The 120,791-nt window shown below is 45.1% G+C and overlaps 2 protein-coding genes across 2 annotated transcripts; one reads left to right on the top strand and one right to left on the bottom strand.

Moving 5' to 3' along the window:
* Positions 1 to 2,641: 2,641 nt before the first annotated feature.
* LOC142583471 (tetraspanin-33-like) lies at positions 2,642 to 21,905 on the bottom strand. Its single transcript, XM_075693959.1, has 6 exons — positions 21,771 to 21,905; positions 19,108 to 19,365; positions 14,043 to 14,126; positions 11,796 to 12,020; positions 5,089 to 5,363; positions 2,642 to 2,783 (listed from the first exon to the last, which is right to left on the bottom strand). Exons 1-6 carry the CDS (start codon positions 21,903 to 21,905, stop codon positions 2,642 to 2,644), a joined length of 1,119 nt encoding a protein of 372 aa, XP_075550074.1.
* Positions 21,906 to 22,327: 422 nt separating this feature from the next.
* On the top strand, positions 22,328 to 54,693 carry LOC142583470 (L-asparaginase 1-like). The gene is made up of 11 exons (XM_075693958.1): positions 22,328 to 22,411; positions 25,241 to 25,403; positions 25,620 to 25,737; positions 31,594 to 31,705; positions 32,705 to 32,830; positions 38,097 to 38,180; positions 46,103 to 46,229; positions 47,575 to 47,684; positions 47,827 to 48,012; positions 52,260 to 52,373; positions 54,664 to 54,693. Exons 1-11 carry the CDS (start codon positions 22,328 to 22,330, stop codon positions 54,691 to 54,693), a joined length of 1,254 nt encoding a protein of 417 aa, XP_075550073.1.
* Positions 54,694 to 120,791: the final 66,098 nt, after the last annotated feature.

Below are 120,791 nucleotides of genomic sequence, written 5' to 3'. Positions count from 1 at the left end.
ATAAAGTCAAAAAAGTATTATTCTTGAAATAATGCCACACACAGAAAACTGGCCGCTCGAGGCACTTTGCGGGTACTCCTGGGTTTCTTTCACGCTCAGAAAAACTCTTATGCAGCACATACTGAGCAACAGAAAGCTGTATCGGGAGTTGTTCGTGTCGCTCTACAATTTTCTCATTGACACTTTTAATCTAATTGTAATATTTGAGAAGTTGGTTAATTAATAAAGACTAATTAGGTAATTAGGTAGAATGCAAAAACAATCTGAGTATCTCCAAGCGACAGCAAAGATTGCCTTGGTTCTGTTCAGCTACGTGGCATTTACATATATTTATATCTTGCTGCGCAATAGTAGGGACACCCTGTGTATTTACGTGTATGTATAACAACGAACCTACGGCTTTGTATAACAGGTGTCTTTTTTTTTTTCTTTTTTAGCTGCACCAACTTTTTTAATTGCCTATTGGAGACAACACAATTCTAACCCTTGAGCTGAATTACTCGCTGAGACGGACGTTACTTCCACGAGAACTTAAGATGGCGAATTCAATTAACATAATTGCACTAATCAACTTTTAAATGATTGCCTGCGGCAAATATTGCAATTTATTAATTGCAGCCGGTGAATTCGCAAGGCGTTTCCACTTGGAAGGAATTATCAGGACTACGTCAGTTTCGAGGTATTAGCTTTCAATGTATCCGACGAAATACGTTGACGTTCAAGTTAATCTTGTTTTTGAATGCATAAAACAGCATGTTCTTAAAGAAGTAAGGGGAACAGTGCATTTTTACTGTGTTTGACAGGGATATCTCGAAACCGATGTAGCCCTCAGTATTCGTTCAAAGCTTATATTACTTGCAAACGCACTACCGACAATTTGTAGATTGCCATATGCATAGTAAATTAATTCATTATAAGTTAATTAGCGAACGTTTGTTAATTAATCAATTTCGCATCTGCCTGCTTATGGAAATTATGTTTAACCTCAGCAAGTAAGTTGGTCCATGTGTTAGAAATATTCTATCTGCCACAGTGACTTTTTTAAAATTTTGGTGCAGCTAAAAAAAAAACACCCCAGACAGTTACGACCTTACGGAACAGCTTAGCAATGTTGCTAAATATATGTTTGCAGGCCTCGTGGAACATCACTGACTCTGCATTGGGTACGTTAATTTAACTTAATCTAGTGCCTTGTAGGTTCTATTCACAAAAAATTTAAACGCAACAATGCTGGTTGCTTTTGGCACGTGAAAACCCACAATCTAATCTAACAATCATGGTGAACCATTAGTGTAGGAGTAGCAAAGACGACATGGAACCTCTCACGGTTATCTCAATAGACTCACATCTTCTATTGTTTCCACGTTTTCATCGTACATAAAAGACACTAACCACTTTTTAAGCTGTAGCATCATTGTGGGCGTTCATCATGCATCTCTACAGGTGACACGTGATGTTTACTTGCTTTAAAGAAACATTCTCGCCTCTTCTGGCAACCCGGCTGTCCTGCACGGGTATAAATTAGGTCCGAGTAGAAAAAAACAGTCGATTATTCCGCATTGGGACCGCTCTTCATTTTATTTCTTCAATTAAATAACTTAATTCAGCGGGTACTATAACGCTTAGGGTAGCGATATTTCTATTGGCCCCCTAATCGGTCCTTTAGTAAACAACGCAAATACTTTTATGAGCGTATTACAAAAAAATTTTGGAACACCATCAAGGGTAAGTTTCTAATCTGGCTTGACAGCATAACAGAGCTTCGTTCTTTCATCGATGATTGCACTGATGTCCACCCAAACATATAGTTCTCACACTCCTACTCGGCCATCCATGTAAGCTTTATTGAAGTCCTATAATGCTCTGGAATGGTAAACTGATGAATACATTTTACAGGAAGCCAGTCGATAGACATTGGTACCTTCATTTTGGCAGCAAGGATACGAGACACTCCAAAACCAGCATTTTATATAGTCAGGTCATTCAATTTCAAGGCATCAGCTCGGGTAGCAGCAACAGCGAATTGATTCGTGATGGCAATTATCTCCTGTTTAAGCTAACCGGACAAAGAGAGCCCGCAGAAATTATTGAGAACGCCCTCAATAAGACAGACAACACCGACCGCAGAGACTCAACATCAGTTCTCAACCTCACCCCCAATTTTAACGAAAGAAAAAAGACACATTTGGCTCAAGATGACCGCCTTCAAATTTTCAGCGTGGTTTATCGCTGCTCACATAACCTGCACAATACCTTAACATCCCCGAAAACTCTGCCTTCTATCTGCGCTGCTTGTCGCCGCTGCAACAAACGCCATAGCAAGGTCACAGACCACTATTACTGGCGCGCGCAAGTTTTCCCTAAAAATCAAAGGAAAAATTATTTTCCACAGCACGCATATCATCTACATGCTCCAGCGCTGCACTTGTATAAGCAAAAAACTGGTCAAACCAAAGATATTGTTTAGGAAGCGTTTTAACAACCGTAGGCCCCACCACATGCTTCTAGCCTTCCTCGGCTTCCACTGTCAAAACATGTCCAAATGTCAAGTCATCCTTTTCAAAACATCAAATCTAGAACACTCTATATATATCTGGACAAAAACGAATGTAAGTGTTGCATTATTGCAAACGCTGGTTCATTAACGGGCCGCTTCAGCAGTAGGGCCGCTCCTTGCAGGCGCTCCGTAGTACTGCGATTCTCGACGGGCCAGCATACGGTCGTAAGCGGGTGGTGGACGCCAGCTGGCTTTCGACGTCATCCGGCTGACAGAATACTGCCGCCTGCACAGTCATTGAAAAGGAAACGGCTAAATATTCAACTCACGTGGTACACCACAAAAGCTTCTTCAGTAGCCATGGCTAGTGAACCTACAAGCACGTTCCGGTCCTCTACATTGTTTTCTGCGTTTTATATTTATTACTTTTACTAAAGATGAGACAATGAAGCTATTGAGCCAGAACGCTAAGCAATACATGAAGTTATACCATGCAAGGTTAAAAAAATTGTTTCAAATTTTCCGGCTAACAGCTTATGCGTCACGCCCAGCCAACCCTACTGATTCATTCTGTCGCTCGTTATGGTCAATGTAGTCAGAGGGAGGCTATGGGTTATAAATACATCCATACCATAAGCTGTTTTTTCATGAATACCACTGCAGACTTTCACATCACTTGAGTGCGATATGACGAAACATTGGTTGCACGCAGAGAGTAAGTCTGCCTACGATCATAGCGTCGTCTATCGTGCCTAAAATAAATGACATTACTTAGATTTTCCCCCTATAACATAATCCCAGAATCAATCAAGAGGGTGCTAAGGCCGTCTCAGAATGCTACGTTTGCCTGACAATGTGGCTCTACAGCTTTATGCGTTAACTCACTACATGGGGCTTTCTGGGGCGCCGTTCCGCCCCCTAATGTGTCCCGCCTGGTGCATAGTGTAAGAATGCTTCAATATACTTATGTTTTTCACGAAGACTTACTGCTGCAAGAAAATACTGTGAAGCACTATTTTCTTGTTAAATATAAGCATGGCCCCTCGGTTATATATATATATATATATATATATATATATATATATATATATATATATATATATATATATATATATATATATATATATATATATATATTTTACAGCATAATAAAGCTCAGCGACAGTCACCAGCTCACCCATCATTAGCAAACGATTCAAGAAGAAACCAGTAAGAATAGCTTGGCCACAGTGCCATTTTTGATTTCGAGCAAGTCATGGGGCTTAAGTCACTGACTTTCTCATTTGCCTTATTGGGAAATGAAGTAAGTTACGGCCCTTCCTGTAAGCTGCGTACCCTCCCCCCTTATTATTAATCTCGTTTTTTCATGGCTTCGGATACTCCGCGTCAGGCGTAGCGAGAGCAGCACACAAAGAAAAATTATTTTCCGACTTCTCTGCAAAAGCAAATAGCCAAAGGAGTGCGTGGGTTCATTTCATGACTGTTAATAGCCCTTGTTCGCCTTGCTGAGGCGAACCGATGCCTTCATATGTCAACTCATAAATTTTAATAATAAGGTCTTCAAATGAACTTTCGCGCTAGTGTCTCTCGGTGCGCGTCAAATGTGGTGGTCAAGCCAGCATAGTAATGGCAGGCAGCATATTTATTTATAACCCCTTTATTCCTTGTAACTTCGAATGCCCATGTTACTTTCAAGTTTCTTTAAGGGAATTGTTTCTTTAGAAAACTCGCTCTGCAAGAATGAGTAGTATTAGCACAAAAACGTAACACTAGCGAGACAAGTTCAATGTTTCATAGTACAAGGAAAAATACGTTTTAGCCAAGCCATTGCCAGAACTACTGCAAGGATGTGCGCATGTACTTAGAGGTAAGCGCGTGCTAAAGTGTCTTCATTGAATTATAAGCTCGACATTGCTCGACAAAATAAACTAGCTATGAGCCTGAAACACAACTGTTGCAGAAAAAACTACTTTGACTGGCCGGCGCACGGCACTAATGAACAGCAATAAACAAAAACGGAAGGACCAACGTGCTTCCCCTGAGAAGCCCTGCCAAATTGTAGAAAACTCTGTTAAAGATAGAAACTGTAGTTTTCAAGCATGATGACTGAAAACACACGGTTTCCTACAAAAAATATCTGAGAGAACTCTGGCCCTATTGTTTACGGGAGCCACAAGGAGGGCACTTCATCCAGCTTGGGAACGATCGATAAGCACACGGAATTAGCTTAATTTCATCGTTACGACTCCAAACGGTGTTGTGACTTTGCAGACTGATCATTTTCCACAATGTATTGCGTAATATTGTTGTAATATTGTAAATGCCCAACTTCACAGTGATTATACACGTGGTCAGTCTTGTGGCCTTCGGCATTTATACAAGTGGAATTGCTTCGAACTTCAGGCTAACGTAGGCAGATAAAGCATAGTAAGCAAAGTCAAAAGAACATCTGAAGACACAATCAAGCACGAAGATCGAACAAATCCATGAACAAAACATAATTTCCGCGACATATATGAACGTTTCCTCTAGCGATTTCAGTAGGAAACGCTACGGCCAAAAGACTGCCGCGCCAGGCCTGTCCAACTCACCCCGGCTTCGACTTCTTCTTTACCAGGTGGTCCCTGGCAGCGCGCACTTGTTGCAGCGCTTCCCGCTGTGCCAGGGACTTACGCGCACCCTTGGCCATCCTGCGGTAGTACTTGTCGTAGAGGCGCGTCAACGAGACGACCTCGTCGTGGACCGTGTTCGCCATGCTGCTCAGCACGCTGAGCACCACGTAAGCGACGAAGCCGATGCCAATCATGATGAGTGCGTTGGCGCGCATGAACGACACGCAAGCATCCACGCAACTGCGCGTGTGGATCTGCGCCAATTGGAGAAGGCATCTGCGTTGGCATAAAAGCCTAAAGGCCAAATGCGACAAAAGTTCTGGGTCGCGTAGAATAATGGGGCAGAATAGAGCAACCTCCGTTGCAAAGGTTTACGTTTGGAACACGAGTGCATGTGTCACAAAGATATAGTCAAGATTTCGACGAAGTTGGTCTGGTCAGGTAACATGATGATGAAGAAAATTGCGGTCGCTGACCAAGTGAAGCTGAAAATAACACAGAGACGTTTCGGGACCCGTGCGGGTTCCTTGATCACACAAAAAGCGGGCAAGAGCCGCAAGTCGTTTTTATGCTGAAATGTGAGTTAGAGAACGGGTGTAGTTGGCAGGCAGATTTCCATCAGTCTTGTTGATACTGTTGTCCGTAGTTTGAATAAATAAAGATTCTAACAAGAGACGCGTCATCGTATTGTTTTCCTTAGCTATTATAGCAGCGTTTTCCCAATCGATGTGGTTCATGACTGCGATTATCGGCGTGTTTGGCAGGGGCATTCGAGGTTTTTTTCTTCTTGGAGACGTCCCTTAGGTGCTCTTTTATTCTTCTCGCGAATTTGCCGGTTTCGCCGATATAGCTACAGTTGCAATCTGCGTATGGTACCTTGTAGGTGACACCGAGGTAATTCTTGCTTTCAAGCCGATCCTTCACGTTATCAAGCTGGTTCTCAGTTTGTTGGATGGCATGTGCGCTGTTCTAAGATCGTATCTTGAAAATACGCGGCTAAGAGCGTCGCTGACGCCAGGCACATATGGGACGCCAGCACGTTTAGTGAACGACTTGTCGCCTTGAGACGGCTTGGGATGGAGGACACGAGCTTCCATATTGTTAAGAAACTTCTTGGGGTACCCGTTTCTGTATAATTCGTGACGAATTGTCCTCAGCTCGTTCTTCATTTTGTCGTCACTTGAGCAGATGCGTGTGGCTCGCGTCACGAGAGATGATACGAAGGATTGCTTGTGGCAAGCCGGGTGGTGACATGAATTGCAGATTAAGTACCGGCCGGTATGAGTCGCTTTCGTATGCACACCAAATGAGAGTCTGGTTCCGCTTCGCCGCATGAGGACGTCAAGGAAGGGGAGGCTATTGTCACACTCGTATTCTGTAGTAAATTGTATGGCTGCTTTTGCTGAGTTGAGAAGACGCAGGAGGCGTGAAGCGTCCTGCCTTCGCTCTATGCAGAAGCAGTTTTGTACGTAGCGGATGAAAACCTTTGGTGCGGGAGCGAAGTCAGCGAGGGCCTTCTGTTCAGTGACCTCCATGATCACGTTGGCGGTATAGTAACGGAAATGGAAGCACACATGGCAGTTCCATTGATCTACCTGTAAAACTGTTTGTCGTAAGTGAATTAGGCGTTGCTCATACAAAAGTCTAAAAGCTTGCAAATGCCTTATACTTCCAAAGGGGTGCGCTCAGCGAGCGTCTCGTCAGCCAGCAGAACATTTCTACACGTAGATATGGCCAGGTCAACAGGCGCTGAAGTGAAGAGCGACTTCACGTCAAACGAAACCATAACGTCGTCTTCATCCAGGGAAATGTCGCGCACATTCCCCACGAAGGCTGAAGAATTCGAAATGTGTTTCGTTGTCTTGCCAGCGAGCTAGCCCAGCACTTGGTGTAGGTATCCTGACCACCGGTGCAGCGGTGACCTTGTGGAGTCGACAATAGGCCGTAGAACGCCTGGCTTGTGAACTTTCGGTAATCCGTATATTGCAGGTGCGGACCCGCTAGTACGCAAGAGGCGATGGTAGAGATACTTTTGCTGCGATGGTACAAATTTAAAAACCTTGGAAAAGAGCTTTTGCAGTTTTGTTTGCAGGCTTGCCGTGGTGTCTTCTTGAATCAGGATGTATACGTACCCTCGTCTGAGAGCAACTCCTTTATTTTCTCATTGTAGCCACTTCTATTGAGCAACACGATGGCGTTTCCCTTATCAGCCGGAAGGATGGCAATGGATGTATTGTTCCGAAGGCCCTCGATGGCTTGTTTCTCGGCAGGTAAAAAGAACATGCCATGAACACGCAGGCCACACGCATCTGCTCAAGTGACGACGAAATGCAGAATGAGCTGAAGACAATTCGTCACGAATTATCCAGAAACGGGTACCCCAAGAAGTTTCTTAACGATATGGAAGCTCGTGTCCTCTATCCCAAGCCGTCTCAAGGCAAGTCGTTCACGACATGTGCTCGCGTCCCATATGTGCCTGGCGTCAGCGACACTCTTAGCCCCGTATTCTCAAGATAAGGTCTTAGAATAGCACGCATGCCATCCAACTCGCCGAGAAATCAGCTTGTTAACTTAAAGGATCGGCTTGAAAGCAAGAATTACCTCGGTGTCATCTACAAGGTACCATGCGCACATTGCAGCTGCAGTTACGTCGGCGAAACCGGAAAATTCACGAGAAGATTAAAAGAGCACCGAAGGGACGTCTCCAACAATAAAAAAGCCTCGAACGCCCTTGCCGAACACGCCGATAATCGCAGTCGCCGCATCGTTTGGAAAAACGCTGCTATAATAGCTAAGGAAAAGAATGCGATGATGCGACTTTTGTTAGAATCTTTATTTATTCAAACTACGGACAACAGTGTCAACAAGACTGATGAAAATCTGCCTGCCAACCACACCCGTTCTCTACCGTACATTTTGGCATAAAAACAACTTGCGGCTCTTGGCCGCTATTACTGTGATCAAGGAACCCGTACGGGTCCCGAAAGGTTTCTGTGTTATTTTCACCTTGACTTAGTCAGTGACTGCAATTTCTTTGTCACAAAGATGCTCGCAAAAGTAGGCATTTTTCATACCGAAACTGAAAACAACGTCGCCATTGCCACTTGCCTCAATAGACGCGTAACTAAATATGCGCTACTGTTTGGCATGACCTCTGAGATTAGGCATCGCCCAGTAGCTTTAAGACAAAACTTTACCTCTGGAGCAGCTATCTAAATATTCTTCAACTCACGTGGTACACCACAAAAGCTTCTTCAGTAGCCATGGCTAGTGAACATGCAAGATCGTTTCGGGCTCTCTGAACAGTTTTCTGCGGGTCACTCGTTTTGCTCGGCATCTACTTCACCGTATAGGTGGTCTCCAAATTCACTCTTCAGAAATTGTTCCCTCGAGTAGAAGATACAAATCACGAAGGCTTGTGCTTTTGCGCGTTCTACGCACTGGAAGTGATTGCAGATCCGGAAACAAGTAATGACCGCCATGTTTAGACACCACCTATTTCACAAGATTAACTTCATATAAAAGAAGTTAAAATGTCTACAGGAGAGCAGCACGAAAAGACGATGGACAAGAAGGGGAACACACACCAGCGCTGGTGGGCGTTCCCCTTTTTGTCCGTCTTTTTGCACCGTTCCCCTGTAGCGTATGTACCAACTAGCCCAAGCCGCCACGGTGTTTAAGTTAAGATGTATTCACGGTAGCAACTACATTTTTAATTTAGAGCGTCCATTTCTTAACAAAAAATTTTTGAATATCGCAAAATTCGTTTATTCCACTTTTTTTTCAAGAAATCGAAATACCAATCGAAACCCTGCCAGGAGCAGTCGTTACATTTTTTTATATATAATTCATAACTTTGTATAAATTGTTCGCTATTTGCCAAGCAGTGAATAGTCTATGAAGAGGTTTATTCCCTTCCGATGTACTTAGATTGATGTTCTTGATTTTAAGTTTTGTTTTAATGAAAAGGAGAACGTTCAGGTGAGCCTCCATATTGAGCAAGTTCTGAACGGCGTAATACATGCGAAAGACCAGGTCCAGCATCCCATTAAATGAGCTTAATTGAAATTTCTTTTGTAGAGGACAGTTGCTTTTCGATCAATGAAATTGCGCTGTGATGATGAAATGAGAAACTGCTGAAGAGAGAAGTTGCGATCAACGGACATTAACGAAGCTTTTTTGAATATAAGCGGAGCGTCCACGTATTTGTTATCCTGAAAGCATCGACGTTCTATTTGCTTTCCGAGAGAGAGGCTTCGTTACGCACTACGAGAGCGTGTCGAGCAGTAATGTATATGGAGGCAGATATCAGATACAAAGTTCTCAAAATAGCTGGTTCTCTCAGGATTTCTGTAAAACTGAATTTCATGCGAGTTGAATGCTAACCACGTTGAACTGCAAAGGAAAAAAAATAAGAAGAGCATAATAATGGAGACAAAAATAAAAATGAAAAGAAGATCCCAGACTTGCGTTATGCACAAATCACAGATGTGTCTTACTCCGACCTTTATGCATGGCCGAGATGTTGTATATTTCTACCGCAAGTGACTCGGCTCTTCCGTTGTTTCTTTTTTCACTCTGTCCTTGAGGAACGTGACCTGCCTCTTTTGCATTGTTTTGCGTTGCTTGGTTCTGTCTGAGAGCATGGAGTGCTTAAGGCTTTTTATGAGGCTCGAGTCTTTCCTAATGAAATTTCAATTTTAAGTGTTGTTTTAAGAGGAAGGTTTAGCTAGGGGCCAACTGCATTTTTTCTATTCAGATAGATATACAACCTAGAAATGCTTTTATCGGAGAACCGCTGGAGGGATTTAAAAGAAGTTCCTTGCATTTGAGAAACAAAGTTAAATTCTAGCGACCGTATGAAGCAGACTTTATATTTACGACCTAGGTTTACTACAAAAGTTACAGAAATTCGTTAAGAAAAAAAAATACGCGTGAAGTTTACAGCAGATTTGTAACTCCGCATCAAAAACATATATCATCATCATCATCAGCCTAGTTAAGCCCACTGCAGGGCAAAGGCCTCTCCCATACTTCTCCAACTAGCGCGGTCATGTACTATTTGTGGCCATGTCGTCCCTACGAACTTCTTAATCTCACCCACCCACCTAACTTTCTGCCGCCCTCTGCTACGCTTCCCTTCCCTTGGAATCCAGTCCGTAACCCTTAATGACCATCGGTTATCTTCCCTCCTTATTACATGCCCTGCCCATGCTAATTTCTTTTTCTTGATTTCGACTAAGATGTCATTAACTCGCGTTTGTTCCCTCACCCCAATCTGCTCTTTTCTTATCCCTTAACGTTACACCCATCATTCTTTTTTCCATAGCTCGTTGCGTCGTCCTCAATTTAAGTAGAACCCTTTTCGTCAGCCTCCAGGCTTCTGCCCCGTACGTGAGTACTGGTAAGACACAGCTGTTATACACTTTTCTCTTGAGGGATAATGGCAACCTGCTGTTCATGGTCTGAGAATGCCTGCCAAAGGCACCCCAGCCCATTCTTCTGATTATTTCAGTATCACGATCCGGATCCGCGGTCACTACCTGCCCTAAGTAGATGTATTCCCTTACCACTTCCAGTGCCTTGCTACCTATCGTAAACTGCTGTTCTCTTCCGAGACTGTCCGAGAAAAACATATCACCGCTCTGTAAACTCCATCTGCTAGAACACCTAAAGCAAACAAGCTTCACATCTGAGTTGCAGTTCACGTTAAAATGTTGCACTGTGGACAAAAGTTCTGCAAAAGTACTCACAAAATAGTGGTGTAATTAAGATCGGTGTATAATACATGAATTTAATCCGCTTTAGATGTCTGGATAATTTTAGTTTACAGAATAGTGGTATCATTTCTTATTGCTGAGTTGGATTGTTCATTTTATAAGAGTCATTTTTCGAGTATGCCATGTTCAAGAATTTTTCAAAAATTACGGACAGGCTAAAAACTAAATCTGCTGCTGCAACTACTAGATTTTAACTTTTTATTTCATATGAAACAAATTTCATCAAAATGTGTGAATTGATTGCTAAAAAGGATTTATCTGTTCCCATGTATTTAGATAGGAGCGCCTTAGCGAAAGTTTTCCCTTTGCATGTGCTCCACTTCTTGCCTTCTTTATATGAGCTACGGTTAAACGTGCCCATAATTCCCACTGAGGTGGCATATGTTGAGCACCTGTCGGCTTGGATTCTGTAAATGTAAGTAATCTTCTGACGTGAATAAAATTCGTGCTAACCTTCAGATAAACAAGGAGTTATTCATCGGGTAAAACTGGTCTTTATGTCTTGGTCACCAGAAATAGCTTTTGAAGAATATGAAGTAAATGTCTAATCCTGCTGCATTGTTCGTAAGAATTGCTTATAGTCAACGCTTAACAACTTTGGGGGCTGAACGTCCTGTGTGCGAACAAATGAGCGCAGCGGATCCGAAGCTGATGGGGGTGCCCATTGATGGCGATTCGCATAAGCAGAAATGGCTGCGCCTGACCAAGGCCTGTGACCGAATGGCCCGTGCCTTTCTTCTCAGTGACCACCATGAATCACCATCACATGGGCGCCGAGACTCTTTGACCTATTTTAGGTGTGAGTAACATTGCGTGAATGGTTCTCAGTGCGTGCGTGCGTGCGTGCGTGCGTGCTAGACAGTCAACCAGCCGGCCATCCAGTCGGTCATTAAACTCGATGGTCACCTTTTGCCAGGCTTGCTGTTCGGTCATGGAAAGCACTCCGGAACCACAGAAGCGGCGCTTCAGGCGAGTTTCAAGGCTCGGGTTCTCGCCTTCCAGTGGCCGACAGCAGGAGGCGGGAACCGAGCAGCGCTCTGTGCTCGGGTTCGACGGCGAGCAGTTGAAATACATGTTGTGGCCCCAATCGTGGTATCGCTCAGTTGTGATACCACAGCAGCTGAACGAAGCCTGCACCATGTGGTAGCGGAGATCACTGTTTTCAGCTGTTCTTTCTTGCGCGTAAGAAACGCTGCTCCGCAAAACCTTTGTTTCTCTATAAATTCGAGTTTCGCGCGTTCTTGAAATATGTGTAAAGTTGACTTTTGATATATTTTATCTAACTTTGCTTTTTGTTTTTTTTCATACCTATGTTTCATTATTTATCACGTATTTGGGCTCTTGCTTTATTCATGTAGGCACCAACTTCCCGTTTGCATTAATAACATATCTTATTTTCCTGTTGTATTAACAGGAAGTCTCGCCCTTGCAGTCTGACTATGATTACAAAGACGGCGCCGAATAAAACAACACACGAAGAAGGAGGACACGAGACAGCACGTAGGCGCAGAAGTAACTGAGCATGTGTTGGCGGGCTAGTTTGTTAAGCATGATTACAAAGACGGCGCCTACGTGCTGTCTCGTGTCCCCCTTCTTCGTGTGTTGTTTTATTCGGCGCCGTCTTTGTAATCATGCTTAACCAACTAGCCCGCCAACACATGCTCAGTCTGACTATGAGACCTCCTCCTGTATATATTTCATGGCAAATGTACTAAAATGTCCTTAAATTAAAACACAGAGAGGCTACTCCACATGCTCATGTTCTGGATATTGCAAAAAAATAACAGAAACCTGATGAAGACAACGAATTACTGAGAGCTTTTACTATGGGATTTCCTCCTGTATTACATTTCCTTTGTAACTGCAATAATGTCTCATAAATTGATTGATTGATTGATTGATTGATTGATTGATTGATTGATTGATTGATTGATTGATTGATTGATTGATTGATTGATTGATTGATTGATTGATTGATTGATTGATAACATCTTGACCTCTTTCAGGCCTCACCACATTCCTCGAATGCGTAACGCACGCGGCGCAGGGGCGATGTATCGACGTCGTTTACAAATATGGGCTTTCAATATAGCGACCAGAACTAAACACAATGGTGACGAGACAGCGCGAAAATTGTTGATCTTCCGTGCCTGTAAATTTTGTGCTGCCTGTTATCATGGTATCGTACCAATCATCCCAACAGACCTGCCAATCAAAGATAGGTGCACAAGGAGCATATAAGGCGAGTTCGCGAATATTTTGGTGGTACCTGAAGTTCCCCTGTTAAAGGAACCAACTAACGCATTGCGAAGGCTGACTGCAAGACAACCTTGCTTGTGTTTCCTTTCGTTCCTTCCTCCAGGCGCTTGAGTGGTGTTGAGGGTCGTTTCAGCTATTCCCATTGGCTACTGTATTTCGAATGGGATTAGCTTTTTAGGAAGCTTCACCTACTTTGCGGTGCGTATCTTTTTAAATTGGTTCCCTAAATTCGCTAAATTGCTCTGTTTGCTCTGCTCGCTAAATTAGCATACTCCTAAAATAAGTTCCAAGAAAGTTTCCTTAAAATTTTCTAATAAGTGCAGACAAAGTGCGAACAAATGGCCACGAAAAATAAAGTAGCTAATACACATGGCACCACAATCATTCAACGCCCAATGTAAAAGTTCTGCATAAGTACGCAAGGACGAAAAAGTAAGCAGTTCTCTCAGAAAGTTTAACCGTTGAATGAATATTCCTCCTAACATGAGGATCAAAGCCACCACCAACATTTGTCCGTGGTGATCGCTCTACCATCGAGGTAGTCAGAAAATTAGCAGATCACAAGGTGAGGCTGAATCAATCGTAAATGGTAAAATCACCTGGATGTGTACACTACACTGCAAGCGTTGAGATCATTTGAAGTAAACTGCATGCATAAGAGAATGCATGCGTCAACGTGGAGGCACTCCCGCTAATGCTTCGGGATTTCGAGGTTCCACTTCAACAGCCAAGACATTGTCGTTGTCAACGGTAATTCAAGGGTATCCTCACAGGTCTTCCTTCGAAAACTCTGATCGCAAAGGTTTTTCAGATGGCAATATTCTGACCTTAAGAAAACCCACTTAACCAGTGCCACGGGTTGGTGCTCACTGGTGCATGTTTCTTATTTCTTACCTGAGCAAAATCGACAAGTCGCGCGAAGTCTGGGTTGTCCCTGTAGCTCACTATGAGGTCGATGCTGAACAAGCTCTGAGCACTCTGAGAGAGTCGCAGGAAAGAGGAAAAAACAAAGCTTTGATTTGGTGACCCATCAATTATGGTTTTATTTGAACTAGTTGGTTCGTCAAACGTAACATTACAAACTGGACACAATTTGCAAACGTAGCATGAGCCATGCGTCGTGTTGCATTCTTCACGCCCTGTTTATAAACTTAAGCTGTATACGCTAGAGTGATTCGATGACACACCATGATGCAGGTGGTACATTACTCAGACGTTTGTAACATGTGGCTCAGCTGGTAAATCAAGTGACCATCAATATAACAATAGCTTTGCAAATTCCAAATACAGCGCAAAAATACACATACACATAAAGAAGACACGACAGAGGCGGACGAGCGCTACTACCAACTGTTTATTCCAATAGACACGCCCTCCGATTTTATAAAGTTAGCCACGCACAAGTGTCACGCCCCTTTTTCCATGCGAAGGTGATAAAAAACATAACTAAAAAGGCGAACAATACTGTTGCCTGCTTTAGATATCAGAATTCAAGAAGTTCAGTTTGGCACTGTGCAAATGAATAGATGCTTCGCCTACACAGACAGGTGAATTTTAGTGGGTATGGAATGCTTCCAAAGCCACTCGAGCCGTGTGGGTTGCAGGCTTGCCTAAGATAGTAGTCTCAGAATAAAGCGCCTCGCAACCACACGCAATGATATGGGCAAACTAATGTGCATATTTGTCCTCTTTTTTCTTAACTTTTAGTGCGTGCTGCTTTAGCCGGTCGTCGACGCACCATTCGGTTTGGCCGGTGTACGTTTTCATCGACCACATCGCTGTTTCTGCCAGCCGTGCGAGGACTTACGCCTCTTGTGTTCGCAAGGGCATCATTCCAAGGGAAGTTGGTGCACTCTTCTCAGACGTGAGGCCTTCTTTGGGTCATGCCAAGGGGTTGTGCAAGATTTTTAAATCGGGGTTGGCGCGTCAGGATTGGTTATTCCTAGACTGTTTACGTGTTGTTTGCAGCGCAACACTGCCAGGAGGGTTTGCTTCGGCCAACCGTCGGGACTACAGGCGTATAGCATCTCAGAAAACAGAGTTCGAATGGGGCACTGCACGGGGCTCCTTGCTGAAGGTCACCGAGAAAAAGAAGGGTTTCACTAAACAAAATCCTGTCGTGGTACTGGATGACGTCTCCCTGCCCGAAAATGTGTCTCGGACTCTGAAGAAGTAACCGATATTCGTCTTTCCTCCCCAAGTTTCCGCTCATACCCTATTCGGAATTACCCGTGAGCTCTCTTCAAGGTCAAGCGAGGAGTGCAAGAAGCGCTGTCCCTTGGATAACGTAGACTGCCTAAAAAGATGTGCCCCTCAACGAACATTCCGGAGTGTGGATAAGAAGTTGGACAGCGTGGCCAACTACGTCAAGCAGAACAGTTTGATTATCTTACACGCAGACAAGGAGAGTTTGTTTGTTGTGATGTCTAAATGTATGTTCAATGAAAAAGCCCAAGCTGCAGTGGACAGGAACTTTCTGCCTGTTAAGAAAAGTGCGGTGAGGGTTTAGGCTAAGTTCATGAAATTTTGTAAGGACTTGGAATGGAATGCTCTTGCTCTTTTAAAGATATCAGCAATAGTAAGGGTAAATGTTTGAAGGTTTTCTCTTCCGCAAGAACACCTAAGGAACACGTTCCTTTCAGAACCATTGTGAGCGAAGGGGTTCTTGGCAAAAGAATGTGAGCATGTTTTTAATGAAGAATCTAAAGTCACTCACGGTTGTTGATCCTTCCCACGTGAAAAAATCAGTAGTCGCTGAGTTTGTGAGACACAATAAGGGTACAGATTATGGTTTGTTGGCCAACGTTAAGGATTTGTTTTATTGAGTACCTCAAGATAAACTCTTAGTTGCTGTTAGAAATTGTATTGAAGAGAATGACGAATTCGACTTCCAAAACTCTGCTTGTTTGTCGGTTTACAATTTCTAACGCTTTTAGAGTTTGGCCTTAGTGTAACATTTATTGTTTTAACAAGCAGCCTTTTCTTCAACGTAGGGGAGTGGGTATTCGGTCTTGTGTTGCGTCGATCTTATGTGACGTATATTTAACAGATGCCGACAGGGCGCTCAGCTTCGCTTTTAATGGTGGGAATGTTTCTAAAGTGCTTAGGTACGTTGATGACTTTTTAGTACTTTTAGAGGGACATGGTGACCTTACACCACCTGAGAGTATTTTAGATGTTTTTAAACAAGCGGGGCAGCGTTTGAATTTCACCCATGAATTGCCTAGCACTGAGGTGTTACAATTCCTGGATCTAAGGCTAAGGTTTCGCGTAGACCATGTATGCTTGGAGTACCTCCCACGGGTCAAGATTTGGGACTATTGCCTTTTGACTCAGCCCACTCAAAAATAGCAAAAAGGGGCATTGTGTTTTAGTTCTTGGATGCTGCGCTCAGAAAGTCGAGCTCGCATGTAATGCAGCATAGCTCTGAACATCAGCTTGGTCGCCTCTTGGCAGCGGGATTTCCTGTATTGCTTGTTGGTGCAGTGGACGAATCTCTCCTGCAAAAGGTAAATAACAGAGCCGGAACGGAAAGCGCGGAGATCCAGCGACGGACGGCGCAGCCCTTAGTAATATGCCTTATATGCATAAGGTCTCGCGCAACCTGAACAAAGTCGCGAACAGGTATTGAATTTCTGTGGTCCTTTACAACTCCTAATAAATTTTACAGGCTCTGCCCTCGGATTTGCATTGACAGCAAGCGAGTTTGCAAAACCAGACATCAACAACCCCACGTAGGGTGTGCGGCAGGAATGGTATATTCAGTTCCCTTGAAGTGCGGAAATGAATACATCGGCCAAACCGAATGGTGCATCAACGACCGGCTTAGGGAGCGTGCGGTAAAAGTTAAGCAAAAAAGAGGACAAATATGCACATTAGGTTGCCCATATCATCGGGTGTGGTTGTGAGGCACCTTTTCTGAGACTACTATCTTAGGCAAGTTTCCAAACCACACGGCTCGAGTGGCTTTATTAGCATTCCATACCCACTAAAATTAACCTGTCTGTGTAAGCGAAGCATCTATTCTTTTGCACAGAGCCGAAGTGGACTTCTTCAATTCTGCTACCTAAAGCAGGCAGCAGTATTGTTCTCCTTTTTAGTTGTGTTTTTTATGACCTTCGCATAGAAAAGGGGCGTAACACTTGTGCGTGGCTCATTTTATAAAATCGGAGGGTGTGTTGATTGGATTAAAGAGTTGGCAATAGCATCGTCCGCATCTGTTGTGTCTTCCTCATGTGTATGTGCATTTTTGTGCTGCATTCGGAATTTACAATGTTAGACTAACGAGCCCAACAGACGGTCCTTCTGATAACAATAGTTTTTCGGCAACATAATGCTGCAGCGGATCTACTGCCTTAATTTTTGTATTTCTCCTCAAAATGTTTTTCTATACTTATCTGCTACTTAACAGCAGACACACAAAAGGCCTTGTGCAAGTCTATCGTCCCTAACATCTCCAGAGACTCGAAGCTTTTAAAATGCAGACACGTCGTCACATACACGTACCCTCGTGACCCACACACACAACTAATAGGTTTACAGAAACACGTTGGCCCACCTGGCACCGTTTTGTGCAACCCAAACTATGATGGATTGCCAGATACGCACAAAATGTTTAGCATAACATAGATTCCCACAGTGTGCAGGTCCTCACGATTAAAAAAAAGTTACTCTTCGTTGTAAGCATCTTTTTTCTTTCTGATACGTATTTGCTCACAACGTATCAGAAACAATAAAACATATGCTGAATATGATGAACTTTGTTTGCCCGTAGTGCTAGCTTTCAATTAATTTTGATTGATGTAAGCGTTGCACTATTGTATATGATCGCCAGCGCATGTGTAAAGCGTTCATATATCATGCTTCGAGAAATTCTGGAGTCGAACTCACAGAGTTATTGGTCCGCGAGTGCTCTTTTCTATTACCCTGCCGCTTTCTTTAATAATGTGTCTAGCATTAGGAGTGGCTGAAATTTTGTCTTACGAACAAGTTCAGCGTAAGACGTTTTTGAGAATACGAGCTGCGGTTCTTTAAGTGATAACGTGATTAGTGACTGAGACGCGCAGAGGTCACCAAGCCCAGCTAATATTTCTGTTTCGATTATCTATTTAATTATCTCGTTAAAGCGTTTCCTTACACTACTGGTTGAAAATTTGGTCGACAACACCACATACAATGCATTGAACATAAATTCACAATTCCTTCGGTGAACATTGTTGCCATGCTCTCTGAGACGATTGTTCACACATCCACCAGCTGCCTACACAGGCCCGGCAACATAACGGCCCTCGGAAATTACATACTCTGAACAACCAATAAACTTGCATTTCTGATATTTTTCATGCGTTTTCGAGAACAGTGAGACAAAAGGGCCTCGCGAGGCAGCCTATAGCACCTGAAGCTCATTGGGCGCAGAAAAATTTTCCTCGTTTTTTAACTCTGCTACGCACATCAAATTAGCAGTACACTGACACGCCCAAAACCTCTACACTTGTGCTGCCACGCGAGCCGCATCAGAGAAATCTCCTTGACACCAACGCCTCCCTTCACACCGAGGAAAGCAGCATGACGATAAACCCTCTGCTTTAGAGCGTGTCACCGAATGACGCCGCCATCTCTCGTCGCAGTGGCCGAGGAGCAGAGCGTGTGGCTGTTCTCCCTGTTTAGGATTTTCTCGCTAACTTTGCCAGTTACTTCTTTCCCAGTGTCGTGATAAAAAATGTCAACACCATACCGCAGTTGTTCCATCAAGATTGCTACCGGCGTCGTAAAAGATATTGTCAACAAATTGACATAATAAATCACCACACATATGTAATACCCTGCTCGCCTATTTGCCGTTATAGTGCGAGCTGCAGCATAAACGTAGTTCACCGTCTCAGATGTGCTAATGCTAGAAGTCACTGAAATCAAATATCTTAATTTTTTTCTCGCTGTTACTTCTATAGGTTCTACTCACGTTCTTGCTCAGGAAGGGGAGGACCAAGGCACCCACGATGAATATTATTGTGATGATCATAAGTAGACAGAGGCCTTTGGCGTACCAGCGTAAGAAACGGATGTTCTCGCGCAGGGCACCCATGAACCCCGTGAAGCTGATGACAAGTAGGAGGCTTGAGATGAGCAGCCCCGAGACCTCCATGTTCACCACGAAACTGATGAGTAGTGAGCGGTTCAGGAACGAGATGTCATCGCGCCGCTCATATACGGACGCCAACTGTGCACGAGGAAGAAGTGTTCAACTGTTAAGTACACGCAGAAGCTCACCTCGAAAAGTGCGTAGAAGCCGAAATACTCTTTTATCCTTCGGCGATATCGCATCTAATAGAGCGAAGCAACATGGCTCTTGGTAAATTTTTGGAAGGCAGACCGTCTGAGCCCACCCAGTGCTGGTGGCTGTCCTTGTGAAGGACCGTCTATTGGGCTAACTGGTATGACATTTTAAGTTCCAAATATAGCGTAAAAAATACACATACACACACGGAAGACACAAAAGACGCGGATGAGTGCTACTACCAATTTCATAAAGTGAGCCACGCACAAGTGCCACGCCCCTTTTACCATGCGAACGTGATAAAAAACACAGCTAAAACGATGAACAATACTGCTGCCTGCTTTAGATAGCAGCATTCAAGAAGTCCAGTTCGGTACTATGCAAATGAACAGACGCTTCGCTTACACAGATAGACGAATTTTTGTGGATATGGAATGCTTCTAAAGCCACTCGAGCTGTAGTATCTTAGCAAAGTCTGCAAACCACACGGAACACGGATACCGGAGCAAGATTAGAATTCATTGGCATCAGCGAGCTTCAAATGACTATCACGTTTGCGAGCGCTGACTCAGCAGCTGTTTGCTGTCATGTTGGACTACCCTTTAATTCCTAACTCCTTCGTTGGCGTAAAAAGAGTTTTGGAAGTGTGCACGGGTGCTAGGTGCGATTACAAGAGCATGTTCACGGATATACCTTGGTGGTAAATTTTTGTCATGCAGAATCCATAATTAAGCACAATAACAAGCCATCACAACTGGCAAACGCAGCTGCTAGAATAGCGTATTTTTAATGGACGAAAATTTTACTTTTGTTTACACTTTCAGTGTGCTTAGTTCCATTTCTATTCTATTTTTAGTTTTTTGGAGGGAGGAAGCGCGAGAAGTGGAAACATGGCGAGTGCAAATGCACTTGTTCTGAAGTCATGCTGAAAAACCATCATGAATCGATCACTGGGCGTATATTTTTTGTACGTGGTTTGAACGGCACGTATGGCTGTGCTTGTACAAACATGAATGAATGAATAAATTTTATTCAAAAGAGGGTGGCTTTGCGGCCTATGTTAGGGTGCCGGAAGATGGGTAGGGTAGAGAGAAGAGGGGCGGCAGTGATGCCCAGTGTAACAAGATAGTGATATTGTGGCTTACAGTGATTACTCAGCATGGATTAACTAAGCACTGCAGCCCTGGACTTGATAAGAACCGACCCCCACCCGTCTTATACTGCACCTCGGGTCCCAGGTCACGACGACCGGTCATCATCATTATAAAGCGATAGCGTTCATGGCCCCGAGTCGCCGCAAATGCGGCCTCGGCGTCCAACGTGCAGTGTCGGTAAAATATTGCTTCTGCAAGAAATGTCGAACCACGCATACCCAGCCACGTAGGCCCTCCATGTGGCGCAAGGAAATTACTGAACTAACTGAATTTCTTGTGGTAAACTACGTAGAATAATCGTAAAGTACGACTTACACACAACCTACACACATGATAGCATCGAATTGTAATTTTAATATAGGAGAAAACTTCATTATTTTACGCGGAAACTCAAGCACCAACCCCTTTTAACGCGACAGTGTTTTCCAGCTGCCGTTTGAGGTCTGTCTTAGTATGAGTGGCGCGGCGCCCTCGGTTCCTTGTAGACAAAAAAAAATAAATAAAAGAATCACAAAGCTTCTCTTCATGCATAGCGTTCGCCGACAGCGTTTCCCGGTGAACGTTGCGGTTACATGAGCTACAGTTGCCGAGAAACCTTAGAAGCACTCAGCGATCTTTGAACGCTATCGCGGTTTACTCTTAAAGGCGAAGCTTAAGCATCCTCCAATTTTTTCTCCCGATCAAGGATATTAACGCGACGCTGGAGAAGGAACATATCCTTCACATAGCACGCACCCTGCTGTTATCAATACGCCTATGTGAGCAACTAATCTAGCAACTAATCTAGCAACTAATCTAGCAATATGCTAGAACCCATTGTAGAAGACTCGATGTTACTTACGGACAGCTTAACCAGTGTGACTAAATTTTTTGCCATTGTCTTCAATTCTTATTCGTGATCAATCTATGGTTATTCTACCCTCTTTTTGACCTAGTGGAGCCGCTAAATGCATTGACGAAAGCAAGCAATTTCCTAAAATATCTAGCGCATCATTTCGGCCTGGATATGCTTACCTCGCAATGGAATACCACTATAATGGTTGATTTTTTTTATTAAACTTCACAACAGTTCAGTAACCATGGCGCTGAAGTAAAGCTCGCGACTTGTAGCTTCGCTGGAGACTGGCGAAGCAGCTACACAGCCATCACAGGTGCACGTGAAAGGCGCTGGCCGAAATGCAGTTCGGTACTCACGCATATGAACGAGACCACGCAGCTGAAGGCGAAGAGGAGCAAGTTTACGAAAACGAGCGGCACCCTGCGCCACGGGCTGACGTCGATAATCAACGTTGACTGGTCGCCCTTCGGCGTTGGAATCCTCTTGACCATGGTTGGCTTCTTCTTCTAATTAAGCGTGCAGCAAACACGCTCGCCCGCGCTAATCATCTACTTCCTCCTCTCTGTTCATTTACTGCGGCGTGGATCCTCGTTCAAGCTAACAGTAGGGGACATAGAGAGAGAGACCGACAAAAATATATTTACTGTCGTCGTAAGGTTGGAGGGTACAGCCCTTAGTCCAGGGCTGCAATGGCCATGGCGATGCCGAGGTCCTGACGACCTCAACAAACGCCAAGTACGCCATGCGCCTCACCTTGTGCTGCAGTTTTGTATACAATTCCTATATATAGAGGGCGTTGTGAGCGCACCCTTACTCGTTTCTGTACTGCCCACGAACATCATGCGAACAGTTTTCATTCCGAATAAATTAACAGCAATCCAATTTGCAGTTACCATTGCTAAAGTGTTACATTATGGCTATCAGTGTGTTTGTGCAGCGTTTCAACTCCAGTAAAGCTGCAAGCCTAGGCACTCATCGCAAGGGCGTGTACCTCTGTGTAAGAAAACTATATTATCTGTATACGGGAACTGTGCCACCCAACATACATTGCAGTAGTTGAAGTGCAAAAGCCGTAAAAAGTGGAAAAGCGAGTTTGTAGAAAGTGCTATACTTCAAGTGACAGAAGACGCCATCGCACAAATAGTGACCACCTTTATGTAATTTTTAAAACGCAAACTTTCTTGACTTGCAAAAAGAATTTCATATTTGTGTTAGCTTTCCAAGCTTTCTTGCTCCTTTGTGGGAAGAATACTACACTGCTAAGTATAGCGCAGCTTCTTTCGTATGTCGTTCTACTTAGCGGCCAAATTTAGTCCTAATAAACGACCCCAAACGCCCTCAACTTGAGCGCTTCTTGCAACCACTTCTCCGTAAAAGCGGAGGTGCCGTAACTTCGGCTTACTTTCGCTGCAACATAAAACTATAGCTCACAAGCAGCTATTAGAGCACAGCATCAAAACCAATGGCAAACAGAGAGGGGCTTCACTGTGGCGTTGTTATCATCTTATTAGCGTTCTATTTTGTGCTTCGTTTTAAAACTAGTCAAAGATAATTGAGCAGTACTTTCTTACTACCTGCGATAATTTCCTCTTTGAGCAAGTAGAAAAGCAGTATAGCCTGCCTTCCTGGTATACAGGGCAATTTCATATATTTTATATCAATTTGCCTAAAATGAAATGCTTGCTATTTTATGTGTCCATTTCAAGCACGTGTGGGTAGAGCTGGTGCGGTGAAGGATTTCGATTAGGTTACGTGGTCGCGTGCGACCACCGATCGCACAAATGCATAGGGGACATTGAGAGAGAGATTGCGATGTAGGTATACTCATAATATCTAAGCTGCTTACTGGCGTCATCTTATTTTGTCTATTCAGCTATACCAGTCAGCCGAGCCCATAGGTCGCTCCGGCGAAAAAACATCGTTAGCGCCACTGGTAACGACTCGGAGCACAGGATGTACGCTCACTGAATTTTTTTTTTCACTTTCCTATTAATTTTTTCTATTGCATTTTTTTTCTCTCGGTATAATTTTAGTTTATTTCGTCAATAATTAAATCAGTTAAGCTCGCGAGTGTAATTTACACTGCCACTTCATTGACCTAAGCCAAACTAGCTGAAGCGGAAGTGACGAAAGAGTTTGAAAGCACGCACGCAGCACGTCAACGCTATTTCCAAGTCTCATTGATTTATTTTTCATCAGGTTTCTATTTTATAGTTTACCTTTCAACGAAAATAGGGATATACACCTTATATATGCATATATACCTTGTTTTGTACAACAAAGTCTAGCAGGCATCCATATATTTGCGAATGGCAGTTCCATAGGCAGTCATCATTTACTCAAAGCTTGCACAAGGCAAGAATTTCCAGACAAAGCCAACCTGAGATACCTACCTCATTGCATTTCATTTTATTTATTTTTTTCCCAAGTACTCAGTATAAAAGCATGTTCTTTGTGACACTGTTCTTCATTGCCCAAATGAAGAACAGTGTCCTGACCATGGCATACTAATCTTCTAAGTGCTGCTGAATGTTCACGATAAGAGTGATGAAGATGTGGCTTTCACATGGGCTCCCCAGATTCTCATTGTAATGAAACCTCATGTTATATGGATCCAAGCGCACCATTTACCATTCCAGAATAGAGAGAATAGGCAGCTGTTGTTGATGTACGAGCACTCGTCAGAGTGCCCGTTGCAGGTGGCTCGAGAAACGAAAAGTGCATGTTACTCTGTAAAGGCAGCGCTCCTTGCGTGGACGAGCTTCGCCGATCGTACCTTCTATAAATTTCAGAAGCGACACTAGCATCGCGACGCAGATTTTCATGTGAAATATACGCCCAATTCACTTACCCTTACATTCTAACCTCAAGGAAACAACGTGGAACAACGGCAAGTAACGTACTCTGCTTTTTATTTCGTGTTACAGACTGCCTTCCATTAGCAAATCACAGTTTGTGCTTGCGTTCATGTGAACCTACCACAACGTCTAAATAATTACTACATATAATGTTGTTGCTAGGACTGGTATGAGTGAGCCGACAATAAGATCTCCTCTCCAACGCGACATGACGCTCCAATATGAATGATCAATCATTCTGCGCACGCCTGTTACATCGAACTATTTTGTATGTTTCTGGCGGCTGGTCGCTTCCAGCAGCTATATTGCATCAACATACCGTGAAATGTCGCTTTCCACTGCTTGGGCTCATACTTGGGCTCGCACTATACAATGCTAGCATTGTATAGTGCGAAAAGTATCGGCATTGTACTGAAGTCGCTACGGCTGACGCCAACAGCCCTATTGGGAGATAGGAGATAGACAGTGCTTTGGTGGCTATGTGCACCTACTGCACAGGCAGGCGCTCTGCTTTATGTATGAGCGGTCTATGCGCCCTCAATAGCCACTAACCGGGCGTCCATCGGCTACTGAGACAGAGAGAGTGTATTTATTTGAAGGAAGACGGAAAGGCCAGCCTGAACTAGCGTGCTATAGCGTACCATTCTGAACAGGGGAGAGGTAACGAGCACACGAAAGTTTGATGAGATATGCTGATCACATAGAAAAGAGATGCACAACAGTGGAAGCAAGTTAATTATTCCGTTGCTAACCAAAAGAGTTCCAAAATGTCATTCATAATTGTATAGTCCAAGAAGCCGCTGGGCTCAAGATCTTGGCTGTAGTCACTAATTCAAATAAACCTTCAGAAAGCGGCATAGAGGAGATTCTGGTATCTGCGCTTCTCGTTCGCGCGCAGCAGCCCTTCGGCTGGGTCCGTGCGTGTATGCGGTGAATTTCTCCGATAACAGTGTCGAATTCCCGTGCAGATGGCCGAGGGGTCTACGACAGACACCTCATATGCCCCCAAGGTGCTGCGCTCAGTGACGGGCGACAGAGACGCATGGTATTCGTGTACCGGTCCCGATCAGGCCTGCGTCTTGGTTATTTACACCGGCGGTACGATCGGCATGGTCAAGGACGAAAAAGGGCGTACGTTTGAAAGTTATTTTTAACTCCCTGTTTGTCTACTTCTGTGTAACCTAGCAGCAATAGCGCAGGCACTTTATATGCAGGTGCAGCCTTAAAAGCAATCTAAGTGTGCTCAAAATAAACCGGAGCCTTCAGATTCAGTCTCCTTTTCTGGTTACTTCTTGTTTTAAACGTTAAACATTATTGCATAATCAATTGGTTACTTATCCTTCGTAGTTCTCAAGCCGGCACCGGGTATCCTGGACAAGCGCCTGCGTGAGTTTCCGCAGCTACATGACGAGGAGTACATGAGGAGCCAATTCGGTGATTGCGAAAACTGTCCACTAGTGTTACCGTAAGTGAACTTCCCAAGGTTGAGGGCTGGGCGTGTTGGTATAGCTTATTAGAGGCTTGATTGCGCAACATTTGGACGACACACACGGGAGAGAAATACACCCACCACAGAGCGCTACTTGCAACTATCGTTTTATTCACTTGTCAATTGAATAAATACTGGAAAATACTCGGGGAGGGGGGGAGGGGGGATGGTAACAACAAAAGCAAAAAGATTTTTACAAACATGGCCATCTACCAATGCCAAGCCATCTTTGTCATGTGATCATTTTTGACATCGCAAAAAAGGAACCAAGTTACGCAATTCCAGATTAGCGCGTAAGGAAATGTGTTACCTTTGCACTAAGGGAGACTCATGGCATGCTCACGCACATACTTCCCAAACATGCAATTTCAGCGGCTTCGATTATTTCTGGCGTCATTTGGCAGCCATCTTTGCTCACAATCTTGCATTTAATAAAGAATGGCCGACATCCGCAATCTCTACAATGTATCCCAAGGTGTCCGGCGACAGCTTTTGAAACGTTATAGTCATGCACCTTTAATATTTCATTCAAACATCGTCCAGTCTGTCCGGTATAGTTTCTGCCGCACTGAAGTGGAATAGAGTATACCACTCTCTTAGAGCAGTCGACGAACTTTTTCCTGTGTTGTGTTTCACAGTCTCGTTTCTGTATGGCACCTGGGTTTACCTTTGCACACATGCTCAGCAATTTTTCCGGTGCGAAAAACACCACTTTTACATCGCATCTTTTACCAAGTTTCTTAACTCGGTGCGCAATCGAATGGATATAAGGCATCACCACTATTTTTTGTCGTGTGCTTGGACCACCAGTCTCCTTCCCAGATAATGGTGCCCTGATTTCGATTCCCTTGAGCAAACATCGTGCCACAGATACTAATACAAGGAACGGATAACCTGCCCCCGTGAGCCTACGCGTTTGCTGCCGAAAGCTGTCAGCAACGCTGTGATGGCACGATTTTTGCTACCCGTTTCTGTAACATGACTTAACTATGGCTCGTTTTACGACTTTCGAATGAGCAGATTCGAAGGGCAAAAGAGGCTTATTTTCACGCGGTTCGTATTGCCAACAATAACTGGAGCCCAGATTTAGTTTTAAGTCAAGAAACCTAATTGATCCAGCGTCTGGCTCTTCATTTGTGATCACCAATGGCTCTAGCCCCTCTCTGAAAATTCTTTCTAGGCATGTCAACCGCGATTGAGTCATGTTTTTAACATTTTCCACTAGAACTAAATAATCATCAACAAACCTGAACATACGAGCAACCCGTGAACTCATGAGGCGCGCCGCTAGGGTTCTGTCAATGTTGGCTAGGAGCAAGTCGCTCGGAATCGGTGCGATAGACGATCCTATACATATTCCTTGTTTCTGAAGAGGAGGAGGAGGAGAAACATTTATTAAAAAGAAAGGACAAGCAGGTGTCTTTCTGCTTGTGCGGGAGGCGCCCTTAGTCCAGGGCTCCTGCGGCTCTTGCTGTCTCCCGGGCCCGCCGCACCAGTTGCTGCTGGTTACGAGGGTCCGAACTAGTCAGCACGGCCTCCCACTGCTCGGGTGTGGGGTTGGGTATTTGCGGGGCCGCCTTCACGTTGGGGCACGCCCATGTGGTGTGATATAGGGAGGCGTAATCATTACAAAGGGGACATTTGTATGAATATAGTGTAGGGTGTATTGCGTGTAGTCTGCTTAGATGGGGGTATGTGTTGGTTTGTAGTTGTCGCCATGTTACGGCGTCTTCACGTGAGAGGGTCTTGTGTGGAGGCGGGTATTGTCGTCTGTTCAATCTGTGGTGTTGTAGTATGGCGTTGTATTGTAAAGGTACGGGCTCCATGGAGGCGGCCGTATCCCTCTCTTGTGGCGCCCGGGAGGCATGAGCTCGGGCTACAGCGTGCGCACGCTGATTTCCACGGAGGGACTCGTGTCCTGGAGTCCACACTATTTCAACGTCCGGCAATTGGGAGGCTTGTTTGAGGAGTCGGTGGGCTATTGAAGATATTCTGCCTCTCGCGTAGCTACGGCAAGCTGCCTGGGAGTCAGTAATGATTGTGACGTACTCGTTGGTCGGACTAGAGGTGATGGCCAAGGCGATGGCTGTCTCCTCCGCTACGAGGGCGCTGGCAGTGCGGACCGTCATCGAGACCACCTCTTGTAGGTTACAGTCGACAACGCTGGCCGTCATGGCTGCCTTTTGGGGGTACTGCGCGGCATCTGTGTATAGTGTGGTGGGGAGACTGCCATATTTTGTCTGTAGAGTTTTTGCGCGAGCTTGGCGACGATCGGCATGATGTTCCGGGTGCATGCTTCTGGGGATAGGGGCTACCTTGATGTGTTCCCGGAAGTTGGGGGCCAGATGAATTGCTTGTTCGTGGCCTTTGCCGTGTGTGGGGTAGCCTAGGCGCGCTAGGACTGTCCTTCCTGTTGGTGTGAGGGCTAGTCGTTCTCGTTTCCATTCCAAGACACGTAGGTGGATCTTAAGTACAAGGACAACAACTCTAAAAAGGCTTCAAGATGCATCTGTGAATCATTTTGAAAGGCAACGTTTCCGTAATTGTCAATACATTGTTCAATGCACAGCAAGAGCTCTTTGTGAGGAATAGAGTAAAATAAGTCTTTCACATAAAAAGAGTAAGCCAAATAAATACCCCTTGCCACAATTTTTCTCGTAGGAACGCAATAACTTGCTCAGAATTTTTTATTAAGAAGGGGTCGTCAACTTCCAGTAATTTTAACCTGGTCTGCAGGAACGAGGCTACCGGCAACTACCAGGTGTCTTTAGCAGTGACAGTTACCCTAAGCGGGCAGTCCACTTTATGGGTCTTTGCTGTGAAGAACATTTGTAAGCTTAATTTTCTCTTTTTATCAAGAGACTGATTCAGATTATCTAGTTTCCGTCTGACGCACAACTTCTTAGGTTCATTTTTTACTTTATACAAACAGACACTGGTGCGGCAATCAAAAGTCGCTCTGATGGCTTCTGTTGCTTTAGATAAATACAATTCCTTGGGTAACACCAAGAAGCCTCCTTCTGTATCGGCCGGAACTAAAGCCAGCGAATGTTCCTTTAGGTAGGACACTGCTTTTTTGACAGGAACAACGTCCATAGGTGTCTTGTGTCTCAGCAAAACGTCGATGCCTTCGGGCAAACAGCGGTCAGATTCACTTTCCGGAGCCAACTTGGACACGCGCTTGACGATGCCCAGACGAGATGGCGGAGAGAGCTTAGGTTGAACGCCAAACTATGCTCCCTTCGAAAGAACGTCCTTGATGATTTCCGGTAGGGCCACCTCGCCTCGTATGTCGATAGGAGCCAATGAGGAGGCGGTCTTTTGCTTCATCGACGCTGTTAGCTGCGAAAGCGTCTGCATCCACATGAATTCAGCTGTCGCATCCGCCAGGTTCCTAAATCTACGCCAGTCACGCTTGCCTCTTTGAGAACCTGATCCATGCACACGTAAGAAGAGGCAGTCCTTGAAGGAACGTACTTGCTTGTGGCATTCGGAGTGCAGAAGCTTGCATACCCGCATTCCCTTTGACTGCGACGGTGCAATGCCCCCGAAGAGAAGTAGTACTTCTGGAGTTAGCTGGTTCATCCGTATGTGAAAAGCCAGAATTCGTGCTCGGCAGGTGGCGACGGCAATGAGGATGCCATGAGTCTCCCTTAGTGCAAAGGAAACAGATTTCCTTACGCGCCAATCTGGAATTTTGTATCGTGGTTCCTTTTTTATCGATGTCAAAAATGATCACATGCCAAAGCTGGCTTGGCATTGGTAGATGGCCATGTTTGTAAAAATCTCTTTATTTTTGTTGTTACCCTCCCCCTCCCCCCAAGTATCTTCCAGTATTTATTCCATTGACAAGGGAATAAAACGATGGTTGCAAGTAGCGCTCTGTGGTGTGTATTTCTTTTCTGCGTGTGTCGTCCAAATGTTGCGCAATCAAACCTCTAATAAAACAGTTAACTTCATTTTACACGAATTCATCATTAGAAGCCGCAAAATTGTTCCAGCACACTCATACCTATGGCGACATTAATGTGCACTTTACCTGCGGCACCGCACCGTGGCACACTGTAGCATCTGGACTGAAAGATGTCCGAGTGTGTCGTGTTGAAGAAATAGAAAAGTAGGGGTAGAATGGGGGGGGGAGGGGGTGACCCCTGCACTGCTACGCAAACGTAATGCAAAAAAAAACATTTTTTTTTCAAATTCCCAAAACATGCTTGTACGCGAGAATGGTTCGTTAGAGCAGATCGCAGCCACCCTTGATGCTAGGCATATTTTTAGTGAAGGCGGTCGTTAAATAAGGAAACGCACTTAGAAGGAAAAGAGGAATAAAGCTTTGTGAATCCGGCCTTATGATCATAGCAAGAGGTGTTATGGAACGAAGTCGCTGACGAACGCTGTAAACACTTTTCTTGTGCGAGGTACGTCGTTGTTCGATTTATCTACCAATCTTCATAAGTCAGCTCTTTATGCCCTAGTTTGATGGCACGAAAGAATTGACCTTGGGCGTGATCAGAGATTGTTGTTCGAAACGCACGATCAGTTTGCCTTCAGTTTCGGCTCATGCGACGGCTAACGACTCGGCGTGGCCTAGGCCACTTGCGTGAGGCGAAACTGAACGCAAACGCAACGTGCACTTCGAACAACGATCTCCTATCACACTTGTTTCTGAAACGACTGGCTATCTGAAAATGCAGAACTGTGGCGCAGATCGTGCACCTGTTTCGCATGGTCTTGCGTCTTCAGGTTATTGATGGTGCATGGACATGCAGGGCATCCCAGCTAACTTTAGTCAAAGTTTAAAGTCAAAACTTTAGTCAAAGTTTAAAAATACGCGAGCGCCACGTAGCTGGGCAGAACAAAGGTAATGTTGTTTGCCGTGGCTTCAGCGACGGCAAACAAAATTGAGTGTATTTGAGTGTATCACTCAAATTATTTAATTATTTAGTTAAGCAACCTCTCAAATATTATAATTAGATGAAAGGTGTCAATGAGAAAATCGTAGAGCGACATCAAGAACTCCCGATACAGCTTTCTGTTGCTCAATACGTGCTACATAAAAGTGTTTTGCTGAGCGTGAAAGAAGCTCAAAAATTCACACGTAATTGTCACGGGACTGGCCGCTCGAGGCACATTGCGTGCATTCGCGGGCTCCTTTCACGCTCGGAAAAACACTTTTGTATAGCAGGCATTGAGCAACAGAAAGCTCTATAGGGAGTTTTTCATGTCGCTCTATTTTCTAACTGACACTTTTCATCCAATTATATTATTTGACAAGTTGATTAATCAATTAAGACTAATTATAAAATTAGGCGGGATGAAATAAATAGTTTGAGTATCTACAAGCGATGGCAAGCAACATTTCCTTTGTTCTCTCCAGCCACGTGGCATTTGTGTATTTTTAAAATCTGGCTAAAGTTTACTGGGGCACCCTGTATAAACTCTGCATGTCAGATGCATGGACTCGCTCAACGAAACAACACTAAGTTCATAACTTTCTGCTTAGATGGCCTAATGCAATAAGCTTACCCTGTAAACTCCACCGCATCCTTCTCCACTCACCAAAACGTTTCCTTCGTAGTACCAGCATTGCAACTTCTAATATAGAAGCTTGCCTTCATTCTATAAAGCCATTATTCTAAATACAAGATTGCGTGTTCTGTATGTTCTTCTTTGCGTTTAAAATGTCTGCCTATCTCTTTCTTGGGTCTTTGCCACTTTTTGCTCTTTCCCCTGCAGAGTGAATTCTTGGAGAATACAGGCAGTGGAAAAAGACTTTCCAATAAACGGCTTTCTTTCTCCATTCTTATCCCATTTCTTTTTCTGTTCCTGCAGGCCGACAGGAGATCCGCGACGGGTTATTTACTCTATATCGGAGTACAGTGTGCTCATAGACTCTTCTAACATCACGGTTAATGACTGGACGAAAATTGCCATCGACATTAAGGTGATAACTTTATTCCGAAGATCATAAAACGATCTGCCTGCGACTACTGAAATATGCTTTGTATGATTTGTATGCGTTGAGTGCGCTTTGTATGCCTATATGCTTCGTAAATAGGATTTGTACTGTTTTCATGCTCATTGTTGTACCCACTCCTGCTTGGGCCCAGAAGGGACCTGCAGTATCTGTAACTAAAATCAATAAATAAATATTTAGCCAAATTGAGAAGATAAGTTTAACAGTGAAATGTTCTACAAACGAGTCCATATGCCAGATAATAGCAAGCAAGTGTATATCCCAGCTTAAATTTTAGAAATGAGGCTGCATTTTACAAATTCACAAAATTATTTATTTTAAACTTTCTACATATAGCCACATTGTCAGTCAAGCCACACAGCTGCTCCGCTAGAGCCCGGTTCATGCCAAGATGGAATTCTTACATCTGTTTCAATCGAGGCAGTTGCTTCAGAAGGCTTTTTATATTATCACAACAAAGATATCCTATATAGAGATCTTGTGACTAATGGAAATGCTAGCATTGCCACATACTTAGAGGAGTCCTACTCAATGACCCGTAATCACAAAGCACTTGGTACGCTAGTGCACAGGCGACAGCCAATAGTGTTAACGAACATGTTCCCAGAGTAAAGCATTTGGCTATACACACCAGTGAATAACCAAACGGCTTTTTGGCCCATGCTATATGAATAAAGCTGTAATCTCAAATAATTTATGCCTACTCTTAATTTGCCTTATCTTTCTTGACTTCACTGTATATATTCAGTGTCTCACAATAATGAAGTCAGTCCAGAGTCAGCGCTCTTTCAATATTTTCCAGTTTGTTATCTCCTAAACCATTCGCGCACTATAGTGGAAACCATCGCAATGAGCCACCACCCGAGCTTCCGCGCTTAAAACACGCGGGAGCTCATGGGCATTCTTTATTCCCCCGCGGCTCAGGTCTCCAGCCTTCTCCTCAAAAATTCATATCTCTGTGCGCAGGATAACTATGACTCATACGATGGCTTCGTCATCCTTCACGGCACGGACACCATGGCGTACACATCGTCTGCTCTCTCCTTTCTTCTTGAGTCTCTTGGCAAATCAGTCATCCTCACCGGCGCACAGGTACTGAAAGGCAAAAATGTTTCGTAATTGTGCGGTTATTTCTCCTCACGCACATCAAGCGCACATCAATAAAAAGAACTGAAGTTATGCTGCAATATAACACCCCTCAAATCACGAATGCATCACTTCTAACTAAAAAAATATTTTACGTGCGAGGAAAACATGCTAAGCCCCAAAGCAGTCCAACCGACAAGCCTAAGTGTTTACCCCAATGTCTTCAGTGCCTAACTCAACGCTGCGTTCCATAAGGCATCAGGTGGTAGTTTCACAGATACTGAGACTGCGCGAAGATTATTGATCACTTTAAGTATTGCTCGGAATCCACTGGAAAAACAGCAGCAAGATATACAGAAATTTTTTCGTGCTTCTTTTTGCTGCAATAAAAGCTGAAAAAAAAAACTAGTTCTAAAATCGAGGGAAAACACGGTGAAGGCGGGAACTGGAAATTGAAGACGATGAGCGAAACGAGAACAAGGTTATAGCGGGACACAACGTTTCGACGAGTGGACTTGTCTTTTTCAAGGTTGCCTTGAAAAATACAAGTCCACTTGTGGAAATAATGGCTCTCGCTTTTACCTTGTTCTCGCTCAGCTCTAAAATGGGTGATTTACGGGAGCGACGACATCCTGATGGCGGTTATGGCGGGAGTGCCATTGAAGTTATCAAAATAAAGCATTTCACTGTCACTTTTTACAAAGTCAAGGCATGTCTTGCTTGTCAAAAAAAAAAGAAAGAACACCGGGAGGGATCCTTCGAATACACTGATGTAATAAAATATAATTCCACGACTTGTTTCTTGTCCCTCTTTAGTATCCCCTTTAAAAGGGTCTCCCGAAGCAGATAAATGCTTTCTGCGTTTCAAATACTGCATTGGTGTCGTAGCTTCTTTCCTTATAATAATCTCTGAATAGGTTGCGTTGACAATGACTATCTTCGTATTGTAAATGCTCATTGCTGGTATTTTATCCAGCTCACGTCATGGTTATCGCTTGTGTTACAAGCTGATAATATAGGCTTCCTGCATTTGCTTTATCTGCCGGAAAGACAGAGCAGAATAAAATGTGTAACTGTGTTTTGTTTTGTTTTAGTTTTTTTACTTTGCTTCGCTAATGTACATTTCAGTAAACGGAATAATTCGAAGCAAGTTATGCACATAGGCAGCCGCAACGTTTTTCGAATCTCATATTTCTCAATAACAATTCATCCCAATAATATATGATCATTTTTAAAAATGGATGCTGGCTCTGCATTATGTGTGTATAATAAAATAAAATTATTGCAGTGATATAAAGCAGTCACAACATTCTGGATAGTAACATGTGAAGGCACTGACGGATTCAATCAGCAATCAGGCATTCATGAAAAGAAGGGAATGAAAGAACGCGTAAAAATTTGGCATAACGTTGCACTCCTTATAAGAAGCCAAAGCGTCATTGCTTTTAAAGTGGATGATCACAAGAAAGTTAACTCAAATTTGCCCCGCACAGTCGCGTGTGGCTCATAGATTTTCATTTGTTTCTTTAATTTAATTTATTGACTCTACGACAAAAATCAATTATCGCAGCGCTACTAGTGTTACCATATCTGTAATGGCATTACCGAGGCTACAACCGGGACTATACCGACAAAATGCACTGCTTTGAGGCAAACCAGCACAAGTAGAGTGCACTTCAACACATTCTTATGAATTATTTTACAGCTGGATTTACTCTGAGAATATTCAATGCATTTGGCGTTCAGGTTTCTCCTTTTGTCCAAAAAATTGCGCCGTGCCATTGTCACGCTCAAGAATGGCTCTTCCACAAAAAAAAAAGAATGTCCAGCGTAAATTTACTGGATTCTGTTAAAACTCACATGCTGTCTACCATTATTTAGGAAAACTTTTTTCTGAAGCCATTTTTATATGAAAAAGCAATTTGATTTTATTCTTATATAGCACGTGAATGTCGTAGTTCTAGCTTTAGCGTTATATTGGGGCAGTTTATCATTTACTGACAAGAAAAGGAGTCAGTACGTAAGCAGCTTGGGAAGCACCCCTTTCGCCCTCCCCCTCCTTCCCGCACTTATTCTTGAAACAAAGCGTCTTTCTGGAGCATTTATTTTCCCTATGGAGAAGAGCTCAGCCCTGGCCATGGCATTCAGACAACGTTCTACATAATACGCCTCGGAGAAACTCTGTTTCTCGCATGCTTCACAAGTGTTTTCACGTTTAGACATTGTGTTTTGCCATACAGCGCAAAGTAAGAGGAGGAAGAAGCATTATGTACTTCATTCATCCAAAAAACTTTATTCAGTGCCCTGCGATTTCGTGGGATGGGCCTGGACCCCGCCTAGGTTTCGGGCAAGGGTTGTTGGCTCTTGGCGGCTTTCTCGGCTCGCTGGACGGCCAAGAGTTGGTGCTGCTCGTCCGAGCTGAGCAACACAGCCTCCCAGCGCGCGCGGAGGCTATTGCTGTTTGAGGCAGCATCACCGTTATTCTGTATTACAACCGTACATTCCCATAGCATGATCCAGGGTGGCTCTAGGGTCGCAATGCCTGCACTTGTTAGTCGTGTATAAATCTGGGTGTACTAGGTGCATAATAGCTGGACTCGGATAGGATCTGGTCTGTCAGTGCCGCCATTCGACAGACTGATTTTTGCTTAATTTTGGTTGCGGTGGCGAGAATGTACGCCTCTGCAACCTATGGTGTTGTGTAATTTCGTGAAATCTGCTCATTCGGTCTTCCTACTCCCACTCATCGGTAGTCGGGGAGGCAGGGCTAATCCAGGCTCGGTTCGTAAGCTCTCAAGCCCATGCGGAGCGCCGCCTCATTGCTACCGTCTAGTAGTGTGTGAGAGGGAGTGCAGATGAGATCTACACTTTTGTCGTGGTTATTAGCTAATTTTCGGAGCTGTAGTGCCTCTGGGGAGACTCGACCGTTGGCGAAGTTTCGTATGGCCGTCTGGGAATCACTGATAATTATGCCTGCTTGTGTTTGTGCAATGGCTAGCACGATAGCTATTTCCTCTGCAGTTTGTGCGTGTAGCGTGTTGACTGTAGCGCTCGTTGTGCATTTTTCCTCGTAATTTATCACCACTGCTGTGTAGGCACGCATGTGTCTGTATCGAGCTGCGTCTACAAATGTGGTGTCCTTGCTGTTACCGAATTTCTTGTGCATATTGCGTGCTCTGCTTTCCCGTCTACCCTGACGGTGAGTACAATGCATATTCTTGGGTATTGGAGGGATGGTTATCATGTCTCTGATGTGTCTGGGCATATCTACTTTGACGCCATATTGGGTATGATACCTTACACCTAGGCGATCCAATATTTGCCTACCTGTTTTAGTTTTGGGCAGGCCTTCGTATTGGTGCTATTCGTTGTGCCTTGATTAGCTCATCCAGTGTATTGTGGAGACCAAGCTGCAATAGTCTATCGTGGCTGGTGGGGATGGAGATTCCGATTTCTTGCTTGTAGATTTTTCTGATGCTCTTCTGGCTGACCTCCCTGCCTTTCCTGTCCTTGCTTTCTCTCTCTCTCTCTCTCTCTCTCTCTTTCTGATTAAGCATTCTAATTTGTATTTTTCTGACGAGTACCATAGAAGGTATGATGCCACTTATACTATTCTGCTTATTACGAACGCTTGGACTAGTTTAAGCAGATTGCCTTCTTTCATTCCACTATGTTTGTTGACTATTCGTTTAGGTAGCCGCATGATTTGAGATATTATATTGTCTAATTTGCGTATGGTCTCTCCATTGTAGCCGCTACTTTCAATGATGCGGCCCAATACTCTGATCTTGAGTAAAACTCTTGCTTGGGCTAGTTGGTTCATGCTTGAACGAGTAAAGGCAAGACACAAAAGATCAGGACTGAAGAAGAACACAAACGACAGGACCGGCGCCGGTCCTGCCGTTTGTGTTCTTCATCAGTCCTGGTTATTTGCGCCTTGCCTTTACTCATTCAAACTCTGATCTTGTCAACCTTGGGTATGGGCGTACCACCTGCCGTAGTTAGGTGAATTTGCGGATTGTTTCGTCCTTCGTAGTTCCGTGGTTTTCGGCCAGGTCACGTTGGTGCATAAATGAGGAGCTCAGATTTCTCTGCCGACCACGCCAGTCCGGTTCCTGCTAGGTATTGTTCAACTGCTTCTATTGCACGTTGTAATGTGTTTTTCAACCTGTCCATCGTTTCCATCGTTCACCCAGTGGGCGATATCGTCAGCGTAGATGGTATAATTGAGGCCATCGAGTTCCTGTAGCTTTGCTGGTAATCCAATAAGAGCCAGGTTAAACAGCATCGGTGATATTACCGAACCTTGGGGTGCACCTGCGCTTCGATCTGTAGTTCTTCGGAGTTAAGGTCTTCTATCTTTTGAATCCTGAGGAAAGTAAAGCCACGTACAGACAAAACATAAACAAAATCTTACATGCATATGACAAAACTGGAGCCGCTTTTATCCATGAGATAGCCGCAAGGTATTCATCTCGGGCTAAGCCAACAATTCACCCAGATTACACAGGCACCAAAAACAGACAATTAGACAAAGAGATTAGCAAGGCGGAATTGAGAGCAGCTCTACAAAAGGCTTAACACTACATCCGCTCCGGGACGGACGGAATAACAAACAAGACAATCCGAAATCTCGATGATGCCTCTCTAGAACAACTTACCAAGTATATAAACGAATGCTGGCAATCAGGTGCAATACCACAACAATGAAAAACGGCCCAGATTATTCTGATGTATAAACCAGGCAAGCGGCTGCAGTTGGAGAACCTGAGACTCATTTCACTCACGTCCTGTGTAGGCAAACTCATGAAGCGCGTTGTCCTAACGAGACTGACCAACTATATCGAGGATAATGACGTTCCCCCCCCCCTACAATGTTGGGCTTCCGGAGAAACTTGCCCACACAGGATGCAATGCTGCAACTTGAGCATCAAATTATAGATAACACAAGTCCGAACACCAAAGCTATCTTTAGGATTGGACCTGAAGAAAGCTTTTGACAGTGTTATGCACGAAACAATACTAAACAGAATAAATGAGCTAGGCCAAGGTCAGCGAGTATACGAGACTTCCATACTAACAGAAAGTCAATATGTAATTGATACAATTTTTTCGCACTGCGGAATACCCCACATGTTAATAAGCAATATGATCACTTAACCTTGAGTGCTAATCAAATGCTTGTCGCTTCCTTGTAGTTGCTTTTAGCGGATCGTTATTTACACATGCATCTTATTTCTTTCTGCATTCACTTTTGTGTGTTTCACTGCAGATTCCTGTATTCGAAACTCGTAGCGACGGGAGGGATAACTTGCTGAATGCCCTGATATTAGCTGGGAACTACGTAATACCGGAAGTAAGTACAGATAAGTAAGATTTCTCGTTAAATAAAATAGTCCCTTTAGACGCTGTGTGCATAGTTGTGAACGCCAAGATAGTACATAAAAAAGCAATATCACTGAAGAAAACAGGGATCTTTAAAACTTGTCGCGTGCATCCTTAAGCACTCATTATTTTACGCAATAAACACGATGTTCTATATCAGCCATATTTTACGAGTAACTAGTGTTACGATGGCCAAGCGGAGAAGCGACCTTCCAGCCTCTCCTGCCCTACTGCGACGAATCGCTTCGTTGAGCTAGTAATACGTCCCGTAGGAGAGACCAACGGCGACATCATGGCGAGACACGTTTTGAAAAATACGTGATCGATGGATGTCACCCGGCCACCAACCACGACCCCGCTGGCTGCAAGAAACTCCTAGGAAAGGGTGTACCTCGCGGCAACTACTAGCCGCCAAGGCTGTTCAAGAGTGATTGCAACTCGGTGACGGCTGCGCCATCCCAGGAACCAAGACGCACCAGATTCAGTCAAACATGACAGCTTGGATCTACGAAGATCCCCTCTTTTCTCTGGGTCAATGAACTGGGTGCGCCTGGGGTTATTTTGCCTGTTGTGTTTCGTAAACAAGTGTACTCCAATTCAGATGTGGTAGTATTTGCTGACGTATCTTGGAATGCTCTCCCAGAAAGATGTCTGACTTGTAGCTGATGCTACAAGAACAATGTACAAGAACAATTCAAGGCTGTGCTACGTGCTCCGGTCGGTACGGCTACCTCTTCTTTTACTTGAATAAGTTTACTTTTCCTACGTAAATAAACCCCCTGTTCCGTTCCTCCAACCTCTCAACCTCGTAATCATCACTGAAGAAGCAACCTTCATCAGCCGGGCGACGGCGTGGGCCCGCTTAGCCTCCGTGTGACGCCCCGGTAGCGTAGGCTATCTACCTACCCGTTATGAGACGGGCAGATAGATAGATAGATAGATAGATAGATAGATAGATAGATAGATAGATAGATAGATAGATAGATAGATAGATAGATAGATAGATAGATAGATAGATAGATAGACAGACAGACAGACAGACAGACAGACAGACAGACAGACAGACAGACAGACAGACAGACAGACAGACAGACAGACAGACAGACAGACAGACAGACAGACAGACAGATAGATAGATAGATAGATAGATAGATAGATAGATAGATAGATAGATAGATAGATAGATAGATAGATAGATAGATAGATAGATAGATAGATAGATAGATAGATAGATAGATAGATAGATAGATAGATAGATAGATAGATAGATAGATAGATAGATAGACAGATAGATAGGTCGCATAGGGTAGAGAGCGACACAGACTCCGAGAGTGAGGCTAGACTCTGTGACCATGAACCCCGAATCCTACACTAGATATGTGCTATCCAACTACGGTACAGATAAAGTTGTTTATATTATCATTGTTTATATTATATTATCATATTAGCGTAAGGGCACCGAATAGGTGTTGTGTTAACGTGGCACTACTTGGATCGCATCCGGCACAGGGACTCCCCGGACTGTGACGCGTGCAAAATACCTGAGACAGTGCAGCACACATACTTGTCGCTGATCCCTTGAGTAATTGTGAACGGCTTCGATTGGTATCTACGTTAGCGTAAACTAACAACAGGTTCTTCAGTGAAAAAGTGTTACTTGGCCATCCGCCGGACATATGAATTAAGCGAGCCTTCAAAGTTCTTCGTCAAGGTCGAGTATTTATTTAACACAGACCTTTATTCAAGGCTGTGAACAGGCCTTTCGCTTGACTGTCCTCATCATTACTCCTCAATCCCCTATTTTATCCCCTTTCCTTTCCTCGTGAGAAGAGTAGCAGGCTGGTTGACTCTCACTCTCCTTAATATTTTTACGTGTAGAATGACAAGGCGGAAGAGGCTATTTACTGGCTACTTACACTGGACTGGAGCCAGAGCACCAGTCCGACATTCGCTCGCGCCAAGGGCACAGACCCACTTCGTCGTCGTTCTCGCGGCGGCTCGTCTCTTGAGCATCTCCCGATAATAACGTAATACTACTCCCCCCCCCCCCCATGGCAAAAGCGCCGTCACGGTGCTGTTAAATATCCAAGGCGCGTGGAGAATTGTAGGGCTTGAGTCGGGCGACGTGGACAATGTCACTAGTTTTCACAGCGGAGGACGTAGTGGGCGTGGCTAGAACCATTTCATAGGCGACATCGGTCACTTGGCGGAGCACGTGATATGGGAATGTATAACAGGAAAGCAATTTCTCACAGAGGCCAACTTTACTCGATGGGGACCAAAGTAACACGAGGGTGCCGGGCACAAAATGGACATCACGGTGACGGAGAACGTAGCGTTGCTTCTGTTTGTCTTGAGAAACTTAGAGACGAACGCGCGCAAGTTGACGAGCATGGTCAGCACGGGCGATTGCATCACGGGCATCAGCGCTAGTTGAAGCTGTGGTGGACCGAAGCACAGTGTCTAGTAGTAGCTTCGGTTCTCGGTCATACAAGAGGTAAAACGGGGAACAGCCAGAAGTTTCGAGACTGGAAGAGTTGTACGCAAAGGTAATAAAAGCTAGAGCCAGGTCTCAGTCACGGTGGTCATTTGAAACATATTTCGGTAGCATGTCTGTAAGGGTGCGGTTCAAACGCGCAGGGAGGCCGTTCGTTTGAGGGTGGTAGGAGGTGGTAAATTTATGCTGTATGGAGCAGGCCCGCATAATGTCGTCAATGACTTTGGCCAAAAACCTACGGCCACGGTCCGTTATCAATTGACGCGGAGCACCATGCATCGAAATGATATCATGTAGAAGGAAGTTCGCAACATCACTTGCGCAACTGGTCGGAAGAGCGCGGGTTACGGCGTAGCGGGTCGCGTAGTCAGCCGCGACTGCAACTCACTTGTTTCCTGATGTAGATTCAGGAAATGGGCCGAGAAGGTCTAAGTCAACAAGATGCAAGGGCTCGGCAGGGTTATCGAGCGGCAGCAAGTAACCCGAGGGGAGCTGGGGAGGCTTCTTGCGTCGTTGGCAAAGCTCACAAGCGGCGGCGTAACGTCGTAAGGAACGGGCAAGGCCCGGCCAGAAAAAAACAGCTACGTACATGGTCATAGCTTCGAGATACGCCGAGGTGTCCTGCCGTTAGTGCTTCTTGAAGCTCTTCTAGAACGATTGAGCAAAGGTGTTTAGGTATGACAAGTAGGAACTCAGAGTCGTCCGGATGAAGGTTACGGCGGCACAGAGTACCGTCGCGGAGGGCGAAGAGGCGTAGAGTGGGATCGGCCGGAGTGTGTTGAAAACGTTCGATGAGTGCTCTGATGTAGCCGTCACGACTTTGCTCGTCCGCGAAATGAAGCAGCTGGGACACAGAGAATACGCAGGCAGCACTGGTAATATTGGAGGAGTCAGGGTAACGCGACAAGCTGTCGGCGTCTTGGTGCAGGCGACAAGACTTGTAGACCACGTGATATGAAAATTCGTGTAGCCTCAAAGCCCATTGACCAAGCCGGCCTGTAGGATCCTTTAGCGATGTGAGCCAGCAGAGAGCATTATGGTCAGTGACTACGGAAAAAGGGCGACCGTAAAGGTAAGGACGGAAATTCGCAACTGCCCAGACCACAGCAAAGCATTCTCGTTCCGCAGTGTAATAGTTGCGCTCGGATGGTGCTAGGAAGCGGCTCGAATAAGCAATAACGCGATCCTGGACACGCTGACGCTGGGCTAAGACAGCACCTAAGCCATGACCGCTGGCATCTGTACGCAATTCTGTAGGGGCATCAGGGTCGAAGTGGGCGAGAATGGATAGTGAGGAGAGAAGAGTGACGAGACGAGAGAAGGCGGCGTCTTCTGCAGTACCCCACGAGAATTGCACGCCTTTCTTCAAAAGATTAGTGAGGGTTCTAGCAATTGCCTCAAAATCTTGAACAAAACGACGAAAGTACGAGCATAGTCCTACAAAACTTCGCACGTCTGTGGCTGTCTTCAGAACCGGAAAGCCTCGGACAGCGCGAGTTTTGTCGGGATTAGGCTGTACTCCGGAGGCGGCAACGAGATGGCCCAGAACATTAATTTGACGGTGGCAAAACGACATTTGGACGAGTTAAGTTGCAGCTTCGCCTTTCGAAATACATCAAGTATAGTTGTTAGACGCTCAAGGTGAGTGTCGAACGTTGGCGAGAAGACGATGACGTTGTCGAAGTAGCAGAGGCATGTGGACCATTTGAAACCTTGGAGCAAGGAGTCCATCTTAAGCTCAAAGGTGGTAGGGGCGTTGCATAATCCAAAGGGCATTACTTTAAATTGGTATGTGCCATCAGGTATGACGAACGCGGTTTTTTCTCTGTCCATATCGTCAACAGCAATCTGCCAGTATCCAGAACTAAGATCAATAGAAGAGAAATAGCTGGAACCGTGGAGGCAGTCAAGGGCATCGTCCATACGTGGGAGCGGGTAGACATCCTTCTTAGTAATGTTGTTCAGATGACGGTAGTCTACACAAAAAGCGCCATGTGCCGTCCTTCTTCTGAACCAACACCACAGGTGACGCCCAGGGACTCGACGAAAGCTCAATGATGTTTTTATCTAGCATTTTGTTCACTTCACTTTGAATTACTCGGCGTTTCGACGCAGAACCACGATACGGTCGTCGGTGAACAGGCGTAGCATCGCCAGTAAGAATCCGATGCTTGACCGCGAGCGTCTGGCCTAAAGGGCGATCGTCGAAGTCGGAAATATCGCGGTAGGATGATAATACTTGGCAAAGATCTTCAACCTGCGCAGAGGACAGGTCCGTCTCAACCATTTTCTTTGTGTTGTAATCGGCGCAAGAGGCTGGCGCGAGGGGCCTGCGAAGCTCGCAAGAACCATCGGTTGATAACGCTGCCACATGACGTTCGCCTAGACAGTCAACGATGACATGGCAAATACCATCCGGCAGAATTTGCTTTCCGAAACCAAAGTTAAAGATAGGCATGCGAGTGCGGTTCGCAGTAATAGTAAGTATAGTGTGAGGCACGGTAGCGTCATAATGTAGTGGAATGTCGGGCAGAGGAGTGACGAGGTACTCGCCATCAGGAACTGGTGGGGACGACAACAGTTCAGTAAAGGCTATTGACTTTGGCGGCAGGCGAAGAAAGCCGGTGGGGTGTAAGCGGCACTGGGGTGCGTCAGAAGGTTCTGCGACAATCCGCAACTCAAGGCGACGCGTACTGGCAGAGCAGTCAATACGGGCAGAATGCTTGCAGAGAAAGTCGAGGCCGAGAATTAGGTCGTGGGGGCAAAGAGCAATCACGGTGAAGAGGACAGGAGTGTGGTAGTCGGCGATGCTGACACATGCCGTACACATGCCGATGATAGGCACAGTACCGCCATCCGCAACGCGGACGACGCGTGCCGACGCTGGGGTGAGGAGCTTTTTGAGTCGTCGTCGGAAGGCAGCACTCATAATAGAAAGATGTGCGCCTTTATCGATGAGCGCAGGGAGAGCATAGCCGTCAACGTCAACGTCAAGAAGGTTTTGGTTCGTAGGTAACGTGAGGATATGAGGGCAGAGTCGACAACGCAGCTTCGCCTCCAGAAGCTGCAGTGCCTAGTTTTCCGGCTGGGTCCGGGAGGCGATAGGCGGCGAAGAGAAGCGGCGGGGTTAGGGCGAACGAGACTGATGGCGTCGAGGTGAGGGTGAGCGGCTGTAGCGAAGGTTCGGAGCAGGGTCACCAGCGGCAGTGGGTTCATGTAATAATATATTCTCCTCTTTCTTTCCCTTTCTCCCTCAATAAAACTTCACTTCACCTAGATTCCGGCACTGGTGTTGGATCTGCATAATTATTTTGTAACTATGCGCGGCCTGAAGAACAAACAACACGAATAATCTTTCAGTGCAGCTATTCAGTAGCGTCAAGTTTTGTGCAAATATCATTTATACTGTTTTCCTATAGTTATGGTTCGGTTATACAATTGAAATTGTACCGCTTCGAATCTGTTTGAGATTATATTTTTTTCACTCCGGAGTTTAACCAGAACTGAATCGTTTTCGGTGAACCGACACGAAAGCCGTAACAAAAAAAAATGTTTCAGTTCGATACTCTAGCGGATAGTTCTTCCAATCCCTTTACGTTCTAAATGAAACTTGAAGTTTCATATAGGATTTCTATATTTTAGGTGATGAATGTTTTGAGGCCAAATCAAGACGCGATTTTTGTTCCTCGACAATATACTTGAGTCATGACGCAGTTGTCCAGCTGTTCTATGTTTATTATTGTAACTCAGCGTAGAGTGCCCACTATGACTATTCACACAAAGATAACTGGACGCTCAGCGCAAGTTTTAACCCAAAATTTCAATACAAATTGCTGCCTCTCAACCCCTCCCATAGACAGCAACCGCCATTTTGGCGAGGTTGAGTGACGTCAGGAACTGAGAGGCCACATCGGGTGTCGTCTGCTTCAAAACAGTTCGAAACGAAATTGGTCGTATTTCTTGGTACACTCCGCGCCCAACGGCGTAGCAACGGCATTGCCGCTGAATTTTGCCCGCAATTCTTCACTTGCGCAATAAAAAGCAGTAGCAAACCACTAAAATGCGTCGAGACGCACATGCAAATACAGACAAACACAGGGTGGTAATGACATGTTTCCAGCTTCTGTAATCATTTTCGATGTTTGAAGTGCACAAAAGCATGGCCTTCCATACCGGCTTCTGTTACTCAAGGGAGCTGTGTTCGGGGATGCCCATCCGTTTCGTCATCACTCATTGTCACCGCGCTCCTTTAAGGTTCAACTGCGACAGTAAAAAATTCAAATGCAAGTTTTCCGCTGCCCCGAATGCACTCAAATTTTGCCAGCTTACAGGGGGACGCGTACGCATGAATATTGAATGCATAACTTATACTCGAAAGTTTGCTGTCATGGCCCCTTTAACCTAAGTATGGACTGTCTTGTAATTTTACTGCCCAATAAAATACGAGACATGCATAAAGCTGATCCTACAGTAGTACGCCAGAGCCTGTAATTTAGTGTAAAAATTACTGCGTGCGCTATTCTTTACATATTTCAGCTAATGTTACAATGGTAAATCGTGAACCACCTGGAACAAAAGCAAAGGATGGCATAAGCCTTTGGCCCCACAACTGCGAATGAAATAAAGTAGCCTACTTAGACATGGATAGTCGGAAAATTAATTACTATGTCATGCAGAAAGCTTCGTACTTCACACAGAAAAAAAAGTGAGAAATTATTTAGCTAATCCGCGCCATTACTTCTGTTCTGTCACGCAGTTATACTTACCTTTTAGATATTATAATACAAGAATTTCAGCTTCTTACTGTGAATTATTCTTTTCATACGACCCAGCTCATTCCTAATAACAAACCATGCTATAACAACTGCGTTGTTGCCCAGTTCCCCGTAGCGGGTGAACGTAATTACATGAAGAAAAAGCAGGAAAGCGGAAATGAAATGATGGTCTTCATTGTGGGGTAATGCTGCTATAGCAGTAACTGAATTCAGAACTGAAAGAATCGCTGAAGTTTGCATGGGCTGTCTTCCTTTCACACAATTCTTAACCGTAGTAGCCATTTCTACTGAAGGCTGCGTCATTAGCTTCATATATCTTTTAAATTATGCATTTTCACGGCAGTACTACCCATAATTGTATCTTCTTTTCATTTATATATCTTCAGATGAGACTCTAACATAAACTATTTCCGAGTATATACAAATAAATCATGCTCTATGATGCCCATGCTTAGCGCCGAAACCACCACTGCTCCCTGGCCACATTTCCCTACTGCGTTTGACAACAAAATATTTTTATGCCGTCTCAATGTGTCGCCGTTCATTTTCATTACTTTTTCTTTTGCTTTTTTTTCACACTTTTACGGTCATGCAATGTAAAGCTACCATCTCAACGCACAGGTGACGCTAATGTTCCATGGTCAACTGTTTCGCGGAAACCGAGTCAGCAAATTCAGCATATCTCACTTGGATGCCTTCGCATCATTCAACATGGCCCCACTTGCGACCATCGGCATCAACATTCAAAGTGAGTTTAGGATAAAGGCGCTACTTCATCTTAAGCTCATGATGCCGAAAGTTTGTTATTAATTTATCAGTTTGTCATCAGTTTCACAATTATTAAGGTTATCATTTATTAAGTTTATCAGTTATGGTGATGATGATGAACTGTGTATGCACCACGAAAAATTACGTAACTACGTAATAGTTTAACGTGCGGTTTACATAAGTTTACGTAAGTGAGGTTCTATGTATGTTATAGTGAGAGCAAAACATTGAAGATGTACTAAGAGAATACCAAGCCCGGTTTCACACAAAAGAAAGATGCTCTTGCACTAGAAATACTCGTAGGAGCAGCTGCCAAACAGTACTAATGTTAAACTTTGTTAGTTCGGCCCCTCGTGAGTGGTTTCGATATGAGAAGGCTTTCCCACAAGCTGGAACTCGCATGAAGAGCGCCGATTATTTCCGCTCTGCGTGTATGAAGACGCCAGCGATAAAACTTGAGATTCTTAGAAGGGCTTGACTCAACTCAGACGTACTTAAGAACTACGCTATTTGGGTGAAGGGAAAATAATTTTGCCGAAACGTTGCTGCAGTTCTTGCACGAGGAATAGTTTTTTTTTTATTTTCATTTATTCTCCATGGGCCTTGCGGCGATTCCCCATGAAAAAAAAAAGATCTGTGTGCAATATAATGAAGCAGACAGAGCTTCGGAAATCGAGCACTTGTATGCTTTCATATTGTGGCATAAAGTTGGGCTTTATTGCGTTTTATGCAACTGTATTAATTGTCACCAATGCAAGAAGTACGCCCGTCTAGCGTAACAGATTACACGAAAAAAGCCGAACGACAGTAGTCAGGTGAAAAGACTCCGTTCAGAGGTTTGTGTCACCAAAACAGCTACTATAGAGAATTTCATGACTGCCGAAGAATGAGTGAGTTTTTTCTGTGGTGCCCATTAAGTTGTCTTTGCATATATACGCGTAATATAGTTTACCGAGACATTCATTGCTGAACTTATTTTAACGTGTTCAAATAAACACTTGCAGAAATTAAAAAAAAATGAAATATATATACTGAATAGATTCTTTAGCTACTCACCAGCACGGTGCACATCGGGGGCTTCATCTGCACGCGGTTTGACCGTGATGAGAAAAGGGTGAAAAACAGCTCTCTGGTTTTATTACGAGAGTAATTTGTCATGGAAGTGATGGTCCTGCTTCCTTGTCATCAGTGCGGCATCCGTGTGCTAACACTAACGCTTGGTCACCCTTTTAGATTACATTTGCAGCGCTGCAAGAGCATTCTAAAACGAACCTCGGGATATGGTAACAGTCACGCAGGAAGCGCTGAATGGATGTTCTTTGCAGTCAACTGGGACCTCATCTTGCCGCCTCCAGAAGGTACATTCTACGCCCACACGGTTTTGAACAGACATGTGGGCATACTTCGCCTATTTCCCAGCATTACAGGTGAATTGGTAAGTGAGAAGTCTCATCATTTTTAGGCATAGGTATATGGCGAAGGTACGACCATTAGGAGCACGTTTTCTGTAACGCAGCCTAAATGCATGCAGTGCTAATGGGTCGTAGACTTATTTCTGACAATTCGTTCCTGCGCAGGTGGAGGCCTTCTTTGGAATACCAATGAAGGGTGTCGTGCTGCAAACCTACGGGGCAGGCAACGTACCCACGAAGCGCAAGGACATCATGCACGCCATTCGCCGCGCCACAGAGCGAGGCGTCCTCATAGTGAGCTGTTCTCAGTGTCTTAATGGAGCCGTGGATCCCGCCTATGAGACAGGGCGCGTAAGTAATAGCTTTGTCAGCAGTGGTCCGGAACACACTTCAGAATACTTAGCACACATGACTATGAGAATGATGATAAGCAGAGTGCACATAGCGAAGACGCACTTATTTTGCAGCGTACAAAGAGAAAATTATCCACGACACTCAAAAACAACACAGCAGACCTCAAAGATATCGATCTTACTTGTATTATCAGTGGATTTGAAATGTTGACTTCGTTGAATTGCTTGGTAGGTTGTCCGTTCCCATGTTGCGCGTTTTTGAGCTTTGAAGTGTTCAAACATATCAAATGCAAGAACCGTACAAAGCAATTACGAAAAATGAAAACCTCTGTGAATAATATTATTATTTATTTTCAAATATTTTATTTTCTTTTTGCCTAGACAAAATCTGAGGCACACCGAAATGGGGCATTAATTTGTATCAGAGACTCCTTTCGGTGACAGCATAACTATTCAAAAGTTATTATATAGCCGCCGGTTTTCACAACTTGTCTTCAAGGTCTTGATATATTTATCCTTATCTCAAAGCATTTGTGAATGCATATGTACGAATAGCTCTACCCTAAAAGAACCTATATAATATAACTTTGTTAGATGAATAATTGTGCTCTTCTTTTGGACTATTTTTATACATACAGACCCACTTACTACAGCTTGTTTTAAATGTACGGTCATTTTGTTTGTCTGAGCTTTCGTCACCTTGGTAGCTCTGATTCGACAGTACCCTTCTCTTTGAGCTGACCGTTGCGCGCCCAGCGATACATCGCCATGACAGATTGTTCATGTGTCAGCGTGTCCGATAACAATTCCTCTGGCGGCATTGGCACACCACGGGAGAGTATCTGGGAAATATGGAACCGATTGACAAAGCATTACTTTCCATTGCGAGAAATGCTTGTAACTCGAAACGATTGTTTTCCGTGTGTTTCATTGTTATTCGCCGATGACGCTTTTACTTGCATCGAAATGATGTTTGTAAATTTTCCTAATAGTCGTAAGCGCTTTCCCTGGGGACGTCTAAACACATATTTTGCGACGCACATGAAATTCAACGTTTGTGTGAGTTATCCTTTTAACAAACCATTTGTCTAAGCGGGCGACTCGATATTAAGAGAGGATTTATAAGGTGAAATGAACCATTTGGTAATGCTGGCTTCCCAACAAGAAGAAGCTTTATGGAAAGAAGCCGACTTTTCAAAATGTGCTTCGTTTAACATGTGTTTTATTATGAATAGCATTCTTGGCCTTCCCAGATGTGACCAGTTTTCTTTCCAGCTTTCAATATGAGTACCCTCCCCCCCCCCCAAAAAAAAAAAAACATATGAGTCGATCCCTGAGATAGCGCAGCATGACAGTCTGGGCCAATCCCGAAAAGTGCACTTTAAAAATATGAGCTGTTCTCGCGGTTTATGCGCAGCCCTTCTATGAGCCTCTTGGATGCCCATTTGGGTCAGTGGCTGGGTATGTGTGGAATTCGAGGCGCCGCAGCTCGACGGCGAAGTGTGTCCAGAGGGAAGTGCTGGAGAGGACTCCGACAGCAGCACACGCCTCAAACATTCGGCTGTTCGCGCACTTAGATAGTCATCGCACATGAGTTCTGCCATAATTGTTAATGCATTGGCATTTTTGGGCTGCTACCCTTTTCGCGCTTTCCGAGGGCTGTTTATGTATATCCAACCACTTTCCCGCCTACTTGTGTAGGCCATGGTCAAATGGCTGAACATGGTTGATGGGTGATGAAGGAACAGGGTTGGAAACCAACCGTCAGACCAACTTGGCTGGCTGAATAGTGGCAACGTGTACATATTTGCAGTTCTTCAACGAACCTCTTTCACGTCTTGGAGGGTCGCTGTAGATGCGGCACTGCAAAGGTGCCGCTGTTCACTGAAAATATGACACCGACTTAGAGCTCTGCTTATGTACCACACGGTCTGCGCTGGTCTTCAATGAAGTTTTCTTTATGCCAACTTGGGTCACTGGGTATAAATAAGTAGGTGCATACCACTCTTCAATGAACGTGTTTGACGCCAATTAGGGTAACTAGGTATTTGTCACTGCGAATGTGTTACTCTACAATGACTAAAAAAATTTCTCCGATGCTGAGCAGAGTCGAACCTGTGTCCCAACGGTTCCTGAAGGACAGCAACCCGATGCTTTAGCAGGCTGAACCACAAATACACTGGACATGTGCCACTGGACGTGCGGCAAGCGAGGGAAGAATTCTCAGCCTTTGCAGACACCGGCGCGCCATGCTTCTCGTCTCAAAGGCCACGGGCGGACTTCTCGGCGGCACCACTAGATGGTGCAGCGTGCTCAGAAAGAAGCGCGAGAAAGGGGGAAGGCTTGCACATGACGCTTTTATCAGGCAGGATTCACACAGCTGTCAAACTCTCCATCCCGTTACCGTCACGGCACCGGCGCCAGTCATGAAACAGTGTTTCTTTGCCAATTTTTCTTAAAAAGTAGGACACCGGCGACCTTGGGAGCATCAACCTAGGTCACCAGCGTGGTATTTTTTAATAAAAACGGGCAAGAAAACACTGCTTCATGACGGACGCCGGTGCGGTGAGGGTGACGGGACGGGATGTTTGACGGCTTTTTGAATCGGGCCTAGGCGTGCGTACGCACCGGCGCCCCATGCATTTCGGACGCCACGCGCAGGGTACGCGGTGGCGGTGCTAGAAGACGCCGAGGGTTCTTAGGGAAGCACGAAAAAGGAGTCCCGCTGCAGTATACGCCTCATACATAACTCGTTTTGACTGTGGCAGTACGTTGTGCCGCTATATTGATTCAATGCTACAGGCATTACCGTCGGCAGTCATAGTCATATGCCAAATCTTTTTCGTAGAAAACGGTTTCTTGGCTGCAAAATAGTTGATGCTCTTATTATTCAAAGAAATGTCAAGAGCTGCTATAGGTTCACCATTTAACCAAATGAATACTCGTTATCTCTGATCAAACCAGGTGGGCTCTGATTTCTCAAACAACCAATCGCCCCAACTAACACCCCGGGTTCAAGTTCCAAATTTACAAGACTTCATTGCCCGAATTCGCGAAGAGCCTCTTACACAAGGGCGGTTCCTCCTAACAGGTGTTACATAATCGTGATAGCAAGCATATTATGAAAGGCAGCTAGCCATAGACAAGATTGACGCCCTCACTAATGATATATCCGATGCCACAATTCATGGGCACTTGTACTTATAAACCACCACAGGCTACGAGCTGCTTTGTAGACGCAAGCCAAGGGCTTGTGTGTGCACCAATTGCATTCTCAAAGACGACTCCACTCTAAGCACTTCTTAGATTATGGTATATAGAGAAGGGCTAATCCTGGAATTAAAGGTAGTATTTGGGCTTTAATAATACTCCTGGGCAGTGTATGAGCTAGAAGATAGCTATCCCATACATTCAGCGTCCGCACGATGGCACTCGAGTGGAGCAGTGCGTTTCAACCACCTCCTAAACGCAGGAATATCAGTGAGCCACATTGAAGCGCAGTGATAGTAGAGAGGCAGCACTCGACTAAACTCTATATTTGAGCTGAGTTTGTGAATGCAGCATTACCTTGATTCCCATGTCGGGACATCAGCGCGAAGTGCATTCTTCAGACTTCTTGACGTGAACAAAGTGATGATATAGTCACGTTGTGGTGACGAAGAAGGAGAAAACACTGCCAGAAGGGTTGGTTCATCATCATCATCATCAGCCTGGTTACGCCCACTGCAGGGCAAAGGCCTCTCTGGTTAGGAATGAATAAATATTTATTGGGTGAACTTACGCCCCATGTGTCGAGACGCAACACTCCAATCTCAACGATAGTGGCGGGCACAGTAGTCGATCGTCGAACGTGACCTCAAGGACAAAGTACTTCCGCTATTTATGCATGTATCAATATAGACTTGCATTACAGTGTAATCACTGCTGCTTGCATACATTCAAGAATGTGCGACGCTGTTCCTGTCACGCACGCAATCTGTTTAGACAACACTCTTTCGTTATTGAATCAAACGTTAAGAAGAAAGAAATTTGATAGAGCATTCGTGTCTTGCGCCTAGCGATAGCTTGATAACAGTAATAATTCGGTGTGAAGCAGCCGCTGGGGAAAAAAACACTGTACGCCAGGACAATACACAGTACCCGGTTCCTTTGCAAATTGTCTGCACACAGCACTTGTTTTGCTATTCCTGTAACAATTAATGTTTCTAGCGATTTTTTTTTTCTTTTCTTTTCGGCTGTCAACAGGAACTGCTCAATGTCGGAGCAATACCTGGTGCGGACATGACACCGGAAGCGGCGCTAACAAAGCTCAGCTTCGTTATTTCCAAGACGGAATGGACGGATAAAAAGAAAAGAGAGGTAATTAATCGTCACGCAAATAACAGATGCCCTAATTGCGAACTGCGAAGAATAACTAGCGTAGTGACTAGCTCCAATTATTATCAGTGAATTTGGATATTTCGTTATTGATTACTTCTTTCTCAGATGTTACGTTCGGACATGTTGGTGTATAATCATGCAGTGCTGATCCCCTCGCATGGCCAGATATTGATGCGGCCAAGATTGAAGCACTTGTTTTGACAAGTATATATAGTCCTAAAAAGAAATACAGCTTGAAAATTATTATAATTATCACTTAGCAAAATCGGCCCTGTAATCAAAGGTTACGACCTCGTTTTACTGATATGAATATTTCAGCCAAGTTTACAAGATGTTTCATCAAACGCATAAAGCTGTAATCTACAAGGTGTAGCTTTTATTGAATGGGAGCAAGTGAACTGATCGGGACACACTGCACAGTTTTATTGGTGAGCACGAGTTGTTGTCAGGTGCCCTGAAATCCTGGGTCCATATCTTGTAATAATTATTTCCGTGTGCTTGTACTTCGCTATATGTTAAAGAACACCAAGTTGTCACAATTAATCCAGGGATTTGTGCAACGGCGCGCAGCACAGCTCACATTAAAACGCTAGCATTTCACCATATAACGGACGTAAAAAACTTTAATGAGCAAAGGGCCTGCGAGGTTGCCAGCCCGGGCTCAGGCCACCCGGGCACTATTTGCGGTGAGGCATAGCTTTTCCTCCGCTGCCCGGGCCCGCTGGACAGCCCATGTGTAGCCGACGTGTAGTTCCGAGCTAGTCAGAGCGCTTAGTCATCGCTCCTCGAGAAGGTCCGGTTCTGTGTTGTCCTCTACATATATCGATCTAATCTTTGTGCACTTCCATAAGATGTGAGCCATGTCTGCGTGTTCGTGCTTGCAGAGCTTGCAGCTCACGTCTGGGTATTGTGTTGAACTGACTCTGCTAAATGTAATGGGTTCCGGTACGTTCTGGTTTGCAACCTCCTCCAATGTGTTTCTTGAGACCCGTCGAGTTGTTTGTGGGGTTGTGGGTATGCTTCTCTTTGTTTTGTATAGTGTGTCAGTATGTCGGGGTACGTGACCAGTCTGTCCCAGTCGTCTTTTATCGCTACTTCGTCGTTGTCGCCTCCTCCGTGTTCTCCATCGCCTCCGACGCAGTCCTTCCCCCTTCCCCGGGGGTTGCGGGGTGTCGGGCCGTCACTGTGAGAGCCGCGGTGGGTTAGTTCTCGCGCGGCTCGGTGGGCCTTCTCGTTGAGGTTGGGAGGGGCACTCGTGGTCACTTCTCCCATAAATGGCGGGATCCACTTGAGGTATTTAGGTGTAATTTTGCCGTTCTTGAAGTCTTCCGCTTTGCGGTTCAGAATTTTGGCCGCCTCGATGGAGACCCAGCCCTTTGTGAAGTTCTTAATAGCCGTCTTGGATTCACTGATAATTGTTTTGTCTTGTTGCCGACCGTTTATTAAAGCTAATGCGAATGTCGTTTCTTCCGCTGCCTCCGACGATCTGGTCCTTATGGAGCCCGCAGTCACTGTCTTTCCTTTCGTGCATACGACCGCCAGTGCGAAGAGGGAGTTACCTTTGTCAGCACCGACACTCCCATTGTCGTCCAGGTTTCGGGGGACCGGGTGGCGTCTACGAAGAGCACCACCTACCCCGCGCGCCGTGGGTTTTGAGAATCGTTTTCGTGCGGTATTTTCTTCTCTCGACATTGTGCACGGGGTGCATGTTCTTCGGGATATTTTCCGTGTTTATTGCGGCTCGGACGCCTGGGTGAATCTGCGTCTTCGGGCCGTTCATTCTGTGGTAGTTTATGGCGGCCTTTTCCATGATTTCTCTGCGCGCCTTGGTTCCCGAGAGTCTTTCAAGTTGCGTTATTCTCTGTGCTTCCGCGATTTCCTCCAGCATGTTATGTACCCCGAGTTGTAGTAACTTTTCGTTTCTTGTGTATTGGGGGAAACCCAGTTCCGTTCTGCACGCTTTCCTAATGAGCGCGTCGATCTTGTCTTTCTCAGCCTTGTTCCAGTGGACGAATGCCGCCACGTACGCGACGTGGCTGATCACGAAGGCCTGAACGAGCCGTACGACGTTTCTTTCTTTAATGCCCCTCCTGTTGTTGGAGACTCTCTGTATTATCCGAATGGTCACCGTGACTTTCTTTTCCAGGCGCTTTATAGTTTCCGCATTTGTTCCCCTGGCTTCGATCCAGAGACCCAAGACTCAGACCTTTTGGACCATAGGTATTTCCTTGCCTTTTCTCATGGTTAATCTGATTCCCCTTTTGTGTAGTTCCGCTACGTCTCTGTACGGTTTGGTTAGCCTCCTGGGGCGGTAGAGCAGCAGTTCCGATTTCTCCCACGAGCATTCTAGTCCGGTGCCCTGCAGATGATTTTCGATTGCCTCCACCGCCTATTGAAGTCTGTTCTTCATATCGCCCTCGCTTGCGCCCTTCATGGTCCAAATCGTAACGTCGTCTGAATTGACGGTGTGATTAATGCCTTCTATTAGCTCCAGCTTCTCCGATACCCCGATCATGACGAGGTTGAAGAGCATCGGTGACACGACGGACCCTTGCGTTGTGCTGGCACTGCCCATGTCCACCTGGATACTATCTTCCTCGTCTAGTCTAATTGTGGCTGTTCTTCTCGTAAGAAAATTTTGGATATAATTATACATTCGTTCGCCCAGGCCGAGTTGCGCGATTCTTCGAGGATGGCCGTGTGCTTGACACTGTCGAAGACCTTCTTTCTCAAGCCCCGTTCAATGGTTCGCTCAATTATTGCTAATCATGCCCACGACTTAGCCAGTTAGAAGCGTGAAACTCAAACAGAGGTGTAACGTACCATATAAGTAAAGCGAGTCTGGTACGTACCGGGTGTTTCAGCGAACACTCGCAAAAATGTTTAAAGCTTGCCTGGCAGATAGCACAATTTTATAGTTCATGAGCAAGTGTACTCGAAAAGGCGGACATTCCACAAAAAATCGAGATGTATAATCAACTAATCAAAAAAATCACTAATTCTTTTTCAATAATTACCTTGTGGCCCTTATTGCAATTTACAAATTCTAGCCGTGATGTTAGCAAGGCGGATCCATACTTGGAACGAATTCTCCGGATGACACCAGTTTCGATATATTAATTCCCAAACTTTGCGGAGAAATACTATTACCTAATCTGCAATACATTTACGCTGTAGAAATAACCACCAAGTACAATTATTTGTTCAATTATTAAAGCTTTTGTAGCAGTTTCAGTTTCAGTTCATTTCTTTCTTAAGTGGAGACATGCTTACACAAGTATACATAAGGAGATATCCGAGCGTGTGACTGAAAGGGGACCTCCTGTCAGGAAATATATACATTAGAGCAAATAGACAGCATAAAACAGCAATACAGTAGTCAATAAGTGGAAAATTGTACAAATTAAATGTAGTACAAACTGCAAAATAATATAAAGTCAATAACTACTCGTATAATTAAAACAGTAGTTTAAGGCATTCGCAACAGAACAAACCAAAAATATTTATAAAGGCTACAAATGAAAAAGAAACTAAAGAAAAAGGAAAAACGGAAAGTAAATGAACAGGAGTGAAGTGAATAGCCTAGATAAGTGTATTATGTTTGCTATCTAGTAGAAAAGCGAATAATGTTTTCTTGCAGAAACCTAAAGACAGAAACCGCTTGACATCTAGGGGGAGTCTGTTCCAAGTAGATAATGCTGCGAAATATCCAGATAGTTTTCTATAATTAGTATGTATTAGTGGCAATAAGAAATTGTTGTTAGCTGCAAATCTTGTGCGATTCAATTTAACCAATGTAGCCTCCAAAAATATATTTACTCGCGGAGAATTACGTGTTAACTTAAGTAACATTACGTCTAATTTAAAATTAACAAGATTCTTTACTGAAAGTATTCTCTGGTTGAGAAGCATATCAGAAGCATTGCAGTAGACTGAGCTGAACGACAATGTCCGGATGGCTTGATTCTGCAAATGCTGTAGTGGTGCTATACGAGTTGGATACGTGTTGCACCATGCTGTAATGCAATAATTGAGATGGCTGTGAATAAAAGAATAATACAAGGTTAGCGATGTTGATTTGCTAAAGTAATATCTAGGTTTAAGTAACATTCTAATACCGGGAGAAATTTTGCGCTTCAAATAGGCGATATGCTTCGTAAATTTTAAGTTTGACTCAAGAATTATACCAAGAAATGAGCATTCATTAACTGCACTGATGTCAAGAGATTTTAGGTTGACAGTGGGAATGAATTCTGATGTCCTATGATTCGAATGAAAAAGCATAAAAGACGTTTTGGTAGGATTTATTCTTAGCGAGTTAAGCTGACACCACGTTAAAATATTTTTTCATATCATTGTTTAGCTTAGTAGTCAGAGAAGTTAGTGAACGATCGGTTGCAAGTAATGTGTGTCGTCAACGTAAAGGAAGGCGTCAGTTTCTATTAAACAATTGGGTAGATCATTTATATAAAGCAGGAATAGTAGTGGCCGAAGCACAGAACCCTGCGGGACCCCTTTATTGGTTATTCTGAAATTAGAAAGTGAGCAACTAAAATACACAGCTTGTTGTCTATCTGTTTAGTAGCCTTTTATAAGTGCTAATGCTGGGCCATCGACGCCTACTGCCCGTAGTTTAGCAAGTAAGATATCGTTGTTTATGGATTCTAATGCTTTGGATAGATCGATAAAATCTGAACCTGCGTAGAAACCGGCATCTATAGCACTTTTTATTTTATCCGTGAAAGAAAGTATAGCACAGTCAGTCGAGGATCCTACCCTGAAGCATTGGCGTTCCAGTTACTTTCTGAACAAAACGCCATTTTATGCCTTGAAGCCCAGCAGTAAATTTCTTTTTATTTCTTTTTGCGAAAACGTTACGGAAGCGGTGCCCACGCTTCTGAGGAGGAGGAGGAGGAGGAGAAGGAGGAGGAGGCTGACTGCATGCGGGCCCATAGCCCTGCAACACATGCTGCCGATTGCTCACGCCAAGAGGCGTGCTATGTGGTGGTCGTTGGTTTTTCCAAATCTCCGGCCCTAAGTTCGGCGCCATCAGACGAAGCCGTTCACGAAGGCACAGTTTAGAATGAGGAGCTTAACCGGAAACCTTCCGGAACAAGCACTGATGTTCATGTTTGCAGACACGCTAAATGGCAGAGCTGTTCCATTTTCTTTTCTTCTTTTTTTTTAGAAACTCCAGGAAAGCCTCCGCGGAGAACTCACCACAGGCTCCGAACGTGGGTTTAATGTCCAGTACAACACGGCCAGCATTTCACCTTGGAAGAGGTTGCTTATACATTGAGTGCGCTTCTTGTGTCGTGTTTCGTGCGTGCAATGCCGGTCTGAGAGTGATTGCCGACTAAGGCCTACCTATTGTACGAGAGTGCTCTAAATAAACGTAAATAATTACCAATTTAGTTTCAATATTTGGAGTAAAAATAAAAAAAACACAATACATGCATCACTATGAGTCAACCAGATGTTCGATATATATCATTGGGCGAGAGGCTGGAAGTCAACACGTACGTACATTGGCGCTGCCAAATCTTCAGTAACTTTCGCACAATAGCTGATTTCCCTAAGTGATATCAACCATGTTATATGCGCTGGCGCTCACTAATAATGATAGCAAGCATAATAGTTGTGAATGCGATTACCCCATGACACAGTTCTCAAATCTTCGCAAGTTTGTCACCGCACTATCTTCAAATACAGCCAGTTTAAAACTTGATATAACGGAAGCACTCTCAGCTAGACAGTGTGCAAACACAGCCGTAAACGAAGTAACGGAGATAGAGGCGAGGAATAGAGGATGTTCTCGTAACGATGAAGGTGTCCGGCGGCTTAAATTTTGAGAGCAATTATTTGACCCTGGCGCACGGGGACATTATTTACAGAACAAACTTTAGCGAAAACTATGGTACATGTTTACATGTCACGCTAGCGGAAAGTTGTTTTATATGGCTGTTTCGTGCCTTTTTTTCCGCAAATGTAAGTATCGTGTCTTCGTTTTCTCGCTGTCTGTCACGTCGTGCTTCACGTGTCTTGGGAATGACAATGTTTTTCTTTGTGTGTCGCAATTCCAGCTCTCTTTAAGCCCACATAGGCACAAAGAGCAGTTTACGACACGTTCGCGTGATCCCCAACGCTCTAGAATGGTTGTTTGGGCCAAAAACTGCTCTAATCATGTACTCAAGGTGTGCACGTGAGCACTCTAATGACCCATGTGCCTGTGTACAAACTGGTAGCGTGCCGCCAAAAAGAGGTTCGAAGTGGAAGCAGTTGCGCACGCAAGCTGTACGCGCAGCACGCACACTTGAGTGCTTACTTCTTGTGATATGAAGCAAAAAGAAACCCAGAGTACAAAGCAGTAAAAGATATGTCTGGCCCACAATCCAGCGTGTCACCCTAGCAGGAAAGTTTGGCGCCACTCATCTTTCCATTCAGTACCTGACTACACGAGCCTCAATCCTTCTGCGAAGTCAGAAAAACGTTTCCTTATGAAAGGGTATATGTAGTTGTTACAAAAGGATCGCTTAACTCACTCAATTTCGCCCACATTAGTTTGGTCAGTGATTCCCTGCCAGCGAAACTTACGAAAGCATCGCTTAACTCACTCAATTTCACCCACGCTAGTTTGGTCAGTGATTCCCTGCCAGCGAAACTTACGAAAGCATCGCTTAACTCACTCAATGTCGCCCATGTTAGTTTGGTCAGCGATTCCCTGGCAGCGAAACTTACGAAGGCATCGCTTAACTCACTCAATTTCGCCCATGCTAGTTTGGTCAGTGATTCCCTGCCAGCGAAACTGCATCTCGCAAACGTACCGGAAGTTACCATCTTCGGCTCATTTTCACTTGTAAGCGCACAGCGCAATCGTACTGAAACTGTCAAAGGCAACCAGAACATCTAGTCTCAATCATCTACGAAGCGCCCACGTAAGCGAAGTATTGCGAATCTTTGCCCGAATTCACAAAATGCTCTCGCGCTTGAATTTCACTAAAGAGGAAATCGCAGTAAATCCTGTTTCAGGACATATTATAACTAAAGTCAACTGGCCAATAGCAAAAAGCACTTACGAACAAAAAGCTTCGGGATTCGGCCTCTGGGCCCGTATTCAGAAAATGTTCCTGCGCCTAAATTGCTCGCAAGAGAAAATTCCAGTCAATCCTGATGATGAGAGGGGCCGTGGAGTACAGACGTGTCTCACATGGGCTTCCGCTTCTCGTGCTTCTCCCCCGGGAACAAGGCCAGTGACGAACCCAAGTACTGCACCGGTGCAACCGGCAAGACGAGAGAAATCAGCGGACACTAGCCACTTTTGGGTGAGTGCAAGTAATCTCAAAATATCAAGCGTTATTCCCGACAATCGCCCATCCGCCCGGTTAAGCCTAACGCCAGAACCCGCTCCCGCAATCTCATCGGCAGAAATCGGCAGAAACACCGTGCTCACGAGCGCTCGTCCAGGCCACGGCGAAGAGCCCCTACGATGAGCCAAGATGCAGCTGCTGCAAGCGAAATGTCAAAGAACCAGAAAGAAAATCAAGTAAATGCAATACAAACAGACCGGACGGAAGAAAACACCGGGGAAGGTACCTGAAACTATGACGCAGAACGCGGCCGCACAATCGAAGCGGAAAGCGCATCACAAGAAACAAGAAAGCCAAGAAGGACACCTCGAATTCAAAGACGCCGGCAAAAAACGAACCGATGAGCAAACGTCTAAACCAGCACCTTCACAGAAACAACACAGACCCAGGATGCCGCCCCTGCCACTTCACGACTTTAAGATCGTCTACCGCCCGCAAGCAGGTCTCGACCTCGCCAAATGGAATACCGTCGCAGTCATGCACGCCATCGGTAGAGCGAGGGGACTATATGGCAGCAGAACTTCAATGACAAAATACGCGTACAAGTACAGAGAATCGAAACATTAATCATCGCCAGCACGGCCGACAAGGAAGGCGCCAGCATGCTGGTCAGCACCAACAGAATACAGCTCGGAGGCACTTACCACAACGTCAAAGGCAACATGCGAACCTAGGACGACGTCCCCCGAGGCGTCATCAATGGCCTCATACCAGGAACAAGTACCGCAGGACTTATGGCAGCAATCCGAGCACCGGCACGATGCACCGTTCTTCACGCCCGAATAATGGGTCAAGCGACCGCGACAGTGGTATTCTTCGAAGGACCGCACGTTCCCTACTACATCATCTTCCAGAGTGTGGACTTCCTCTGCAGACAATATCGCAAGTCAGTGCAGTACTACCGCACCTGTGGCAACGTGGGACACCCCCAAGACGTCTGTCCGAAAGTGATCCCAGATATTTGCTACAAATGCGGCAAGACTGGACAACCACCAGTCAATGACTGCAAACCGACCTGCAAGCTCTGCGGAGAGGCTCACGAAACTTCAAGTACAGAGTGCAAAAAGAGACGGAAGCCAAGCCCTCCACCCTACAATATACGACAACAGCGCCTTAACAGACTACAAGAAAGAGACAACCACTGGAGCTCCAGCAGGGAAGAGTTCCCGGAGCTGGACACCTCGGCCACCAGCTCGAGCAGCGTCAGTGCGAGCAGCTCGCCCAGACGCAGCAGCTCCAAGCCAATATTGCGAAGTCGTTCGCGCTCACGTTGCCGCTCTCGCTCCCGCTCAGTCAAGCACGTGAGCTATGCCGACGCGGTACGCGGCTTGAGCGACTCGGGTGGTACGAGCAGCTTGGAGGCATCGGCCGAAGCCGCAGTCATACAGGTCCTAGAAAAGAAACAGCAGAACCAGCAGGGCAAACTACAGAATCAGCACAGCCAATTGCAAAGCCAGCAAAACCTCATAGACAAGCTACTCCGCAGTCAACAGAAACAGCAAGAGCTCAACGACAAACTGCTTCAAAAATGCAAGAACAACAAGAATTCACAGACAAGCTGCATCAAAAATGCCAGGAACTCGAAAACATAAACAGACACTCGGGAACGACGTTGACCAAGGCCGACGCTGAAGCCATAGTAGATACAAGGTGACTGATATTTCGAGAAGCCTTTATGAAGAACATTCACGCCACGATGGAAAAAATTGTCCAATCAGCAGTCGAAAAAACAGCCGCTACCTTCGAAAACAAGATCGCCACGTTAAACGCAAAAATCGATGGGATCCTGCCACGGCTAAACAATTTTATCGCGCATGTAAAGAACAACTACATCACCAAGGCGCAGCTCGACAATTCGCACCCCACGACTCGGAAGAAGGCACGGGCGAACAGTCACAGCGACACTCGCTCGGTCTCGCCCGCTCGCGATCGCCGATGCGAATCCGAATCCATCGACGATGGCGACCCCTAACCACAAGTCAAAGAACCAGCATTCAACTATGCTGCCGGGGCTGCCATACTGCCGGGGCGTGGAACCGGCAGCATGGCGGAAGCGCTTACCAGTTTCCTACTGCTTACGCAGGTTGTCTGGGTGCACGGTTTCTCGGCAGCGATGCTTGCAGCAACCCTTCACGGTGACGGTTCGCAACCAAGGACCCCGGCGGACATTCCTTCAGTGGTGTCTCTCGCATCCATTCACGACGATGTGTATCTTGCTGCAGTGACCTCTGTAGTACCCCAAGGCTCTGTATTGGGGCCCCTCTTATTTTTTTTATATATAAATGATATCACTTGTGGTATTACGTCATCTTTCAGGATGGTTGCAGACGACTGCGTAGTATATAGGGTTATTGATAGTGATTCCGATTTTTGTGCACTTCAGAGTGATTTAGACAAATTTTCAACTTGGTGTGGGAATTTGGAAATGTCACTTAACGTTTCAAAATGTTTAAACATCACCTTTACAACGATACATTCATACAAGACATACGAGTACAAATTAAATAGCGTTACTGTAAGCAGGGTTACGGAATGTAAATACTTGGGAGTTTGGTTTACCTCGGATTTAAGGTGGAACAGGCATGTACAAGAGGTAAGAAAGAAAGCGGCACGAAAGTTGGGCTTCCTCCGTCGAAATTTTGGCCAATTACCTAGTAAACTGAAAGAACAGCTGTATTTTACTCACGTACGTTCGGTACTTGAGTACGCTTGTATCTGCTGGGATCCTTATACGTGTCAGTTAGTCGATTTACTTTAAAAAATTCAGAATAGGGCGGTTCGATTCGTTCTTGGTAATTACGACAAAAACCTCAGTATTACCGAAGGCAAGCGCAGACTTCATTGGCAAGATCTAAAGGATAGAAGAAAGTGCCTCAGGCTCAAATTTTTTCACGGTGTTTACTATTCTAAAATAGGCATTGACAGGAACAAATATATTAAATTACCATCTTACATTTCCCGTAGAAGAGACCATGCCTTGAAACTCCATGAATTTCCTTTTTAGGGTGACACCTTGCGTTATGAATTTTTTTTCAGGACCACGAGGGAGTGGAATGCTCTCCCGTCAAATATTGTTGGTATACAATGTAATGAAACGTTGTACCGCGCTTTGTATGTTGAAATGAGTGTCAACTGATGTAGATATGTATGTACTCTTCTGCTGTAATGCCTTCTAAGGCGATGCACGTACTCAATAAATAAATAAATAAATACGCATATGGCAATGGAACTGTCGATGATACCGCCATCGACACGCCAACCTACAAGAATTCGTCAAGTTCAATCAACCCGACGTCATAGCACTACAGGAAACCAACACGCAGGACGTCCGAATGCAAGGATGCGCCCCATATGCACAAACCCGACGAACTGCCACACTGGTCAAGAAAACTCTCACTGTCCAAAAACACGACGTAGAGAACACCCACACAGAACACACCTTAATCGAGGTTTTACCGGAACGAAAGACGCAAAAAATCCTAAGCGTGGCCAGCATGTACAGCCCGTCTCGCGACCAGCTACCGGACTTCGATCACTTTGTACGAGAAATCCGGAAATCCACAAATGGACACCAACTCGTCATAGTGGGAGACTTCAACGCTTCGCACACGTCATGAGGCTATCATATCACAACAAAGAAGGGTGCTAGAGCGCACGATGCCACCCAGCAACACAGACTCACCCTCTGGAATGATCCTCTCCAGGCCACCAGAATAGGAAACAGCGTCTCCAGGGGCACAAACCCCGATCTTACCTTTACTGCGAACCTCTGTGCAGAGTGGAGTCGACTCCAGGAAACCTTAGGCAACGATCACCATATCCTCCATATGTAGCACACCCGTAGACAGACGAAGACCGCAATTGCACGGCTAACCGAATGGAAATCTTTTAGGGACAAGCTAGATTCCGGAGCAAGCATAACTGACATTGACCAGTCGCTCAAAAATTTATTAGACGCTGCAGAACGTCATACCAAGATCGTACAACTCGATGCCAATACACCCGCGGTCGACGCGCACCTCCTCCCTCTCTGTGAGGCCAGAAGTGGCCTCCTGAAGAGGAGGAAGCGGCAAAATCTTAACAGAAAGCTAAAGACACGCATTGCTCTCCTCACCAAGCAGGCTCAAGACTATGCGGACCACCTTGTCAGGCAGAACTGGCACTCTTTATGTGACAAGCTACAGGGGACTCTGAGCACGAAGAGGACCTGGCACCTCCTGCGGACACTCCTGGCCACTCAACCCACCAAAACGAAACAGAAGCAACATCTCCACAGTCTTATCCACAACCACGCCGGATCCGAAGAACACCTCCTGTGAGAAACACAAAAGAAACTATGCGGAGACTCACCCTCTCCCGCGTCAACTCGCAGCAAATAATACTATGGAAAACCGAATCCAGAACTCGATTGACCCTTTACGCAGGCCGAAATCCACGTAGCCCTATCCAAGCTGACTAGAAATACTAGCCCTGGTAAAGACCGGATCGTTAACAAACACCTACGTAACCTACCGCAGCAGGCCCACCGAGGCTCTCCTCCGTTACTACAGCGAGTGCTGGGAGTAAGGAGAACTGCCTGCTATATGGAAGCACTCGGACATCACCATGATCCCCAAGCCCAACAAACCTCTCGGCTTGGAGAACCTACGGCCGATCTCCTTCACCTCGCACGCGGGAAAGCTTTTCGAACATATGGTGCACGACCGCATTACCCAGTACCTGGAAGACAACGGCCACCTACCGGAAACCATGTTCGGCTTCAGGCAGCACGTCTCAACGCAGGACGTACTCTTACAACTAAAAGAAGACCTTCCAGATCACCTAAACGATCGAGGCAAACACTCCATAGTGGCAGTAGACGTCAAGGGAGCATTTGATAACGTTAGCCCCGACTTGATCGTCAACAATCTCGAAAGCACCGGCTACGGCACTAGGACCTACGCATACGTCAGAAACTTTCTGATGGACCGCACCGCAACAGTCGGAATCTATCAACATCCGCAGCGAAAGCTTCCTACTTCCAAGGCACCCCTCAACGGTCGGTCATTTCACCGCTACTCTTTAACGTAGCTATGATCAAGCTACCCCCACTCCTCGAGACCATACCAGATCTGCGTCACGCGATGTATGCTGATGACATCACGCTCTGAAACAGAGCTACGAACGCTGGAAGGCAAGAAAGTAGCTTACAAGCAGCCGTAGACACCATCGAAAGCTATCTCCGAAACAGCGGCCTCCGCTGCGCCCCAGAGAAGTCTGAGCCCCTCGTCCTCAAAGCAACAACGAGAGGCCGGCCACCCAACTACGAAGAGCTCGACTCCAGCGTCACCCTCAACGGGAAAACAATCCCCAAAGTCAACACCATGCGAATACTTGGACTGCACATCCACAAAGACCGATCGGGGGCTGGCAGCCTACCCAGACTAGAACGCACCCTCTCGCCACTCACACACCTCGTCAAGAGGATCTCAAGCCAAATAAGCGGGCTCAAGGAGCAAGACACGCTAAGAATAATACAAGCACTGCTCACCAGCCGCATAACATACGGCACGCCGTACCTGGTTTTGAAGAACGCTGAAATAGAAAAGCCCAGCATCATGATAAGGAAGGCAATCAAAGTCACCCTGGGACTACCCGCCATGGCCTCTACTTCCTGTCTCCTTAAGATGGGCGTCCACAACACGTGGCAAGAGCTCACCGAAGCGCACAGGAACAGACAACGGGAACGACTCAAGCTCACGCCCACAGGGAGATCAGTACTCCGACACCTAAACTACAGCGAGACGCACGTCGCAGACACGGACAAGAAAGAGCGAATCCCACCTAACGTTCGAGAGTGCATTTTCATCGCACGTGTTCCGCGCAACATGCATCTCATATACCCCAAGAGTAGAAGAAAGGCTAGAGCCAACGCCATCAAACGAAGTTTCAAGCACGACCCGAATGCCCGCTACACCGACGCGGCCAAGTATCCGCATCGAAACGCGTACGCTCTCAGCGTCGTAGACTGCCGAGGCCGCGAGCTAGCATCGGCAACCATCAATGCACGCAATCCGGAAATGGCTGAAGGAGAGGCAATCGCTGTCGCTACCACCATGTGCACCGATGCAGCGGTTATATTCACCAACTCTCAGGCCACCTGTACAAACTTCTTGAGGGGCCGCATCTCGGCCGATGCACTCAAGATACTAAAAAGATGAAGCACTCCGCTCCTGTGCACCTGCGTAACGTGGGTACCCGGATACGAGGGACTAGAGAGGAAGGAAGCGGCCCACTCCACTGCCTGCGAGCACGTCAGCCGGGTTCCCCTCTCCCCCCGCGCTCTCTGACCCGTGACAGAAGAGGCGGAGGCTGTACCCACCAGCTATTCGGCCATATTGCAACATTACAGGCTCGAGCATCGAGTGAACCCTCCACCGCACCCTAAACTCGGCAGAGAAGAAAGTCTCATCCTTAGACGCCCGCAAAGTAATACGTACACTCACGGAACGATAATGCATCGCCTCTACCCGACGCTCCACGGCTACCTCTGTCCACTCTGCAACGTACCCGACACTCTGGCACACTTGCTCCTGGAATGCCCGTGGCAGGAAGGCAGCGAAGTGCAACCAGAAACAGACGCAAAACGAGCACAAGAAGCAAACCGCCTATTCGAAACGTGGGAGGCCAAGCGAACCCTCGGGGACATAGAAGACCAATAATTCGTTGCCAGGGCCAAGAGGGCAGTCGAAGCCAGAGCGTTCTTGGACTAAGGAGCCTTCCCACCTTAGGGTGATACCGGGCCTCGCTCGGGACACTGTTTCGTATAATAAACGTTTCTCTCTCTCTCTCTCTCCTGATGGTGAGCAGTTTATCTAGCGAAGGCGGCCGGCCAATGGAACAGAAGACATAGAACGTTAAGCTTTGTGAATACGGTGCCTGACCTTCAGGAAATGCTGCGGTGTGTTGTCAATCTGAGACAACGGGAGACTTTTTCCGTTTACATTTTAGAATTCCCAGAACCAGGTATGAAGAAATTTAGGTAGCAGCGGACTGTCAACGGGTGTACGCGAACCTCTGTAGATAGGTGGGACATAAGAGATGACGATGATTTGGTAGCGAAAGCAGTTCACTAATCACACTTGTTGAAGTTTGTCCAACCAGCTATGGAGTAAATGACGGCTTCAAGGTTGGCGAAACTAACTCGCTTAATCGAAATCGCACCGTCTATTTTAGACTGGTTCAGCCCAACCTCCCGAGCTATATTTTTTATATCAAATTCCTCTTCTTAACCACGCGAGTGGAATCGTTTCAGTCAGAGCGTTGAGCGCAGGCTGCTTAGAGCGTTATAACGGGTTGGCGACAACCGCTTACTGCCGCACGTCGGAGTACGATCAACGCAGATTACATACGTCCGTTCACAGAATAACTCACGTGGTTGGGCGTCGACTTAGCTGGGCGTCGACGCTGTCACGAACTTGATGTTCGCATGACTTCTCTAGAGCAGAGCGGATGCAGTTTTTTGCTATAGCTCTTTTTACGAGCTTGGAGTGGGCCGATTGATAATTCAGAATTTGTTTTTTCGACCGTGGCTTGTACTGCCAGCACACGCGCGCTCCATGAAAAATAAGACACAAGTCGAGGTACTGGATGCGACCATCTTGGGGCAGTTCATGCGTGAACTTCATTCCAAAGGCGTTACTAGCAAAAATATCGAGAATGTTGCTTATACTATTGCCTTTATCCTGAGCATCAGTCGTATTCATTACCACGAGGTAATCGTCGACATATCTAAAAACTTTCTGCACGCCTGCGTTGTAAAGGGACGCTTGAATGCGCTTGTCAATCCTTGCTAAGAAAATATCGCTTAAAAGTGGTGCTAGGCAAGAGCCGATGCACACTCCTTCTTTTTGGATAAAACAGCTGTCATTAAAAGTGATAATGGTGGATGAGAGATAAAAGGATATTAGCTCTAAAAAATTGTCGGTTGATAACCCAGTCATGTTTTGGAAGGCCACTGGTGCCATATCTTCAATGTGACTTCTAACCGCGCTGAAAAGCTCAGGATGAGGCAATGAGTAAAACAAATCTTCTACATCGATAGATGTGATACACCGTGCTGTCTTTCTTTTCTCGTCCTTGTTCAATTGTGCGCTGGAACGATGTTTCATAATGCTTCCCGTGGTAATAATTTTGTGGCTACCACCGAAGAATGAGCGCAGAAATTTTGCCACTTAAAACTATTACACCCCTTTACGTATAGCATAACACACTGAACGTAACTACTTAAGTACGCAATACTATATAGAAAGCCTATGTACGGAACCCACTCACACATTCTGGAAGTAAATCCACCGTTTTATTGCTTTCGCCAAACTACATGAAGCAGCTGTCAGTTAGTCATGCCGAAATGAAACAGCCCTAACATGGGCCAGAAAAATTATCCGTTTTAAGCGGAAAGCTCTTTGCAGTGCAAGTTGTTTTCCAAGTACAAAGCGACCAGGCCAGACCCCACCTGGCGTAACCTATTTTATGGATCTGGGGCCGCATAGACACCCCTACATGCGTGGGTGCATTTGTGGTCCATACCCCTTTTGTGTGTATATGTAATGCGGATGTACATTTCTGGGTGGATGATTGGTGAGGCCATGCGCCCCGGATCTTTGCCTCCGTTGAAATTCGACAGTAAGGAAAGCTGAGAGTGCTTCCAAAAGATTGACGTTGGACGTTGAAGCGAATTCGATGACTCCTATGACTTTTCTTAAATCAGCAGACCTGAGAAGGTGTTTACAGGTACCTTGTGTCTACAACTGTGCCCGTGAACTCTCTCTACTTTTCCTTTTACTATCCCATTCTTTCTTTCAAGCCCTAATCCTTTTACACCTTGTAGCATAGCGAACCAGACGTTCGTCTGGTTTGCTAACCTCATCATGTAACGCAGACATGATAAAATGGTACTATCAGCCCACCATTCATGGTTAAAAGCTTATGTCAGTACTAGTTTCTTCCAAATTATTTTAATAACACTACGAGACTATCAATGAGCGGTCACGTAGTAGCAAAATTTTCGCGCGCGTAATGTATGCCATCAGCCTGTCATTTCCAAACGATATTGCCTCAGAAGCGAAGTAGAATGCATCAGCCTCTATGGCACAACAAGCTCTGAGAGGATATTTAAAACCTAACAAGATTTTATTAAACGAGTTAAAGATGTTGGTAATTGTGCAGCTATCATCATTTGCGAAGTGTAATAGGGGCAGCTACTATACGCCTACTATAGGGTTACTATGAACTCATAAGTATTCCTTTTTTTCTTTAATGGCACGAGAAGGGGACAAGCTGAATTCGGCAGACCTGAGAAGGTGTTTACAGTTACCTTGTGTCTACAACTGTGCACGTGAACTATCTCTACTTTTGATTTTAGTATCACCTTCTTTCTTTCAAGCCCTAATCCCTTTACACCGTGCAGCATAGCGAAACAGACGTTTGTCTTGTTTGCTAACCTTATCATGTAACGCAGACATGATAAAATAGTACTAACGGCCCACCATTCATGGTTAAAAGCTTATGTCAGTACTAGTTTTTTTCCAAATTCCACCACTATGCTGTTCTTAATTAATTGCTATGTGTTAGTTTCTGTTACTTATGCTTACCAAACGGTGTACCTGTGCTTATTGCTTACCAATCTTGTGTTATCACATCTGTACCAACTTATATCTACTGCACTAATATTACCTATGTGTATGTCTTTCCTGTTGCAATCCTCGATGGGATCTACAGTACTTATAAATAAAAATGAAGGCTCCCCAGCTGAAATTGCGACCACTGAGGTAACTTGCTGCTGTAGGGGTGGGCCTATCTTCAACGCATCATTAAGTGAGGCGTTAAGACGATCACGCGAGGGATTATGACTCATCATCAAAGCAGCAAAAATTGTGTTAGAGTTGGCGCAGCACCCCATCTCATGAATATGCAGATTTTTCGTATCCTGTGCCATGATGTTTTCTCTGCATGATTGTTTCTAAGGCAACTAGAAAACTCGTATAAAAATATCAATCATAGCAGTTAGATAGCAGATGGTACTTCAACTATGTCGGATGGAACTGCATTCGATTCACCACAGGAAACACTTGCACTATTGAGGTAGAATTCAGTCTTATGTTCATAATAGCGGCTTCTCAGGGTCTAGCTGGCCTCGTCTTCAAATAGCACTTTGTGAGAGATAGAACCGCCGTTCGTCGAGACAGACACCAGCCAGTCGGATATACCCATAATTTTACTTGGAAGGCACCCCCCCCCCCAATGTCAACTAGATTTTTACAAAAAAAAAAAGCCTTGTAACTGCTCCCCCCCCCCCCCCCGATTAAGCTTTGAATAACACCGACTGTTCCTCGTCAGCGGCTAGTACTTTGGTAATACATCCGCTATCTGAATTAATCGACGCCTGCTGTTGTGAATCTTGAGATGTACGCCGTTGAAAAAAAAACATTGAATCAACTGTATATCAAAATGTGTGCGAAAGAAACGGGGCTTTCTCGCTTTTTTTTTTACCAGTATAAAATTCAACAAAGGAAACTGGAGCGCTTCCCCGCAGAATTGTTCTGTTGCGATGCGACTTCTTTCGACTTATCTAAAAGTTTGGTCAACAGAAGGAGTTTGGGAGTTTGCAAAGCACCTGGGTCCATCCACGTGGTGGTAAGGACTTTGCTTCAACCAACCCTTGAGCCTCCTTGTCTGTAGCGTACTGCAGATTCCCCCTTCTTCTGTGGCACGTGAAATAAACTGGTCCGAGTTTGGAAATTTGCGCACCAAACTACGCAACAGGCTCGCAGGGGGCCGCGTTCAAAAACTTGTTTACGTGCACTCGGACCTCAATGTCCGGAAGGCTTCGTCCGCTGCACAGCGAAGCGTTGACACGTCAAGTGAGAATGATTCGGACACAGATTGATACAAATGTTGGCCTTGACGGTTTAATGTGAAATATATGCCATGACGGGAATTGTGCGTAGATTTTGAACCCGGAAGCTCTGCTGGCAGTTTTGGGATGCAATAACGTAACACTTATATTTTTTTCAGCGTTAGATAAATAAATGTAGCCGATTTTTCATTGCTCCGTGCGCAAATGTCTTTCTTTCAGTTCTTCATGTATTTCTGGGAAAGAAAACATAAAAGAAACTAGTTTTTCTCACGTCCCTCAAAATTTCATCAAATTTTTCATCTCTAGTTATGATTTGCGCTTGTATAATGAACTTTAGGTGAATATTGTGCGCGAGTAAGGATTTACGAAATTTCCTTCTCGAATGTAAATAAAATGTTTGCTTCTAAGAACTGTTTGTCAGTCCTTCTCGCCTTGGTTAATAATATGCGTAATATAATGATCGCCTAGTGCTTTTTTTAGAAATACTTTTGCGCACGAGGTGGGTAGTAGAAAAAGAGAATCAAGAAGTGGTCAGATGTAAGAATTTGACAAACGAAAAAGGAACAAGCACAACCAGCAGTTCTACAAAGTGGCATAGAATAGGCTCTCCCAATGAATGCCACACGCATCCCAGAACTTCGTATGCTAAAGCGCCAAAACTGAGTGCCCCTAAATACATTGACTTCGAAGCACTTCAGCGGGTTTCTACGCGTTGCAACATGTCCAAGTGGTGCCACGACCGCTGTTCACGGTGCTGCGCTGCTGCACGATGCAAATTTCAGCGCAGCACGACGCATTGCAACTATCGATTTACCTTCATCGCAGAAGGTTGCGAATAACCGTGCATTGTTAAAAAAAAGAACGAGAGCGTTTTCTGGATACGTGTGCTGTCAAAGTCAAGTTCTACAGTGTAACTTCCCTCATCGCCGGCATGCTCCTGAATTAATGAGCCCGAATTGGAGGAAAGGGGGTGCCCAAACACTGATTTTTGGTTGCTCACCGATAAGCATTGGCCGTCTCCTTGGTGCCACCGTAACAAAAAAGTTTCGTTTGTGTCATCGCGTGGTGGCTGTCCTTGCACTTCCTCTCGGGAAGTGGCCCGCTCTCACTATACGGACGATCTTCGCCAATGAACACCATTCCCCCCCTACCCCCCCCCCAGCCTAGCTTCTTCTTCCGTTCTTCACCATGTTCATCGCGAGCTCATGGACTTCTTGCTGTTCGCCTCTGCCCCGTCCTGTTCCGTGCAGGACGTCCGTTTTTCCATACAAAATGTAATTATTCCTCCACATTTCTCACTGTCTAAGAAAGCCTACGTCATCGCTAGCTATCAATTTAACGACGGTGGTGGTTCTTAACCTCGGTATAGCCGAATCGCCTTGAGTTTCGCTGAAATCGATTACGTTTGCAGCTTCTTAAGGCTTTCGCCTTCCTTTTTTTCTGAAGTGAGGTGGCAGCCAAGTTCGTCAAACTATTTATTAAGCCGCTTGAACCTTGTTTGTATATATATACATATATATCATGACGGCGATAAACAGTCAATATTCGCAGATAGTCCGACGTTCAGCGTTCTGTCCTCAACCGTTGCCCGCAGCAAGCTTGGCTCCAGTACAGGCACAATGCCCGGCATGTGTGGGGTCAAGCGACCGGCAGGCACGTATCTTCGCCCGGCAATAAGACACTCACTCTCGTTCGCGGTCACGCACGTTGCAGACACGCGCAAAGTCCGACAGACCGGCCAGCAGCAGATGGCGCAGCGAATGCCAATTCTTATTCCTCTCATGACTGGAGCGTTGCAAGAATGTCATTGGTCTGCACAATCACCATGACATGACCCACTGCTATTTTTCCAGGCTCAGCTCCGATTCCATGGCTAAGTCAGCAAAACACCGCACCACGTTCATCTGCTGCTCACAAGGCCGCAGAGTGTAAACGTGCGTGCTACTCGCTATGTTGTTTGTCTTTCTGTCACACTGTTATAGTTTCCAAAGACTCATACATATAGTCTTGCTATCGGGTTGCTCACACGTGCTTCCTCTGTTCCTGCTTAGCCAAGAAGAGCACCATATGAGCTAGAAGACAATGCCCTCAACGAAAACACAGAGTTCAGAGTATTTCGTGAGTCAGAAAATAGGAACTGCATAGATTCGTTTTTCAAATTTATTCAAGACCACATTGAAGCCAACAAAGCTGTAGAAGGCAATGGAGAGGTTCGTTAGATCTTGTTTTTCTTTTCTTTCTTTTTTTCTCTTGTCTTCAGTAAGCATGTTATTACTCTCACAGTCCCTATGAGTGCATGGCCTAATGGTTTACAACTTCTCTTTTTTTTAACGCCCCGTTATCAACACCTTCATTAATCTTTCTCTGCATTTCTCATTCGTCGGAGCACTAGGCTCTGGCGGCATTCGAGAGACCACAAGACGCAAGGAGCTGCGCAATGCATTCCCTGCGCCCCAACCTCAGATGTCTCAATCGCTGAACTAGTGAAGGAAAAGGTTCAGCGGTCACTTGAAATTCAGACCCTTGGACATTCCCCTTATTATGCTCATGTGGCTCAGGCTGGTATCTCCTTTCTTACAAAAACAAGACGAAAACGCTTTCATTTCTTTTTCTCTATCTACGGTACTCTCAGACCCGTTATACACGCGCCAAGGGATAATAGTTACTCAGTTTTCATGAGAACTGCCGTAAATTGTGGCCCCAAATTGGCCTGGTGACTCTGGCATACGTCGCTTACTCTTCAAAAAGGTCTTTTTAGGCTGAAGTCAAAAACAAAAATGAAAATTAAATTCCGGGTTTCTTTTTTTCCGCCAAAACTATGATATGATTTGAGGCACGCCGTAGTAAAGGACGTCGGATTAATTTGGACCACCTGAGGCTCTTGAACTTGCACCCAATGCACTGTACACGAGCTTTGTGCATTTCGCCCCCCATCGAAATGCTGCCACCGCGGCCCGGATTCGATCCCACTCCCTCGAGCTTAGCAGCGCAAAGCCAAATCCACTGCGCCACCAGGGCGTGTAAAATAGAAAGTAGACGTCGCCCTGACGTACGTCATTTTAATCCCAAATAATAGCGATGTTGCTCGCTGAAATGGCACATAGTGGTAAACTTAAGCTACGTTTTGGATACCGACGTCTTTCAGTCGCCGATATTATTTATTTATTTATTTATTTATTTATTTATTTATTTATTTATTTATTTATTTATTTGTAATACTGCTAATAGTGTTGTGGCAGAGTAGTACAAACTCTGTATTCAATTATGTTCATCTTACCAGATCGTCGCGACTACACTGTCGAAAAATACGAGCTCCCATTTTCGCAACAGCCCTGCTACACGACTCTTATAACGCTCCAGAATTTCTTGATGAATAAATTATCATACACGATAAATCGCTTATCTGGTGGCGATGTTTAGTATCATTTTTGCATTTTCGCATTATTCAACAGTATTTTAGTTACAACATTTCAAAAATGAAAAAAACAAGGCTCTCTTGCAAAAACTTTGAATAAGAATTATTTTGCATTAATTCGCATTTTTGCCCTGTTTCGTTATGTCTTCCGCTGTGGCTTATGTTTTGTTGCATTAAGTTCAGTTGCTTTGATATTTCGACGGAAAGTAGTTTTCTATGCCCTTTGCGCAAGTTATGACACTGAAATAACAATTCCTCGTGACACTCCGCTACAACATCTTTTCATATACGCAACAGAATTTATAGGTACCGGTACGCGTAACCTGTGTTTCTAACCTGATTTTCCCTCATAGAGCAACATTCGTTCCACCTTTCTTTAGCTTTTCCTTCTTTTTTGTGCCTAAGGTGGTGTCGTTAGACTTACCAAAACCTTTCAAAAGCGTGCCCCCGGACCTCTCTGCGCTGCAGGGCTGTAATGATTGCTGTGAAAATTTTTATCTCATTATTGACGCATATCTCCTTCGTTTTCTTTCATGGCATCAGCGTGCTGTTATAACTGGCACCGCTCGAGGGTACTTAGAAGAAATTTACCTAATTTTTCTAACGTTTATTTAGAATTGCATTATATTTGAAAGAATTATTTTACTCCATTAACAAAATTCAATCAGAATAAAGAATAATTATAAAAAAGTAAAGAATTCCCCAACTTTTTTGGCGATGTTGTATTTCTTTTTAAAGAATGTTCGGGAATGGTTTCACGGTGACAAATTGCATTTCGAATATTGCGAAATTTGGGGGTGAATTATCTCGACTATAATTTTTCACAGGTACCCACTAAGTCAGCCTTGCGGGATTTCTTTTTTTGTTTTTTTACTGAGATGTCCATTTTGTCGCCTTTTTATGACCACATCCGTCTTGCTTCAAATTCTTTGAATAATTTCATTTTCACGTTGCTCGGTGGAGCTCTCTTAGAAAAAAAATTTTAGGGGCGTTAATTATCCCTATAGAGTTTCTCACTATATTACCTAGAGGGAAATCTGGCACTGCTGCACTGTGATTTGCATGGGAATGCCGGTATATTGTTACTTCGGATTTATTTATTTTATTTATTTATAAATACTACAATCCCTGGTCAGGATTTTAGTAGGGTAAGAAATGATTGGCATCGTTCTCGGAAAGCCAGGACAACTTGAAGAGACGCCTGGCAAGCACCGTTCCGTCTGTCATAATGATTCATTTTCTACTAAAACAGCACGTAAAAAGCTGTTTCAGCTTTATTATTACGCAAAAACATGTTTTGTTTAACTATGAGAACTTGTTATTGGATGTACAATTATATTATGCGTAAAAAGTTTCAACGGACCGCTAAATTTGGAGGACAGACAACGAGATTCGCGCTCGCTTTGAAACAGTTTGTCGTCTGTTGTTTTTCTTCGCTTGGTCATGCATTGTAGGTGAGTAAAGACGTAATATGCGTGAATGGAAACATTCTATGAATATTTTACTTTAAGAACGCGTTATTTGTGTAGCTATATCCACGTTTTAGACGAAGCCGCTTACAACACCAGCCAACACAAGCCTCGCAGACACATATAGCGTCATTCCCATGACGGCACAGCGCCCCTTGGGAAACTCCCATAGACGGTGGCGCCAGATTTCCCTTTAGGTGTTATAGGAAGGAACTCTATGATTATCCCTACCTGCATGAATGCGAAAGCATTGGGGCCACGTCAGCAGAAGGGCGGCTACGTCCGGTGGCTCTACTGGCGGGGTCACGTGACTCGAGCGGCCACGTCAGCAGAAGCGCCGCGACCCCACGTGACCAACGGCGTTCGTCACGTGGTGCGCACAAAGCAAGGCCGTGGGTTTTTTAGTGCCCTGATTAACTATAGCCTAATTAACTGGTCTTAATTAACTTCACCCTAACACCAAAGGTCGTGCGTTTGACTCCCACCAAACATCGAAGGTTCGTAGCATTAACACCACAGGTTGTGGCTTCGACTGCCACCAAAGGTCGAGGGTTCGTAGCGTTTTTGTACCATTGTGTGGTCACGCCGACAGCGCACCGGATTTTCAACGCCGGACAACGCCGGATTTTCCGCCTCCTGAGCCATACATCGCGTTCGCATTACAAATTGGACAAGTAGGACAAGTAACAGAATATTTCCGAGTGGAAGGTATTTTACAATTCAAACCTGTGTTATTGCGATAGTAATTGTACATGGTGAACTGTTTCGCCTTCTACTGCTCGTACGAGTGCTGGGTTGTTAGCTGTGCGCGCAAATGCTAGCGGTTCTGGTTGGCAGCTGCGTGCATGGCCACAGTGGTGGCGCTACTCGTTCTAGTGCTCGCGTTCCAGCGCTGCTGTCACCCCGTTGTGCTTCAAACAGCGACGGTTTTCCTTCATTCTGACCTCGTACCCCATCAAGTTGCGATGTCAGCAACACCAGTTGCGGGGCTCCTTATTAATGCGAATGCATTATATGCCCCATTACGTGAAAATCCGTCGACGTAGTCGGCGTTACCGATTGATGGTACCAAAAATGGCCGACGGCGCAAGGAATAAAAACAAGTTAAAATGCCCGCCTTGACGTGAAATTTCTCGTGAAGGTTCCTAAAAACAAAGTAAATAATGGCTTAGAAAAGATAATTTGGGACATTTCAATCTGGATGAAAATCCAACATGGGGCGCCGGGGGGTGCGACGAGCACGCCTCGCCGACGCTGCGCGGCGACTCTTGTGTTCTGGCTGACTAAAGGTGTGCTCAGTTCATGCGTAATAGGGCACGTGAAAGTGCAGCCAATGGGGAGGAGGCGGCACCGCGTTTTGAGTGTATAAAGGGAACGCGCTGTCTCCCGTGCGTCATTTGCTCTTCGAATTTCATCGGTGCTGTGTCTACTGTGTTGGGCTCTCAACGCTACGTCATGAATGTATAAAGTAAGCCGGTCTGCGGTCACTGTATATATATATATATATATATATATATATATATATATATATATATATATATATATATATATATATATATATATATATATATATATATATATATAATCATATTATGAGAAACCAACAAACGCCGACATCAAGGACAACATAGGGGACATTACTTGTGCTTAATAAATGAAATAAAGTAACGATAAATTAATGGAAATTAAAGTGGATGAAAGAACAACTTGCCGCAGGTGGGAACCGAACCCACAAAACATGTTTTGTGGTTTCGGTTCCTACCTGCGGCAAGTTGTTCTTTCATCCACTTTAATTTCCATTGATTTATCGTTACTGTATTTCATTTATTAAGCACAAGTAATTTAAGCACAAGCACAAGCGATGAAGCACAATATTAAGCACAAGCGATGAAGTTTAGATTGCGGAAATGAATTCGGAATGCGCACCACGTGCTTCTCTAAGAGGCTGCTCTTCTTTCACTGCCACAGCCAGAATGACTGTTATGAAAATATTTTAATGGATTACAACTACTTATAGTTTTTACTCGTTCAGCGTTATCTAACCTAACGGCGTGTGTTTTTTTTTCTGCCTTTTTACTTAACAACTGAATACTGGTACGCGCAATTCTAAGACGCGACAGAATATGGACACAGAAGCACTGGACACGCGCTACTTAATTGTCTGCAAAATGCGGCCACCGAGGCATATAATGCAGTAAATCTAGTAGTACAATCGCAGTCGTTCTTTGTTTTACTTCTCACGAATGTGACACCCTCGCATGCTCTGTATTGGTGTTTTATGCACGTGGTACTACATGTTTAGAATAACAAGACAAACGCGCTCACATTTGAAAACGTTTTGTTTTTTTTCGAGTTAGCTTTTTTTCTGGGCTGCGGGCCTCGTCAAGCTGCCTCTACTGGAGCAGCTTTTACTTGCAGCCTCCTCGACCAAGCAGATGGAAATAAAGTTATTCTATTATTATTACAGACACAGCTTCTTCCTTAGTATAGCATTGCGCGCCGGATATGCGCGCCTGTCTGCTGTTTCCCCATCGGCGCGCACGTCTCCATCTCTGCTCTTGCAGTGGCGGCGCATTGCTGTCCATGCACGGGTCACGTGCCGTATATTCCAGGTAATCTGCAGCAAGTTGGTAGGGGTGAGACGAGACGGTTGGTGTCTTCATGCGCATTGTGTTCCCGCGCGTCTAGCGTTGGTGGTCTCGTAATCTCAAGTTCCCGGTGCAAATCGTCCGCTCATGTTCTCGCCTTGTGTCAGCGAGTGTTCGTGATCATCGAGTGGGTCCTGTTCGCGCGTTTTCCTGAACACGCGTGACTCCGATAAAACTACGAGCCTTACCTCGCGTAGTTATCTCTCCGCTGTCGCCATTAAGGCTCCGCCTTTCTGGCAAAACTGCAGTATATTTCTTTTTTTGTCAAGAAGAATATCAGTGCCCTTTTACACGTTTGTTTTCAATTTGTTGGCGCCATCTGATGACGGCAGCAAGCAATAAGCGCGGTCAGCCATGGCGTCCGAGATTTACGTCGCGGCGCGACGCAACAGTCGGAAATCTCGGACGCCGTGAGCCCCGTCGATGCATTGCTCTCGGCGCAATCAGCACCGCGCGCGCTGGCGCTCATAACCGCGCTTACTGACAAGATACTAGACACCAGGAATGTCCTGGGAAATTAAGAAATTCTTTTTACTGCTGAAACTTTAAAACCTTCAATTAATGAAATTCGCGATTTAACGACGTTTTTCGCTGCAAGTACACCATCGGTATATCTAGGTTTTACTGTATGCGGAAAAGCCGGCTAACGCCAGTGCTACCTTCGTGAGCCCGATATAACAACTGTTTCGCGACTTTTCTAACGTGCTGTTGACTACCACGCAAAGAAAGCAACGCCTTCGCTGTTCCGGCTGCTGGCACATCAAAGGATTCCCACTCATTACGACAGAAAAAGCACTACAAAGGGCAATGAGTGCTGTGAAAAAGCACTAGCGTAAATGCCGTAAATTTCGTGCTCGTCTTGTATAATCTTACATGCCATGTCTTACCACCTATAGCCATCATTCCAACTCTGTCCGCCATGGTTGCTTAGGGACTTTGGGCTTGCGCTGCTAAGCACGAGGTCGCGGGATAAAATCCAAGCCACGGCGGCCGCATTTCGATGAGGGCGAAGTGCAAAAACGCCCGTGTTTTTAGATTTAAGTGCACGGTAAAGAATCCCAGATGGTCAAAATTAATTCAAAATCCCCCACTGTGGCGAGCCTCATAATGAGATAGTGGTTTTGGCGCGTGAAACCCCATAATTTAATTTTCGCATTCCAACTCTCGTTGTCTTATAAAACGATTTCACTGATCACTTCAACTTTGTTCCGAATACCACGAACGCCGCGAAAGTATACCGTTCTCTTTAAGGTCTCCCTTTTTCTATATCTGATAGTCTAAGAAAACTAGAATATGTCAGTGCGCATTTCGCAATTTCGGTGTACGTTCGAGCCAAACTCCATTAACTAAACGCAACTCTACGCTGACTAAGAATCCTTCACCTGAAGAGAAACTTTGTGCGTGTTCAATAGAATACAACACCACTGAGGTCACATGAACCGCAAATGAGCGTAACTCCGGGAGGAGATATTAAGGCGAAATTGGAGACTAAATCAGTCTACCTTTCCTTTTTCTATTCCTTTGAAAAAAGCATACATTTTCGCGGCTTAATAAACACTGTGAACACAAATGTGGATAGAGCTCTTAAAGCGTGAAAGCGGGTTGACTAGATTGAAAGCTTACTTAGGTACATAAAAAACTACCTTAAGATGATACGAAAGTCTGTCAGTGTCAGGTCTAATCTGCTCACGGCGGCTGAAATGAAAAACAGTTCCGACTTACAATTACTTTTTGTTAACTGAAATTTCAGTTCTTTTTTTTTTCTGTCCCTTTCTACTATTTTTTCAGCCTGCTTGAGCAAACCGTCGTGCTGAAATCCTCCTGGCTTAAGCAAATTTTGGCGGCACGTGTAGAAGATTAGAGCTACCTGATTTTTTTTTTCGACGGATCGGTAATTTGCGCCTGCATATTTCGCAATGAGAAATTTATCTCCGCAAATCCGCAAGAATCAAAGCAATAGCGAAACTTCGAATTCCTATTAGTTATCTTTTGACGACCGCAGCGCTAGAAGGAAACCAAAGACGAGATAAGCTTCGAAGGAATTACCGACGTGCGGAACATATAAGAAGTTCTTTTTATTATATTATTATTTGTTTTATGACTTTTGACGCGTGCGAGTTTCTATTTCTATTCCTTCTGTGATGATTTCGCCAATCAGGATCGCTCAAGTGGGACCGACGCTCAGAGTAAGCCACATGCACGTCATATAGACGATAATGACCCAAAAAGTCACATATAAAATATATCTTGCACTTATATCAATTAAAAAAATTTAGGAGCAATATATTTCGACGCCCACGCAGGAAATGAGAGAGCCACCCGCACTTAAGCTCAGAGGAACTTCGTCATGAAATGGCGAAAAGGCTTTGCGGGTAGGTTTTGTATAGTAGAATTTAGTCGCCCACGAATAACAATACCTTACTATTTACCGCATACCAAGGTGTAGTAGTGGCGGCACACGTACTTCAAAAGCCTTCATTGTAGTCCTGACAACGTTCGTGCAGAGAACCTGTTATGTTTAGCTCTTTATGTTTGTTTTGCGCCGCACTTTTTAGCGAACAGTTTAGTACCCCTTACGTTCCATTTCTTCGTATTCGGTATAGTATTAAACTTCCCGCGTTGCTATAATCATTCATATAAGTGTAGTCGAAAATTCCAATTCTTTCTGCGCCGACTCTGGGCATATAAGAGACCAAAAACGGTTCTATATTCGCTAACTACGTCGTATCGATGCTTTTTTCTTGTACAACGAAATGAAGATGAGCGTTACATGTGTCGCCTTCACATGAGATCTTTCGTATTCTCTCGATTTTCCTTGACTCAAACAACGCTCTTTACGTCTGCGCGATTTCAACTGACCCCCTAAAACCTCCACATTCCCACTCCATTTCTCTTCACACTGTATGTATTGTTCACTATGTGAGGTGGTACCCCTTTGTACTAAATAAAACTTTTCCTTCATCCATACGCTTCAAGGGGAGTTATGCACGATGAAAACACAGGCATCGTGTATTTGTTTTAATCAATAAGATACAAGGAAAGGAAATTTCGTTTATCTGTGTTCTCAAGCCTTACCTTCCTTCCGTTTAATACGTAAGTTCGCCACCCCGCATGCTAGCACTCTGCTCCCACCATTGCTACGATGTGCTCCTTTAAGCGCTTCGACAGCAAAACGCGTTTAGTTCGTCGATCTTTTCCTGCTTTTAAACTCTTAGTTCAAAGCTCACGGTGTGATTGCAGTGCGAAGCACCGTCTAGCGCTTCTGTTTGTTCATCTTTCCGCTAACCTTCCGTCTGTCTATGCACACTTCGGTGTCTTGCGCTGAATTCACGCCATAAGCTTAGATCTACTCGCCCAAATCGCTGTTTTAGTTCGAAGCTGCCCGTTTCATTTTTCCCAAACCGTGCGGGAAAGCCATGCGCATAGCTGGCTAGCTTCACAAGCGAACCATGAAGAGAGAAGTGAACGCACGCCGAGCCAGCTGGCAGACAAGAATTCTGCAGCTGCCAGAGAAATTCGGGTTCGCATTAGGCCACGAGCGACGCGACGTCGGCCGACGTGATGTCAGCAGAGGCCTCTGCTCGCGGCCGTGCACACCGTGCGAGCTTCGCCGCCATCGATTTCCTGTCCCTCAAGATGGCCTTCTCTTCTCCAGCTCACTATTGTGTCCCTACTTTGCAGGATGCTCACCTCTGGTCGCATTAAGTTGGCGGTTCACAGAATAGCGAGTCTAAGCGTGGAACGCGTTCTCCTTCGCTCAAGGCAACTTTCTCCTCCGAAGTTTTTGGAACGAAGGCGAGACAGAAAGAATTCAGAAAGTGTTTTCGCTCACACCTGCCGGGCTATACGAATCGAGTGGTTCTGAATTGCTTTGCTCTGACTAAAGAGGGAAGACAGACGTCTCTTCATTTTGAAGGTTTACTTCATTCGTTGTACGTGCTTATTTCTCCTTTTGAGCAAACACGTAATCTACTTCAAGCTTTATTACTCAAGCACGGCAGGTATTTCTCTTTAAGGAATCAGAATTTTCTCTTGAAGCTTGCCGAAAGGCTTATGTTTAAATCTAAGCCATTGAGAGCAACTTTTCTTCCACGATAATAAGAGCATGGTGGACGCCAATTCTTCAGTGTCAAACAATAAAGAGAATTGATTCGTTGGAAAGAAAAACATTTCGTAGTATTTTCTCTTTTTAGCACGGAGTTGATTTGGTATTTGACGTACATCCTGCTGTCATCGTTGTACTGCACCACTGTTTAACATTTAATATAAAAGACCAACTATCGCAAGCTATATATCACAAAACAATCCTATAGGGACGCTTCTTCCGGCGTCACTATCATTAGCAGCACTTTTCCAGCAATGAAAGCGCATGGCCGAGGGTTTATAGGCTAAGAGGCTAAGAGGCTGAAGCCTAGTAATCTAAGAAGTGCTAATAATGTAGCCTTTATAAAACCGCGCATACCGTGCTTTTTTTTACCTTTCAGACGCGCTGCCCTCCCTTCGATTAGTCAGGCCATGCTGCCACCATCTTTTGCGGCCCTGAAGTCTCATACTTCTTAGCTCCCTAGTTTAATTAACGCTGGCAAGGTGCTGACGCCTTCGCTACGCAAGAATGGAAAGCAGAAGTGAAGGAACGCCGGTGGGTGTTAATTGCTACCTTGCCGTAAAACCTCGAAAGATTAAATTAATCGAAGTTATGTCTAAAACACACGCCCACAAGCCCGCTGATCAGAACTGCAAAGCGCGAGCTCGCCTGCAGCGCAGTACACTGATGCGAGGCTTACAGTGACAGGCCTTACTCTTTCTTAGCGTCATTATGAATTCTGGTCAGTCACTTCATCGCTCGTTGCCTAGGGCGACTATAGAGTATGTCAGAAACAGCGCGCTCATAACATTTCTCCTGACTGATTGCTGCCACGTGACCACATGTGGATGAGCCGAAGCCTTCGCCTGAATGGGTGTTGACAGATTGGTCCCTCTAGCTGACAAAAGGTCATCTGCCCGAAACTATAATGCTTTAGAAAACATAAATTATTTTATTTTCCTCACAAACAAGAAAGCTGGACTAGCCGGGGATTTTCGAATAAAAATCCAACGTAAAAGTACTGTTCTTCTTTCTACGTCCTGTATGTGTAGCGCCTGTTAACAATTCTGCAGAGTCATGTTAAATTTTCTTAGTGTGCATACTACTTTCGGAATAATTTAGTGGTCTCGATTCCTTGATCGCATATTGCTCGTTCGTTTGTTCGTTTGTCTTTTCTGTGGCACCTGCTTGTATTATGATTCGATTCTCTCGCTCTTGCATTTTCCTTCAATGCAAATTGCTGCAATTTTTTTAAAAAATGTAATGCGTACACCGTAGAGCAACCCAACCATTGACAACGCAGTTTTCCTAATAAGCTTACTCATCTATTTTGTCGTTTTTTTTTTACCCGTACATTAGCAAGAGAGAAAAACAAAGTAAAGGCATGGAGGTGGTCCGGTTTGCGAAACGTGATTTAAGAAAATATGAAGGGAGAAAGGTTAGTATCAAATCGAATATCGGCAAACAAAACTGAAGCAGCACGCGCCGCTACCGCAGCCTATCTCTCAGGCCCGTATAGGGCGCAAGAAGCGAACTAGCACACTCTGGCTTCCTTCAGCGCACATGTCTGTGCTGACCACTCTTGAAGTGCATTTTGAGCCGGCAGTGTCTAACGTGGCACACAGCAAATGCCTCTCCGTACTATGCGAGATGTGGGTAGATTGTTCCTTCCCAGCCACAAGTGTCATATATATATATATATATATATATATATATGGAGAGAGATAGAGAGAGGCTGTCTGCCCATTCAATTGGGAATGAATATTACTACTTGATGAGCGCGACACCATTAAACAGCCGGTAAAACAGTGCTTCTTCAAACCTTGGGTAGTTCAGGCAGTATATAGAGCTTCAAGTGTCAGTAGCCAGTGCGTTTCTGAATGGCTGAGTTCCGCGAAGCCCATGTACAAGCGTGTGGCATAGAGTGAAATGTAGCTCCTGTGTCGGTTCTTGCGAGTATGGTTTATTTATTTATTTATTTATTTATTTATTTATTTATTTATTTATTAAACAGATCTACCGCTGTCGTGTGCAGAACAGGCGGATTAGCAAAGAGACCCTCGGAACTACTGACGAGGACACCACCATGAAACAGGACTTCTTCAAGCCTTGTTATCCAACTGCACGCTTGCACCATGCATGGTCGCGAATGGTCACGTATGCCTACATGACCTTTCCAGTAGCTTTCCTAACGACGCTCTGTAACTTCCAATACCACAGCTTCGAATATTATGCAGCAAATAAGGAGATATTGTGGCGCAACGATCAAGACTCGGCGCCAGACTAGTGTGCCTCGCTCATGAATGACTGTAAGCCTAAAGCCTATACGTATAACACTAACGAGAACGTCGCTTCTTAAATGTTTTATACGTACGAGAACACACTGAGAGGCTTTCTTTTGTTCAGGCAAGTTTGGTAAATCTGCAGCCGTCCACGTGCAATAGTACAGCTTTGGGAAATAAGCATGCGAACAGCAATATGTTATGCCCGGACGAAAGATTGCGACAGCGAAAATGCCGCTAAGCGATTTCATCAGATGACGGCTCGTAGAAGTGCTCGTTTCGTCGTAAAAACATGCTGTCTCCCACTAAATAAAGCAGCAGCAAAGCATCCTTTTTCTTTTTAATATTTTTTTACGTTAGCGCTAAAGGTACTTCGAATAGCTAGAACGTCCTGTCGGTCGATACATGGACGTCAGCGCCGTGACCAGACTGCTTTTTCAAGAGCTCTTATTTTCATGCTATTATTCAGGCGATATTACGAGGGATTTTTAAGATACTTAGGCGTGCACTTACTGCTTCCGAACTGCACATGTAAATCTTCCGGAATGCATATGCGCTTCTTCAGGTAAGAACGACATCATTCATTCCTTGCCATATTGCGAAAGCGCTCAAACCCACTAATTCAATTCTTTTAGGCGACAGTAGGCGCCCATATCCCGTTTTTGTATCTCCTCGCTTAAGCCACACATCAGATGTGCCGGTATTCTCTCCGCTTTCAGACACGGAAGAGCATCAATGAACATCAATCAATGAACATCAGGTTAAGCGGACATTGCACGGACGCAGCTAAAGAGCTCCGAAACCCTTCGCCGAGCATTTGAACCAACCAGGTCATAGCTTTGATGAACTTAAACTCTACATCTTACAGTAAAATTTCCGTTCTGAACGACAAAGAAAATACAGAGAATCATACCTTATCCATAAGTTCAAGACATTGCAACCAACAGGCATAAATGTTTCAAATGGAGCTTTAGAATCTATTCGCTATGCTAAGTTTCAAGCTATAGGCAACAGCACATAGTTATTTTCATTTGGTTGCTTATATTGTGTCTTTTTCCTCCCTTTCTTCTTTTTTCTTTTATTGGTACATTTATTCCATTACAGTTTTTCTTTTTTCACGAGCACCGTTTTCTGTCGCTCCTTTTATTATTTCTTTCAGAGAAACGATAGCCTACTGACGTCCAGTGAAGCACATAACAAAGGGGTGTTAAGCACACCGCGGTTGACCCGCCGGGTGCATAGCGTCCCTTTATTCTCATTTCTACACCCTCGCCGCTAAACCACTTTCGGTCGCTGCCTTACCCCCTCCCCCCCCCCCTTCCCTTTAGAAGAACCCTACCTATATATACTGTGCCGAGGAAAGAATATGTCGCCTTGAAAAAGACAAGTCCACTTGTCGGAACGCTGGACCCCGCTTTTACCTTGTTCTCGTTTTGCTCATCGTCTTGATTTTCCGTCTCCCGCCTTCCCCGTGTTATCCCTGTGAATATGGCTGTATTCTGAGAAAACGCACGCAATGGGGAAAGAACGATTGAAGGTGACCTAATGGTTAGAACACCAGGCTGCTGTACTCAACGGTAGAGATTGGATTCCTATATCGTTCACGCAGTGTTTTGCTTTTAATGCGTAGCATTCCTTGGCGATGTGCACAGTGATATTTCCTGCTCATTTCCGTTCGTCCTTCTGTTTAGTGTTCCAAGAAAACCCTTAGCGCCATCTAAATATCTGTGAAGGAAGAAGAAGGAAATAAACTTTATTGAAGATGAGGGGAGTGGGGGATGCCGAGATCAGGTGGAGAGAGTTATGGTGGCGTCCAGCTGGCCGCGACCTTCGCCACCCAGTTCGCCAGCCCAGTTAATACACAAACTTTCTGTATACTTACCACCACCTACTTGTAGGCGCACGAACCTCCAATGAGAGTTTTGTGTCAACCGTCATAGGAATGATGGTTAGCACATATATTTGCCTAAGCTTCGTCCTTGTTACTTCAAACGGCTTCGTAAAGTATTCCTTTTAAGTAAAATACAGTTTTATAAATAATTAAATAAACACCATTACTGTTGTCCGACGGAGGGATTAGAACACGCGATGTGTAGCACAGAATCACGGTATTGAAACTATTGCACCACGGACGTATGCATCGACGACCGGCACTTAAGAATTTCTCGCGGGCAAGCCAGCACGTTTTGATTTCGCCACGTCGACAGGTGGAACCGCTGCAATTAGTAACATTTGTGCTTGTTCGCAGAGCCCTCTTCGTTTAGAAAAATATGGATTGCTCTATAGCTTAAGTCATTTAAGGCATATATAGAGTAATAAACAGAGGCTAAAGAACGTCTGAATGCACAAGCACGAAGATCAGACAAATCCATGTACTACACATCGTTCCCACATTCGGAACATCACGGCGACCAGGGCTCCTAGTAGCACATATCGGACATCTTTTGGTTGCACTATACCCTGGATCGGCAAAGGATAAGGAGATAGAAACAGATCCGATACGGAAAAGTGATGCTAAATCGCCAATAAAGACTTTGTCTTTAAAAAACTGGAGCAGTGGTCCTCTGATTTCGGCGCGACAAATTCACATTTTATGCATATCCCGCACACACTCTTAGAACAGTTTGCACCCTTTGGGGTGTATCTTATCCCACAGCAATAATCCTTCTTCTTTTCTTTCTTCTTTCCTTTCTTTAACGCTGCAAGCCCGTTACTTCCAAGTCACGAGCGACGCGCGTTATCATCGTGACTTAGCATTTTCGTCACAAAAATAGCACGGGTAGCGTTATCAAGAAAGGAAACGCAAGCAAGGCAGATGGCGGTTATTGTTTTGAAACAAATATACACCCCAACGGGTGCAAATGTTTCAAGAGTTTATATTTGTGAAACCAACAAGTTATTGCATTACATTACCACAAGGCTGCCAACATGCCCTTACTGTTTGGGATTAAGACAAAACAAGACAACTTTGATAAGAAACGGTTGTCGACCTTCGGGCCACCAACGTCACACAAATCGAATGACGCTTCAACCGCCAAGCGTGGCGCGAAGAAGCATGAACGTGACAAGGGCGCTGCTGTGCGCTTGCCGTCGTTTCTTATTGATTGTATTAAGTTGTCAGTCCGTACGTGTGACGTCAAAACTGCGGGTTCAAAGGCCACGGGTTATTTGGGTAGTGTTGGACAGAGCTCGAGAGCAGCTTACGTGCTTACGACTGCCGAGAGTTCATCACACGCACAGAATTGTGCGGAGATGGTAAACACCGCAAGAAGCATGCCCTTGTTTGTGCAAGCAGTTTTCTTTGAAGTGTCCGCGGAATAGCAATGAGTGTCCATGCAGGCAAAACCTAACGGATAGTGTCAGGGTCCTGAACGGTCCGCATTTTTTTTTTGGCTCAGTTAGTTCTTCTTTCTTCCTTTCTTTTTTTTTTGTATATTTATTTATTTCGCAGCTGCCCTAACTTTATATCCTTTTCTTACCGCAATTGCCCTATTTCTTTACTTGTCTATGTCCGTTCACAATATATGGAAAAAGCGAGAAATAAATCCCGCAGCTCTGTTCCTATATTAGTGCTTACAGAGACTTTCGCTACTAGTGACTACCTAGCAAAGCTGCTGCTTTATCAGAGAAATAGCTACATTATCTCCTTCCAGCACTCCAGTTCTTCGGTTCCTCAATTCTTCGAGGAGCGCGCCTGTGGATGCTATATAACGAGTGCTGCGAATTCCGTGGCTGCTGTAGATGGCCAGCACCTCTTCCGTAGATCCGGCGTAAAGATATCGATGCGCGTTAAAACTGACACTGTGTGAATCCCACTCTTCCTCCCTTGTTCACTTTACTTCAGAATAAAAACCAACAAGAAACGCCAGTGATAATTATTTTTTAGTTAGGAGGCATGCATTGCCTGGGATAAAGAGATAATGGAAAAGTAACTCTTGAATTGTAGCGCAAAGTGACATAGACAGAGACTAGAAGCAGACAGGATGAGCGTTATCCTAGAAGGAGACAGGATGAGCGCTATCCTGTCGCGGTCGTCCTGTCTGCTTCTAGTCTCTCTATATGTTAATTCGCGCTACACTCAAGATCATGTTAGCGCTCCAACTCGCCCAACTTTCTATTGTTTTGCAGAGTACCTCTTCCTAACTAGGGTCCCTCCACCCGTACATTGCTCAGTATCAGTGAGTAACCAATTGCTCTTTTTATGTTTTGAACAACTTAAACAATACCACAGGTGTAATGAAAGAAGGATCACTGTCACATTAGGCCATTGAAATAACAAAAAAAATAGAAAAAATAGTTGCTAAAAAATAGCGACGAAACAGAACACATCACATAGTGCACCACCACTCATCCTGAACAGAAACGCATTCAAGCAAAATTCAGCCAGAATTAAATTCGACACAAAAGAGAACAGCAAGAAACATATTGCGGAAACGGCAAGTTACACCATATTGAGAAGTAAACAAGCATACATAACACCTACTATAGTAAAAATGGGGAGCTTGGAAGTAGAAAATGTAGCAAATAATAACAATAACACACGAATTAAAACGAATAATGAAGGGTAATTCTTAATTCAGCACCTTAATTAGAGCACAGAACCCGATAGCAAATATAGCGTTCTTTCTTTAAACTGAAGTCAGAGTTTAGCATAACCATCGATATCGGTCCTTTTCATACCAACATATTCTAAATCGACGAGAGTGACAAGAAGGTTATTGATGCTAACACTCGTAAGCCCGGTTCCGCCAACTTCTGTTAGTTTGTTTTGTTCTTCGTCTGCGTTCCGTGGAAGATATCACTCGGCTTTCTGCACTCGCTTTCCTTAGGCGCGTGCATCCGGCTTGCGGCTTGTGGCTCCTGGGAAACGTCAGTCTGTATCTGCCGTTGCTTGTAGCAAGGCGCCAGATGGTCCAGGATCATCGATTCGCCAAGCGTCCTTCGTGTTCCCGCACCCTTGCCTTGCAGGCTCTCCCAACCCGCACAGTGCCCTTTCTCTATCATACAACTCCGATCTCCAAACTTTGCTGGAGGCTCTTACGCCAACCACACATGAGGTACATTTCTTCTCATTAAGCTTCAGCCTCGGTCACTGCAAACTTGAGCAACTGGTCAGCGAATGATGTTAGGGGTAAACCACTGAATTTATTGCTGCATGAACTTCAAGCGGCGTCATAAGTTCATCATTACTGCGCTCATTTTCTGGTGTGTTTGATGTTTATGCTGCTATTTATTTACATTGATTATCATTTGAATGATCAGTTGGATCAGCTAGTTGCCTATGGATGAAAACCGTTTGCGTCTGGTCCGAGCTTTACAATTTACCCACCACGCCAGAGATAACATTATTCTGCTGATGAAACATTTTGCATCCGTTATCGCTTTTGTAATTTTTGCCATAGTGATTGCGCATCGGTGCTGTGGCAACCGCAAATGGAAAGAGCGTCTGACAATACCGGCAGTTAAGGATATCTAGTCGACGGTAAGGGTATCGCTAAACATTCTTTTGAAATTTCTGGGCACCGCACCACGGGCATCATCAGTCGCTTACGTTTTTTTTTTTTCTCTCGCATTCTATTGCTTAATAACTTCAATAAGGTAACTAAGCAGAGTTGCGGAAACTATCTCTAAGAAACCGTCCAATGCCGCAAACAACTTGGTCTCTTCTACTTTATTAACTTCCTCTGCTCGAAACTTTCAGCTCTGCATTCAGGGGCACCTACAGCATCATTCAGCTCCACAAGCGATTCACTAAGAGCTCATATTGAAGCGCTCATACACTGCAGGGCCTTAATTATTGCACAGTCGGACCGAGTCCCGGCCCCTGTGGCTCTTCCACTAACTATTTATGAAACTCGGCGTCTGCGCGAACTGCTCGTCATCGTCTGCATAACCAAGTTCGCTATATGCTTTGTTACATTCGACAATTTCGTTACGTAAGTTCATGGTCTGCATACCTGGGTGGAAGCGTAGGGCGGAAGCGGAATAAGTTGAATATTTATAAAGTACGCGACTTGAGAGCCGCTGCGAGCTAAATAAGCGATGAAACGGCCCATCGGTTCCCGTATAACCTTGCTATGTGGCTGCGTGGCGTTGTTCGCTTCTGAACAAGCACGCAATGTCGGGATGCTGATCCTAATATCGTTATTCTTAAACATTAAAATTTTGTAAGTTCTGTCCAAGTACAAACGCGACGCCATACGAGCTGAAGTATCTCGCTGTAAAAGCTCCGAACATTTGACCAGAAAGTTATTTGTCCGAAATCGGATAAGCTTGTGTAGCGGAAACAATGGACGGGGCTTATTCTGAAAATTAAAACTAAAAATTTTAATCTGTTTGTTCATTCGTGCATCCACATCCTGAAGGATAAGACGTCAGGTTTTGCCTTTGTGTAAATTTAAGAAAGTATTAACCCAATGTGAACTTGAAAACCACATAATATGAAGTAATATCTCCCAAAATTGGACATCGTCACGAAAAAATATATGGGGGGGGGGGGGGTGTTGCGTACTCCAGGGTAGCGTACCGTACTGCTGCCGAGAAGTAGCGACGCCTGCCTATCGAAGCTCGACCGACATTACTTATTGGGTAGCGTAGCGTTGTCGGCGGGCTGCAGGCATCCGGTAGATCATGGAGACCAAGCAGGGGCGAGACGATTTGCTAGTGCGAAACTTGCACGGTTTATTCAAAGGTAGTTGAAAGAAAATAAGAAAAGCATGAAGTATGAAGTCTCAAGTAAGAAGTATCTCAAAGTACATTTCGGAGCTCCTTAAATAGCTCTCTACAAGTGTGGGCGGCATCTTGCGTCCATCGATGACACGTGACAGGCACGGAGAGAGGGCCCCTCCTCCTGCAGTACCAAACACGGGTAGGAGAGGTCGATCCTCTCAGCGACAAATCCGGTCGGGTGAACGACCCCTCCGGTGCACGTGGGCTCCAGTGCATGGAAGGTCGGGCGAATGACCCCTCCGGTGCACGTGGGCTCTTGTTCAGAGAAGGTCGGGTGAATGACTCCCCCGGTGCACGTGGGCTCCGGTGCATGGAGGGTCGGATGAATGACCCCTCCGGTGCACGTGGGCTCTTGTTCAGAGAAGGTCGGGTGAATGACTCCCCCGGTGCACGTGGGCTCCGGTGCATGGAGGGTCGGATGAATGACCCCTCCGGTGCACGTGGGCTCTTGTTCAGAGAAGGTCGGGTGAATGACCTGTCGCCACGTGGGGTCAGACGCCAACCCTAACAGGGGGGGGGGGGGGGAACTGAAGCAGGCGCTGCTCTCGTTGCCACCACCTGTAGATCTTCGACCGCCCTACGGTCGGGAGTCATCACGATGTTTTATGTATTGCATGCACTGCAATGAATCGCTATGGAGCTAACATAGTAAGCATGGCATAGCTCTGCTTATATTTCTCCGGTAACCGAGAACTGCCACCATTGATTCTGTTTTGATTTGACTGATATTGAGCATTTATCCCGAGAACCAGCCTCTTGTTCACTCGAAGATCCTTCACTGAGCCTTCGCTGCGCAATTTAGGCTTCAAATTTGTGCTGTGACTACAAGCCGCACGCACGTATGCACAACACGCATAAAAAAAGCAGACGCACACAAACCACATCTGCAACAAATGTAAGCAGTTACCTCACCACGGCAGTTAAGCTCTTTAGTGGCAGCTTCACAATGAATAACCCTTTGGGGAAATAAACATACATACAAACAACAACTTTCGGCTTTGCTCACACGCTTGTTGTTCACTTCATCAACATGACCAGAATATCAGCGAGCTAAGCTTCATTTAATCCGATTGTGTTCGCATGTGTAGTTCGACAGCTTTTAACGAGCACACGCTAGGTATTCTCCGCCCGTTCTACTTTCACGCACTCAATAATAGACACCTAAGCGCGTTGGAGATGTGGAACTATTCATGGATAATGCCTCGGCTAAGCTTTTCAGTGAGTGTAGGCTTTGCACAACAATTTGGAGATTCTGAAAATTCTACAATGTATCGTCCCAAAGAACATCAAAGGTCACCGCATTTCTGGTTTCCCTTTCCGTCCCCTACCCCCCAAAAAGATATCGCCATCACTTCGTTTCCAGATGTCAGCAAGCTATTAATTGTATCGATTGATGCATTTATCCCAATGTTCATCTTGGTATTCCTGCCACTGGAACGTCCAGAATAGATTACTTATTGAAGCCCCGAAGCCGATGGTCAGCGTATTCTTGCAAGGATACCTACCTAAGGCAACCCCAACGGGCACAGTGGCAGTCCTGCAAGTTGGCACATATCAATTAAATTTCACATTGAAGGCAAAAAAATTGGAGGACGCTTAAGCTTCGCCTTCAAGAGTGCAACGCGACAGCGTTCCCGTCGACCCGCCAATGGGTATTGGGCTACGGCGCAGCGACTACGCGCCCCGCATCGGACGCGGTGAGCGTCGAGCAACGCAGCGTTCGGCGCGACAACGAAATGTGCGCCTGAGCAAGCGACGCACGCCGGAGCCTTAGAAACAGCTCGTTTCTAAGGCAACACGGCGTTCACTAGAGGCGCTTTTGTACCGCTTTGAAGCATCGAACTCGTGGCTCAGTGGTAACGTCTCCGTCTCACACTCCGGAGACCCTGGTTCGATTCCCACCCAGCCCATCTTGGAAGTTGCTTTTTAACGCGATAGCGTTAAGGAGCTCGTGTCGCAGAAAAGTCGGCGTCCGCGGCGTTGGCCGTGAGCGATAAATCACGGCAGGCACTTCATAAATAAAAAGCAACTTCCCAAGATGGGCTGGGTGGGAATCGAACCAGGGTCGCCGGAGTGTGAGACGGAGACGTTGCCACGAGTTCGATGTTTCAAAGCGGTACAAAAGCGCCTCTAGTGAACGCGGTGTTGCCTTAGAAACGAGCTGTTTCTAAGGCTCAGGGGTGCGTCGCTTGCTCAGGCGCACATTTCGTTGTCACGCCGAACGCTGCGTTGCTCGACGCTCACCGCGTCCGATGCGGGGCGCGTAGTCGCTGCGCCGTCTTACACCCCTTGGCGGGTCGACGGGAACGCTGTCGCGTTCCACTCTTGAAGGCGAAGCTTAAGCGTCCTCCAATTTTTATTTATGAAGTGCCTGCTGTGATTTATGGCTCACGGCCAACGCCGCGGACGCCGACACCGACGCCGACGACACCGGCTTTTCTGCGACACGAGCTCCTTAACGCTATCGCGTTAAAAATACATTCATAAAGAAAGCAGCGGTATTGACAAGTTATTGCCCCGTAAACAATCTTCGAAAAATAAAGTAATAAAAATCATTTTAATCGTTTTTTTATATTGTCACGCAGCTGTTCAGCGAGAAAGAAATTCCTTTTCAACTGAGTATTATCTCCTTGGCTCGATTATCTGAGTTATGCGTTACATAAGCCCCAGAAAGGTTTTTCGTAGCCACGGGTGAAGCCTTTTTCTGTAGGCATTATATGGATTTGATGAACTATGCAGGGTGCCTTTTTTATATTTCGACATATCATTTTTTTTATTCCCACCCAGCATGCGACGTACATCGGCCATTTTAAGGGGACTGGCTGAAGAGGCGGGATTTACCTGCATTAGGGGGCTCGACATTGCCATGACCACAAGCTTACCGCCGTTGCTTGCACAGGTATTTGCGTGTCTTATTTTTTTTCTTGACTTATGCGCCTGAAGGGTTTTCGCGCCTACGCCTGTACATTGGTGGACTGGCGACGGAGCAGTGCGATCACCATTTCTGCACTGATTTTATTAGGAGAATTTGCGGACTTTAATTGAATTGTGAGGTTTTATGTGTTAGAACCGCGATTTTATTATGAGGCACGCCGTAGTTGGAGACTCCTGAATAATTTTGTCCCCCAGGGGATCATTAACGTGCCCCCAATGCACGGGACACGGGCGCTTTTGCACTTCGCCCCCATCGAAATGCGGCCGCCGTGGCTGGGATTTGATCCCGCGACTTCGTGCTTAGCAGAGCAACACCATAGCTTCTAAGCCAGTGCGGCGGGTACAATGTGAAGATAGCTACCTGAAAAGCTGCGCTAGTGTTACTATTCTCATTTTTACTGAGTATGCATGACTTCACTGCTGCTCCGTTCTTAATTTTACCATTGCAACATGTGTTGAAAAGTGCAGTTATATGTCAAAAAGTATATACATATATATATATATATATATATATATATATATATATATATATATATATATATATATATATATATATATATATATATATATATGTTGTCCAACCTGGCTTCACCACCGAAATTGCGGAAATTTACACAACTCTGCGTGCATCGGCTTGATAGATTAAGAATATTTATAAAAAATTCATTAATTCAGTTTTATTTCTCGCAGTCCATGAAAGAGCCTAGAATATAAGCACAGAAAACAGTGCGATAAGCACCATAAAAGAAAACACCAAAAGTCTGATACGTCAGCAACTGGCCTTTGCCGCTTTCTCTGACCGCCTGACCACGCGTAAAAGCTTCTAGCGAGCGGCTGCCCACACATCCATAAAAAGTGTGATATCATTGGGAACCGGCGAATGAGGAGCAAACACTGGTGTCACGTGCCAGCGCTTAGGCGGAAATTGCAGGATCGCCGCGCATCTTTACCCCATATTCTTCCTTCTTTCTTTTTTTCTTCCTTTTTTTCTTTTTTGTCTTCGCTTAAGAGCCTTACCAGCTGACCTCTCCGTGCTTTTGTCTCATCTTATCATCTCGATGGCAGCGCTGTACCCCGAAAGAAAAGAAACAGAAAACACAGCCGGCCCGCGAGAAAAGAGTGCGGCATAAGAAAACGCGCCACTTCACTCCCTGCTTGAGACGCCCGTTTGCCTTACGTGCGCGAGACAAACCTAGACGCTCCTCGTACTGTTTCTGTTTGTTCGCTTGGTTCCGATGGCTGTGCGCGTGCGCGAGTGTGAATGAAAGCGTCATCGCATTGTTGGAGAAGCGCGAGCAGGGCACGGGAAGCAATTTCCTGTCCAAGCCATTCAGCTTCTTTTGTGCCGTTGTTTTTTCCCCGGCTTCCTTTCTCTCCTATGTTGCTCTCATTCTTCAGTCTGTGCCCCTTTCCTTGCATCGTTTTGGAACTCTGTAGAGTGCAGACCATTTCCGCAGTCCGTTACCTCTTCTCTCGGCACTGTACCTGTATCTCAAGAGACGCGCTGTCTCGTCGTGGCCACTGTGTGGGCTCGTCCCTGGAGGCCCAATTTTTATTATTTTATCTGCATAAGGGGAAGGAGCGAAAAGGCCAGGATTTACTAAATTTGATCGCCTCGTGGCCCAGTAGCTAAACAATGGATGGCGACGGGAGGAAGCTTCGCACTTTTTGTCATCCGTAGTTTAGACCTCTCAGTAAAATTCAAAATGTGACAGCCTGACATTGGGATGAGCGCACTAACCGAAGAGCAGACAAGGACAAGCGCTTGTCCTTGTCTTCTTTGCCACCTTTGTCCTTGATCGGAGTTACGGCCTCACCCTTTATATCATATATAAAAAACTAGCCCAATCTTTGACGTTCCTGAAGAAGGATTCGAGTTCACCTCGAAACGTCAGGTTCAATAAATACCATCAAGACGGCAAGTTGGGCCAGTTGGTTGGGATTAACAGTAAGGTTTGTTACAGTGCAACACAGGACAAGGACAAAAGAAGGTCTGTCTTTTATCATTGTCTTGTGTTGCGCTGTAACGAACTTTACTATGAATCAATAAATACCAGTTCTGGTAGAAAATGTTAGTCACTTTATAATTATATAATCCATCCAAATATGTGACTCTATCATCGTGTTTATGTTCCACATAAAACGTTTTGACCCTTTTTAGTGCTATTTTTGTGCAGTAGACCGTGACACAACAGAAACTGTACCCTACATAGCCAGGCATCGAACTTTCATCATGGTCGGCTGGTCACCACCCATGAACCGCTCTCTGCACCACTCGATTTAGTACTAGCCGCCGATGCCGAAACATTCTTTGTTCGCCACCCAACCTTCTATATGTGCTGCCTGAAGAGGAATTGCGAAATACCGTGGTGAAATGTCGAATGGCCAAAGAGAAAGAAAATCGCAGGAAGTAGGAACGGGGCGTGACGCAGCGCCTGTAAATGGCAGCGAGGAGGAATTTAAAATTTGTGGTGATCGATGCGGGTGCTAAAGACGCTTCTGTCTGAGCCAAGGCACTCAGTTCGAGGAAAGTTGTGCAATCGCGTGAACGTTACGCCAGCGCTGAAGTTCGAGCACCTTCGCAATTCCGAGTGTTTTCGCTCCTATGCTGGGCAGAAGGGTGAATTGGGTAACGGTTTTCGCTCATCTTGCCTTCGAAGTTTAACGCTCTCTTTCTTTAACTCTCACGACGGCATAAAAAGAACAAGCTCAATCTAGACCTGGATGGTGGTATCTACTATCCCTCTGTTAACTATTCTGTCATTCAGTGCATTGCCTGGCCTTTATCAAGTATATCATGCAGGTCTTATTGGTTTCCACACTTCATCTGGCGTGATGTATGCCTTGTCAGTGTTGAACGTGCCACGTAATTTGATGTCTCAATCGGCACGGGACCATCGTGTGGCCCTCCGAGTCATTCTCGGCTTACCTCGTGAAGCGCAGTCTGTTCCATTACTCACTGAAGCACACCAGCTGCCCCTGAGGCTGCAAGCAGACCAGAGAGCGTTACATCATGTAGAGCGTCTGCGCCGAGCATCAGATGGACAAGCACTTATCGACCGGCTCATTCAGCGACCCTGCATGGGGAAAATTGCGACATTGTTTGTTGCCATTGCTGGCAGTCTAGAAAATACTACCTCACTGACAACTCCGAAGGAACACAACAACAAATTTCCCTTCTCTATTCATCTTTCTATTCTCGAGATACACAAAAAGTCTGGCCAACCTGTTTCGGCACTATTCCAGTTGGCCCAGCTGCACTTATTTGAAATATACGGAGGCCACCTTAAGGTATTTCAGGAACCATCGGTAAGCAGCGACGCTCAAGGCGCTGGAGCAGATTTCGTGTGCCCTTCGACTGAAATAAGAAGGGTTTTTCGAATATCTCAGCCAACCTCACCAACAACTGCGGAGCTTGCAGCGATTGATGTTGCCCTGAAGTACGTACAGGAAGAAATAAGCAGACCGAAGGTTGTCATCCTTACAGACTCCCGTGCTGCCTTTAGCAGGCTGTTGAGAAAGGGCGCCAATAGCCCAATCCTACGCAGTATAATAGAGTGCACCGGCAAAAAACTAATAGTTGGCTGTGTTGGTGCGCGAACGTTTGTATCGTCAAGGACGTGTGGACAGTCCGTCGTGTACGTCCTGTGGCTCCTATGAGATACTTGAAAACCTTATATCGGAGTGTCCCGCAATCTTCACACAACGTGCGCTGCTAATTAAGGAGTGTGGACTCATTGGACTCAAGTGTACGACCCTTGATGATTGCCTGTTTCCGAGAGGGAATGCTGCTCGAAGGGACCAGGCCCATACAGGCTTGCTAACTTTCATGCAGAAAACTGATTTGGCCTCCCGCTTATAGACATTTTTTCCGGGTTCCTACTTTTCTTCTGTCCGTGTCTCTATCATCGGTTTATTTCCTATTTTCTTTCCTATTTCTTGTTTTCCATTCTTCTCCTCTTCTACTCTTTCATTCCCTCCTCCCGAAAGAGTAGGCAGGCGTTGTGCCTCTCTCGGTGGCAGTTGTCAGCTTGCTCTTTCCGTTTCCTTTGTGTGCTTAATAATAATAATAATAATAATAATAATAATAATAATAATAATAATAATAATAATAATAATAATAATAATAATGATGATGATGATGATGATGATGATGATGATGATGATGATGTCTATTGACCAGGCGCTTTCACTAAGTGTTGGAACCACCAACTGAACTGCTGCTCTACTTTCTTTTTATTTTATTGTATTTTATTTTTTACCTACCGTGGTGGGACAGTGGCTTTGTCGTTTTGTTGGCGATCACTAGCATCCTGAGCCGCGGTGGCTACAGACCAATAAAAGCTGAGCGCACAAAAAAAAATCCGGCAGAACCCGTCTAAGCTATCCGGGTACCTAACCCCGTGGCACACACCCGTTCTGGTGGACTGGCAAAAAATATTCACAGGGCACGTAGGCAGTTGTACAAACCCAATGGCCCAAGGTGTCTGTTCAGGCGTATACACAGTGGCGCATGCCTATAATTGCACTCACCGTCTACAATTCTTAAGCTGCCATATGTATCATAAGGTAATTAATTAAGAAGTTAATTAGTGTACCATTGGTAATTAGTTGAATATGTATTTCGATTTCTCGTGCTGGTATTGTCCGCCTCTTCGAATAATCCAGCTCAAGGACAAGAATTTTGCTATCTGCCACAGGCAATTTTTTAAAATTCCGTAAAACTTAAAAATGATCAGACCGTATATTGCTCCTCATTCATCCCTGTACTTTCACTCACTTTCCCTCTCTTCCAGTGGGCAGTAGCAGGCTATAGTGCGCCAGCTCAGCTCGCCCGCTCTGTCTTTCGTGTAAATAAGATCTATATAAAACTCTGCAAAGCAATCACTGATACACCATGGATATATTTTAAATCTATGATAAGAAACTGTTTTGGCCAACCTTTAAACTATAATAAACCATTCGTTGCGAGTAGAGAACCTATAGACGACAATAGGCCTAGAGATGAGCGTCCTTTATCTAAGGCCCAAATAGTGCCACATTAAAAGCATACATAAGAAAGAAAGGCTGCAGGCGAGAATTATGGGTCAGCCTAACCATCCATGACATAAAGAAGCGATGGGCTACTTTCGCAGCTGTCTTTCACCAGAAGTCCGCATGAATTTCTCGTGTCTATAGTACTAAAACATTGGTGACAGCAAGTTTACCTACTACGTGAGCGCCAATACCCTCCCCTCCCTCTGCTCAAGCCCTCCCCCTTTTGCCGCCGAACTTCTGATCACATTGGTAAGCCACACAACATGAAACTTTTCTCCTTTAACAAATATTTAAATATTAATCTAATAAAGATTACAAGAACCTTACTTCGACGGAAGACACAGGTGCAAGCACACCCGTCGTGCATACGATGTGCTGTGGTATAGCTGCGCCTTTCTTTCGCGCTCGCTCATTGTTGTCGCGGTTGTAATTATTAATAATAGAGAGCTGAACGTCGCCCCTCATTTACATCCCGCTTCAAGCGTGCATGCCATTAACCCGAACACTACCTGCCAGCTCGAATGAGCGTTACGAGCTGAAAACGGCGACATGATACAGCAACAAAGAACCCCAGGAAGCGAGCACGGCCATGGACCAAACTGCGAAACTCTTGCTTCCTCGCCACCTGTTCTCGCATCGCGCAAAGATGGAAATATGAGAGGTCCCTTCACGGCCTCGAGCCAGAAACCTATCGACCGATGCTCGGAAGCCCAGCTATCCCGATCCGGGCCCTCTTCTCCCCGCGGAGCATCAGCGATGCAGGACAACCTGCACAAGCGCGAACACAACGCGGCCAGCGTACGCCTGTCGCTGCTTTTGCCATCAGTGCAGTTTTGCCAGAAAACGGCTGGCTGCCTGGTATGGTACTGGCGCTCCAAATAATTTTTCGTGTTTTTTCCTGCTCCTCAGCGGCACATGTTGCGTGAAGCAGTAGGCAACACCGCACGACAGCATGTTCTAACGGAATACGCAGAATCTGCGGAAGCTTTTTTTTTTTTTTCAGTTTGCCCAAGCCTTCTTCGTGCCACCAGAGCGTAGCATAATGAAGCCGTGAGTGAGCCGTGCGAGGCTGGCGGAACGCTGGTATAGTGTAAGTCGCATACGTTGAAAGAACACGCGATTTCTAAAACTTGATGTGATACGAATTTCTTTTTCTGCGGCGATGCAGCGTGACGCTTTCCAGCGTATGTACTCGTATGCTTACTAGAGAAAAAAATGCATAGACCCCATGGATGCAATAGATAGCGAGTTCCATTTGTTGATTTTCCGTTTTCTTTCACCTCGGGCAACGTGAGAATAAACAGTGATTATGCAAATGTCGCCTCTGTATGAGCGAAATAATACTGCCTCGACAACGCAACATCAGACGTGTCCGCGTTATTGATCCGCAAGGTCGCACTATCAGTTATAGACTTATGCTAGAAGGCATTTGGAAGAGAGCCAGGCAACAAGGCGGGTTTTTTTACTTATTGTTTTCATTCCTTTTTCAACACAAATTCATTAAGAGACTTTGGCACCTAGGGAACTGCCACCTCCTTTTTGCATGCAAAACATGGGAATACATCGGAAGTCACACACCACCAAGGTAAAATGTCAAAACAAAGAAGCACAGCTTAGCATGTGACAAACAATATAGATTCCTTACACATACACAAGTGTTATAAAGAGACCCGAAAATTTTGACAAATCTGTTGTTCCTTTCTTCCTGTTCTTCTTTCTTTCTTTCTTTCTTTCTTTCTTTCTTTCTTTCTTTCTTTCTTTCTTTCTTTATATCTCGCTCTCTCCTTTTATTGCACATCGTGTTTCAAAGCGAAAAGGCCTGTACAATATCATATATACAATGCATATGCATTTCTGAGGCACCTTATCCCTGTTTATAACCTTTATACCACAATACGCGCATGCACTTCTTACTCTAGTATCTATATAATATGAGTGACCTCCGAAAACTCTTTGAGAACAGCAAGCGTACGTTTCTGAAGAGCCACGGTAACATTCGTGCGCGTATTTGCCTACATTTTCGGCTCTTTCAGCGACTCTAAAGCATAAGCACTTTGAATGTTCTCGATTATGTCATAGTTTTATGATGCAGTTAGGCAAGTATGAATGACATGGTATGGCGGTACCTCTAATGAAGAGAAGCTTCAGCCAACATATTTACTCAGTGAGTTACTTTTGATCTCAGTTTAAAGGGAGAACCAAAGCAACGGCTGCTTTCTGGTTGATGGTACGGTGGCAAAAAGCATCAAGGAAGTGGTCAACAATTGGTAGTTGACGGGAGAAAACATTCATTCGGAAAACAAAGGTATTCTTTCTAATAATTTCAGCACCTTGGTGCAGCGGCTCGTGAAAGAACTGGGTCATAACGCTCAGAAAATCTTGAAGTCATTGCCGTTGGTAACCGAGCAAAAACATTCCGTGCGTTCGATATGCAGGAAGTTTGTCGGAAGGAATGGGCTCTGACAAGGCATTTATATAAATATTCATTGTGAAAAATGATGGCAACTGCGCGCGGCACGCAGCAGTGAAATGGAAAAGTTAGCCCGAAAACGCAAAAGTCTGCGAAAGCTCTTATTTATGGCTTTCCTTTCACACACTATACGAATCACTTTTAACGGCCTAAGCGAAACCACTTCGAATGCATGGGGTTAGGTTCAACGCACTCCCATCGATGAAACCGTGTAAGCCGCTCATGTTTATTTAGGTGCCTCCTGCAATTCGCTTTTAACTAAAGGCATCTGCTTTAGGCTCGATCAATCAAGTGATAAAGGGCAAATTTTTATCGCAAACCTTAGAACGTTGTCCTGAAGAAAGAGACAACAGTTTTCCTCTTTCAAAAGCTTGCCTTGCCTCTCCGCCTTGTATGCCCAGGGCTTTCACGACCTTTTGGCTTCTGGTGCTTGCTTCTGGGTTTTAGATTCGTCCATGTGCCGCTTATTCTGGCGCTTCGGTTTCGGAAACGGCCTGATCGCGTCGGGCACAGATCTGACACATATGAAGCTTTATGGCACTGATGGAAATCTTTGTCTGTGCCATCTATTTTTATCTGGATGGCGCAGATTAAACGAGGTTCCATCGAGCCACAAGATTTTGGGCATTTCGCAGTCACTGAAGCATTCTAACAGTGACGGTTAAACGCACTTCCTCCCGATTTCGTGCCGTCTCTATCAGGTATTGTTGTCCGTTTGATGAGATAATGAGATCCTGGAAAATAGGTCCCCGAAGGCCCTGTCATCGCAGTCCTCTAAAATAAGTTCCAACGACTAAGGCACGAAGGGGGAAAAAAAGCAAAAAAATAAACGAACAAATTAGGCATAAAAAATAGCAGAGTAATAAAAAATAATTTAACATGGGTATGACGTGCTATACAATAAGCACAGTAAGAACACACTGTATCGGCAATACGCGAACATCCAATCACAGCGTGTGATACCAGATTAGTTATGTAGTAAGTAGCACGCATCGCGATTGCGTTTATTGTGATCATGTGTATAAGGAGGTTTGTTATGCTTATCACCGTAATCCTCGGAATAAATCGCCAGAATAGAACATTATTCGTTGTCCTCACCAAAGAATTTATCCCTGTTCAACGAAGGGTAACGGCGCGACGATTTATGTAATGCCATCATCGTTGTCATGGCCGACGCGGAACGACGTCAACGGTCGTCGCGGTCGCCGCTGTTATTGTGCCGTTGTCGTCATTTTTCTCGTTAGGCCAGCCACCGCAGCTTTAAGCGGCGTATGGCTCTTTTCGATATAAACAGCCCCCTTCAGTTTTCCTGCACGTCAGCAAGTACCGACGAGATAGCGCAGCGCTTTTTGAACGAGAAACTACTGTAAAAGTACTATATGCTGTACATGAGTATCTGCGGAAACCATCTAATGTATAAGCTACCACTGAAAATAGCCCCCATAGGCAGTAGTTTCATTAAATAAAACCCAAGCTTGAAAACGGCAGATGTGGAAACCAGTTTTATGCTGGCGCCATTATACTCATTCTTCTTAATTTGTTCAAAAAAAAAGGTTGTTTTCGGATACTCTTGATGAGATCTCATTTCCAACTAACTAGACCTGAAATATGTTTTATAACTTCAAGTACTGCGGCAGTAGTAATTCACTTATAAGCTACGCCATATAATACCAGCATTATATCGAATATTCTTGCAGAACACGGCAAACTAGTTCTGCAGAAACCCGCAAAGTGGAGGAAAATTCATGAAAGGGAAAATTGTCATCCAGCCGACTGTTGCACAAAGCTGCAGAGGAAACCCGCATCTCACAAGGAAGGACAACGGGCACAAGAGCGTGAAAGTTTCGCAGTTAAAGAAAAATTTCTCCTGGTGGGAGGCGGATTGAAATGAGGACCAACCTAACCAAGAGACTAGCAGATCGCAGAGCGGGCGCGAATAAACCGACAACTCGAATCACAGAATCGTCGTACATGGCATATCAGTTCTACGTATGACCGCAAACGTTGGGGACGGTTCACGAAATGCTTTTTGCAGAACACATGCATGCACTCAGAATAATTGTTCCCCCACGCGGCCTGGATTTCCGCCATGACTGAATCTTAAAAAACAAATGCAAAGATAACGCCTGTCTATCGCTAGAAACCCCCATCACGGGGTGTAATTGAAATGCATTGTACCGCTTATGCTACTCTGCTAACACAGGCTTACGCTTGCCTTTCCTTCGCTATATGCGATACAATCTGGTCGCGCCCACACTTCCTTTTGCGCAGGAGCCCCTAGGCGATATTACTGCTGGAAATGAAACGCGCACGTGCAAACAGTGAACGGCGAAAAAACAGAATCAGGGTCTTTCAACCAAATAACGGATAAATAAGCCTCAGAGTATACGAGTCCCTGGCTCAGCGATTGAAAACCCTCAAGCTGCAATCCCTGGCCAGAATACAAGGCGACTGCATGAGGACTGGCGACGTCGCGAAGAATCTCGTTCCCCCATGTACAAAAAGTAAAGCACGCGAGCCCCAGCTCTCTTTTCCGAGTTTCTTGGCGCATATGCCTAGCGGCGAAGTCGAACTTCAATCAGCGCGCTGTTCAGCGTTGTAAATAGAACTTTGGCTGGCCGTGCCACCGTACTACGCAAGCTTGTCGCTGTCCGCGACCGGCCGGCACGGAGCTACAAAGACGAAGAAGGAAAAGACATACCCGCAAGGCTACGAACTGCCTTCTTCATTTCCGGTTTGTTGCTCCGTTTGTCAGCACCGAAGACTCAAGGCGAGAGACCGCATTGGGCACATTTATGAGTACCGAATGCTTCCCTATTGTTTTTATTTATTTATTTTTATGCGAGAGCATCAAATGGCCCATTGAGCGAAAAAGACGGCGTCTTTCGTCTGGACGAGCGAAAAATGGCACCTAAATTTTCATTGGCTGCGACGCTACGTCACGATCGCGCCTCGACGGAGTAGAGCGAACAGAGAGACGAAAGAGCGCGTCAGGTGTTGCATGAGGGGAAAGGGTACTGCTGCAATGCCACATCTCCCTCGCTCTCGCTCCCGGAAGCCTGTGTTATCCGCGCAAGCTCTCGCCTGCGTTCTAACTGCGCCTTGGTAAAGCCAAATCAAAACGCGACAAGCATAGCAGGCTTGTGCACTCTGCTTTATGACGTCGTGCTACTTGGACCGAAGCTTTCATTGCCAAGCCCGGCGTGGCGAAAGCGGAGACGTGAAAATCTTCGCGGCTTTCTAAAGAGAGTCCCCATTAGATACTACGGCAGTCAGGCAAGATAGCATGACGTTACGAATCGAAGTGCACCGGCCTTGCTCCTCGCCAAGCGTCTAAACGCGTTCGCTTGCCCGCGAAAAGTTCACAATTCGAAGGACCGCTCAGCGGCGTTGAATTGGACATTATTGCTTTCGCATTCACAGGTCATAAGCGCTTAGGTATCCTCGTTTTTCTTTTTAAGTTCCATGTGGAAGCTAAGCAGAGCGCGAGAACAAGTCTTTTTGCAAGCCCCTGCATAAGTTTCTTTTCTTTTCTTTTTATAAGTTCGACGTGAAATGCAACTGCATGCATGGCACCCAACGTGAACATTCGTTAGGGAACTCTTTTTTATCGTTTCTTACAACACCACGTGGAAAGAATCGCTGGAGCAGTGACCTTTTTAGCTGTTTTTCTTATACAAACTTCTCTATGCACCAATAACGTGCGTAGATCTACGTCGGCGCTTATAGGTAATGATAGCGATCATTAGCTATAATCCGTTCCATTATCTCCCCTTGACATTCTCTAGTTTGAATGCGATTTGATGGGCTAGTTGGTTCGACGTGCTAATGCAGCACCGCAGGAAGGATGATGGACACAAGAGCGTACAACTGGTGACTTCATTTGGAACATCAGCAAATTCATTTCTAGTAATGCGGGCGCTTTACATTCCTGCGTCCTTTCTTTATTCGTCCTGCGCTGCTGCCTTAACTAGTGTCTCTAGTTTGAAGGCTTTATTCTGAGCATGCGGAAGGACTGGGTTTCACTTCGTCTCGCTGTACTCGCTTTCCTCTATTACCGGGCTCGGGATTTCACTTTGTTACCTATCACGATCTCATTTTATTGCGATGGCAATTTTATGAACACTCCTAGCGAATTTTCGCCGTCGTCATCGCCGTCGACGCCCATGTTGGCGTCGCTGTGAGGTTTCAAATATATTTAGGTATATGCATGCTACATGCCACGCTATGGTATATGACACGGGATATATGCGGGCTATATTGCTACCCAATTTTATCACTAAAGTTGCTCATACCAGGCCTTACATTCTTGACAAGGTTATGCCTCGGAATTTTCAGAATGGCAGCCCACAAACAAATGTCATAAAACGAAACATCGACAAAGCATGCCTTTTATCGTAAATCTTCTCAGGCTTAAATACTAAAAGTGCGAGACAACAACTGAGCTCAAACATGAAAATGATCTAATTTTATTGGGATCGGACCAGGAAAGAGGTTTGAAACATACCCGATACGGAAAAGTGGTGGCAAAGTCACTAAAATCAGTCATTGATTTTAATTAATAAACACAAACAAAATTGTCCGCTAGCAGCATTCAAGCAGAGGACCCCTAGCACAACAGCTCGTTTTTACTTAGTCAGCTTACGTTTACTTCAATTCATACTGCCACTATAGCTATGAACCTTACACTTCGTGTATTATTCTAACATACCGCTATCGCATTCATTGCTTCGCCCTCATGATGAAACTGTGATATATCTTTCTTCGCAATCCACAGACTTCCTTTATTAGTGTTCTTCCATACTGTCATGCACTTTCGACAGTGTTCTGATAATTTTTTTTTCCTACCTATGATTTTGGGATATTCGGCCCTGCCTATTGCCGAGCTTCACATTTAATATAGAAGAAGAAGGCGGCCAGTTCTGCCACATATTCCCTTATGGATTATATTCACTGCGCTAGTGAATGGCCAAGGCGAACCTGCTATGCATAAGGAGGCACAAGAACTATCGAAAATATTGCTGAGGTCTATTCACACTGGACAAGAAGTTAACAGATGCTGTCCACCAACCGTACAATAACAACACTGCAGACGCAACGTACTCTGAACAAGCGCCAGCTAGTTATTGGCCGAATTTGTCACTGTCGCACCAATAATAAATAAACAATAAACAAATAAACAAGTACAACATGTCGCGCAATGAGCTACTGAACTTTTCCACGTCTCACATGAAGCGTCATTCCTCTACCTCTGCTACGTACATCCATACTATATTTCTGTTTCCTTTTCCAAGGAAAACCCAATAATAAAGGCAACGTCGTCACAGCTTGCCACTCGAAATTTTCGTGAGGTGCCCATTGAGACGGTTTTCGGGATCAGAGTTTGCGACACCGTAGCATGCGCCACAAATGGTAGAAGGGAAAAAAATGAACAGAATGTGTAGCATGATGCATTAAATTCCACAGGGAGAAGAATGCAGATCGCACGAGTCGCATCCAACGCTGTCTCGCCCTTTTATGGCGAACACGTAACACTACGGGCATCGTTGTTCTTGTTGCCAAGGTGCTTGTGTAATGTGACATGGTGTTTAGCAAAACAGATCTTAACCACTGGGAAACAAGTCCTCCAGTATTAATAGGCCCTTAAATATGGGATAGGCAGCATCCAGCAAAAGGGAGTCGCTAGCGCTTCCTTTGCTCATAAAGTTCGTCCAAGCTGCCATTTTACAGCCGCACCAAAAGTGTTTACGAGGTTGCTGTCGCGTGTTAGCTAAACCACCTTGAGGCTTGGCGAGCGATGTAAGACAATTAAGCAAGCAGTCAGGCAAGAAAGCTGCATCAAGCGCAAAGCTCTGTAGTGGAACAAACAGGTGTTGCATAAGTTATGGCTGCGTGTTCGCGCACTCACAAGGAAGCATTACGAGTTTCTCGTGCTTTTGCGTGTTTCTGTGTCAATTGATGTACTGTAAGCCCTTCACACGGAAAATCCAAGGGCAAGCCCGTACGCTTGACGACTGCGACAACGGTGACGAACACGTCGCTGTCGTCGCAGAACAGAATAAACACTTTCAGAGGTAAACATCATCGCCCCTAAGCGACAAAAGAACAGCAAACATATATAACACCGGGAAGTATATGATACAAGAGCTGCGCAACCAAACGTTATCAAAAGAAAACGCGACCATGCGTCAGTTCCTTTCTTTTCTTTCCGTCTGCGCTCCATAACTCACGATTACTTCCGCTTGAACACTGTTCCGCATTCGCTCCCACGAGGGAACCTCTGGAGCGCATTCTTTGCAGCACAGTTTTAGCGACGGGCTCGACGAATCGTAAATCAATAAGGCAGCGCGTAAGGCATTTCCTAAAATAACTCTCACTCGCGCGTCCCCAGCGAATGCCCAGAGAACGCACTCTTTCGATAGAGATGACTCGAATGCTGCGCCATACACCGGTGATGTGCGTCACTCCAACGATCTCGCTATACAGCGGGAACGCGAATGCGCTAGATGCGATGGTGCAACCTCTTGTGAATGTCGATGAGGAGCTGAGAAGTAGTGTGGTTTAGGTTACGCGATATCAGCGACATTTGCCTGAAAGCCTCCTCTGCGCTCTGGTTTGGCAGTGGGTCGGCAATATTCGTCAGTGTCGTATATGTGGGCGCTCTTGCCTCGACAACGCGAGGCTAAGGAGGAATAGCTGAATCCGCCTCGCGGCAGTAGTTCCTGCGCGAACGGGAATGCACCGGCAATGGTAATCGACGTGGAGAACAAGCCGAGCCCTTAGCAACCGCCGCTTTCGCTTTTTCGCCACGCTGAACTGGTTCGCGAATTTCAAGGTCCCCCTCTGATAAACGAATCTTCCGATTGCCGTAAGGATGGTACATTTGCGAGTGCGAAATTGTGACCTATCAATCGAGCTTACTGGAAGGAAATAGTGCCTATAGAACACGGACTGAGGAAAGGACGCAGCACACGTGCCAAGACTCACGCGACGCACAACAAGGCCGAGTCTGTCCCATTCAATCGAGCAGACCTTTAGTACAGGATGACACGAAGTGGGCATGAAAGTCACTAAAAATTAGCCCACATTCCAACAAATCTGTCGCATTGACAGCGCGAAGTGACACGGACACAGACTAGAAGCAGACCAACTCGCCCAACTCGCCCAACTTTCTATCATTTCGCATTGACAGCACCGTGTCGGTATTCTTTCTCCCAAAACCAATGAATCTTCACTGAAATTACAGTATTGGCCAAAAGCTCTGCACAGCCGTTGAACACTTCCAATTTCACCGTCCTTTGTTTAGCAGTGAAATACAAAGAAAAGAAAAGCTATCGTAATATTAACTAACAAAACGTTCTCTTTTCTTTCACCGCATGTGACCTCATTTGTCTCAATAGCCCTGCAGCGTGGTGCGACACAAATCGCAGTGTTTTGGCAGCAGTTGTGAGTAACTTCAGAAGGACACACGTGCCAAAAGGCCCGCACCTGCAAACGTCTACGAAAAAAAAAAGTGAGCAGACATTGGCGAGAGCGGAAGCTGCTTTCCGGGATATCGATTCTTTCCTTTAGAAATGCCAGGTGCCGAGAACGTGATAAGAACGTGAAAGAACTAACACAACTCGCTGTCAAAGGTGCGGAGAATTTTCCTCTTGGAGTGAGAGGAAGCTTTTACCGGCGACATTCGTATCTTGCTGCCAAACTTTCTGCCTGCCAACGCATATTCTATACCTTCAATAAAATTGTCTGACGTTTATCACTCATATTCTATCTACATCTGCTGATTTCATTATTACTGTTCTATTTGCTTTTTCTTTATTTTGGCTTAGAAAACAACGCCATATGGGGGAATAAGTTCAGACAATAGAAGCAATGCATCATAACCCTCTTTTGTGATAAAGATGGTGTTCGTTCTCTTGTTTTTCTTGTAGACTGAAGGAGGGGGGGGAGTGCTTTTAAAAATTTTATAAGCTTTATGGGAGATTTCGAAATTCCTCAAATTTGGGACTGGGCTAATTGAGTAGTAAGCATTGTTTCTGAACAAATCAATATGTGCGAGAGCTTTTTAAAAATGTACACATGTTAACAGTTTTACTAAATAGTTTCCATTTTGCTTTGTAAATTAGAAATAAAAGCAGGTGAATCCACGAGGCCTGTTCCGTCTAGAACGCTTCATTGGACGACACCAGTACCAGTTTCAAACTGCCAGTATCAAAATTTATTGACAAAATACACTAGTGTATTGGCTTTGATAGGACAGCCGTCTAGCGCAGTTAGAGTTATAATTTTGAGTAAATACAACACAGCCTGTCAGTTTCTCAGCGGTAAAAAAGAAAGCCACGGATTTTCTGAGCGATTACTTGTTTACATCATTCCTGACCAAAAATTATGTATGCTCTAAATGCACTTTGCGAATAAAAACACGAGGTGAAGCCAGCTGTGACCTAAACTAGAGATAGTGCATTGAACAATCAATGTTTTGCAGAAGGGTGCGCATTTGGGCTGGCTGATTCATGTCTTGAGCAGAAACAGCGCTAATTTGATCAGGGCGTACAGGAAAGAGCAAGAACAGGACGTTGTCTGCTCCTTCCTTGCCGCCCTGTTATTTGAACTCTTTCTACTCAAGTCATTGTTTTGACTACTGCGAGCAACTATGGTGAACCTCGATTAAAGGCTCACAACGACCGTCCGATGATTACGCTCCAATGGCGGCGCTCGTTTGAGCACGTCCGCACTCCTTGTCTGCTACTCAACAGCAAACACGGCGAAACGAGCTACCCTTCGTATACGGAAATGAGCTTGCACCGCTAATTTACCGCCTTATTTAACCGACAGATAAATTAACCACAACGCCGATCGCATCAGCGGGACTTGTCCGCCCCCACGGAGGTCGAAGCAAAACAACAAGCGCAACAAGGTCTTCGCACGTCTACAGGCCGCAGAGCACACGCTTTTGTGCCCTTGGTTTATGTAGCTGTGAGCTCTGCTCTCGAACCTGGGTCAGACGTGAGTGCTTCGCTTAACACCGGTCCCACTCCCATCGCGATGAGGTCGTCCATGCGGCCGCACACAACTTGCGTGCAGTCTCAGGCTTCTACGCAGCCGCTTCTCTGAAAACAGTGGGGGGGAGGGGAGTGGGCACTAAAACATCCGGCACCACCTTGTGCTACCTTCCTAGCACTCGAGCTTCCAAGAATGTCATCTCAATCGATCTTCCTATATGTGCGAATACTAGAAATCTCGCTTTCCCCAAGTGAGAAGTTATGCCAACGCTATAACGGCCCACCCTTATGTGACAAGCTACATTATCGAACACAGCCGAAGAAGTTTCCCTCAGTTGACGCTCTACTGCACAGAACTTCAGAAATATGATGAGGAGGGCAAGAAAGCAGGGCATCGGAGGGCTCAAGCGTAGGTGAGCCGTCATGGCACCGCAACCATGATCCCCGGCTTGTCCTCGCGTCCATGCATTTAGTCGTTCTTTCGCAAGTCGTTTTTCTTCTCTTTTCTTTGTTGTTTTGTCTTTTCTCTTACACGTAGTGCCTCTGCTTCCTATCAGGCTGCCGTTGCAGCGAAGAGGCAAGATCGCCCGCCCCGCTTGTCATCATTAGAGGATTTAGGCAAATTAGCCCGGACGTGGCTTCTGTCTTTTTCTTTATTGTTTTCTCCTAGGAAAAGCCCGACCCCTATGCTGCTTTTCTTCCCGTTACCTCATCTAGCACGCACTGCTAAGCCCTAAATGCTATTCCTTCATGATGCGGGCGACCGAGGATCACTGGCAAGCGTGAGGGAAGAAAAAGAAGCGAAAGAATAAATGCCTTTGACAGCACTCGCACGTACTGCGCTCAAAGGTGTAACAGAGGCACCAGCTTAAGTTAGACCAAGACTGGTAAATATGACAACGAAGCCAATCTTTAGCATCTAGAACAGTCAAATAAAGACCAAATAGCATTTCTCTGAACTCATTGCTGCACTAACTCATAGAGACACTGATGCCAATATCTGGGTCTAGCGTACGAAGCCACATGGCAAAATTAAGAGTCTCCTTCATGGGAAAAGCTTGGGAGAAGTAGGACTGAACCAAGTTAACGTATTTTCTCTTGTAACTGGGAATCGGAGGAATACATTTATTAGGGTAGCATTCCAACTGTAAAAATTTTCACCGCATCTAAAGAACAAAACAACATGTTCCCGGCTGGTGATCGCAGGAAACTGTAGGAAACCGTTTCGTATCAAGCCTCAAGAGTGGCCAGTCCTATTATGTGCACAAGTTCGACGTAGTTGTATTTGCTGAGTCATCTATAAACTATTTCAACACTTGTCGCTGTTCTTGGAGAGTTTATAAAGTTCGAGCATTTATATATATATATATATATATATATATATATATATATATATATATATATATATATATATATATATATATATAATTGTGTGTGTGTGTGTGTGTGTGTGTACATGTATATATAAAGTAAGATAGTGTTTTTGTGTTTTGGTGTGTATGTGCGAGTATGAAAGCATTCTGGGTATATGTTTTGTTTTGCCTGCTTTATTTATTGGTTCTTTGTTTCCTTCTCCCACCCGCTGTAATGCCTACGGGCGCTGTGTGTATTGTAAGATATATATATATATATATATATATATATATATATATATATATATATATATATATATATATATATATATGTCTATCCTCGTATTGACGAGTTATTTCGCATGGTCGAATTTTCGGGTGCATGACACGGTTAACATCATTTAGATAAGAAAACCATGCTCAAACGAAAACACGCAAGTCAAGAACTGCTACCATCATTCATCAGCTGAAGGCGGCTTTGAAGATAAGGACGGAATTCCCTTGCCTTTTGATCTTTTGTTGAACACTGATAAATATAACCATGTTACGAAGCGTATTCAAAGATATAATGCATCGAGTGTACGGTTAATCCAAGTAAGTTAGCCTCTCAGATAAGTTCTTTGGATGAAATATAATGTTTTTACAAATCATGGCGCTGGTCTAGGCTGGTTTTATTAGTACTGTCCGCTTGTCGGCCTACGTTAATCTGGTCTTTATTATTATTGGGTTCAGAGACTTCGATCCACTAAAGTGATCTGGATTCATTTAAGAGCAAGTGTCCAAGTAACGTTGCATAATGGCCGGTTTTCTAAAGTCAACATTGCCGCACTACAAAATTGTTATGCGGTAAAAACATACGCAATGTATTGCGGTGAAGCAGATCAAACATAGAAAGAGGCCACTGTTTTGCTGAGTAGATTTAAGCGCCTTGCTTTAGGGCCACGTCCGTGCCACTTGAGAGGACATGAACAAAGAGGAATCATAACCGGAGAGCATGGAACGAACCCTGCCGATTCATCACTTAGGTGGATCCGCAAAGGCCGCTGCAAAATAAAATTAGAAAAAAGCCAATGTCAGTGGTGGCACTAAGAACAATGCCTTGACTTGTATATAACCAAAGCAGTTGGACAGAAAACCGTGAGAGCATGTAGCAATTAAGCCTCAAATAATTCAACACTTTAGAAAACATGAGACACATGAACATCGGTTTAATAACAAAGTATTATTTTCCTACAGCTAGGGCCGTACTTGTCGCCCCAGAACAAGGAGATTGAATTGCCACATCAACGTCAGAAACAGCTTTAAATAGTTGCCAGTGCAGTTATTAGGTGTCTCGGTGTCCTTACTGTGACCGAAGACGGAGCATGAGCCCATATATAGTTAAGTAAAGCGTGTTTCCAATTACGGCGGTGTCGTATACGGGGCGCGTAAAGTGGATAAAACAAAGGCTCAAATCGCCACAGCAGCCATCGAAATAGCTCCGAATGCATGTCCGTTCACTTATCGGGCCTCTCGGCGCTCGCACAGTTGACAGAAGATGGCGGGGACACACGCGTGTCATTAAGGACCGCATACCATGTCCCGTGGCAGTAGACCCGCTCCACTTTTGGATAACAGGGCTGTACTGTGGCGAAGCCGTCTTTAAAACCGGCATTATGCAATGTTTTTCAGACCTTTGTTTATTTAGGCTCATATTAGTTCACGTACTACGATCCCCTTGGAGTCGCTTACTATAATATTTGAAAATCGGAATTTAAAAAATTCCCCTGTGTCAGGAGATATTGGGATTCCACTGCGGGTCTCAGCGATACACGCTCACTCGAACTACCCATGGGCCTACGCGTTTACGCTATGAGTCATTTATGTTCGCACTCAAACAGACTGAGTCATTGGAATCCATTTGCATCAAATATAACTCTGAGCATGTGTTGTGCTTCTCTTGTGCAGAGTTAGTCAGGCTCGTATTTTGCCAAAACTAACTCAAATCGAAGCACACGCTTGCCGACACAAACTCTATATTGTTCAGTGTTGCTGTTTTCGACAGAATTTTAGCACAGTTTGCCTGAAAGCCGGAGAAGTGCCACTTTGCCTTCGCGGAACTACAGTTTCTCGGTCACGTCATCAGCCACGCAGGTGTTCGTCCAGATCCTGAGAAAATTGCCGCCGTAGCACAGTTTTCCGTACCATCCGATAAAAAGGCTCTCAGGCGCTTCCTGGGTCTCTGTGCCTATTACCGGCGATTTATTGCGGACTTTGCTTGCATTGCGTCGCCGTTAACTCGCCTGAGGAGAGACGACGTTGCTTTTGTATGGGGCGACGAAGAGCAAGGTGCATTCAATGACTCAAACAGACTCAGTCATTGGAACCCATTTGCATCAAATATACCATGTGTTCGTGCTTCTCTCGTGCAGAGTTAGTCAGGCTCGTATTTTGCTAAAACTAACTCAAATCGAAGCGCACGCTTGCCGACACAAACTCAATATCGTTCAGTGTTGCTGTTTTCGAGAGAATTTTAGCTGTTCATGTTTCCCATAAAGCGAAGCTTGAAGCGAAGCTGCAAGCTTCGCTTTAGCAGCTTTCAAAGCCCACCTTATACTTGAGCAACAAAAGGACTCGGAAGAAGCGCGAAGTTCCTTAAGGAACGCCCGAAGCACCTGCGTCAATCTGATCAGTAAATAACTAAGCTATAGCAAACCTTCTCGAGCATTATGGAATCTTTGTTGCAAACAGCACAAGAAAACAAAACAATAAGTAAAACTATATTTAGTTGCAAGCGCAACAACGGTGTTTCTCGGAGTAGTTAGAAGAGCACCAGCTGCTTTTGGGCAAGACAGGCGGCACGAAATCAAATTGATATTGATTGACTGCGGGAGAATGGAAGCGACGCTGTCAGAACTTCTGCGCGGAACCTAATTCTGTTTACTTGTCTCAACGAAAGCCTCCATCGGCAAGTCAATTACTTTCAGACAGCCAAGTTGAATTTAAACATTTTTTGTGTACGTGATAACTACTAAGCGACATGGGGCGCAGTGATAAAACCGACTGCACTATGCTGAATGCTAAAGTCATCTACGACAATTTTCTTAGACTTCATCCTGTTAAGGCTATGGATGGTAAGGGTCGCGTGGCTTGATTATATAGTGTCGGAATAAAAATGCACTGGATAACAAACTATATAAGAGGCTATTTAACATTGTTAGCAAGTCCAAACTTGAGACTGCTTTGACCTCGCAAGCTTCCAGGCCACCTCGGATAGTCATCTCAGGCAGTGTTTATTGGCCTGCTAAAGTTTCAGTATGCCAGGTTTAAAAACAGTATGTGCCTTCATTACACCGGTTGCTTTAATGAACGTTTACAATATTGTCTATATCGCCTAATATAAGATATTGCTACCTTATATGAACCGCGAAGGGGCGCTATAACATAAAGTTGTTTCGTTCTGACTTTATTGCAACCTCCCGATGTCAAATTTACGTAACTGCCCAAAGCAAGGTTATTTCAGCAGTCCAATAAAACGCTGTCGTCGTTTATAGCAGGCCACTTTGGTTTTCTTTCAAAGCAAATAGCATTGCTTACCGCGATAGGTTTACTTTACCTAATTCGCTTACGAGAGGCGACGAGCCCCCGGAAGCGCAGAGGGCTTCGGCGAGGCTGAGTGAGCGCAGTCAAAGAAAGGTTTAATCGATTCGACCAAGCTTCTCTGCACCTTCTGCCCCGACGTACAGCGGCGCACCCTGCAGCCCCGCTCTCGATTGCACTGCGTTCAAGGCGAGGGGCCGCTACGGTGCAGTGCACCCTCGAACCTTGCAGTGATTGGGTGCAACCCGGCGCACCACAACTGACACCACCTGCACCTTTTCATCTGTGTTGCTGTGGGTCTTTTCTGAATCCAACAAACCTGCAGATCACCAGTGTAGGAGGGTGGTAACGACGTCTCCGATTGGTCCAGTTCCCCTTGCTTAACTTGCTGTGTCTCGTGACGAATGCGGTGGCTTTCGACGGGGCGCTAAAATTGCCGCCAAGACGCATGCTCTGTGAAGATGGTTCGGCAGAGCGATGTCGCATACGTGCCAAAAGGGCTCGGAAAAGGTATACTGCCAAGACAAAATTTATATTTATATTTATACTTATACTTAAACTTCGAGAACAGAGCACCCGGAGTGATCAGTGAACAGCCATCTTCAATTCATTTTGGAACAGGGCAGTCTCCGGCTACCCAAAAAATATTCAGTTTAGTTTAGCATATTAAACATATTACTGTATCTTTAGCGCGCACACATCACTTTGACGCGGTGATCTTTCGGCGGTTTTGTAACGTCATGCGACAGAGAGCCGAACTAGGCATGGCCCGAAAATATTATCGCCAATCCCGAAAGGCTGATGGGGATGAAGGTACATAATCGGACATAAGTTTTTCTTTTGTTCAGCCTAGTAATGCACAGTCAGTGCGTGCAAGTCATCTCGAGAAGGGGATATTTCGTGGTTTTTGCGACGTGTTGTGATACACAGGCGTAGTGGGCCTTGCCCCAAAAATGTTTTGGCCACGGCGGCAGCATTTCGATGGGGGCGAAATGGGAAAACACTTGTGCACTTAGATTTAGGTGCACGTTAAAGAACCCCCGGTAGTCGAAATTTCCAGAGTCCCCGGCTACGGCGTGCCTCATAATCAGAAAGTGGTTCTGGCACGTAAAACACATCATTAAGAAAATGGTTGGTGAGTCGCGGAGGTCTAACGAAGAAAACCATAAACACTTTGGAATAACTTTGTATTACAGTGCCCTAGCACTGCCATTAAGCGTTTGGTGGAGCCGTGATGTCACCGCTTGTAGTATTCTTCGATTGCGAAGGTAAGCCCCACCATTGGTGCTGTATTGCTTATTTTTCGAATAGATCTACGCTTCTATTAGCGAATATGAAAAGAAAATGCCAGGAAGTTTACCAGTGAGATCCTCGCGGCATTGAAAACCAAGAGGCAGCAGTACTGATCAACTACCGCCTGTTAAACACTGCCATATCTTTCTAACTGCAGGAAAAACTTGGATCGTTCGCCTTTAACTCCCAAAAATGTCCACTGTGTTGACTCTGGAGATATACTACACATGATGACACACAAACTTAAGTCAACATCGATACTATCCGGCTACCATCATTGCGGAGATTACAGCACGTGAATAACCCATATGAAGATGAATATAATATATATAAGATTTATTATCGCACGCATGATAAATCTGCCCTAAATTAGATAAACATTTCTTTTGCGCACTCAAGGCTTAAGTGAAAGGTGGTTCTCGTTGCTTCCGTGGCGACGGAATTTGAACTTGTAGTCACCTAAAAGATCAAAAGACAGTGAAATAGGATGCCTAGTTATAGGCGTTCAAACCACAAAATGTCCCAACTGTGAGCGTCTTATGAAAGAAACCACCTGTACAAATATTTAGTCTTAAGCTTTATTCAGTTCTTATTGTAACAGTTCTTGTATTGCCTGAGACGGCGCTTATGCTTCAGGATGCGTAAGAAATGTCTCAGATACCTGAGGTAGCGAATAGCGTCGGCTATTTGCAGAGCTCAGAGACAAACGGTCATACTTAGTTTTGAAACTACACGCGATGTAACGGTTTGAAATAAAACAACACGTATTCGGATAACAGGCAGCTATGCTTTCACCGCGAAAGGAGTTCAGCGAACAACTGAAAGCCAGTTAACGTTTTAAAAAGGATATTGCGCAAGCGTTTGAACGGGATGAGAATGTTTACTTTTCAATTTACTGAGGGCTTTACTGCGCCTCTAACACTGCAACCGCGGCTTTTGGTTACACAGACTAAGAGGCATACATCGTAGAACTATAAAGTTAAACCAGTGTACCGGCATGTAAAAAGCAAATGTATGGATCTTTCTCTGCCCTGGAAGAAGTCGTGGATAACATGTAAGCAAAAATGCCAATTATTACCTGCCGAGTTTCCCAACTCCCAGCAGCTGAAGCCTATAAGCTCTATCTTAAAGAAGAATGCAGTGAAGTCAAAAGAATACCCATTTTTGATTAGGTTTTTTATTGAATCAGCGCTATATGTCGTCTGTCTTCTATTTTTATAACTGGTACAAGATTTCAACACTTACGATGAACAAAAAACTAACGTTAATGTTCTTGCACTCCACTCCATAAATTCCAAACAGAACAAAGATCCGACTATTGTAAGTACCAAGTCTATGTCTACTAGGGTTCTCGCAACTGTCAATTCGAATTTTCTTAAAGTGAAGAGAGTTAAGGAATTATGCTCCCAGCTTGCTTTCCTGTTATTACCTACAGCAAAACTTCCGAGTGAGCGTATCTTGCTTGGACAGCGACTTCATCTGAGTCAGGAGTTCGCTAGCTGTAACTTATATATTTTTTGTTCGTGTAGGCCCTTCTAAATGTTCGGTTCGGTCTTGCGTGAGGCGTCGAGTATCATACCATGGTGTATTCTTTCTCACGCAAAGAAAAGAGTAACGTCAACTGAACGAACACTCATGAGAACCCCGTTATTGAAGACTCAACCAGTGGCTTACTCACGGCCTCGTCGCCACTCTTGGAATGAAAAATTTGCAACACCATCATCCTTTTGTAGTCGAAAACCCGTGCATCATTTAAATAGCGAAATCGGCTCACCGCCAAAAGTAGCTTTCGCTTAGAGTGAGCTTGCAGATGCAAGACTTCTCAGAAAATGGACGCGTGCTGCTCGGCTGGCGGTTTTTGGGAGCTCTAGAGTTCGCAGTAGAGAAAAGTACTGAACCACTTATCTGCCTTGCATTTCGCAAGGAACAATTGACATCCGTTCCTTTGTGCCGTCGCGATGAGGCAGATTTTGGCTCTTTTCTTTTAGGAATTACGTAACGGTCGCAAAGTGAAGGAAAATGAGCAATAAGGAAAAGCATTGGCACCAGTAAAAATACGAAATTAAAGCTGAAAGTAATAAGGCGATATTAATGGATGCGTGAGAAATAGGGCAAACGATCTAAATCTCAACATTTTGTTTTTTCGGTATTGAGTAAGAAGGCTTCAATCGGCGTCCTCCTGCACAAAGATGATAGCTCAGGTTGGATGACTACCAGTTCGTTTGCATATTCTGATATTCCTTGCAGATATTTTTTGGATACTACAAACATGTCAAGACTAATCGTTGCTCACTCAAATTAAACGTCTCAGCCCAGCAGTCAGCGTACTATAATGAGGGTTACAAACAGCTCTAGTTGGAACGGTAAAGCGCACTGAGGAAGCGGGCACATTCTGAAGGACGGTGATCAGGGCTTGAAGTCTCTTTTCAGTGGATGAACATATATATATATATATGTTCATCCACTGAAAAGAGACTTCAAGCCCTATATATATATATATATATATATATATATATATATATTGACGCGTCCATTCTTCTATGCAGACGACAACGAAGATAGGGACACTAAAGGACTTCATCTAGTGGACACTGGTGGAGGTGCGGGGTACTGACCGCGCCTGATGTTCGGGAGTCCTCCTAGGAGTCGTTCCTCTAGCCCGGACGCGTTATCACCAGTTACGACGCCCGTACATCGCTTTAGTCGTCGGCTGCTAGGCCTTGCTCCGTAGTTCTTTCCTCTTCAACCACCTCTTTCCTGGAGCTCCACACATCTTGCAATGGCCGGAACCAGCCCTCCGCATGCACCCCAAAGCAGCCGGTTTTCCAGTCCACAGCAAGTAACCATTCTGCATTCTGTGGTTCCCGATCGCTATCGCGGAGCAGTCTTCGAAGACATTGAAGACCGGCTGGACAAATATGAACGTGTCGCACAGATTAATCAATGGACTGAGCATCAAAAACTCTCCCACGACTATTTGGCCCTTGACGACAGTGGCCGTACTTGGTACGAAAACCGCGAAGCTAGCCTAACGACATGGAATGATTTTCGTCAGAAAATCACGGATACTTTTGCGAGTGCCGAACGACGCGACTGTGCCCAGCAGATGATGGAGCTACGGGTACAACAACCTAATGAGTCGGTCCCAATGTTCGCCGAGGACATGGCCCGCCTCTTACGTAGAGCCAATCCGAACATTACTGAAGAAAGAAAGTTGCGCTACCCGATGCGAGGTGTAAAAGAGCAGTTGTTCGCGGTACTTGTGCGGAATCCACCAGTCACCGTCGCTGACTTTATCAAAGATGCTACGGCTATTGAGCGGACCCTTCATCAGAGATGCAGACAGTACAATCGACTGTCCACGAGCACCACAACCAATGCCGCCGCAGTGACTGGTGAGTATCAGAACCCCTTGCGGGAATTGATCAGTGAACTCGTCAGAGAAGAAATTCAAAAGATTTTGACACCGACAGTGGATAGACCCGTAGCGTCAATCGCCGGAGTTGCGTGTGACGAAATCAGGCAGGCTTTACCGGCAGCCGATCTTCAAGATCACCAGCGTCCCATGACCTACGCAGCCGCTGTCCGATATCCACCACCCGTTACAACCACACCGCCGTACCACCAGCCTCCAACAGTCGCTCCTTGGTCGCCGCCGCAAGAGGAGGCTTCGAGGCGCGCACCAGTTACGCAGCTACAGTCATACCACCAGCTGCCGTTCACAGCGCCTTGGTCAACGCCGCAAAACGATACTACGGGACGGCCGCAATTTCGGAGAACCGACGCATGGCGCACCATCGATAGGCGCCCACTCTGTTTTCACTGCGGAGACGCCGGCC

The sequence above is a fragment of the Dermacentor variabilis genome, chromosome 5, assembly GCF_050947875.1.
Source record: "Dermacentor variabilis isolate Ectoservices chromosome 5, ASM5094787v1, whole genome shotgun sequence".
In the NCBI taxonomy this organism is placed as follows: domain Eukaryota; kingdom Metazoa; phylum Arthropoda; class Arachnida; order Ixodida; family Ixodidae; genus Dermacentor; species Dermacentor variabilis.
Note: the sequence above shows the minus strand (reverse complement) of the source record. Positions and strands in the feature narration are given on the sequence as shown.

Coding starts and splice junctions, on each gene's coding strand:
- LOC142583471 (XM_075693959.1), bottom strand. CDS start 21,905: ATGGTCAAGAGGATTCCAACGCCGAAGGGCGACCAGTCAACGTTGATT. Junction 12,021..14,042: donor GACTTGTCGATTTTGCTCAG/GTAAGAAATAAG, acceptor CACATGGTGCAG/GCTTCGTTCAGCTGCTGTGG. Junction 5,364..11,795: donor AACAGCAAGCCTGGCAAAAG/GTGACCATCGAG, acceptor CAATTGGCGCAG/ATCCACACGCGCAGTTGCGT.
- LOC142583470 (XM_075693958.1), top strand. CDS start 22,328: ATGGCTATCAGTGTGTTTGTGCAGCGTTTCAACTCCAGTAAAGCTGCA. Junction 46,230..47,574: donor CATCGGCATCAACATTCAAA/GTGAGTTTAGGA, acceptor TGTTCTTTGCAG/TCAACTGGGACCTCATCTTG. Junction 47,685..47,826: donor CCAGCATTACAGGTGAATTG/GTAAGTGAGAAG, acceptor GTTCCTGCGCAG/GTGGAGGCCTTCTTTGGAAT.